Source organism: Lemur catta, chromosome 19, assembly GCF_020740605.2.
Source record: "Lemur catta isolate mLemCat1 chromosome 19, mLemCat1.pri, whole genome shotgun sequence".
In the NCBI taxonomy this organism is placed as follows: domain Eukaryota; kingdom Metazoa; phylum Chordata; class Mammalia; order Primates; family Lemuridae; genus Lemur; species Lemur catta.
In genome coordinates this window covers 29,936,020-30,037,235 of record NC_059146.1, presented here as the reverse complement: position 1 = coordinate 30,037,235, position 101,216 = coordinate 29,936,020, and the positions used below count along the sequence as shown (strand labels likewise).

General features: G+C 53.6%; 3 protein-coding genes across 7 annotated transcripts; all 3 read left to right on the top strand.

The window, feature by feature from the left end:
• Positions 1-21,221: 21,221 nt before the first annotated feature.
• ACP7 (acid phosphatase 7, tartrate resistant (putative)) lies at positions 21,222-32,605 on the top strand. The gene is made up of 12 exons (XM_045532060.1): positions 21,222-21,352; positions 26,467-26,667; positions 26,946-27,128; positions 27,952-28,075; positions 28,582-28,644; positions 28,742-28,856; positions 28,943-29,050; positions 29,142-29,199; positions 29,281-29,348; positions 29,459-29,530; positions 31,226-31,363; positions 32,263-32,605. The coding sequence occupies exons 1-12, from the start codon at positions 21,229-21,231 to the stop codon at positions 32,326-32,328; spliced, it is 1,320 nt and encodes a 439-aa protein (XP_045388016.1). The 5' UTR covers positions 21,222-21,228; the 3' UTR covers positions 32,329-32,605.
• An 8,498-nt stretch (positions 32,606-41,103) lies between these two features.
• On the top strand, positions 41,104-86,515 carry PAK4 (p21 (RAC1) activated kinase 4). 5 transcript variants are annotated; one of them, XM_045532055.1, is made up of 10 exons: positions 41,104-41,246; positions 74,969-75,042; positions 76,493-76,745; positions 79,468-79,926; positions 80,120-80,545; positions 81,726-81,859; positions 82,143-82,269; positions 83,367-83,492; positions 84,806-84,940; positions 85,558-86,515. In XM_045532055.1, the coding sequence occupies exons 3-10, from the start codon at positions 76,542-76,544 to the stop codon at positions 85,711-85,713; spliced, it is 1,767 nt and encodes a 588-aa protein (XP_045388011.1). In that variant the 5' UTR covers positions 41,104-41,246; positions 74,969-75,042; positions 76,493-76,541; the 3' UTR covers positions 85,714-86,515. The 5 variants fall into 5 exon arrangements, with proteins under 5 accessions (XP_045388011.1, XP_045388013.1, XP_045388010.1 ...); XM_045532057.1 differs by lacking the exon at positions 41,104-41,246 and adding an exon at positions 50,826-50,997; XM_045532054.1 differs by lacking the exon at positions 41,104-41,246 and adding an exon at positions 57,639-57,713.
• Positions 86,516-95,763: 9,248 nt separating this feature from the next.
• NCCRP1 (NCCRP1, F-box associated domain containing) lies at positions 95,764-98,780 on the top strand. Its single transcript, XM_045532053.1, has 6 exons — positions 95,764-96,088; positions 96,617-96,679; positions 96,767-96,818; positions 97,626-97,721; positions 98,380-98,518; positions 98,640-98,780. Exons 1-6 carry the CDS (start codon positions 95,764-95,766, stop codon positions 98,778-98,780), a joined length of 816 nt encoding a protein of 271 aa, XP_045388009.1.
• Positions 98,781-101,216: the final 2,436 nt, after the last annotated feature.

Genomic DNA, 101,216 nt, shown 5'->3' with positions numbered 1-101,216 from the left:
CACGTGGCCGTCAAGGGTAGAGTAAATGCACCTATCGTAGTCTATTCACACACTGGCCGAAATTCAGGAGCAGTAGCTAACTTCATCAAAACGGATGACTCGCAGGTCAGTGTTAATGGAAGAAGCAGATCACGGAAGAACGCAGGTGGTGTGCTGCCATTTGAATAAAGTTCCGAAGCAGGCAGAGCCATGCGGATATATATGAGACACATATCATATCATAGATGACAAGACACTTAAAACCAAGCAGAGATTATCACACAACTCAGGATACTGATGAACTCTGGGTAGGACAGAAGGAAAGGATGGGAAGGACCCACCGTGGGCGTTTAAGGCACTGGTGATTTCTATTTCGGAACCTAGTTGGTGGAGAGAAAAGTACTTTGTTATTGTTTAAAAATAAACACGCATGCACACGCACAGTTTTTGACTTATGTGGGGTTTCCCGGGAAACAGGGTTGGAGATTTGCAGGCAGATGGACTTGGGGGAGTGCTCTGTGCAGTGACACTTGTGAGGAAGAGCGGGGGTCAGGGTGGGCAGAGGGAGAGGCTGAGCTGTGATGCGATTGCAACAAGCCCTCTGCCAGGGCTGCAGAGGACTTGGAACGGGGGTGGCCCTTCTAAGTGGTCCCTAATTGAGACATGGAGCAGGCTTTTGTACCTCCTTATTGAGCAGACATGGAATGTGCTCTGTCCCTGGAATGGGGCACAACCTTGAGCCAGAAGGCATGGCCCAAAGAGAGGCTGAGCTGTAAGCCATCAGCCACCAACACTGCTGGTAGAAAAAATGACTCCGTCCTGAAAAGGGGACCTGGTTGCATATTACAGCATCCACTATACTTTTGTACAGCCATCACACCTGGTCGCCCATATACTTTAAATCATCTCTAGGTTACTCATAACACCTATTACAGTTGACCCTTGAATAACATAGGTTTGACCTGCACAGGGCCACTTATATGTGGATGTTTTTCAATAAATATACTGCAAAATTTTTTGGAGATTTGCAACAATTTTATCAAGCAGAGTCCTATGGATGGTAAAAAAAAAAAAAAAAGATTTGCAACAGTTTGAAAAAACTTGCAGATGAACTGCATAGCCTAGAAATATTGAAAAAATTAAGAAAAAAGGTATGTCATGGGGCTGGGCACAGTGGCTCATGCCTGCAATCCTAGCACTCTGGGAGGCCATGGCGGGAGGATCGCTTGCGCTCAGAAGTTCAACACCAGTCTGTGCAAGAGTGAGACCCCGTCCCTACTAAAAATAGAAAACATTAGCGGGGCGTGATGGTTTGTGCCTGTAGTCCCAGCTACTCGGGAGGCTGAGGCAGGAGGATTGCCTGAGTCCAGGAGTTTGAGGTTGCTATGAGCTAGGCTGACGTCATGGCCCAGGAGTTTGAGGTTGCTGTGAGCTAGGCTGACGCCATGAGCCAGACTGTCTCAAAAAAAAAAAGAAAAAAAGATGTTATCTTTTAGTTTCTGCAGGGAAACAGGGAGCCCAAACACCATGTGACTGTGACTTGCTTGGGAAACTATTGTTTTAATGACGACTGTCTTCTTGCTTATCGGGTTGTGCAAGGCTGGAATGTGCCTGGAATGTCCCTTGAAGGGACGCAAGATACTTCCTTTATTTCCACGCTTGGCGCTGGGGGGACAGCAGGTCCCTACGAGGGGTCCCTTCTCCGTCTCAGTGTTCACAGGGCCTCTCTACTGCACGTGGGAGCAGACTGGGGCAGGAGGACGTGGGGACACAGAACAAAGGACGTTGCTGTTAGGGTGGAAAATCTAGTAGGTGTTCACTCATTTTTCACGCAGAGATTAGGATATATGGAAAAAGCTTTATTTTATCTTCCTAGGAGAAGAGAGAGAATGTGAGAGTGAGAGAAAGAGGAAAGAGAGGGAGAGCGGGGAGACGGCCTGGAGTCCCAAAGAAAGAGAAGCGGGTCGCCAGTCCTGAGGCCATGTGGCTTGTTGATTTTATGGGGACAAAGAGAAAGGGAAAAAAAATCGTGATTGTTGTGAGAAACTGCTGTATCTGTTCCTTTCTTTCTTCTCCCTGCAAGATGATAACAGAAACAGAGTATGTCAAAGTCCAAGGGTTGGGTCCCTGTCTTTCCTTGGAGAAGGAATTGTCACAGATGTGACTGCCCTCAAGATACGGCCCAGGCCTGAAACTTGCACCCTGCTGTTCACCCAGAACTCTGTAAAAGCAGATCCTCAAAAGGAATTTTAAAAGAGAAAGATTTATATCTCTTTTCCATCTGTTCAGCTCTTCTCAGAAGTTGTGCAAAACAGGACTCCTGCAGGGTGCCTGTTAGCGAGAGAACTCATAGGATTGATCTTTAGCTGTTACTAGGAAATCGCAGGGTTAGATATTTTCCTGTTCATTTTTGTAAGGCCGCCCCTGTCATTGCTGTGACACACGCAGGAGAGGAGGGTAGACTAGACCGGGGTAGGGGCACGGGAGCCCAGAGGAGGAGGCTTGTTCTGGGTAGATTTGTAAGTAGAGCCCACAGAATTTACTAGAGAATTGATTGGGTTTGGGGTGCAGGGCCACACTGAGGATGTTCAGGGCATTAGGCAGTGTTTTTTGAAGTCCCTGTCTATAGAAACAATTTGATTGAAAAATGTACTACAAAATTCTTGGCTGCAAGTGAGATAGAGTGATTTATCAGTGAAGATTTACACTAATGGGTGGAGAGAGGTACTTACGTATTTGCTAATCCTGGAACTTGTGCCTGTGAAATTCTCCAGCGTTCGGGCACCATATCTTCATGTTCTTTATTGTCAGATGTGTCATTTTGGGCTAATTTAGTGTCCTTCAGCATGTGGAAGAGGCAGCAATGTCATGACGCTCAATGTCCCTCTCATCTCTGCTGGTCTCTAGGGCAGTTTATTTCAGACTGGTCACGTGTGTCCTCGTGCCACTCAGGGCCTTGGGTACTGGGCGTCCGGGGACAATGGCTCCGAGTGACTCTCACAGAGGCATTTGTGGTTGTTGAGGACCACAAATGCAGGTCTTAACCAGAGTCATGGGAACAAGAATTTCCCGGTCTTGTTAGACGATCATATTTGGAATTTCATAGCGTAAGTGTAGAAACACACACCTTCCCACCAGGTCTGTCTTTAGGCCATCACTCTGCGTGCCTGGAGTCAGCCTTTCAACATTGACCTTGCCCCTGCCCTTGACACACTGGCCCCGTGAGGATATGCCAAGCAAATAGAATGGGCTCATGCCTGCCCCACCTCCACCATAGTGAACACTGATTGGGAGTGTCTGTCACCCAAGGAAGGGCCCGTGATGTCATGTCATGTTGGGGAGCCACAGTCTCGAGAGTTCTCGGATGGCAGAGGCCTTACAATTTGCTGAAGTCCTTTAAGAGCCTGATGTCTCTTCCTGGCAGCAGGAGTTACAGGCCACGAATAAGATAACAGTCCCTGTGGAAGAAATAAAGGAACCATCACAGATCGCAGGGAAAGGAGTAGGGAGCTGCTGTCTAAAGGGACGTTGCCTTATCGTAAATCCAAGTTTACTAAATAGTTAGCCTCAGCCTGAACCTTGGAGAAAGCACAGTTCTCAGATCCTAGGCCGTTCAGATCCGCAGACCTAGAGTACATCCCAGCATTTACAATCTGTGTTTTGATAAGGAAGGAAGCACGAGGCAGATTTCAATGATGCTTTATTTAGGTTACACGTTATAGTATTTTAAGTAATAAAATTTAATTCTCCTTTAAGTGTTTCTTTTTCTTTTCTTTTCTTTTTAAGCCCTTGGAAGAGAGAAGCAGGGACTGCCTGACACTTGGACTGGAAGCGGAGGCGGGGGCGGGGCGACTGCCCAGCTGCCTGCCAGCAGGTGCACAGGGGCACAGGTAAAAGACACCTGTGCCACCTCCACCTGCCTAGGGTGCTGTGGGCTGGTGGCAGCAGGGTGAGGAGAGCCGATACGTGGATCCACCTACCTGGCTTCAGCCCAAGGGATGGTGGTGGACCGTCCCAGAGCCCTGAACTTGTCCCACGTCTAGGTGAGTGGGTGACAGGTGCCCAGAAACACACGGCAGCATCATTCTGGTGGGCGGCTGTGGGGAGCCATTGGCCTGCCAAGTTGCTGTCCTGGAACTGGGGTCCAGCCACAGGGCCACAGGGCCACGCCACAGGGCAAGTGTCCTAGAGTTCCTAGGGGCTCCCGGCCAACCCCACGCACACAGCGGTGGTGGTGGGGGCAGTGGTAGAGTTTTGGAGAGCACCCCAATGGGGAGAAACAGGATGGGGCCACACAGATCCCGCTGGTCTGACCTCGGAGTACCCTGCCCAGATAGCACCGTGGCCCTGGCTGGCCCCAGCCGCCGGACAGGGACTTAGAGAATTCCAGAGAGAGTGCAGGGCCCCCACCTGCCTGGTCTAAGGATGCTTCTGGCAGGGTGTGAGAGAAACAGCAAAGGCCAGGACCACCCCACGATTTCTGGTCGTGTCACCATTTACTGGGATGGGGAGCATCTGAGAGAAGCAAATGGGGAAGGGGTAGGGAAATCAGAGCTCAATTTGGGGGAAACTGAGGCTCAGAAATGTTAAGCCCAGAGGCACAGAGCAAGGATATGAAACCATTTTGCCTCCTAACCGCCAGACACCGCCGGCCCCAGCTCCACGCGAGGCCCCTGTCTAAACCATCAGTGGTGCCCGGCGCAATGCCAAACATCTTTCATGAATGATTCCATTCAGTCTTACCCACGGTGGCATTCTGATCTCCTTTTAGGGAGAACAAAGGGAGGCTCAGGAAGACCTTGCCCGAGGTCTGTTCTAGCCCATCGCCTTAACCACGCGGCCATGACTACACTGTTGCCCCGGGTCTCAGACAGAGGAGGCGGCAGGTTTTCCTCCACCCTGAGTCCCAGCCCACGTGGGCGCTCACAGAACCACTTCTGCCCCTTGCTTCCGGCAATGAGGGGGCTGAGGGGCCTCCTGCCTGCGTCCCAGGGGCCACAGGGCCTCTTTCTGACCATCCCCTGCTCATTTGCTTGGCTCAGACGCAGCTCGCCACGGCCCCTCCCGGCACCTGTCACAGCCCTGCGTGGCCCCATACAGAGGCCTGTGGGGGAGGCTGTCACAGGAAATTACCGCCCTGCCTGGGGACAGTGGGAAATGGTCCCTGCCTGCCTGCCCACAGCCTGGGACTCAGGGGCCAGCAGGGCGCTGGGACAGGCGGCCTCATTGTGGACTGTGCCCCAGGTGGCGCCGGCAGCTCCGTCCTGCCGGGTGCCCAGGCTGGGTCTGTCTCGTGCCTACACCTGCCCTCTCAGCAACCCCGTGGGCTCCGACTTCACCAAACCTGCCCACCCCTTCTCCCCACACCGCACCGTGGTCGCCACCCTGGGCCTGTCCACTGCGTCCCCTGCCTGGACCACCCTTGGTCTTCTGCTCCTGCCCCCCCCAAAGCATATGGGCGGGAGAAGGGACTACTCTGTAAAGCGGCGCTTCTAGAACTGCCGTAGAGACTCCCGCCTCGAGTGACTCCTGCCCCCCAACCCCCGCCAGTGCCTCCAGCGTGTCTGGGAAACTGGGGAAGGTTTTTGTTGTCACAGTGATTAGGGGGAGCCACCGGCACTTCCTGGGCAGGGGACCAGGATGCTAATGTCCCACGAAGTGTCCCACAGTGTCCCAGACAGGCAGTCCCTCTCACTGTCACCCACCTGACACCCAAGGTAAAGTAAAGAACTTGTTTACCGTTACCTGAGGCCGGCACTGAGCTCCATTTTATTCATAAACAAAGTTCTAAATTTTCCAGGGAGGCAACTGTCGGGTAAAATAAGGGAAGTCTGTTCCTTGTTCACCTTCTGGGACTTGAACCACAGACGGCGCACCCGCAACAGTCCAGGCAGCATTCCGGAAACTTCCACCCCCGGGGCTCACCCCAACCCCTTTATTACATCTTGTGGCTTCATCATAAATAACTTTCCTCTCATTCTTCCTCTATGACAGCAAGGACCTCATCTTGATTTGAAAAACTTTTCTGTACTTGGGTGGGTTATATTATCCATAAATTTTGTTGCAGGGTGGTAGAGGGAACATATAAAAATATTTATTATAACACTAATCTACGATAAAAATCAAAACAGCAGTCACCCTGGGGCTGAGGGGCGGGCGGTGAGAGGACCGACTGCAAGCGGGGCACAAAGGAACTTCCCGGGTGGAAATGTTCTCTGCCTTGACTGGGGTACGATTGTCAAAACTTGTCCCACTGCACACTCACAGTGGCGCGTTTTACTGTAATCGTAATGTGAATTATGCCTCACCAAAGTAGAATAAAACAAATTTTAAAATATCTGTATAGAGACTTTAAAAAAATATATTTTATATATTTATTCTAGAAAGCAGCTATGGGTCTGCTAAGGCGTTGAAATCAATTAAGTGGATTTAGACCAGTGTTTAAAAGCAAAAGTGAAACAGAAGAAAACAGACAGTCTCAGACAGCACTGCCCACGGCGTGAATCTTCCAAAAGTTATATAAAACTTTCGGTTATGTAATAGATGCACATATATGTGTGTGTGTGCTGAGTTGTGATGGAAATACGGTTCTCATTTTGAATTGTAAACAAAAACATTTGAAAAACTCTAAAATAGTATTTGCCAGACTTTCAAAGGTGCTCAGCCATGGCTTAGCATGACACCCACCCAGGGCACGGTCTCGGTGATGACAGTGGATGTAAATCTGCCTTTCAATTTGTTGTCTTATAATTTCTTTTTTTTTTTGAGACAGAGTGTCAGTTTGTTGCCCGGGCTAGAGTGAGTGCCGTAGCGTCAGCCTAGCTCACAGCAACCTCAAACTCCTGGGCTCAAGCGATCCTCCTGCCTCAGCCTCCCAAGGAGCTGGGACTACAGGCATGTGCCACCATGCCCGGCTAATGTTTTCTACATATATTTCAGTTGGCCACCTAATTTGTTTCTATTTTTAGTAGAGATGGGGTCTCGCTCTTGCTCAGGCTGGTCTCGAACTCCTGACCTTGAGCGATCCACCCGCCTCGGCCTCCCAGAGTGCTAGGATTACAGGCGTGAGCCACCGCTCCCAGCCTGTTGTTTTATAATTTCTAATTCGTTCACAGCAACGTATCAGATGTGATTAGATCACCACGATTTTACCCAAGCAGCTTGCCAGTCAGGAGTTTGCTTGTTTTTTTTTTTTTTCTCCCCTAGCCCCTAGGAGTTTGCTTGTTTACAAGAGGATTCAATGTGGCAGAGTTAGTTTTTTTTTTTTTTTTTGAGACAGAATCTTACTCTGTTGCCTGGGCTAGAGTGCCGTGGCGTCAGCCTAGCTCACAGCAACCTCCAACTCCTGGGCTTACGCAATCCTCTTGCCTCAGCCTCCCGAGTAGCTGGGACTACAGGCACATGCCACCATGCCTGGCTAATTTTTCTATTTTTTGGAGAGACAAGGTCTTGGTCTTGCTCAGGCTGGTCTTGAACTCCTGAGCTCAAGCGATCCTCCCCTCTCGGCCTCCCAGAGTGCTAGGATTATAGGTGTGAGCCACCAAGCCCAGCCCAGTGTTAGTTCTGATGACAGAAATTCCAGGGAAAGGGGAAAAGGGTGGTGGGGTAAGAGCTGAATCCTCATCACTCATAATAATGTCTATATTTGATCAATCCGGAACTAACTCTAACAAAATTGGAAAAATACTTTCAAATTGCATCACATACGAGGGACTAATTTTAATATATTTCTCACAAATTAATAAGAAAAAGAACAATCTCATAGGAAAAACTGCATAGAGAGTATGAACAAATAGTTCATAGAAAAGGAATTTAAAATGGCTCTTATGAATATGAAAAGATATAAGACCAGACTTAAAGTAAAATAAATGCAGATTAGACCAACACTGATATACCATTTTTCAGCAAATCAAATTGGTAAAGCACAAAAAGATTGGCAATGTTTTTTTTTTTTTTTTTTGAGACAGGTTTTGGCCAGGCTGGTCTCAGACTCCTGGGCTCATGCTATCCTCTTGCTTCAGCCTCCTGTAACCGGGATCCCACCGCATCCTGCATGATAATTGACAATATCTTGTACTGGAAGACCTCAGGGGAAAGGGTACACATTGTTGGTGGGAGTGTAAATTGGAACATTCTCTATGGTGAATAGTTTGCAAATCTGTCAGAATTAGAAATGCACCTGTGTGGAAAAAGACATATGTACAAGGTTCTTTGTCACAATATTGTATGAAATAGCAAAAGATGAGCGGAAATCTAGATAACCCTCATTAGGGGATTGGTTACGTAGGTCGTGGCACTTCCAACACAGCATAATGTGTGGCCATGAAAAAGAAATCTGTCAATGACCCCCGGGTTGCTAAATTCAAAGTTCAAGTCTTATTTTCGATATCGTTGACACTAGCAGCGTGGGCACAGTTGGGCACTCCATTCTTCCTGCTGCCCTTGGCTCCTGGACACCACGTCTGTTGGATACTCCTTCCCAGTCTCCCAGGGCTTGGTCCTTGGTCCTTACCTCTTCCCCTTCCCCAGTCTTGTGGCCTTAAGTATCATCGATAACCTGTGGGTCCCAAATTTCTCTCCCAGCCTAATCTCTCCCCTGAACTATAGACTTCTTATCCAACTATCTATTTGATGCCTCCTTTTGGATGACTGATACCCATCTCCAGATAAACACATTGAAAACTGAATTCCTGATTTTCCTGCTCAAACCTTTTCTCTCTTTTGTATCTCAGTGAAAGGCAACTCACTCTTGTAGTTGCTCAAACCAAAAGCCTTGGAGGTGCCACTGATTCTTCTAGTTCTCTGATATCCTATGTCTGATCTGACATCAAATTCTGTCAACTTCAAAATCTGTTCAAAATACAATCATCTCTCACCACCTCCACACCGCTACCTGGTTCCATCTGCCACCTGGGTCATTGCAGTAACTTATCTGCCACCTAGGTCATTGCAAGTAACCTCTCCCTGGTGTTCCTGCTCTGCCTACACAGCCCCCTCCTTGGTCTGTTCTCCTTGTGCTCATGAGAGTTGATAAGAATAGACTTTTCCCAGGACAATTTGTGTGAAAATTCAGAACTCTAGGGACAAAAAGATTTGACAAGCTTGGGGGGATGAAGGGACAGATAATAATACCATGCAAAGGATCAAGAAACAGAATGGATTGAGGATTGAGCTGCTGAGTTCAGTGGCTCATACCTGTAATCCTTGCACTTTGGGAGGCCAAGGCAGGAGGATTGTTTGAGGCCAGGAATTCAAGACCAGCCTGAGCAAGAGCAAGACCCTGTCTCTACAAAAAGTAGAAAAGCTAGCTGGACATTGTGGCATGCACCTGTAGTTTTAGCTACGCAAGAGGATCACTGGAGCCCAGGAGTTTGAGGTAGCAGTGAGCTATGAGGACACCACTGCCCTCTAGCCCCAGGTGACAGAGTGAGAACCTGTCTCAAATAAATAAATAAATAAATAAATAAATAAAAATCTAAAAGAAACCGATTTCTGTCCCTGAATTCTATAGCCAGCCAAACGATCACTCAGGTAAAAGGGGAGGTTGAAGACATTTTCAGATGTGCCCGGTTTCAAACATTTACCCCCCATGAAACTTTTCTCAAGAAGCTATAGGATGTTCTCCACCAAAATGAGGACATCACCAAGAAAAGGAAGGACTGGAATCCAGGACACCTGGGATCTGACACAGCAGGTAAGTGAGGGGGATCCCCAGGATGGTGGTGAAGGGAAGTCCCGGCATGGCAACTGGGCATGGGGGTGAAAGGACAACCCACCCAGATAGGACCACGTGACTTGGGACAGTCATGGTGAGGGCTGTCATCACCAGCACACCAACTGCCGTTGTACTGTTTTGTTTTTTAACCAAGGGAGAGAATGTCCAGGTGAACGTGAACCACATTCTTGTCTATACCTGACTTCCCTTGACCATGACGGAGATCCTGCTCTCCCTCCGTGACCTGCCACCGGATCCACCAAGGAGACTCCGTTCTCCCCAGTAAATGTGCTGCTGGGCTCACACCCGATAGCTTGCAGAAGGCTGGGGTGTTCTCGGAGGTGGGAAACACAGAGCTGATCACAGTCTTGCCGGCCTTGCGGCACGTGGTCCCCACTGCAGCCCTGAGAGAGAGCACATTTGTGGTCAGCCGGGTGCTTTCCAGAATTGGGCCACGTTCTCACCCACCCAGTCCTCCATATGGGGTTGTGTCGACTCCGAGGGAAGCTGCCAGCAGATGTGACCTGTGTGTGGCCCAGCTCATCCTCTCTCAGGGACCTTCCCCTGAGAGTGGCCCGACTGCCCTTTCCTTATACACATCAATGGGCCTTCCTCTCTAATCAGTTTTTAAAATGCAACCGTACAGTTTCCTACAAAACTAAACAGACTCTTACCATATGATCCAGCAATTATGCTCTGTGCTATTTACCCAAAGGAGCTGAAAACTTATGTCCACACAGAAACCTACACAGGCATGTTTATAGCAGCTTTTACTCCTAATTGCCCAAACTGGAACCAACCAAGATCTCCTGCAATGTCACATCCCGACAATGAAATAATACTCAGTGCTAAAAAGAAATAAGTTACAAAGCCATGAAAAGACGTGGAAGAATCTTAAATGCATATTATTAAGTGAAAGAGGCCAATCTGAAAAGGCTACATGCTGTCTGATTCTAATTATGTGGCAATCTAGAAAAGGCCAACTATGGAGACAGTAAAAAGATCAGTGGCTGCCAGGGCTTGGAGGAGGGAGGGATGAACGGGCAGAATGTGGAGGGCTTTCATGGCAGTAGGACCTCTCTGTGTGATACTGCAGTGATGGGAACGTCTTTATACATTTGTCCAAACCTACACGAGGTAAAACACCAAGAGTGAACCGTAATGTAAACTATGACCTTTGGATGATAATGATGTATCAAGGTACCACTCTGGTGGAAGATGTTAATGTCAGTGTTTGCATGTGTAGGGATGCTGGTATATGGGAAATCTCTGTACCTTCCTCTCAATTTTGCTGTCAACCTAAAACTGCCCAAAAAAAAGAACGTCTTTAGGAAAAAACCAACTCAACCATACAGTGGAAAAATGGCTAAAACCCAAGTTAACTCTGTAGTCTAATTAATAATATCATACCTCTGTACATTTCTTAGTTTTGCCAAACGTACCACGGTCATGTAAGATGTTAACATTAGGGGAAACTGGGAGAAAGGTATATTGGAACTCCCTGTGCTATCTTTGCAACTTTTCTGTAAATCTAAAATGATCCCAAAAGAAAAAGAAAAAAAAAAAGAAGAATTGATGATACGAGTAATCACATTGCCGTTCTGGAGAGAAACATCACAGACCTCACGGCACAGGCTAGAGCGGAAGAACTGGAAGGTGAGGACAAGATACCGGCCACACAAAAGAGTTGAAGGTTGCTAATAATTTACACTGAAATCTGGAACACCATTGTTCCAAGCCAAGAGAAGACTGAATGGCTTTTTGCAGCTAACTACTATGTGTAGACAGGTTTTATATTATAGAATGTGCATTCTTCTCACATACTATATAGTTAGTTTATAGAGTGATTTATCCCCCAGTTTCTTGAACATGGTATCTTCACATCTTGGACCTTCGTCAGTTGTGCTATTAATTATTAAACACTAAAACTTTGGTGGTTTCTGCACAAAAAAAAAAAAAGAAAAAGAAAAAAAGAAACCTCAAAAGATGTACTGTTGGGGGAAATCCATGCTTAAGGGATAAACTATAAAGAAAAGCAAGACAATAATTAATACAGAAGTCATGATCGTGGGACATACAGGTGGTGCTAAAGCTCTGATCACAATCTGGTTCCTTATCTAGGTGACAAGTCTACAGGTTTTAAAGTTGTTATTCTTTAAGCTGTGCATATCAGTTTTATAGTCTAGTCTATATTGCATGGAACATAACACAATAAAAATTGGAGGTGATGTCTTACCCAACTCCTAGGTGTAATCTAGTTGGAATACCACCAATGACACTCCCAGCCAGAGTGTACACATATGTCCCAGGCATTCAATTCTGTGTCCCCAGGGAAAGTCCTTCCTTCCAAAACAAAACCAACTCCCTGACAGCTATTCCACTCAGTAAGCACATATTTTGTGATTGTGTTGTTTCCTGTCATTGTAGGCACATTTTCCCCGCGGTAACTGTGACCCTAGTATATGTATATATTTTTGAGATGGGCATCTCACTACATTGCCCAGTCTGGTCTCGAACTCCAGGCCTCAAGTGATCTTTCCCCCTCAGCCTTCCACATAGCTGGGATTACAGGCACATGCCACTGTGTCCAGCCTGGGTGTGTATTTTGAAGATATCATGGATCCTAAATGCAAACCAACCACATTCCATGGTGTTCTGTCATTCCTCACAGATTTTAATCTCAACTCAGGATTACTCCAAACTACTGTTTGGTGACCAATTCCAATGCTGGAGGAAAACCCAGATATCTGGGTGCAGCTTACCCAGGGACAGGAACTTTATGCGTGGCTTTCCTCATCTGTGAAATGGAGGTAATAGAGCCCCTGTCTCATAGCCTTGCTATGAGGATGTCCAACACACTTAGAACGGTGTCTAGCATTCATGGAGGGCTCTAGAAATGCTCATTTAAAAAAAAAAAGACATTTGAAGAGATTTTTTTAAAGGCAAGTTTTAATAACACCCGCTTTTGTCCCTTATTTATTGACTTTAAAATCCTACACCACCCCCTCAGTGCGACTCCAATGGAGAATGGAGTACCAAACAACGGTACAATAAATAAATAGTTGGGCCCATATTTATGAGAGCTCACATTTGCTGAGGGTTTACTCCATCCCAGGGCTCAATTCCAGATCTTATGGAACCATCATGTCCATGCCATAATATGACAGTGCTGGGAGATGCCACTGGGCTTGAGGCCTGAAACCCGGGGCGTGATGGCAGATGGCTCTCGGTAGCAGAAAGAGTTACACAGTGGAGCCCGGTGTTTAAGACCGTGGGGACAGAAGGCCCTGGGAATGAGTCCTAGCTCTTCTTACTAGCAATGTGATCTCAGGCAAATGAGCTCACTTCTCTGAGCCTCTGTTTCTTCTTCTAGAAAATTCTTCTAGAGGGGAGGCATCCATGCCATGGTGGCTGACACACAAGGAGCACCCAGCTGGTGGGGGCCGTGACTGGGAGCAGGAAGCCTCGGGGGGCTGCCCTGGGTCTGCACGGGAAGCTTCCATCCTGAGAGGATGAGTTACTCTTCCTTCCTGCTCTAATTTGAGGCAGGATGGAATTGCCCAGAAGGTGAGCTGTGCCCTGGGCATGCTCTCACCTCCGGTGGCTCACGGATCCCCCGGATCCGTCACACACAGTCACACACAGTCATGATGAAATTAGGAAGCCTGAAGCTTGGGATGAAAGGAAATAGTTGCCTGCTCACCTCGTCCTCCCAATCTGCAATCTGCAGACTCAGCAGGTACTTGGCTGGGTTCCTCCCGAAGCAGAGTGGCATTCAGGTGTGATATGGGCCACAGTAATGCCTGGTGAGGTGACATGGAGGGACAGGGATCATGTTCCTGGTAGTCACTGGGATGCATCCAGGTACTCAGTTATGTAATAAATCCTACTGTGCACCTGCTACATGACAGCCAGACCAGCTCCCTGCCTTCCTGGCGCCGTCAGACGAGTGGCAAAAGCCGTGGGAAAACACTGGGCAGAGTCAGCTTAGGGAAGGGGTCAGCAAACCATGGCCCAAGGGCCAAATCCAGCCCATCATGTTTTTTGTACAGCCTGTAACCTAAGAATGGTTTCTAAATTTTTTAATGATTGGAAAAAAGCCCCAAAAGAATAATAATATTTTGTGGCATGTGAAAATTACATGAAATTCAAATTTTAGTAATACATAAAGTTTTATTGGAACACAGCCACATTCATTGGGTTCTGTACTGTCCACAGCTGCTTCCGTGTGATAAGGACAGAGTTGAATAGCTGTGACAGAGGCTATGCGACCTGCAACGCTTAAAATATTTAATAACTTGACCTTTATGGAAAAAATTTGCAGACCCCTCGCTTGGGGGATTGGGAGTGGTGTGTGGAGGTGGATTGTGATTTTATATCAGAGTCAAGGGGAGGTCTCGCTGAGAAACTGGCATCTGCGTAAAGCCTGAAGGAGGGACAGAGGGAGCTTTGTGGGCTCCGGGTCAAGGGAACGGGCAACGCAAAGGCTCTGACGTGGGAGCACGTCTGATACGTTCAGGGAACAGTGTGGAAGCCCCTGTGCCTCGATCAGAGCGGGCGAGGGGGTGAGTAGTGAGAGATGGAACTAAGAGGTGACAGGATGGATCATGTGGGACCTCGTGGGGCCCTCGTGGGGCCCAGGGAGGGACACAATCTGACTCAGGTGTTAACAAGGTCCCTGTGGGTGGGACAGGAGGAGGAAGACCAGGAGGGGGCTGGGGGCTACTGACAGAGCCCAGGAAGGAGAGACTGGATAGAGGCTGCAGAAAAGAGAGAAGGGGACAGATTCCAGATAGATCTGAAGGAGGAGCGGATGATGATGTCCTAATGGGGGAAAAGCCTCTCCTAAAAGCACTCACATCCCAGGCTTTCAAATCAGATGCGTTAGGGTTCTGGTCCCAGCTTTGTGATCTTAGGTAAGTTGCTCAATCTATCTAGCCTTGGTTTCCCCATCTGTAAAATGGGCTTATAAAATGGGGTGAAGTATCAGCGAGATCATTCATGCAAAGCACTCAGAACGGTGCCAGGCACACAGGCAGCACCCCATCCACGGCAGCTGTGACAATGAGGATCGTTCCCCAGAGGGTACCCCAATACCTTGGCCCAGGTCACCATCCCTGAGGTGTATGGCACTTTTCCTCCTGGAAGTGATCTGTCCCTCTACCCTTCATCTATCCCTCTACCCCCCACCATGTCAGCGACCTGAAAGTCACACAGGGAGGTGTTTAGCCTTTCCAAGCCTCAGTTTCTTCATTGGTAAAATGGGCTTCCTAAAGTCTGCATCACAGATTGTCAAGGCCATTAAATGCACCGTGTCATATACAGGACACCTCACACACGCCAAGCACTCAGGAATCAGCTGCTGCTCTGGTTTCACCGTGACCGTCAACAACAGCTACATGGATATCCTCAAATACCTTTCCCGACATTTTATTAGGAAAAATTTCAAACACACAGGAAAATTGAGAGATATTTACAAGGAACGCACATACATCCACCACCTGGATTCTATCATTAATGTCATACTGTTCTTGCTTTATAACACATCCATTGATTCCTCTATCCATCCACCAACCCATCTTATGTTTTCATGGTGAATTTCAAAATCCTGAAATATGTCCATTAAGATTTTTGAGGACTCAGTTTATACCAAGAGCTATTTTTGGCACTGTTCTTAGTCGATTATGTCCATTCATTCACTCATCTAATTCTCACAACTCTCTAAAATAGGTCAAGTATGCAGCATGGTATATTATCCCCAGTGTGCAGATGAGGAAATTAAGGCACAAAGAGGCAAAGAACCTACAGCTACTCGATGTTGGAGCTGGGTTTAAACCCAGGCCATCCAATTCCAATGCCCTGGCTTTTCCCCATTAACGCTGTCCCTCTTCTCCTCAGATTGGGTGAAGGAAGCCACACAATGGAGTATCATGAACCAGCACAAAGGAATGGTTAGAAGAATCCAGTAAAAATAATGCTGGACTATGGTGTGATCATGATTCAGCCCAAATCGTAGTCTAAGAAAAGATGCTCCAAGGAGGGGCAACCATTGTTATCCGTTCCTAACTGTTGTTGTGAACACTGAGTGAGTAAATGAGATCTTTTGTTAATATTAAATAATTGCAGCTATTATTTAGTAAGCTCTTCCTACATGCCCCATCCTGTGTTACACATCTTACATCCTGTATCTTTCCAAGCACTTGTGAGTTGGCAATACCTACCCATTTTAGATATTAGGATACTGAGGCTAAGGGAACACACTGCCCCAAGGTTACCCGGCCAAGAAATGGCAGAACCAGGATTCAAACCCACGTTTGTCAGTTCCCGGAGCCATTAAACCTCCCTGGCACTTTCTATTAATACTTTCCAATTTGTCAGTAATGAGATGGTACTACTTTCATAATGGAGAAATACTTTTTAAAAAAGAAGTCTCCTTAAGAAAGTAGATTCAGGCCGGGCGTGGTGGCTCAAGCCTGTAATCCTAGCACTCTGGGAGGCCGAGGTGGGCGGATCGCTCGAGGTCAGGAGTTCAAGACCAGCCTGAGCAAGAGCGAGACCCCGTCTCTACTAAAAATAGAAAGAAATTATATGGACAGCTAAATATATATATAGAAAAAATTAGCCAGGCATGGTGGCGCATGCCTGTAGTCCCAGCTACTCGGGAGGGCTGAGGCAGTTGGATTGCTTGAGCCTAGGAGTTTGAGGTTGCTGTGAGCTAGGCTGATGCCATAGCACTCTAGCCCGGGCAACAGTCTCAAAAAACAAACAAACAAACAAAAAAAAAAACAAACAAAAAAGAAAGTAGATTCATTTATTTGTATTTTATTAGCCATGTGCATTACTTTGATAAAATTAAAAACCCGACCTCACACCATAAACAAAAGTCAGTCCAGATAGATTGCCAATCTAAATGCAATGAAAAATGATAAAGCTCTTGGAAAATAATATAAGAGACTATCAGCCTGTTTTGGAGGTACAGAAATATTTCTTAAACAAGATGTAAACATCACTATCCATAAAGGAAAAGATTGATAAATTAGAGTACACTGAAGTTAAGACCTTTTGTTCATTAAAAACAAAGGCATTAAGAGAGTAAAAAGGCAAGCCATTGAGTAGGAGATGTAAACACAGAACATACAACTGACCAATGGCGCATATTCAGAATATACAGAGCAAACCCATTTTAAAATGGACAACCCAATAGGAAACTGGGCAAGACACTTGAACAGGCACATCCCCAAAAAAGGATATCCAAAAGGCCAATATGCAAATGAAAAGATGTTCAATTTTATTACTTATCGGGGAAATGCAAACTAAAACTACAATGAGCAACCACAACACACCCACCAGAATGACTAAAAATAGAACACTGAACAATACCAAGTGTTGGCAAGGATGTGGAGCAATGGAACTGCTCCAGCATGGCTGGTGGAAGGAGAAGAAATTATTATAACCACTTTGGAAAATTTTTTGGCTATATCTACTAAATATGCATATGTATGTGTGTATGTATATATATATATATATATATATATATATATATATGCATACCCTATAACCCAGACATTTTACTCCTGGCTTTATACCCAGGAGAAATGTGTACTTATGTTCACTAGCTCATCTATCGCTATAATCGTGTGGTGAATAGAGCATCTACCTTGGGGCTAGATGGCTTGCATTTAAGTCTAGCCCCTGCATTGACTAGCTTATGCAAGTGATTTAACGTCACTGTGCCTCAGTTTCCCCACCTGTGCAATGGGGATAATAATATAATATACACTGGAATGTGGACAGCAGCACTAATTTGCAAGGGCCAATAAATAAATAAATAAATGAAAGGAGACAGCTCAGATTTCCTTTGACAATCGGTAGGTAAATCAATTGGGGTGTGTCCACGCAGTGGAGTACTACTTGGCAACGTGAGGGAATGGATTGCATTTATAATTTATATGCCCAACCCAGATAAATTTCACAATCATTATGTGGGGTGAAAGAAGTCGGATGTGAATTCATACTGTATATTTCTATTTACATCACGTGCAAAAATAGACGACAAGAAATTATTGTGAACAGGAAGGCATGCTTAGGTGGTAAAACCAAAGCCAGGTAAAAGTCAGTAAAATGGGTGCCCTCCACTGGAAGGGAGAAAGCAATGCCTGAGTGGAGGCAGCAGGAGGCGGCTGGGGAAAGCTGCTAAGATCTTCTTCACCTTGGTGGTGGTTACACAAGCGTGTTTACTTTGTCATAGGCATTAAGCGCAACATTTATGCCTCATGTACTTTTCTGTATGTATGTCATTATTTCATAACTTAAAAATGTTTAAATAATTTTAAAGTGGTTTTTCAAACGAGGCTCATTATAGTCTTATCTTGCAAACCAGGCAGACTGGATGTCTTGGGTATAAGAGTAATTAGAAGGATTGTGTGGGGCACTTGCTCTGTGCCAGGTGCCGTTCTAAGTGGTTTATATCCATGCATTACCTTATTTAATCCTTGCAGCCACACTTTGAGGCAGTTACTATTATTATCCCCATTTCACAGGTGGGGAAACTGAGGCACAGTGAGGTTAAATCACTTGCTTAAGCTAGTCAATGCAGGAGCTAGATTTAAACGCAAGCCATCTAGCCCCAGGGTAGATGCTCTATTCACCGCAAGATTAGAGCAATACCTGAGCTAGGGGCCCTCAGCAGGGTCCAACAGACACAATCCCTGGGGGGCTTTAGAACCCAGGTTGATGGATGGAACTCAGGGGCTACATGAACTCAAATAGGAGGAAAAAAATTTACCTCTTTGCTTTTATTCCTTTTTAACTTAGCAGTTCTCAAAATTTAGTCTGGGAACACCTGTGGGTCCCCAAGACCCTCTTCAGGGGGCTAAGGAGGTCAAAAATATTATCACAATAATATTAACATGCATTTGTCCTTTTCACTCTGCAGAAACTACCTGACCTGTGATGACATCATCGCTCTCATGGCTAATAGAATGTAGCCATGTATCTTTGACTGTTTTAAAAACTTCTCAGTTTTTATTTTCTTACATGGTAAATATTAATAGAGTTAACCCAGGTATACAAAAGCTTAATAATTTTTAAGAGTGTAAAGTTTGAGAGCTGCTGCCATGATTGAAATTTAGCACATCTTTCTGTCATGAGGAGGGCGATAGACCACAGGATTCTCGGCAGACGTGGGGCCTTGTCAGGAGAAGAAATCATAGATATTTCCAAATCCCATGACAGTCGTTGCAGGAATCTCAAACATCTTCTGCACACTCATCACCACTTCAAAATTACCTTAGTTTTTGGACCTGCCACTAGATCTTGAAGTTTAATGCATTAATAAAGAAGTACATGTATTACTGTATCATGTATTTGTTTTAAAAATATTTGTATATCTGTAGTTCAGTAGCACTGGTTTCCTTTGTAATTATCTGTATTTATTTTATGCATTAAAAACAAGATCCTGAGAAAGGCTTAAGAACCTGTGATGGCAGAAGACCACTAGAAAAACTAAAAATAATTGGTGGCTAAAGGAGCAGGGGGATAAGGTACCCCAGTTTGGGTAAGAGAGCTATATTTTGGGTTTTATTTTAAGCTGTAATGGAGACTCTGGAAGGTGGAAGAAATTCAAACAGAGCAAAAGGCTCATCTGGAATCCCTGGAATCCCCAGTGCAAATCTCTGAAATCGGTGTTCCCAACCTCCAGAAAGCCATATACTCTGAATTTACGAAGCAAAATCATGGAGTCACTTTGTAGACAGAAAAGGAGAAGCCCTGAAAATCCGGACCCCCAGACTTTAGGGGCTGCTCCTTTTGTGGCAAGCTCCTCCCAAGGTTCCAACAGCTCACAAAGCTTTACAGGCAAGATTCCCGCTCTCTCCCACCATGACCCCGGGCAGTTTCTGGGGTTCATGCATTAGTAATAATAAAAATAACCGCGGGTTCTTATCTAGCCCTTACTCTGGCCCAGACAATGTTCCCGGCATGAACTTTCATGCCTCAACTCGTTTAACCCTCACAGCAGCCCGTGGGGTATGCGCCAGTGTCACTTGACAGACGAGATCCAGCCAGCTTGAGGAACCCACCTGGGGCGCACAGCTCAGAAGCGGCGCTGGTGCTCGAGGATTCTGATCTTGTGTTTTCGAGGTGCCCACGGGGGTCCGAGGAGGAGTCAGCTTGGAGAGGAAGGAAGCAGAGCCTGAAGGAATTGTGAGGAAGATGATGCGCGGGGGAGGGGGGAAAGCATGGGGATCCCTGGGTGACCGCGCACCCGGGTACCCGGGAATCGGACAGGGCCAAGGGTGGGGTGCGGTGTGGGTGCCCCGGGGGCTCCGCAGCTGGGAAGTGGGACTCCCGGGGGGACGCGCAGCCTTACCTGTCCGGGCGCTCACCTGGCGGCCGGCTTGGAGGTGACGGCGGCCGTACCAAGTCTTCCTGGGTTCCCCCTTCCCGCGCCCCGCCCTAGGGGGTGTGTGCGTGGGGTGCTCGAGACCGGCCGGACCTGTGGGACCCGGGGCCCCGGCTGTCTGGGGAGTCCGTCACCCCGAGGCGACCGGCTCTTCCGGGGCTGGAACAGGCTGTAGGCGGCGGGAGGCCTCGGCACCTGCAAACTCATAAATACCAGGACGGCGCTGGTGGCCGGAGACGCAGCCGGCACCCCCGAGGGTGAGCCGGGTACCCGAGGGCGCCCCTCGCCCCGGCTCCACCTAGCCTGGCAGGTCCGGGGCGAGCCGGAGCCGGTGGAGCAGGCGGGGAAGGGCTGGGGAGAAGCGGCGGAGGCCCGGGGCGCCAACGGCGGGATGGATGCGGGGGGGCGGGCCGCGGGGGATGGATGCGGGGGGGGCGGGCCGCGCGGGATGCACTCGGGGATCTGGGGCTGGAGCGGGAGGACTGGGGTCACTGAGACCAAAATGGGCTGCTGAGGATGGAGCAGAGAGCGGGGAGGTCCTTGCAGGAGCGTGGAAGGCTGGAATCTTGGGAGTAAGGTGGAAGAAATGGGGGTTACTAAAATCAAGATGGAATGCTGGGGGTGGGGTCACCAAAGACAAGCCCCTACCCTGAGCCTCCCACCCCACGCCCACAACTACACCTCTGGCTTTGAGGGTGAGCTGCGGTTAGAAGAGCAAGGCTCTGGAATCGGGCCGACCTGGGTCCAAATGCTGGCTCCGTCACATCCCAGCTGTGCAACTGAATCACTCAGTTACTCAGTTTCCTCATCTGTGATACGGGATGACGGTCACAGGAGCCACCACCTCATAGCAATGTTGTGAGGTCCCTGGAGTTAATCTATGCCAAGTGCTTAGCAGCAGGGAGGCTCAGGGCGCTTTGCTGCTCCATAGTGATCATTGTTTTTGTTTTCTCTCCCCAGTGCCTGGATAACCACCCCCTTGAAGACCTCCCTGCCATCTCGCTTCCCACCCCGCAGCCCTGCCTCATCTTCCTCCATCCTCCATCCTCCCAGCCCTTGCTGCTGTACCTGAGGAATCTCATCTACTCAGTCCTCCTCCTCTCCCCACCTCTGCCCCCACCGTCTCTCTACCATGCGCTCCCTTCCATGCCGCTTGGAGTCCTGCTGCTGTCTGCTTCTACTGTTCTCCTCAGGAGTCCAGGGGGCCCCAGGGGCTCCCAGTGCTGCCCCAGAGCAAGTCCATCTGTCCTACCCAGGTAAGTGTCCCCAAGCCTCCCTACGTCTCTCCCAGAGAAGCCCAGTGGTGCCTCAATGGTTGGAGGCAACAGTGGTGCCTCTTCCCCGCAGGCTGCCTGCTGATCCTTGATCAAGAGGTGGTGGTGCCCTGTGGGGCTAGAGCTTGACCTCTGAGCACTCTGCACCCACACTACCTGGGTTAGAGCTCCAGCTTTGCTACTTACCTGCTGTGTGGTGTTGGGCAAGTGACTTAACCTCTCTGGTCTCAGTATCGTCATCCGGACAATGGAGTAATATTAGCGCGACCTCCTGGCAAGGAGTAAATGAGTTGCTCCCTGTGTAGAGGCAGAACTGAGCTTGGTGTGTGGTAGCTTTTGTCTCAGGACTCTGCACTGCTAAAAACCTCAGAGAGCTGTCGTTTGTGTTGAGTTATATCTAGTAATAGTTACCATATTAGAAATTAAAACTGTCATTTAAAAATATTTATTGTCATTTAAAATGAACAATTATAGGCTGAGCGCAGCGACTCACTCCTGTAATCCCAGCACTTTGGAAGGCCTAGGCTGGAGGATCGCTTGAGGCCAGGAATTTGAGACCAGCCTGAGTGACATAGTGAGATGTCATCTCTACAAAAAGTTTTTTTAAATAATAAATAAAATTAACAATAACAAATCCTTTCTGTATTAATGGAAGTGACTTTTTAATGAAAAATTACTATATTTGCATACAGAGAAATTTAGTGAAGAGAGTGGCATTGATTTACATCTTTTTAAATCTCTTTCGTGTCTGGCATAATGGGGGACAACGGGATTGTCCTCAGATCTGCTTCTGATTCAGTCTGTTGTGATATGTTGCACTGGATGACGCAAGTGAAGAAAATCTGCTCTAAGCCACGTGGTTGAAACAGGGAGGAAGATTTTAATAGGAGTTTCAGATAACTGTGGCTATTCTTCTTTGATACTACACGAAAACTCAACACGCAGTTCTTTCTTTTTAAAAAATGTTTAAGCTCTTTATTTTAAAATAATTTGACTTATAGATGAGTTCCAAACACAATACAGAGTTCCTGTGTACACTTCACCCAGCTTCCCCTCATGCTAATCCCTTACATAACTGTGATACCATTGGCAAAGCTAAGAAATTAACACCAATGATCATGTTATTAACTAGACTTCGGATTTCACCAAGTTTTCCACTAATGTCTTTATTCTAATCCACAATTGCATGTTGCATTTAGTCTCATCTTTTGTATCTGTGACAGTTCCTTAGTCTTTCCTTGTCTTTCCTTATTTTTCAAGTCCTCGACACTTTTAAAGAAGACAGTTTCTTAAAGGTTGGTTGCAGTGTGGAAACAGAAACCACATGAATGAAGTGGCTTGGCATTGCTGGCCAAGTGACCTTGACAAAGCACTTTGCCCAGAGGCCTCAATGAAATGGGAAAGACGGAAAAAGCCATCTCATGGTGCCACTGTGAAGATCTAGTGAGATCACAGCTGTCCTTTATTGGCCTACACAATAATAATAGCAAATATATTCTTACTAAGTGCTGTAGATGGGTAGATAACTCATTTAACCTTAAGTCAATCTTAAGCTGTAGGTACTATTATTACTCCCATTTGACAAAAGAGTACAACTGAGGCTCACAGAGGTGAAGAGTCTGACCCCAGATCACATAGCCTGGAATTCAAATGCAGCAGGCTGGCTCAAGAGCCCATGATCTTTGCTTTAAAACTTAATTTTGCATTAATTTTACATCTAGCAGAAAATTCCAAAGATATTGCAGAGTTCCTATCTCCCCTTCGCTCAATTTCCCCTGATGTTACTATCTTGTGTAACTGTCGTGCACTTGTTAAAACCAGGAAATCAAGATTGGTGCAATACTGTTAACTAAACTGCAGACCTTTGTTTGAATTTCACAGTTTTCCACAAATGTCCAATTTCTGTTCCAGGAGCCAACCCAGGGTCTCACACTGCATTTAGTTGTTGTGTCAGTTTTTCTGTCTTCGCTTATCTTTCACGATCTTGGTATTTTTGAGTACTGATCAGTTACTTTGTTGGATATCATTTTGGGTTTGTCTGATGTTTTCTCTTGATTGGAATTAAGTTACCTATTTTTGGCAAGATGATCACAGATGGGATGTTGTGTCCTTCTCAGTGGATCACGATGTTGATGTGACTTATTGCTGTCACTGATGTTGAGCTTGATTGTTTGGATAAGGAGATGCCTGCTGGGTTTCTCCACTATAAAGTAATAATTCTTTCCTTTGTTGTTGATAAATATCTTGGGGGAGATTGCTCAAGACTATGCAAATTCCATTTCTTCTGAATGTTTGCCCACCAATTTTACCATCCACCCGTGGATCTTATCTGCAACAATTATTAGTGAGGTGACTTTCTAATTGTGATTTTCTAATTTTCTAAGTACCTCTTTCCATGTAATTGAAAGTTTTCCATAAGAAGGGCCATCCCTCTCTGCTCCACTTATTTAGTTATTCAATTATTTGTTTATATCATGGACTCATGGATATTTATTATATTCCCATGGGTGAAAATCTAATTCTATCATTATTTATTCTGGTACTCAGATTGTCCCAGATTGGTCTCAGCAATTTCTTCATATTGGATTCTCTGTTCTTTCAGCAAGCCCCCATCATTTTTGAGCACTTCTTCAGTTTATGACACCACAAATTATTCCATGCTCGTCTTATATATTTCTTGTCTCATCCCTGGAATCAGCAGTTTCTCCAAGGGGTCCTAGATCCTCTCATTAGAGAATGGGTATTTAGAAACTAAGATCTGAGCGCTAGATGTGCTCATGCTACTGGGGGGTGCTCATGCTGGGGGCTTCTAGGCTAAACAGACAGAGCAAGACAACACGTGCATGTATGCTAACGTGCATGTTCACAACCCACATTTCTGTACCCATCTCTCTGTGTACATACAAAATGCCATGACATCATACTGATACTTCTAATTTCAGCCCAACACCAAGGGTTTATTTTAGCCTCATCTTTCCTTATTTGTAACTTCTTTCTCTAACATTGAGAAACCTGACTTTCACTGTCTACAATGTACTCACTTATTTGCTCAATCCTAGCACATGCATAAAGCAGTTTCAGAATTGTCTGCCCATATTTCAGGAGACGCACTTACCAACTAGGTGACAGTCTTTATGCACAGTCCTTTTTGGCTTTAGCCTTAAAATACCCAGTTAGGACATTGTTTCCCACAGTTATTTTTCTTCCCCAACCCCTTCAGTGTGGCTATGTAATTCATTTTTTTAACATCGTTAGGTCTGTGTATTAGTGTTTATATTCCATATTGGGCTCCCCCCACATCCTGGTGGTTTTATTAGTTTATATTTTGGGTGTGTGAAGGACATATGAAACATGACTATTGTTCCGGGTATCAGAATGATAACATTAACTGCCATGTGAGTTGTATTTAACTCATGCTAGTTTCGAGCCGGGGCCTCCTGAAGCATATGTAACTCACACATCTCTTCACCCTGGGTAAGTATTTTTCAAGTTGCATACAACTCATGCACAGAAAACAATAAAAAATAACAAATTTTTCATTAAATTAGAAAAGATTGTTTTGTTTTCGAAGTTTTTATTCTATTTTTGTAATAAAACATCATGATCCCAGGGAAAAAAAATTTTTTTCTAGTGTGGCCGTCAAAGTGTGATAAAAAAGATTGACTCAGAGAAGTGTCTCTCCTTCCTCATCCCTGCTACTCTGTTCCCATTGCCCCCTTTTCCACCCCATTTCCCACCCACCCCCGTAAGTGATCCATGTTTTTAGTTCCCGGTGTATTCTTCCCGTATTTCTTTTGCACAAGTAAGCAGATACCAGCATATTCTCTTATATCCCCTTATATTAAGGGTATCTGACTATACTCCTGTGCACTTTGCTTTTTTTGGTTTAACAATATGTCCTGGAAATCATTTCATAACTGTTCTTAGAGCTTGTTCTTTTGTACACCACTGCGTGGATCTTATTCAGTCACTCTCTTAAATCTGGGCATTTTGGTTGTTTCCCGTATTTTGCAATTATAAAGAGTGCTGCCATAAATAACCCTGTGCACATGAATTGCTGGAGGAAGAACCCATGCTCTTAACACTATGCTATACCACATGGTATTTTTAAAACCTTGATTTGGTTGCTAGCATTTAAGAATTTGAAGCTATCACTTAAAAATCTGGACCCAGCGCTTTGGGAGGCTGAGGCAGGAGGATCACCTGAGGCCAGGAGTTTGAGACCAGCCTGGGTAACAAAGGGAGACCGTGTCTCTACAAAACATAAAAAACAGTCAGTTGGCATGGTGGCACACACCTGTAGTCCCAGCGACTCAGGAGGCTGAGGCGGGAGGATCACTTGAGCCCAGGTTTTCGAGGTTGCAGTGAGCTATGATCACACCACCGTACTCCAGCCTGTGTGACAGAGCGAGAGCCTATCTCTTAAAAAAGAAAAAATCTGGATTTGCATATCTATCTATATATGCTCCTAGGTTATAAAAACCACTGTGTAAAGATTTGCTCTAGAAGTCAATAGATTTGGTGGTACTGGGCCTGCTTCCTGCTTTGTGGCCATCACCAGTGCTGAGTGATGGCTGTCCCTTTTAGACAGGGTGGGGTGTGCAGTTTGCCACATGCTCTGCAACTCCCTGCTGCCTTACAGCTGGCCCTTGTCCCCCTTTATATGACCTAGCTGGCCTCCAGACATCTGCGTGGGCAACCCTTCAGTGGTATCATGTGTGTGCAATGTTTGGCACATGGCCCGTGCACAATAAACAATGGTATTAATAATAATATTCATTCCCCCATATAACTCCGACTGTAGCAGGCACTGTTTCGAGTGCTGTACTTATATTTATTCATCTAAGCCTCATAAAAACCTTAAAGGGTAGATACTGTTACTATCCCATTTTACAGATAGGGAAACTGAGGCTCAGAGAGATGACATGACCTGCGCAAGGCCAGCACAGCGTGGAAATGGCAGAGCTAGGATTGAACTTGGGCAGCTCCAGAACCGGTGTCCTTACCTACGAAATGTTCCAGAGCTGTTGCAGTCAGTGGCCCGCCCCGCCCTGCCCAGGCCTCACTGCCCAGTGTCCCTGTTCCTTTCTCCCCAGGTGAGCCAGGCTCCATGACTGTGACCTGGACCACATGGGTCCCAGCCCGCTCTGAAGTGCAGTTTGGGTTGCAGCTGTCGGGGCCCCTGCCCCTCCGGGCCCAGGGCACCTTCAGCACCTTTGTGGATGGGGGTGTTCTCCGGAGGAAGCTGTACATGCACCGTGTCACGCTGCGGGGGCTGCTGCCCGGGGCTGAGTATGGTGAGAAGGGTCCCAGGCTCGGGTGTTGACGGGAGCAGGAAGAGGAGGGGGATGCAGACTGGAAGCTACCACTGGCGGTGGCTCAGGCCAGGCTGGAAACTCCTCTGCTTCCCCGCAAGCCTATTGTACGCGATGCTGCCGCCATGAAAGTGGGAGGTGCTGGGGAAGGGGGACAGGGGGCGTGTGTCAGCCCTTCCGCCACTCCAAGAGGACAGGGGTTGGGGGAGAGGTCCTGGGGCGTCCGTCCCGGCTGACCGTGATCTTTTCCTCTTTCTTAGTTTACCGCTGTGGCAGTGCCCAGGGCTGGAGCCGTCGTTTCCGCTTCAGGGCCCTGAAGAATGGGGTGCACTGGAGCCCCCGCCTGGCTGTGTTTGGGGACCTGGGGGCTGACAACCCGAAGGCCCTGCCCCGGCTGCGCAGGGAGACCCAGCAGGGCATGTACGACGCTGTTCTCCATGTGGGTGAGGCATCAGCAAGGGTGTGCCTGGAGGTGGGGGAAGCAGGGGTGGGGGGCAGCGCCAGGACAGCGGACGGGAGAGGGCCGGGGCCAGTGTGGCTCTGCAGACCACGGAGAGGGTGACTTTGGCTAACCTGTTGCCCAGGCTAAAATTCCAACTCTGCACTTACTGCCGTGAGCTTTGCTTTTCCCCTGCAGATTATTATCACCAGGGGTAAAGCGAGTTCCCAGTTCCCAGGATTGTCATGGCGACTGCTTAAGTTCACACGGCCTGGCAGGGTGTGAGTGCTACATTAAGTGTGTGCTATTGTCATTATTGCTGCTGCCGCCGCTGTTATTTGAGGGGACAGGGGATGACATGGGAGCTGGGGCCTGGGGCCTGCATGGTTCAAGGGCAGACTCTGCAGCCAGGCTCCGGATTTTATTCCTGAATCTTCACTAACTGGCTCTGTGACCTGGAGCCTCAGTTTCCCCATCTGAACTGGGGATAATCCCCCACAGAGGGAGTTTCAAAGACTTGGGTGATCATGTCCATAAAGCCTTTGGAACTGCGCCTGGTACAAAATTGGTACCGGACTCTCAGTTTTAATGTTGTTGTTCTGGGAGGGGATGCGGGGCAGACAGATGGGGGCTGATGTGCTCATGGTCCTGAGAGGGACCAGACATGTCCCAAGCACATGTAGGTGGGTGTGAGGCAGGGATTGGGGGGCTGGGGGAGCACCGAGGCCAGGGGTGGCACAGCCCACACCTGAGCGACCAGATCTCTCACTTCCGACAAAAGCAGAGCCACGTTTGGGTGCTCACTGTCCTCTGCCTCCCGTCCCCAGGAGATTTTGCCTACGACATGGATCAGGACAATGCCCGTGTCGGGGACAGGTTCATGCGGCTCATCGAGCCGGTGGCTGCCAGCCTGCCGTACATGACGTGCCCCGGGAATCACGAGGAACGCTAGTGAGGACAAGGGCTGCGGGGGAGGGGCCGGCCGGATCAGTAAAAATGGTTGTGTCTGTCCTTCTTGGTGTCTCCCTTAGTCCCTCATACTGTGGAGTCTCTCTCCCTCTCTTTTATTTTTTTGGAGGCACGGTCTCGCTCTGTCGCCTGGCTAGAGTGCTGTGGCGTCAGCCTAGCTCACAGCAACCTCCAACTCCTGGGCTCAAGCGATCCTCCTGCCTCAGCCTCCTGAGGAGCTAGGGCTACAGGTGCCCACCACTGCGCCAGCTAATTTTTCTATTTTTAGTAGAGTTGGAGTCTCACTCTTGCTCAGGGTGGTCTCAAACTCCTAAGCTCAAGTGATCCTCCCGCCTTGGTCTCCCAGAGTGCCAGGATTACAGGCCTGAGCCACCGCGCCCGGCCCTGTGGCCTCTCTTTGTATGTCAAGAGGAGAGGGGGTGGGGGGGCCTGAGAATGGGCTGGGGCACCCAGCCCCTCACCCCCTCCCTTTTACTTCCTTTTTCCAGCAACTTCTCTAACTACAAAGCTCGCTTCAGCATGCCGGGGGACAATGAAGGCCTGTGGTACAGGTACTCTGGGGGGACTGGGGGACTGGCCTGTCTCCCCTGAAGGATGGAAGATGCAGAGGAGACCCTGTCTCTGACCCCTGCCCTTTGACCCCTCCAGCTGGGATCTGGGTCCGGCCCACATCATCTCCTTCTCCACGGAGGTGTATTTCTTTCTCCATTACGGCCGCCACCTAGTAGAGAGGCAGTTTCGCTGGCTGGAGAGTGACCTCCAGGTAACCTGGGTGGGGGTCCCCTTCCGTCCCTCACCTCCCCCTGCACCCACCCCTGCCCTTCACCTGACCTGCGCCCTTCTCTCTAGAAAGCCAATAAGAACCGGGTGGCTCGGCCCTGGATCATTACCATGGGCCACCGGCCCATGTACTGCTCCAACGCGGATTTGGATGACTGCAAGAGGCACGAGAGCAAGGTGAGGACCCCCTTTCTGGGTGGGGGGTGGAGGCGATGAGAGCCAGGTGGGGCTTCGGCCTGAGCCTCACCTGCTCATTCACCCTGCCCAGGTCCGCAAAGGCCTCCGAGGCAAGCAGTATGGGTTGGAGGATCTTTTCTACAAATACGGTGAGTGACCCCTGGGACAGCCCAGCCCCATGCCCCCTCTCTCCCCGACCCAGGGGCCTGACCCCACCTGCTCTGTCTCAGGAGTGGACCTGCAGCTGTGGGCGCACGAGCACTCGTACGAACGGCTGTGGCCAATTTACAACTACCAGGTGAGGCAGGTGGAGGGCTAAGCACCCACATGGCTGGTGCCAAGGTGGCCAGACACGCTGGGCATGGCCTGGTGTGACCACGCCCCCACATACTTGTTCCCTTTCTCCAGGTATTTAACGGCAGCCTAGAGTTGCCCTACACCAACCCTCGTGGCCCTGTCCACATCATCACAGGATCCGCGGTGAGCAGCGGGAGGGCGCCTTGGCTTCTCCCCTCTTGTATCGAGGGCTGACCATGTTCCAGCCCGGGTGCCCTGTGCTTCACACTCTTGATGTCACTCAACCTGCATCCCTACGGTTAGGTACTCCTAGCAGCACGTCCCTTGTACGGATGCAGGGACAGAGGCTCAGGGAAAATACTCGCTCAATGTCACAGGTTGCATAAGTGGCAGGGGTTGGGTTTGCTCCACGGTAAAGTTTTACTATAGTTCCCTTTTTAATTCATAACTGTCTTGGGGAGATACTTGCAGATCCTGCAAATGTCTTGTTTCTCCTCACACTTTCAGCCCCTAACTGTAGCGCCCGTCGGCGGATCCTGCCTGCAACAGTTATTACTGCCGTGTTCTGATGGGGACTTGCTATTTCCCTCATTCTTCCAAGATTTATTCATTGCAATCCTTCTGTAACGGGACATTGCACCTTCTGCCCCATTTGTTTAGTTGGTTAACTATTTATTTATGTCAGTGTGGACTCCTGGGTAATCTATTTTATTGTGCTGGTTATAAACCAACACTACTGTTATTTATTTGGATGCTCAAGTTGCAGCAGCTCTGGCCGGCAGGAGCTCTCTCAGGTGGGCTGGGCTCCCTGTCCCTTTCCACATGTCCCCGTCATTTAGTGAGCACGTCCCTGTTTTCCCTGCCCAGCCTTGGTATCAGCCCCTTCTCCAAGGAGAAAAGGCTTAGTTTTTTAAGCTGATCCTTTCGAATTATTAAGATCAAAGTAAGAGCCACTCATGATAAAAATTCAAACAGTGCAGAGGTCAGGAGATAAACAGCAGCCACCCTCGCCACCTCTCGCCTAGCTCTCGGTTGTTCCGGGTCTAGGGTGGCATTCTGCAGTGTCCTGTGCATACACAGATGAGTGATTGTTTAGACAGAGATGGGTAACTGTAGCACCCACTTTTAAAAATCAACATGGGGCTGGGCTCACACACACCTGTAATGCTAGCACGCTGGGAGGCTGAGGCGGGAGGATCGCTTGAGGTCAGGAGTTCGAGACCAGCCTAAGCAACATATTGAGACACCCCCCCCTTGCCCATCTCTACAAAAAACAGAAAAATTAGCCAGGCATGGTGGCACGTGCCTGCAGTCCCTACTGCTTGGGAGGCTGAGGCAGGAGGATGGCTTGAGCCCAGGAGTTGGAGGTTGCTGTGAGCTATGACGACACCACTGCACTCTAGAGCCCAGGCAACAGAGACCTTTTCTCAAAAAACCCCAAAAAACAAATAAATAAAAAGCTTTCTCAGAGGGTCTATTATGCAACCAGAATTAAGACCCAGTGTTTTCTTCTATTCTTCAGATTGCTTTTTCCCCTTCACAAACACATCTTGGCCACCTTTCTGTATCTCCCTGCTTGGGATGGCTGTGCTATAATTTATTTAACTGGCTCCCCTGCTGGGCATTTGGGCGGCTTCCAGGTCAGGGCTTTTACAGAAAATGCCTGCCTTAGGGGGCAGTCTTGCGCAGCCAGGTACTTTTCTAGCAGTCAAAGACCCGGGCAGCGGAAGCCAGGCTGGGTCAAAACACTCAATTGTGAGCATTATTGTGGCCGAGTCTTAGCTGGCTTTGTCTTCCTTGGGGGTGGCCGGGTCATTTCTGTTTCCTGGGGGTCCTCCACCTGTCTCAGCCCCCGGCCTGACCAGTTCCGCCCCGCAGGGCTGTGAGGAGCTGCTCACTCCCTTTGCCGTCTTCCCGAGGCCCTGGAGCGCTGTTCGCGTGAAGGAGTACGGGTACACGCGGCTGCACATCCTGAACGGGAGCCACATGCACATCCAGCAGGTGTCCGATGACCAGGTAGGTCAGTGAGGCCCAGGCCCAAGTCACCTGCAGCAGTGAGCCACGAGGCCTAGCGTGTTTGGGAGCTGAGTGTTTAAGAACTTGGACTCTAGAGCTAGAAATCTGGGGTTCAAATCCTGCCTCTACTACTTATCAGCTGGATAACCTCAAGCAACTTATCTTGAGCCTCAGTTTTCCCATCTGTGAAAAGGGTATGATAACAGTTTCTGCCTCATAAGATTATATGGGGGTTGAATGACTTATTATATATAAAGTGCTTAGAACAGTGTCTAGGACTTGGTAAATTCAACAATCCCATAAGGGTGGATTTTCTTTCCATTTTACAGATGAGGGAACTGAGGCTCAGAGAGGGGAGGTAATTTTCCCAGGGTCACACAGCTGGAGGATGGCTGAGCTGGGATCTGACAGCCACCATTTATCGAGTGGCATGTGCACCAGGCACAGGTGTCTGCATATCTCGTTCAGTTGGCACGATTACCCCGTGTGGGCTGTTCTATTGCTGTCACCACTGCATGGAACGTGGAAGTTAAGCTCAGAGTCCTATCGTGTGCTTAAGGCTGCACAGAGAGTGACGCACTGGAATATAAACCAGGTTTGTCTGACTATGCGGTTTGTGCTCTAATAATCATAGCCTGCACTTATGCAGGCCTTGCCATGTGCCAGGCTCTGTTGTAAGCCTTTACAAATATTATCTCACTTAATTCCCACAACATCGATGATGTAGGTACTATTACTACCATCCTCGCTTTTTAGACGAGGAAAACTGAGGCTCAGAGAAGTCTAGCAACTTGCTCAATGTTGGACGCCCGGTCAGAGGCAGAGACGGGATTTGAACCCAGGCCATCAGAGTTCAGGCTTTCTGTTCTCACCACCTTCCCTGTTTTTGTGCCTCACAGGACGGGAAGATTGTGGATGACTTCTGGGTGGTGAGACCCCTGCTCGGCCGGAGGATGTACCTGTAGGGCTGGGGGCAGCTGTCATCAGGAACCCGGTGACCAGTCACTGCCCAGCCTGGAGGGGGAGTCAAGGCGGGTCCTGACTCTCCTGCCCTCTGGAGGCCCCACGTGGGGTGGATGCAGCTCTGATGGAGCCGGCGAAGCTCTCCCGCCTGGAGAGGTGGGAGTCCTGGCTGGCTGTGGAGGGAGGGCAGGTACGCAGGCCCAAAGTGACACAGGGGGGGTCCCTGGCAGCGCAGCCCTGCCCTCCTGCCTGGCACTGACCAGGCAGGGTGCCCACGGGGCCTCAGGAATAAAGAGGATTATAGCTGTGCCTCCGTGGACTCTGCACTTCTGCCAGGATGCCCCTGGGCCGCCGCCTCTCCTGCCCACCTGGCCACGGGGATCGCCAGCCTCAAGGCAGCAAGGTGGACACAACCAGCGTGACACCACTCACCAGCAGGGGGCGCCGGGGCTTTCTCTTCTCATCCAGGTCCTCAGAGCCAGTCTGAAGCCTGGCTCCCTGTCCTTCAAGGAGTGCTACCCAGTGTCCCTTTGTGCCTCAGTTTTCCAGCCTGCCACTGCCTTATCCGGGAAGACGGGAAGTGTTAACACTCCTGCCTCTCAGCCGGGGCAGCTGACAAGCCGTACGAGCTGACAGATGTGCCACTTTCTTCCCTTTTTCCTCCCTTTCCTTCTTTCTCTCTTTCCCTTCTTCCTTTTATTTATTTAATCATTATTTATTGCGTGTCTACAACGTGCCAGGCCCCGTTCTCAGTACTGGGGGGACAGCCATGGACAAGACAGGGACCTCTGCCCTCATGGAGCTGACATTCTGACCAGGGAGTCAGAAGTAAACGTGACAAATAAGTAGGTTAAATACACATCTGCTCAGGGTGACCTCACTGAGAGGGTGACATTTGATCTAAGGAGGTGAGGGAGGGAAGAGCACTGCAGGCAGAGACACAGCCAGTGCAAAGGCCCGGAGACAGAAGGGCGCCTGCCCCGTTGGAGTATCCACAAGGAGGCCAGTGTGGCTGGAGCAGAGAGAGGGAGAGGAGACTGAGGTCGAGGACAGGCAGGTGACGGGGACAGATTGTGTGGGGCCTTGTGGGCCACAGTGAGGACTTTGGATGGAGCCAGGGAGGGCTCTGTGCAGGCGAAGGATGAGATCTGACCCACGGAGTCTGACGCAGAGGCTGGGGGCTGCCTCTAGGGAGGCCTGTGGGCCCCAGCCCTGTGGGATGAGCTTGCGTTTAGTCACTGTGCTGCAGTTTCAGCTGCTGCACACCGGTGTCCTTGGGGCTTCTGGAACATGCTGAGCTCTGTCTCACTGTGGGGCCTGCGCACGGGCTGTTTGTGCTCCCGAGTGCTGTCTCCCAGCTCCTCCGGGTTGGCACCTCCTCAACCTCAGGCCTCAGCCCCAATGTCCCCTCCTCAGGGGCCTTCCCTGATGACCCGGCTAAAATACCCTCAATTGTTCCCTGTCCCATCCCTGTTTTACTTGTTTCTTTCTTTCTTCCTTCCTTCCTTCCTTCCTTCCTTCCTTCCTTCCTTCCTTCCTTCCTTCCTTCCTTCCTTCCTTCCTTCCTTCTCTCTCTCTCTCTCTTTCTCTCTCTCTCTCTTTCTCTCTTTCTTTCTTTCTTTCTTTCTGACAGAGTCTCGCTCTGTTGCCCAGGCTAGAGTGCCGTGGCATCAGCCTAGCTCACAGCAACCTCAAACTCCTGGGCTTAAGCCATCCTCCTGCCTTAGCCTCCCGAGTAGCTGGGACTACAGGCATGTGCCACCATGTATGGCTAATTTTTTTCTATATATATTTTTAGCTGTCCAGATCATTTCTTTCTATTTTTAGTAGAGACGGGGTCTCACTCTTGCTCAGACTGGTCTCAAACTCCTGACCTTGAGCGATCCTCCTGTCTCGGCCTCCCAGAGTGCTAGGATTACAGGAGTGAGCCACTGCTCCCGGCCTCTTTCTTTCTTTTCTTTCTTTTTTGAAAGTGGGGAGTAAGGTTCAATTTCCTTTTTTTTTTGAGACAGAGTCTCATTCTGTCAGCCTGGGTAGAGTGCCGTGGCATCATTGTAGCTCACTGCAACCTCCAACTCCTGGGCTCGAGCGATCCTCCTGCCTCAGCCTCCTGAGTAGCTGGGACTATAGGCGTGTACCACTACACCCGTCTAATTTTTCATTTTTAGTAGAGACAGGGTTCTCACTCTTGCTCAGGCTGGTCTCAAACTCCTGAGCTCAAGCCATCCTCCCACCTCAGCCTCCCAGAGTGCTAGGATTACAGGTGTGGGCCATTTTGTTCACTCATGAGTCCATCACATCTACCAAACCCTCCTGGGCCCCTTCTCCGGCTGGGTTGGGGGCCCTGGGCTCCCCTCATCCAAGCCCTGCCCATTCTGGGCTGTCACTGTCTGGATGTGTGTCTCTGTGACTCCCCCACTGGACTCTTCAACCTCAGGAGGGTGGGACTCAGGGCTACATCCCAGTTTTGGCCAGCACAAGATAGATGCTTAATAAATATTTGTCGTCTTAGGCTGCCACATGCCAGGATCCAGCCAGGTAATGCCGGGGACAGCAATGAATCAGCCCCAGTCATACCCTCTCGCAGGCAGGCAGGGAAACGTGGTTACCCAACACAGGTGACCAGCAATGAGGGAATGCCACGGAGGGCTGGAACGAGACCGTGAACTCACAAACTGGAGAGTCATTGCATGTTGCAGCCCAGGACTGAGCTGGTGCATGATGTGGGCCCGGCACGTTCTGTCCTGGGCTGGGTGGGGCTGTGCAAAGATGGGGTTCACAGAGGGCAAAGGCCTAGCACTGGCGCCAGACAAACTGGGTTCAAATCTCAGCTCTCTCACTTCCTGTGTGACCATGAGCTGATCACCAGCCCTCTCTGAACCTCTGTAACATAAGGATGGTGGTACTTTGTGCGATTGCCTTGGGATTAAATGAGATTGAAAGCCTTGGTCTCGTCCTTGACTCCTCTTTTTCTCATGCCCCACATCCAATTCGCTAGGAAATTCCGTGTGCCTTTAAAATCTATCTAGAATCTCTCCACTTCTGCCACCTCCAAGCCCCACCCTGGCTCTGCTACACTCATTTCCCACCGACTCCCTGCTCCCTCCCTGTCCCTGGAGATCTTTGCTGCCTCTTTTCAGAAAATTTTTTAAATAATAATATTTTAATTTTATTTCAGGTGAAAAAGAAACACACTCGTTGCTTTAAAAAAAATAATAAATTCAAACCATGCAAAACAATGAAGTAGACACAAAAATGATATGTGGGGTAATGCATGTGTTAATTAGCTAGGTTTAGTCATTCCACAATGTATATATGCTTCAAAACATCATACTGTACATGGTAAATACATAAAAGAATCAGGTAGAAGTGGAAATTTCCCTGCTGTCCCATTGCTAACAACTTCTAATTTTCAACATTTTGGTATGTCTCCTAGTAACCCCCGATTTTTTAAAACTGAAAATACTATCATATGATATGGGAGGGGTTGTGATTTGTTTTTCTTTCCTGCTTAAATTAGCATAAATTCGTGTACTGCATTTTTTCCATTTTTAAGAATAAACTTTATTTTTTGGAACAGTTTTAGATTTAAGGAAATTGCAAAGATAGTAGAGTTCCCATGAACCTCCCACCTAGCCTCTCCATTATTAAAATCTTAAATTCTATGGTACATTTGTTATAATTAATAAAGTCCATAATATATTCTACTGCATTTTAACTTTTTGTTTGTTTATTTGTTTTGAGGCAGAGTTTTGCTCTGTCACCTTGGCTAGAGTGCAGTGGTGCCATCATAGCTCACTGCAGCTTCAAACTCTGGGCTCTACGATCCTCCAGCCTCAGCCTCCAGAGTAGCTGGGACTACAGGCCTGCATCACCACGCCCAGCTAATTTTTTCTATTTCTTGGAGAGACAGGTCTCTAGGTCTTGCTCTTGCTCAGGCTGGTCTCAAACTCCTGCCCTCAAGTGATCCTCCAGCCTCAGCCTCCCAGACTGCTAGAATTACAGGCATGAGCCACCACGCCCGGCCTACTGCATTCTAAGAACATTTTAAATATAACTCTATTGAGATATAATTTAATACAATTTACTGCACCCTTTTAAAGTGTACAATTTGATGAGTTTTGACAGCACCACAATCAAGATACAGAACATTTCTGTCACCCCAAAAAGTTCCCACCTGTCCCTTTGCAGCCTTTGTCCCCCAGCCTCAGGCAACAGCTAATCTGATCTCTGTCACAATAGATTAGATTTCCCAGAATGCTAATAGAATCATGCAGTTTGTAGCCTTTTGAGACTGACTCCTCTCACCTAGCCTGATACATTTGCAATACCCATGTCGTGGTGCTTATCAAGAATTCATTCCTTTCTACTGCCAGTGTATTCCGTGGAATAGATGTATTGTAATGTGTTTATCCATTCACCAGCTGATGGACATTTTGGGTTGTTTCCAGTTTGGGGCGATTATGAAAACAGTTGCTATGAACATTCCTGTACAAGTCATCGTGTGAATACGTTTTCATTTCCCTTGAGTAAATACCTAGGAGTGGGACCGCTGGGTCCTGTGTCTTCCACATTCTTTTTGTGGCCTTTTGGATGTGTTCCATAATGCGGGATTTTTCTTTCTAGTGCCGCTCACCACCTTATTTTATGTTCGATTATTTCCTTGTTCATGTGCTTGTTATTTACCTCTCAAGCATTTCTTCTCTGAAAAAGAAGAGAAGTGGTTGGGGGCCCAGACCCTGAAGCCAAGCTGCCAGTTTGACTTTGGAGATGGTACTTAACCTCTCTGTGCCTCAGTTTGCATAGTTGTAGAATGGGGATAACAAGACTGCATAGGACTGTTGTGGGGATTAAATGAGGTAGTGCAGTGCATGTAAAGTGCCTAGCACAGCCTAGCCTGCTATATAGAATGCTCAATAAATGTTTGCAGTTGTCATCACTCAACATGCTCTGCACAGAGATGGCAGCCAGTGGGTATATTTATTGAATGAATTTGAACAGTCTTTAAAAGCATCACTTTTGAAGTCAGACTTCCTGGTTAAAATCCCAGCAGGGCTGTTTACAAGCGGTGGGACTTTGTTCTACTTCCCACCCAATTCCCATGCCTCAGTTTCCTCATCTGTTAAATGGGACTAAAGATCCCATCTTATAGATGAACAACAAGGATTAGATAACCTCATGTAGGTAAAGTGCTTAGAGAGGGTCTGGCATAAAGAACAGTGAAAAAATTGGAAGCAACCTAAATGTCCAATAATAAGGATTTAAGTACATTATAATACATCAATAATTAAAAAATAATAGTTATAATAAATATCAAAATAGTGCTCACTAATGATGAATATTTTCACATATACACCTTTGTCTATGTCTTTTTTTCCCTTTAAGATCAATTCCTAGACGTGGAATTCCTGTATCAAAGCGTAGACAGCAGTATTAAGTTTCTTGATGGATATCGCCAAAAGTCCCTCTCGATCACAGTCTGCAGGTGGGATATGAGGGTGGTTGTTATCTTGTATTTTCATCAATACTGATTATAATATCTAAAGAATATTTTTCTGAGAGACCAAAAACAAAGGATCTATTTAATATGCATCTCATTAATTTTTTGTTTGCCAATTCCATTTTTTATTGTTCATTATCTGTATAATTTTTGTGTTTTTTAATGTCCTTTTTCTATTTTTCTGTGGTATGGTCACCTTTTCCAACTTATTGACCCTGTAAATGCTCTTTACATATGAAGGCCAGAATGCTCTGCTTGACATCCATATATTGCAATGTCCACCCAAGTAAATGACTGAAGCAAAAATCTCAACCAATGGAGGTTTATGAAGCCAAGATTTGGAGGATGCACCCAGGAAAAACATGAACTGCAGACAAGCTGTGGCTGTTTTTTCTGAAGGGGAAGTTAAACCTTCAGCATTTTAAAGGCATACAGACATTTTACATAAAATAAGGGAGTGAAGGAAACATCAATTATGTAGATATCCCTGGGTAGGTGGAAGAATGTCTAATTCTGTCTTGTCTCCTGTTCTGTTATCTGTAAGATAAACTTGTAATGCATTAACAGTGTGGAATCAGATAGGCTTCAGTTTCAGGTGTTAGACATAGGTACAATTTGCATGTCTTTGCTTATGGGAGATTAGCAAGGACTTTCCTTAATGACTGATCTGTGGGGCCAGGTCTTCACAGGTGCCTGAGGCTTTTACCTTCTCTTTTGCATAAGGAGTGCAGGGGGTGGCCCTGAGACTTCGATTTTCCTTTTACAGCAAGGTATCTTTTCCTTTATGTACTGAAATTTACAATTCTTATGAGGCCAAATCCTTTTCACCCTCCTCTCCTGTTTCCATCCTTGAGGGTCACCTCCTCACCACCCCGCTTCCAGGAAGCCCTCTGTAGGAGGCTCTTTGGGGGCTGATTTTCCTCTCCTTAAGGGTCCTGAGGTAGCAAAGCCTGATTGCCCACCCTGAGTAAGGCCCTGGGGCAAGTCTGTCTCTGGGAGCTTTCCAGGGGTCTGAGCTTTGCCTGGGATCCCCAGCGAAGTTACAAGAGGGCTTCCCCAGACACGGGTTCTAGAGCGTAAGGCCCTGCTTGAAGTTTGTGCAGGGCATTGAAGAGGCAAAGACCGCACCTGGCCCTCTTCCCACCACTACAGCCTGAATAAAGTGCTGTCATCTCAGCTACTAGTCTTGTTTTGTTTTTTTTTTAAACAAAGATTCTGTAAGACATAAACATTTCAAAAGAGCACAAAAACAAGAATGTTTAATGGGGGCGAGGATACTTTAAAGGGCACGTTGTCTTAGAGCGCCGGCGGGAGTGTGAATTGGATCCCTGCAGCACAATTTGGCAATGTATGTCCCAGGCCGTGGGGCGGCAGCAGAGGGCAGTCAGTGAGAACAGTGCCTGGGAGTCAAAGCTGGGTTTGCCCCGTTAGTGAGTGACTGTGAGTAAGTGAAGTAACTTCTCTCAGCCTCAGCTCGCCCCTCTGAGAAGCAGGGATGGATAATCACAGCCCTTGTTGTTAAAATTACACTGCGTAAGTCAGGCGCGGTAGTGTGGGCCTGCTGTTCCAGCCACGTGGGATACCCAAGCAGGAGGATCCCTTGAGCCTAAGAGTTCGAGGTGAGCCTGGGAAACACACGGAGGCCCTGTTTCTTAAAAAAAAATAAAAAAAAATAAAAAATTCACAGCTTAGCGCTATGCTTCCTCATGCATAGAAACACTTGAAACGTGGGAACAATCATTAGATCTTAAAGATGTGTATTCCCTTTGCCCCAGCAGTTGCATCTAGTAATCTATTCAAAGGAAATGATTAGAGATGTGCACAAATATTTAGCTGCCTGGCTTTTTTGGGGGGGCGGGAATTACTTATAATAGCAAAATATTTATTACAGCGTAGATGTTCAACAAGAAACAGTGGTTAAACAAATTAGAGTTCATTGATAGGATGGCATCATATGCAGCCATTAAAACTAATCTTGAAGAATATGTAATGACATGGAAAGATGCTGGTGATATTTATAATCTTGTGTTTAAGTGACATGACATTCTTTAGAAATGTGCGTTTCAATTCTGTTAAAAGAAAAGAAGGTAGGTAAATGTGAAGAAGTAACTTATCATACAAATCATTCATTCATTTTCCCCGCAGACATTAATTAAATGCCTGCTATGTGCTAGACACTGTTCTGGGGCCGGTGAGAAGCACCAAACATCTAAGAGTATCTCTGAAGGGGTGGAATTACCACTCATTCAACCATCCATTCAACAAACGTTTATTGAGCATCTGCATGCCAATAATGCCAAGGCACCAGGAATGCAACAGTAAACAAAGACAAAACTCCACGCTGTCAAGGGGCTGATTTCCAGCTCGGGACACAACTAACAAACAATAACTATAATTAACAACAAAAAACAAGAAAATGCAGGCAAAAGGTTGGTAGCTTTTGAGAGGGATGTTTGTTGCTTTCTAGGGTGGGCAGGAATGATCTCACTGAGAAGGTGGCATTGGAGTAAAACCCTGAAGGAAGGGAGGGAGGGAGCCAAGAGGACACCTTTATGTTCCAGACGGAGGAACACTCAATGCAGAAAACTTGAGGCGAGAGTGCTCGGAGCCCTGTGGGTAAGATCATAGACGAGGATGCCTGAGTTTAGTTTATGGGTCTTTTGTTTGTTTGTTTTGTATTTTCCAATTTTTTTTTTTTTTTTACCAATTACTCGTTTTAAGACTTATAAAGGAGATTAAGATCAAATAGTGTCAGGTTCCCAGGCTCAGACAGACTGTCGTTCTAAACTCATTACCTACTTCCTGTGATGCTATGCCAGCTAGTTCGCCCTCTGAGCCTTAGTTTCTTTATCTGTAAAATGGGTATTAATAATATAATACAATAGGGTTGCTCATTCAGCGAGATAATGAGAACAAAGCACTTAGCCAGGTGCCCGGCTCATAATAAGTGGTTAAGAACTGTTTCTGGCCATTGTTAACCCATTACTGTATTCCACCCTCTAATTCCTTTTGGGGGGAAGGTGGGAACAGGCGATACAAGAAAACAGTCATTTCCCCTTTAAGAACCTGAGCGGGCCGGGACCCAACCTTCCCGCACCTTTTCCAAATTTTCCAATCCCTGCTTGGCATTTTCCGTCCGAAGGTCTCCGATTGGACAATCTGCACCAGTCGGAGGCTGGAGCGGGAGCTACTAGGAGCCCAGCTCCGCCCCTGCGCAGGCCCTGCCCACTGCCCGGGCAGCGCCGTTGCTATGGGGACTGGTGGGCGGCGAGGGGGGGAAAGCCCCGGATGTTCGTTGGGTATTCAACATGGCGGCAGTGGTGGCCGCCGTGGCGGCGGCGCAAGGGAACTGAAGGAGGCGCGAGGGCGCAGAGTTCGGGGCCGAGCAGCTAGGCCGCTAGCGACTGCGGCGCCGAGCCGGTAGGATAAGCGGTCTGGCCAGAGGTTTGGGGTGGGCCCAGCGCTGGCGGTGGGAGAGCGTTTACGCGAGGAGGGGGCGGGGCAGCCTGGGTCAAAGGTCACTCATGGAGGGAAGGGTCGCGTCCTAGGGGTCGAGGGTCAACGTTAAGGGGAGGGAAATGCAGAGGAAATCGGAGGTCAAACCAGCAAAGGGGGCGTGACAGAAGGGAGTGCATAGTTGGAAATTTGAAGTGGGGGCGCGTTCGAAGGGATAGGGCGAGTCTCAAAAAAGGGAGGGTTCAAGTTAATAGTTTGAGGGGAGGCTGCGCCTACAAGGGTCAGAGGCACAACCACGGGGGTGGCGAGTTGGAGGTTTAAGGCCGCAACCAGAGGAGCAAATGGATGAGATTTAGATTGGGGGGGGGCGTCTTTTAGGGGATTATAGGTGGGGCATGGCTGGAGGGTACAAAGGTCAAAATCTGACAGTGGGACAGATGTTGAAGGGTCCAAAGTTAAAACCCTCGTAGGGCATATTGAAGGGAGGAGGGGCAGGGACATCCAGGAGGTGCTTCCAGGTAGTGGGAGAAGGGGGGCCCCCTCCCACAGGTGCTGATAATATAGCAGACACTCATAAAGCAGTTACTTTGTGCTAGACCCTCTTCCCCACGCTTTACGTATATTAACTTGTTTAGTCCTCACTACAACCTTGTGGGGTCTTAACCTGTTATTAAAAGGTTAAATGATTTGCCCAAGATCACCTAATGGGTAAGTTGTGTGGCTGGAATTCCAACTCTGGAAGTCAGGCCCAGAGTCCTTCCGTGGCCTACTGCCTCTCAATCGTAATGCGGATTAATGTTTAATGAGAGCTCACACTGTGCTCAGTGATGGGTGTGTGCCCAGTTTTATTTCATTCCTACCACAATCTTGTGAAATGGGTACTAAAGATGAAGCCACTTTACAGACAGAAAAAGTGAGGCTCAGAAAGCTTCTGCTAAGGGCAGAGACAAATGCAAAGCCGAGTCTGGGTGATTCCAGAGCTCCTGCCCTAGTTGCCACATTGTCCATTGCCGGTAGTTCTGTTCCTGGAAGCAGGGGGCTGGGCAAGGCTGGGACACTCCCTGGGCAGGAACAGATTGTCTGCTTGGCCTCCTTGGAAGGGTGTGATCTGGGAGGGGAGGTTCCCATGGGCCTATGGGAGTGGGGTGTTTGTGGGTGGCTCAGAGTCTGAGTGAATCTCATGGTTTTCTGGCGGGCAAGGGTGTCCCTGGGTGGTACCCTGTGCAAAGTTGGTTGTTCTTAAAACCCCAGGCTCTCGCTGTGGTCCTCAATCACTCCCACCTCATTTCCTACTGCTCTCCCCACCACTCCCCAGCCTGTTTGCTGTTCTTGACCTCTAGGCTTCTCCTTCCTCCAGGTTATTGACCTTCGTATTCTCTCTGCCTGGAATCCTTATCCCACCCTGCCCCCTTTCACTGGGTGTCACTCACTCAGCCAGACCAGGACCACCCTAGCTCTCACTGCCCTCAGGCTCTCTCTGTCTCACTATGTGTTCTCTTCCCAGCCGCTGGCTTCCTCCTTACCTTGTTAATTAGGGCAAACATTTGGTGTCTGCCTCCCCTGCTAGAACCCCCTCCAGAATGTGGGTTCCACGTGGCAGAATTGCTCCTTGGAGTTCCTTTTCTCAGTCCCCACCTGAAGCCCTGCCTAGCCTGCAGAGGGTGCTCTTTTGGTGGTGGTTGACTGTTGGGCACTGTGCTGGGACTGCAGGGGACAAGACCCACAGAGCCCCTACCCCAGAGAGCTCTCAGGGTCCCCTGGTGGAAGCAGGCTGGAACCAGACCCCCAGCCAGTGACACATGGCTACATTTCTACAAACCCTGATGTAGCCTGCGAGGACATGTTCAGGGAGCCGGGAGAGTGTCCATACCCTGGGCTTAGGCTGAGTCCTGTGTCCCTTTCCCCTGGGAAAGTCCCCTGGGAAAGTTCTGAAGGATAAGGAGGAGGGACAGGAAAGGGTGCACCAGGCAGAAGGAGCAGTGTGTGCAGGAGCCTTGGGCATGAGTGGAGGTCAGGGGACAGGTGCAGTGTTGGGGCCTGGAGGCAACGTGTAGGCTGCGTAAGGTCAAGGCGATACCCTGAGGTAGCTCAGCCTTAAGGGACAGTGGGAGTGGGGGAGCGCTGAGGAGCTGCCGGTGTGTGTGGGGCTCTGTGGGGCCGCAGGGGGGAGTGGTTCAGAGAGCAGGTGCGGACCAGGCATGCCTGGTTCACACCCAGCCCCATCACTCACAGGCTGTGCGCGAGTGTCTCAGTTTCCTCCTCTGCAAAATGGGCATAATGATAGTGGCTGCCTCATAGAATTGCTGTGAGGATGCAGAGTGTAGAGTGCTTGGCCCAAGGCCTTGCGTGCAGTAGGTGCTGTGTAAGCAGTAGTTTTGCTGCTGCAGCTGCTGCTGCTGCTGCTGCTGCTGCTGCTCCTGCTACTACTACTACCACCGCCTGGGGAGGGCCTCTCTCCACCAGCCTCCTGGCTTTCTCTGGCAGCCATCCCACTCCCACCTGGCTCTGGCAGGGTCACAGAGCGGGCACACTGCCAGGCAACCATGTGAGGCCAACCCAGCCTCCTAACCTTGCGGTGCCAGCTCACTCAGCGTCTCAGGGCTTCGCGTAGATAAGGAGGGCTAAGGCTTTGGCACTGGAGACCCATGTTCAGGACCCTGCTTTGTCACTTACCAGTCATGGGGGACCTTGGACAGGTGATTTCTTACTTGCCAGTTTTGTTCCTTGTGATACATTGTGGACTAGGGTAAAAGAGTAGAGCTTTCAGTATAAGGAAATACCCACACAGAAATACCTACCTGTCGCATCCATCCTGGGATGGAACATGCTATGATACGGTTACAGGCCGGGGGTCTCCTCCCCACTCCCCTTCCTCCCTCCTTTCCAGTGGTAGCCGCTCTGCTGGATTTGGTCGTCAGCATTCCTCTGCAGCTTGTTATATTTTTGCTACCCTTGAATGTATTCACAAACAACAGAGCAGTAGTTATACGTTGCAACCCCATGGAGAGCTTTAACGAGATGCTTTTGCCCAGGCCCACCGCACACCATGGAAATTCTTCAGACTCGCCTGGTCTGGAGTGGTGCTGTCTTCAGTCCTTACGAAGCTCCCTGGGGGGTTCTCATGGTTAGCCGGGGCGGACCACTGCTGTTTTACAATTCATGTAAATGGTTTCACTGTTAACATGTCCTACTGCGACTCGCTTTGCTCGACATTACTATATATGTAATTTTTTTTTTAAGAGACAGGGTCTCACTAGGTTGCCCAGGGTAGAACCTGAACTCCTGGGCTCAAGCGATGTTCCCGCCTTAATCTCCCGAGCAGCTGGGACAACGGGTGGCTTTTTGCTCAGCATTAGAGTTTGGATCTTTCTCCGTGGTGATGTGTGTAGGTCTAGGACAGGTCATTTGTTTTCCCTGCTGTTACTCCTTTTTGTGATTGTGTGTCACACAGAAGTTATCTGTTTACCTTTTGGTGGCCATTTAGGTGATTTCCTGTTGGGGCTGTAACAGTGCTATGATGAAGATTCTGGAATGTCTTTCCTTGTACACTATGGCCAGAGTCTGTCTGGGGAATATGCCTCACAGTGGAAATGCTGAACTTTCCACCTTTCCTAGCCGTTGCCAAGTCGCTCTCCTAAGCGGTTGTACGAGTACATCCCAGCAGCGCTCCAGAGCTCCCTTCATTCCACGTCCTGCTTTGGGCAAGTTCCTGGCCCTCGCAACAATTTACTCACCCGTGAGATGGTAGGTTAATGGACCCTCGCACCCCACCAGGCTCATTGGAAACAGTTGGGGAGATGGTTCATGTGACTGGCTTAGCCAGGACCTGACACCCACTGGCCCCTCACACTCAGAGGAGGAGGCAGGATGGGGAGGCCTTTGACCTTTATCCTCTAGGGCATCCAGGACAGTGATGGCAGCTTTGACCCAACTCTCCCTGGGGGGCAGCTGGCAGGGCTGACAGTTGGGAAAGGGAACTGTATTAACTTGAACCTCCCTTGGGAGGAGGCAAGGGGAAAGGACGTGGAGGTTGGAAAGGGCTGGACAAACCCTTGGTACACTGTTTTGGTGTGTCTAATTATTGGTCCAGTGGTGACCAACACAGCCCAGCACTGCCCTCCTGCCCTGGCCAGAGAGGTCAGGGCTATGAAGGAGGAAGCACAGGCAGAGGGGTTGGGGTGGGGGCGGGGCACAGGGACTGTGGGGCTCCAGAGGAGGCATCTGACCCAGCCTGGGCGGTCCATGTGGGCTTTCTGGAGAAGGTGACATCTCATTGATGAGAAAGAGTGAGCCAGGCCTAGAAAGGAAGTAGAAAGAACATAGCAGGTAGTGTGTACAGAAAGTGCAAAGGCTCTGAGGTCCAGATGAGCTTGGGGTGTACAAGGACCATCACACAGGCCAGTGTGGCCGAGTGGGGGAGGGTGTCCCGGAGGGGGAGGATGTGGCAGACAAAGCAGGGCTGACAGGCCGAGGTAAGGCTTGCGGATTTCGTTCTGTGTGTGATGGGAAGTCATTGGAGGGCTTTGGCAACATCTGGTTTCCCTGTTATGAGATTGCTCAGGCTGCTGTGAGGGGAGCAGGTCGTGGTGGGGGAAGGGACAGGGAGGCTGCTGTGATAGTCCAAGCAGGAGAAGAGGGTGGATAGGATGAAGGTGACAGTGATGGAGGAGGGTCCCAAGTGCCAGCCGAGATTGTCAGTGCTTTACCCATGTTAACTCATTCGATCTTCACAGCGGCCTATGAAGTGGGTACTATTATTATCCCCACTTGCGAAATGAGAAAACTGAGACCCAGAGCGTACATGACTTGCCTAAGGTCACACAGCAGGCAAGAGGCAGAAGTAGTATTTGAACCCGGGTCCTCAGGGCTCCAGAGTCACTGCTCGTTGGGGCTGCCTGCCATTGGTTTGGAACTGGCTTTGAAGGATGGTGCTGATTCCTGTCCAGTTGGTTCTTCCCCAAGCTCCTTTTTAGACAGAAGCTCCTTGGGGACCTGTTCCACCTAGGTAGTTTCTGGGCACTGGGTCCCCTCGGGGCCCCCCTGCACCTCCTTTCCTTTCTTGTCCATTGCCCCACCTCTCCTTGCGCTGCTGGCTCATGGTGAGCCAGACTTCCTGGCCAGACGTTAGGGGTGTCCCCCACAGCTGTTTCTCCCATCACCCGAGCTGGGCCGCCACAGATGCTGCCAGCAGGAAGCAGTCTCCTTCCAAGTCACGGCCAGGGAAATGGGACCCTTCCCACCCCGGCCACCCGTCTGCGGCCAGGGCTTATTGTCTGCCAGACGCCTTGGCCCACAGGAAAGTTGTGGGGGCCAAGGAGGGTGAGAAGGGGAACTCTCCCAGGTCCCAGGGGAGCCAGCTATGGCGGATGTGACAGAAGCCGTTGCTCACTGCAGCCTGTCTCCTGGGGCCCTCAGGTCCTGCCCTGACCTTCCCCTGTGTGCGAGGCCATCTGCTGCTGTCCTAAGGGACAGTGGGGACTTCCCTGCTGTGCAGTCCAGCACATCCCTCAGCTTGCCCCCCTAGCTGGGAGCTCCCTGGGCCTCCCATTTGTCACTTACTAAATGGGGATGTTAGTGGCTACTTCTCGGGGCTGTGGAAGGATTTGAAGAGATCATATGCGTGTGTAAAATGCTAGCCCAGTGTCGGGCACGCAGTAAGCTCTTGGTGAGCGTTGACTTAACAGTTCTATAGGAACTATAGTTCAATCTCCTCGCGCCCTGCCCTCCTCTGGGCTCCCAGCCATGTGGATCCCACGATAACCCCCAGCTCCGGGCGTCCAGGCTTGGTGAGCCAAGCACCGGCACATGTGACTTATTGTCGGATGGCTCTGCACAGAGACCCTGAGAAGGAGGTGTTATTAACCTCATTTCTCTTTTCCTGCATTTTAATTTTCAGAAGGCACATTTTTGTTCCATGTGCACGTATTACCTATTCCTCTAAATAATAATTGAAACACTGCACACAGCACCAGAAGATATACAGAGACGAGCAAATCTCTTCCCTGCCCGCTGCCAGAGACAGCCACTGAGCCACTTTCTTTTCTTTCTTGCACTATTTGTTTCCTACAAGTGTTCTCCACTCCTTTTAGTTTTTACTCAAATGGAGCGGACTTCCCGTGTGTGTCATACGTCCTGCCCTTTGCGGTTTCCCTCCGAAGTTCTGTGTCAGGACAGAGAGTGCTTCCCCGATTGTCCCCTGGCAGGTGTGTGCCCCGACAGTTCCCTGTGTGCCAGTGACCGTTCAGGTGGTTCCACTCTTCCCCTGCTGTGAACTGGGCTGCGTCTGCATGCGAGCTTCGTGTATCTGAGCTCGTGGTCTCCTGGTCTGGGATGGGTGCCCCGTTAGCGCTACCAGTAGTGTTCCCTCCTGCCAGAGGGGCCGTGCCGTTCACACTCCCACCCCAGTGTCTAATGGCACCAGCGTTTCCTCGCATGCTCACCAGTGTGGACGGGGCGTTACATGATGCTTTGACGTTTGCCAATGAGACAGATAACAAATGGCCCTCCTTGTGGTTCTGATTTTAATATGAGTAAAGTGGAACATCTGTGTGTTGTCGAGAACCATCTGGGCTTCTCTGGGAGCTGTCTGTTCCTGATTTTATTTTCCCTGAGAAGGGGAAACTGAGGCACAGGCCAGCAGCCCCACAACAAGTAAATGACAGATCTGGGGCTCAAACCCAGGCCTTCTTGGCTCCGTTCTGGAGTTCCTAACCTGTCTGACACAGTGGAGGTCAAGGTCCTGGACTTTGGAGCCAGCTTTGCCACTTACTAGCTGTGTGACCCCAGACAAGTCACTTCACCTCTCTGTGCCTTGGTGTCCTCATCTGTGAAAAGTGGATGACAGTTATACCTCCTCACAGGGTTGTTCTGAGGGTAGAAATGCATGTTCAGCAGGTAAGATGCATAGTAAGTGTCCAAAGACTGTCAGCTGCTAGTGTTAATGCGCAGAGTACTATCCTGTATTGTTAATACCACCAGGCCCTGTTCTCTGTGCTTTCTGTGAGCCAAGACACAGGTGCCATTACTGTCTCCCTTTTATAGGGAAGAACACGGAGAACCGGCAGATGAGCAGGGCTGGGGCTTGCTGAGGGCCCCTACCTCCCACCCCCAGACTAAGCACCAGGATTAGAAGGCTCTGCCTCCTCCTTCTCCCACCCCGTTCTGTCGTGTCTCCATGCTGTGCAGGCTGCAGTGGAGCTTTTGAGGGGACACCTTGAGAGGTGGTTGCCCTGGGCAAAGTCCTCACATGGAGAGCCTCCCTCCTGGCCCTCCCTGCTCCCACCCCGGCCAGCCCTGGAAACTCCTGATAAAGCTGCATTGTGCAGCGGTTTCGAGTTTGCTCCCCCAGCTCCCCCAGCTCGGTTTCGCCACTCCCACACCTCGCCACTCCCACCCTTCGGAAAGCACCACAGAAAGCGCTTGCCATCCGGGGCCGCCTGCCCTGCCTCCTTCTCCCCCTCCTGCCCCCACAGGCAGCGGTCAGCCCTGGGCGCAGGAGAAAGTAGGACACTGCAGGCTGCTGGCCTCTCCGCGACTCGGCCCCCAGGTGAAGACCCCGCAGGCAGTCCTTGTCCCTGTCTCCCGAGGAACCCTCCTTCCCTGCTGCCCATAGGGACCTCCCTCTCCCTGTTGTCCCTTCCCCCAAATCTTCCACTGCAGCCTGGCCCCAGATTATTTGCCTCTGAAATGCTATATATACACATAGCACTTATAATTCCACTACTCTTTCAAAACCTTTAATAACTGTCAAGTATAATGTGTCTACAGAAAAGTGCACAAAATGCACATGTCAGTTTAGCAAAGAATTGTAAGGTGAATAAACACTTCACCACCAGGTGGGTGAAAACAGAGAACGCAGCATCCCCAAAGCCTCCCCATCTCCCCTCGACCACGGCCTCAGTAGTGACCACGCTCCTGACCTTGGTGGTCATCATGTCCTTGCTTTTCCCGATAGCTTTTACCACCAGGTGTGCATCCCTGAATTCCAGAATGTCGTCTCGCCTGCTTTTGAACTTGACATAAATGCAGTCTTCCAGTGTGTCCCTGTCTGAGGCTATGTCTTTCATCTTTAGGTCTGTGAGATCCATCCTCGTGGCCGCGTGTGTCTGTGGTTCATCCCTCTCGTTGCCGTGCCGTGTTCTGTCTCTCTGTCTCCTGCCGTGCTGGTGCCTGTGTCCTCTTTGCAGGTGTCTGCTGGGGCCTGTGCGTGCGTTTCTGCAGGGGACGGACAGACCCAGGAGTGCGTTGCTCGGGGCAGAGGGTGGGGCAGTTTCAGCGTTGGTGGACATCCCGAGGTGGTCGTGCCCGTGTACACTCCCAGTAGTGGTGGGTAAGAATTTTTTCCCCCCGACATCCTCACCAACACTTGGTACTATCAGACTTTTTAGTTGATCTTGGAACATTTTTATTCTTTTCTCCTGCAAAAGTATTAGTAACACTGCTGGTTGCGTTGGGAGGGGTCCTCCCTGTTTTCTCCTCCCTGTTCCTGCCCGTCCCAGCTCTCACCCATTCTACAAATAAGAGTCAAGTGTTGGGGATCACGGGTGAACGCAGGTAGCAGGTGGCCCCCGCCGAGCTGTCTGGCAGGGGACACAGAGACAGGTAGGATAAACCAAACGGGTGGCTCTCAAGCCCCCATCTTCCCACAGTGACCCTGTCTCAGTAACGGGCACCCATGTCCATCCTCTTGATTAGGACGCCAAGGCTGGCATCATCCTGACTCCTCTCTTCCTCTTCTCCACCCCCAAATGTCAGGAAAGCCTGTCACTATTCCTTCAGAATGTGACCTGGTGCCTCACAGCCTCACCTCCCTCCTGGACCACTGCTGCAGACTCGTGGCTCCCGCTTCCTCCACTGTCCCCACACAGCCAGAGGGGGCTGTGAACACCTGGTCACATCCCATCCCTGCTCTGTTAGGGACCCTCCCCTGACTCCACCTGTCCCAGGGGAGAAGCCCATGCATGAGGCCTGAGACCCGGGCCCAGCTTTGCAGCCTGCCCACTTCACTCCTGTCCTGCCACACCATTCCTGAACATTCTAGGCTACGGCCCGTGTCAGGGCCTTTGTTCTTGCTGCCCTCTCTGCTGGCAGCACTCTCCGTCCCTCCATTCGGGCGCATCTCCACCCGACCACTGGGTCTGCAGGGGCAGTCCCTGTCGTTCTCTCTGGCCACCTTCCCCTGCATGGTTTTCTTTGTGGCACTCATTATAGTTACTTGCATCACACTATGATTTTTATTGTGTCCCTCCCATAACTTGGCTTCCCGTGGGTGGGGAATGACAGGGCCTTACTGTCCCTTGCCGTGTTCTCAGGGCTTGGCATGTAGTGGTCTCTGGATCAACACTGGCTGACTGACCGAGTGAGCTGTCGTAAGCTGAGCTGCCGGTGTCTAATGGGGGCTCCGCCCTGGGTGGGGAGCGCAGGGCGGGCTTCCCTGAGGAGGAAATGCCACTTGAAGTATGACCTGGCCTGAGCTGAGGGAGGAGCAAGGCCGAGGCTGAGCAGCTGCCTGTGCAGCTCTCCTGGGGCGGGAGAGTGCGAGGGGCCTCTGAGGAAGGGTCAGTTCTGGAGTTGGTCTGGATTCGAATGGTGACAGCCACTCAGGCCTTTCCTGGCCTCAGCGTTGTCTGCTCTAGAATGAAGCTCCTTCGGGTGATCTCGGGCCTCCCTGAAGTTCTGCTGCTGACGTGCTTATCCTGGTGCCAGGCTCAGAAATGTAAATGTGATTGTTTATTTTTTCTACAAATACTCTGGAGTGCTGACCTGCTGTGACTTCCAGGGACACAGTGGTAGACAAACAGACCCAGTTGCTACCCATTTGGAGCCTGCTTGGTGGCCTCTTGGCTGTCTGGGGTGCCCCAGCTTGGAGGCAGGAGAGGGCCTGACATGACCCTGGGCCTGGAGTATCCTTATTCTGGACACAGGAAGCTTTTTAGGCTGATTAATAGGGGAAAGTAATTGAGGGTTTGCGTGCGCTGGCGCTGGGCCCTGTGCGGTGCTCCCACGCTGTTGCCCACCCTCCCAGGGTCCCAGGAGGTGGCCAGCAACACTCATTTGACCCATTTCACAGATGTGGAGGGTGAGGGTGGCGCTACAGGTAGGTAAGTCCTTGGCCCATCTTGCAAGCTGGTGCCGAGTGGGTCTGCTGGTCTCTCCCCTGTGGTGCTGGTTTGCTTTTCCCCGGTGGCCAGTCGCATGGAGCAGTTTCCCATTTGTTCTTCTGGCCCCTGTGAAGGGCCATTCATGGCGCTCGTCTGCCTTTCCACTGGGCTGTCTGCCCTTTTAGTTTCCATTCGGGTTAAATCCTAGATTCTGGATGAGAGCCTTTGCTTCCAAGGTGTTACGCTGAACCTTCTCCCGGTTGGTGGCTTGTCTTTTCACTGTTTTTATTTTGTATTTGATGAACAGAAGTGCTTAATTTTAATGTAGTCAAGTTTGCCACTCATTTCCTTTGTAGGTTTATAGTTCTGCTTTTCCCGTTTTGTCTGTATTGTTTTCATGTGTACGTGGTGCGAGGTGGGCATCCAGTTCCATGTTGTCCACGTGGATTCCCCAACCATCTAGGCGCTATTTACTGAAAACAGACTGACTTTCCCCACTGCTGCCTTTATCATAAATCATGTCTCAACATAATTGTCTGTTTCTAGGTGCTCTCTTCTTTTCTCTTCTGTGTGTTCCCGTGGTAGAACCACACTGTCCTAATTTCTTTAGTTTGTAAGTCTTGATTGCAGCGAGAGCAAGCTCTCCCGCTTGTTCTTCAAGAGTATCTTGGCCATTCTTGACTTTTTACAATGTTTTAGAAATATTAGACAAGCATTTTGTCAGTGTATTGTGCACCACACACACACGTAAACACACACATACACACACATGCGCACATGCGGCAACGAGTCTCCCAATCCATGAACGTGGTATGTCTCTCCATTTATTTATATCATACTTTTTCAGCAGAGGCCTTGCCCACCTCTTGTTGATTATTCCAGGGTACTCTGTAATGCAGCAGAGGGTACGGTCTGTGCCCTTCTCTCCCACGAGGCATTTTGCTCCCTGGGTTTGGCCTTGCTGGGTGAAGACCTCATAGCTGTGGCAGGAGCCCACCTCCCCCATTCCCTGCTTCCTCCTGGCACCATCCCTGGGCCCTGGTAGAGGGTGGGCAGGGTGCCCAGAGAGGAGGCTGTAATTTTCCTGAATGATTTCAAGGACTAATTAAAGGTTTTCCTTGACTAATCAGCTTACAATTTAATTATCAGGGAGCAGGCTCAGGGATGCGGGAAGCAGCTCTGCTGGGGTCTCCCCTCAGCGTGGCAGGAAAGAGCCCGGGCCCAGCCCTACCCTGTGGGGGTGGCAGGATCTGGGGATACCCCAGCACCCTCCAGCGGGTCAGTGGGGTTCTCCATTGCTGCGAGAGACAGAGGTGGGGGGCAGCAGGTGCGGTTGAGGTTAGAGCAGGTCCCTCCCCTGCCTCAAATCCTCCCGTGGCCCACATTTCCCAGGGAGGGGTCAGGACCCAGCCCCTCCAGCGCTTGGGCAAGGCCCTGCCCCCTGGCCGCCTGCCGGCCTCTGTGCTCTCTCTTCACTTGTTCTGTGGGTCTAGGCTTGAAGGTCAGCACCCCTGGGAAGCCTTCTCTGGCGTCCCTCCTGCTGGCTCTCATCACAGTTGTTCATCCACTCACTCGTCCTGCCCGCACGATACGTACACTGAGGGGGTTCTCAGTGTTCAGGGGACCCAAGAGGACAAGGGGTTCAGGACTGGAGCTCCGAGGAGAGGGCTGGGAGTGGGTGTTCCGGCAAGGAGGCCCCAGTGATGGCTGAGGCCTTCCCAGGGCAGGCGGCTGGCGGGACCCAGGATGGGCTCCTGGGAGTTTGTGCAGGGGGAGGGGACCTGGAGATGGCTGTGCCAGGCCTGGCTTCGTTCCTTGCATTCCTCAGCAGGCCCCAGACTCCCGGTGGCCCTAGGTGGGGGAGGGTGAGCCAGCAAGAGAGGGGCCTTCCGGGTACTGCCCCTGTCACTCTGTGGGCCTTATCATCCTGTCTCTGTCTCACTTTACACCCTCCCATCCCCAGGTCTCAGGCCTGGATCTGTGAGTCTGGCCCCCTCCATCCTCACCCCTGGCTGGACATTAGATCACCTGCGGGGGATGGGAAGTGGCCGAGGGGTGGCAAACCCAGACCATTGGAGTCAGAATCTCTGGCTGTGGGGCCCGGGCGTTGGGGTTTTTAAAAGCCCCCCCCCCCCCCCCCGTGACTCTACTCTGATTTGAGCTGGGATGAGAACCACCACCCTGCAGGAATGATGGCAAACACGAATTAGCTTGGGGAATGTTCTGAGTTCTTTTTGAGGCTCCTGACGTGGAGTGATGAAGCCACGGCATGCCATAGGAAGAGGTGACTCCTATGTTATGGACAAGGCAGCTGAGGCCCAGAGAAGCCTTGCGTGCCTGGCAGTGTGGCCTCTGTCACCGTCTTATCTTCCCATCCCTGGGCCGTCTGGATGTCTGTCTGGGCCGTTTCTCTGTCTACCCCTCGCTCTCCATTTCCTCTCTCGTCTTCCTGTTTCTCTGTCTCTTGTCTCCCTCTCCTCCTCCCTCCACATTTCTGCTGCCCCCCCTCACCTGGCAGAAGCTTCTAGGCTTCTCTTTTTTGAGGCAGGATCCAGCTGAAGCCACAGAGAGGAGATGATTTCTGCAGGCCCAGGACATCCTTCTGATGGGAAGGATGCTGATGTCACCGTGCTGGCCTCCTTCGCTGCTCCTGACACCTGGGGTCTGGGGGCGGGGGATGCACAGCATCTGACGGACAGTTGCGGGGTGCTAGGGCCAGCTTTGCAACCCTGTAGAGAGGACTGGACTGTCCAGGAGGGCAGACTGTGACACGAGACCCCTCCACGGGCCCAAAAATCTGGTGTTATCATCCGTTGCTAGTTAACATTGCAGGCTCCCGTGGGGTAGGACTGCCTGCTGGCCAGTAGTTTAATTCCAGCAAAGGTTTGTGCTAAGGTGTGAATAAAGAGGCTTTATTGTTTGATGGGAAAAAAGGGGAATGAAAGCCAGTGCTCCCCTGTGTCCCCACTTGCTGAGGGCTCCCCTGGCCTCTTCTCCCCTCGCCCCTCTGCAGGGAAGGGCTCAGGAGCCCGGCTCCCCCTCCCGCCTCTCCTAGCTCCAGCACAGCTTCCTCTGTGACCTCCGGCAAGGCCGAGAGCCTCAGAAGTCTCTGAGTTCCCTCATCTGGAGCAGGAGGATAATGATTCTAGCTGCCTCCCAGGGTTGTTGGGAGGATTAAGTGAGTCAGCGTGTGTGACGTTCAGAAGAGGTTACTATCATGTCATTGCGGTCACTGTTACTGTCATTACCATCACAGTTATTAGAGAGGCAGGGTATGCGCTTGGATTTAGTAGTTAGGGTTCACAGAGGGAGTGATCCGCGATGCTTTGCTACTGTGATTAGGTCACATTTCCTATTGTAAAATGTGGGACACTTGTGTTACGGAAATGTTCGCACATACTCAAAAGGATGGTCTCTTGCCCTCCCCACGTCCCTGTCACCAGCCCCAGCAGGTCCCAGATGTGACCACGCTTTGTCATTTATACCCCCTTACCCCACCTCCCTGATTATTTCAGGACAAATCCCAAACATATAGCCATAAAAATTTCAGGCTTTTTTTTTTTTTTTGAGACAGAGTCTCACTTTGTTGCCCGGGCTAGAGTGAGTGCCATGGCGTCAGCCTCGCTCACAGCAACCTCAAACTCCTGGGCTTCAGCGATCCTACTGCCTCAGCCTCCCGAGTAGCTGGGACTACAGGCATGTGCCACCATGCCCGGCTAATTTTTTCTATATATATTTTAGTTGGCCAGGTAATTTCTTTCTATTTTCAGTAGAGACGGGGTCTCGCTCTTGCTCAGGCTGGTCTCGAACTCCTGACCTCGAGCGATCCTCCCGCCTCGGCCTCCCAGAGTGCTAGGATTACGGGCGTGAGCCACTGCGCCCGGCCAAAATTTCAGATTTTTTATAAAGAGGCGTTTCTTAATATCCTCACGTTTCCTCAGTTGTCATAATTCTTTTTTCAGTTTGATTTGGGTCCAGACAAGGTCTCCACTTTGCATTTGGTCACTGGACCTCTCAAGTCTTCCGTCTGCAGGATTTCCCCGTCAGCTCTTTTGCGCTCGCTGCTGTAGTCGTTTATCTGTGGAAGACCCGGGCTGTTTGTCCCAGAGGGTTTCCCAGGCTGGAGCCGGCTCCTACGTCCTTGTGGTGTCGTCACATGGTCCCTCTGTTCTCTGCGCTTCCTGTAAGTGGGGACTGAGGTCTGGAGTCAGGTTCAGTCTGTTCTGGCAGAAACACTGTCAGAGGTGGTGCCATGTGTGAGCATTAGGGTGATTTAATATTCATGTGACTGTCGCGTTATAAAATGAATTCAGTAAAAAAAAAAGTGAGTAGATTGAAGAAAAACTCTTAGGTCACTCCTAGTAAGGCTGGTACCCAGGTCCAGCAAAAGTAGGGCAGGAGGGACCCGAGGGGCTGGGGCTCGGAGCTCCCCTGGAGCCTGGGCACAGAGGGCTGTGCTGTGGGCCCCAGCTTCAGGCAGGCTGAAGCCTGAGTGACCTCGGGCTGGCCCTTCCCCTCTCTGAGCCTCACGCTCCTCCTCTGGAGAACAGGGTGTTAACAGCACGCTCCTCGATGTCTTATTTGGCACCAGCGTGGTGCCTGCACGTAGTGCTTTGTAGTGGCCTTACTGCTGTCCTGTGTCTCTAGCACAGGGTGACCAGCTGTGGTGTTCCAGGGCAGGAAGGCTTCCTGGGGAATGTGACTGGGGCAGGACACGAGAGTGCCGGTGTGTGGCGAGACCTGGGTGTTGTTGCCCGAGTTGAGGGCTCACGGGCTGGCTGCTTTCAGGCCTTTGTCTTCCTTGCAGGAAACAGGCCAAGAGCTACGAGGGAGGAAGACTGCTGCTGTGGTTGTGGTGGCAGTTCCAGCCCTGGGGAGCGTGCGTGCGTGCGTGCGTGCGTGTGTGTGTGTGTGTGTGTGTGTGTGTGTGTGTACATACTCATAGCAAAGCAGAAACAGAGCAAAGAGATGGGGAGAGAGAGAGGGAGGTTGTTTGCAGGCACATGCAAACACAGAGAAAGCTTTTAGTTGTCCAGATCGATCTCCCTGGTTTTTCCTGCATGGTGGTGTAAAATCTGGCATGTATACAGAAGAGTGCACAGAACCTGTGTTTAGTTTAATGAATAATTGTAATGCAAACACCCATGCAGCGACCACCCAGATCAAGAAGACAAGCACTGCAGCTCCCCCCAACCCTGTCTACTTTCCCCAGTACTATCAAATAAATTCAACCTCCCTCCTTCCTTTTCATTCTTGTCTCTTTTTTGGTAAATTATGATAGATGTTAGACACCACCAGGAGAATAGAGAGTCATCTGCTGGACTCCCTTGGGCCCACTGTGTAGCTAAAAGACAAATACTCTTGTCACGGTTGCAGCCCCCAGGTGCCCTCCCCCAGGTTCCAGGCCCTTGGGTCCCAGTGTTGTTGTGCAGGCTTTAAACTGCACACAAATGGTATGACGCTGACAGCTCTTGCTGCAGCTTGCTCTCAGTATTTTGCTCTTGAGATTTCCCTGGGTGGATAAATGAAGGCCTGTGCCAAGAAGAATGGTCCCCAACAGGGATCAGACGTGCCCCCTCCCATAGCCAAATGAACGCAGCCTGGCTCTGAGGGATCCTCAGGAGGGTGCCCTGGGCTCCTCTCACCCAGGCCTGCAGCCCCCTAGTCCATCCGGGTTTGAAGCAACAGCCTCAAGTGGAAGTGGACGTTTCCTGTCCCCGGAGAGCACTGCCGGCCTCCCGGGTCTCCGAGTGGGATTCAGTCACAGGCCCTTGATGTGTAAGGGGCCTTCGCTGAGTGCCTGTAAGGTACAAAGGAGGCTCTGGTGCCCCTGGGGTCTTTCTGTGCCACGGAGGGGCCTTCCCTGCAGGAGGGAATGGATCAGGGGCTGGGGGCAGGAGGGTCTCTTCTCTTCCTCCGTCCCCCGTCCCTGTTAGCTAGTCTCAGGCAGCCTGTCATGGGGAGGCCTTCTGGGTTGGAGGTCACTATTGAAGCCTGCGGATCCAGCTGGTGGCCTAGGTTAGGCATGTGGCAACCCCTGTCCCACCTCTGTTAGCCTCAGTTTCCCCATTTATAAAATGGGGTTGTGTAAGGGTTATTTCATCCATGTAAAGCATTCATGTGACCTGGCACACAGAAAGCTCCTAATGAGGGTTAGCTGTCAGTGTCATTGTCGTTACTGCCATTCTCTTTCATTTTGTAGATATTCACTGTTTACCTCCTCTGAGTCTAGCCCTTCGGCACCACCCTGCCAGGCTGGTGGTGACCTGTCAGGCTGGACCCTGCCTTCGCAGAACCTGCGGCCCAGAGAGGGAGACAGACGTGGCCCCAGGTAGGGACAGACAGCCCAGAGTGACCTTGGGGTAAGGACAGGTCAGAGTGTGATGGCTGTGATGGGAGAAGCCTGGGCTCCAGCCCAGGAAATGAGGGAAGGCTTCCTGGAGGAGGAGACATCTGAGCTGAGGCCTGAAAGAGTAGCAGGGTTAGTTTGTGGGATGGTGCTCCAGGGAGAGCAAACAGCATGTTCAAATGTTCATAGGCTAAAAGATGGGAAATGGCCTAGCATTTTTAATAAATTAATAATATTTTTAAGTAAACATTTTGTTTTGAGATCATTGTGGAGTCACGTGCAGTTGTAAGAAATACAGAGAGATCTGGTGCACCCAGTTCCCCCAATGATAACCTCTCGAGAAACTGTGTGCAAGATCACAACCAGAGTATTGACATTGATACAGTCAAGGTACGGAACATTCCATCACAAAGATCCTTCCTAATGCCCTTTTATAGCCACACCCTTCCCCTGTCCATCCCAAACCTCTGGCAACCAGTCATCTACCTGTTCCCCATTTTTTTAATTCTGTCATTTCAAGAATGTTATGTAAGCAGATTGTCCAGTATGTAACCTTTTTGCATTGACTTTATTCACTCAGTGTAATTCTCTGGAGATTCATCCACGTAGTTGTGTGTTAATAGTTATTGCTGAGTAGTATTCCATGGTACGGGTGCACCACAGTTCATTTAACCATTTTCCTATTGAAGGACATCTGGGTTTTTTCTAGTTTGGGGATTTTACAAACAAAACTGCTATAACATTCACATACAGATTTTTGTGTAAATGTAAATTTTTGGGTTTTTTGGGGGACAAATAGCCAGAAGTATAATTGCTGGGCAGTATGGTGGTTACATGTTTTTTTTTTTTTTTTTTTGGAGACAGAGTCTCACTCTGTTGCCGGGGCTAGAGTGCTGTGGCGTCAGCCTAGCTCACAGCAACCTCAAACTCCTGGGCTCAAGTGATCCTACTGCCTCAGCCTCCCGAGTAGCTGGAACTACAGGCATGCGCCACCATGCCCGGCTAATTTTTTCTATATATATTTTTAGCTGTCCATATAATTTCTTTCTATTTTTAGTAGAGACGGGGTCTCACTCTTGCTCAGGCAGGTCTCGAACTCCTGAGCTCAAACAATCTGCCTGCCTCGGCCTCCCAGAGTGCTAGGATTACAGGCGTGAGCCACCGCACCCAGCCCAGTTACATGTGTTAAAGACTCTTGGAAAACCAAAGTGTTTTCTAGAGTGGCTGGACCATTTTATATTCCCACCAGCAATGTAAGAGGATCCAGTTTCTCTGCATCCTCACCAACACTTGATATTGTCACTATTTTTTATTTTCTCTCTTCTAATAAGTATGTAGTGATATCTTATTGTGGCTTTAATTTGCATTTTTCTAATGGCTAATGGTGATGAGCATCCATTCACGTGCTCGTCTGCCATCTGTGTATCCTCTTTGGAGAAATACCTTTTCATGTCTTCCGTCCATTTTCTTATTGGATTGTTTGGTTTTTTTTACTGTTGAGTTTTAAGAGTTCTTCATTCTACGTACTAGCGTTTGTCAGATATGTGGTGTGCAAACATTTTCTCCCAGTTTGTAGCTTGTCTTTTTATACTTTTCATGTGGACTGTTGCAGAGCAAAAGGTTTTAGTTTTCATGGGGTCACTTTACTAATTTTTTCTTTTATGGCTTGTGCTTTTGGTGTGGAGTCTAAAAACCCTGTGCCTTGTCCTAGATCCTGAAGATTTTCTCCTGTTTTTTTTTCCCTAAAGGTTTCAGAGTTTTACTTTAAGTCCCATGATTCACTGTGACTTAAGTTTTATACAAAATGTGAGGTTTAGATCAAGGTTTGGGTTTTTGCATATGTATGTCCAATTGTTCTAGCACGATTTGTGGAAAATGCTGTCTTTCCTCCACTGAATTGCGAATGCTTCTTTGTCAAGAATCAGTTACCACAATGAGATACCACTTCACACTTGCAAGGATGACTACTATCAAAAAAACAAAAATAACAAGTGTTGGGAGGATGTGGAGAAATTGGTTGCATTGCTGGTGGGAATGTAAAATGATGCAGCCGCTATGGAAAATAGTTTGGCAGTTTCTCAAAAGTTTAAACATAGAATTACCATACGACCCAGCAATTCCACTCCAGGCATACGTCCAACAGAACTGAAAGCAGGGCTCCAACAGATACTTGTAACCCAGGCCCATGGCAGCATTATTCACAATAGCCAAAAAGTGGAAACAACCCTGTGTCCATCAGTAGATGAATGGAGAAACGAAATGTGGCGTGTATGCACGATGAATGTTCAGCCAGGAAAAGGAATGGAATTTTGGTAGATGCTAAAATATGGGTGGGCCTTGAAAACGTGGTGCTTGGTGAAACAAGCTAGACAGAAGGAGAAACAGTGTATGATTCCACTCGTATGAGGCATCTGGAATAGGCAAATTCAAAGGGACAGAAAGTAGAATAGAAGTTATTGGGCTAAGGGGACAGGGGAAGGGGGAGCTATTGTTTAATGGGTACAGAGTTTTTATTGGGATGAAATGTTTGGGTGTAGACTGTGGTGATGGTTATACAACAGTGTGAGTACATTTAATGCCACTGAATTGTACACTTACAAATAGTTAAAATGATAAATACTATGTATATTTTACCTCATTAAAAAATAATTTTTGAAAAACCAGCCAGGTGTATTTTCGTAGGTCTGTTTCTGGGCTCTGTCCTGTCACACTGATCTCTGTGTTTGTCTCACACCGTCCAGTTTGCTGTGACTGTAGCAGACAGCAGGCCTCAGGAGCAGTGGGGGGATTCCTCCCACTTTCTTGTTTTTTTCCCCCTCCGGAGGTTGAGCTCCCCAAGGGCTCCGCATGTGGCAGGTAGCACTGTGGTGGGCCTAGTTTCAAAGTCATCCTCAGCCTCCTGTCTGACGCATCAACAAGTGTTGCTTTTTCGTGGTAGGCACAACTCAGGTCTGTCTCTCTCTCTCTAGCTCCTGCTGTCCTGGCTGCCATCGTCAGTTGCCTGGAGCAGGGCTGCATCCTTGTCACTCATCCCCACACCTGCCCAGGCCCCCTTCATCCCATCCTCCGCAGGGCAGCGGAGTTACGGCTTCATAGCCTGGGCCTGTCCTCAGCGCCCACGTCGGCTCCCCTTGCTCTCCAGTGGCCTGCCTCCCCCACCCCGCCCTCCCCTCAGGTCCCTCCAGCCAGCCTGTGTCAGCTGGAACGTCACATTTCGTTTGTGTGATGCTTGACTGTAAGCCCCAGCGCAGGTGGCACATGCAGACGCAGGCTGGATTTCTGTTGATGGAATCCCTGAACGAAGGGAGGGAGTTGCGTGCAGCCAGAGTAGGCAACCCGGGAGGAGAGTGTAGAGAAATAAGGTCAGAGAGGTGGGCATGACCCTGGTGAGGAGATGGCGCTAGCTGTGTGGGTCCGAGTAGGTTTTCAGCAGGAAAGGGACACAGTCAGATTAGGTTTACAGAGATCAGTGGGGAACCTGCAGCCTCAAGGCCACATGTGACCCTCCTCATCCCCAAGTGCAGCCCCTCAACCAAATCCAAACTTCACAGAACAAATAAAAATGCTTTATTAAAAGGATTTGTTCTATAAAATTTGGATTCATTCGAAAGGCTGCACTCAAAGATCCAGGCGGCCACATGTGGCCCCAAGGCTGCAGGTTCCCCACCCCTGGATGGGCATTCTGATGGCTTTTGTAAACATGAAAGGCTGTTCAACCTACTAAGTAGAAAAATACAAATGAAAACTAGGCTGAGAGGGGCCAGACCTCACCTGTCTGGCAAAGATAAGAGAGCTTGGCAGCACCCTGCCTGTGAGGCCAAGGGGACACGGGCCCTGGTGCTGCCGAGCGCCTGTGAATGGGGCAACCCACACCCGGGGCCGCTTGGCAGTGGGGAGCTTTGCATGGCAATTCCACTTCTAGGCATTTACCCACGGACACGCTTGCACCCCGTGCAACGACAGACGCACATGTTTGGCATCGCTGCACCTTTTGTAAGAGCAAAAGACTGGAAGCCGCCTGGCCCCACGGGGACCACTAAAGGCCTCACAGCGCTTCCACACAGCCGCTGCAGCAGCAAGGCAGTGCTTTGCCGAGGTCAAGGCATAGAAAGATCACGAAGACGTACGTATATATTCCATAGTCCCCTCCTTATCCACAGTTTCTCTTTCTGTCGTTTTAGTTACCGTGGTCAATTACTGTCCAAAAACAATTACGTGGAAAATTCCAGAAATAAACAATTCACACATTTCAGATTTCATGCCATTCTGAGTAGCGTGATGACATCTTGAGCTGTCCCGCTTCATCCTGCCTGGGGTGTGAATCATCCCCTTGTCCAGCAGATCCGTGGTGTATATGCTGCCCGTCTGTTCCTCTCGTAGTAGCCGTCTCGGTTATCAGATGGACTGCCGCAGTATCGCAGTGCTTGTGTTCAAATAACTCTTGTTTTACCTAATAACGGCCCCAAAGTGCAAGAATTGTGATGCTGGCAATTCAGATATGCTAAAGGGAAGCCATAAGGTGCTTCCTTTAAGTGAAGAGGGGGAAAGTTCTCGAGATACTAAGGGAAAGAAAAAATTCGTATGCTGAGGTTGCTTAGATCTATGGTAAGAACATATCTTCTATCTGTGAAATTGTGAAGAAGGAAAAGAAATTGGTGCTCGTTTTGCTGTTGCACCTCAAACTGCAAAAGTTACAGCCACACGGTGTGATAAGTGCTTAGTTAAGGTGGAAAAGGCATTAACTTTGTGGGTGGAAGACATGAACAGAAACATGTTCTGACTAAATCAGGTTTGGTACCATCCGTGGTTTCAGGCATCCACGGGGGAACTTGGAACATATTCCCTGCAGATCAGTGGGGGCTACTGCATGTATAGTCAGCCCTCCGTATCCACGGGTTCTGTATTTGCGGATTCAACCATCTGAGGATTGAAAATTTAATACAGGCCGAGTCCTCATGCCTGTAATCCCAGCACTTTAGGAGGCCGAAGTGGGAGGATCACTTGAGCCCAGGAATTGGGGACCAGCCTGGGCAGCATAGCGAGACCCCGAATCTACAAAAAAAATTGAAACATTAGCTGGGCTTTGTGGCATGCGCCTGTAGTCCCAGCTGCTGAGGAGGCTGAGGTGGGAGGATGCTTGGGCCTAGGAGTCTGAGGCTGCAGTGAGCTACGATCAGATCATTGTACACCAGCCTGGGCAACAGAGCAAGACCCTGTCTTAAAAAAAAAAAAAAAAAAAAAGAGGAAGGGCTGACTTCCGTATGCAATTGGTTGAATCTGTGGATGCAAAAAATTTAATATGGAGGGCCAACTCAGGGACTTGAGCATGCATGGATTTTGGTACGCTTGGGAGCCCTGGAGCCAATCCCCTACAGATACTGAGGGGTAAATATATATATTTTTTCTTTAAAGTCAGATTTTAAATTGTTAGGATGCATACTTAAAAGTACATAAAACAAAATTAATTGTACAGCATAACCTATTACTATAAGGGAAAACCCATGTAGCTGATGGAACTGATGGTGCCAGCCTCCCCTACCCAGAAAGCTCCTGGTCCTTCCCTCTCCCAGAGGCAGCCACTCCCCTGACTTTGGAGGACATCACTTCTTTGCTTTGCCACCTATAAACAGTTCCGTTTTGCCTGGTCTTGAACTTTGTATACAGAGTCCTAGTATTGTTTTATGTTTTGCATCTGTTTAGCATCATTTTTGATACTCATCCACATGCAGCTGTAGGTCATTCATTCTCCCTGTTGTGTGCGATCCGCGGAGCCAGTAAATCGCAGTTCATTCACCATCTCCTTTGGACAAGCATTTGTCTTGTTTCCAGCCTCTAGCTGACTGCACTGCCGTGAACCTTCCCACACGTGCTCCCTGGCCCTGTAGGCTGCCTTTTGCTTGTATTGTACCCAGGAGAGCACTTGCCAGGTCCAGAGTGTGTCTTCAACTTGACTGGATGCTGCCAGACTCCTCCCAAGTGTCTACCAGCGTGGGAGAGCCAAGGAATGTTTTTGAGGAAAGCAACGTGCAGAATAATGTGTGTAGTGTGCTGCCATTTGTGTGTTTATTTTAAAGTGTGTAAGCATGTATGTACACACACCACACACACATGCACATGTGCTTAGGATCTCTCAGAAGGAAAGAAACCTAGCGGTTGCCCCCAGGGCTGAGCTGGAGCAGGGCAGGAAGACATCCTGTCACTTTTGTCCTTTGGAGCCTTTTGGCTTTTGAACCTTGTGCCTGTATTAAATATAAAAAATCAGAGGCCGGCTTGGTGGCTCACACCTGTAATCCTAGCACTCTGGGAGGCTGAGGCAGGAGGATCGGTTGAGCTCAGGAGTTCAAGACCAGCCTGAGCAAGAATGAGACCCCGTCTCTACTAAAAAAAAAAAAAGAGAGAAATTAGCTGGGCGTCATGGTGCACTCCTGTAGTCCCAGCTACTGGGGAGTCTGAGACAGGAGGATTGCTTGAGCCCCAGAGTTTGAGGTTGCTGTGAGCTACACAGAGAAGGAAGGGAAATAAAAGGGGTAGATGAGCCCAAATGTGGCAAATTGTTAGTAGCTGAGAATCACCCAGTCCAGCCCTCTCCCTCTCCCTCTCCCTCTCCGTGGGACCTAGTTTCCTGCCCTGGCCAGAGCCTAGTCCTGATGCGCCTCCCCCACCTGGGCCCAAACCAGCCGGTCTGGTTTGTAGAGCCTGCCCCGCCTGGCTCCTGTCTGGGTGGCTGCTTGACAGGTGCCCCACCCCCACGGGGGAGGAGGTGGCCTGAAGTCTGGGACTTCTGGGGTCCCCGTAGACCTGCACTGCTGTGGCCCAGGGCCCAGCCCAGCCCCTCCTCGGAGCCCCTGGCATGGTGGGCAGATGGGCAAGTGTGGATGGAAGGTGGGTAGATGGGAGTTCCAGGCCCGTGGAGTGAGTGCGGCCTCCCAGCCCACGCTCTGTGTGTGCAGATAACATCTGTCCTGGGGAAGAGGGGGTAGCTGGCTGGGCTGGGAGGGACGGGCTGTGCCAGAGCAGGGCAGTGAGAAGGACACAGGCTTCTCTGTCTACCTGCCTGCCTGGGCCACTTGCTCACTGGGTTTGCCGTGGACTGGGCGCCTGTCGTGAGTGCCGCCACCTGGCAGATCTGGTCCTTGCTGCTCCAGAGTCCGTCTAGGATGGCAAACGCCCCCCAGCCCAGAGCAAGGAGTTCTGTCTAGTTTGTTCACGCTGAATTCTCAGGGCCTCCGACAGGCCTGCCTGGTGTGTGCTGGGAGCTCAATAAATGTGTGAATGTGAGAGAGAGACAGACGTGTCATAGACAGTGACAGCCTGCCGTGGCCAGGGCTGGCATGGAGCCCAGGGGACATGCTGACCCAGCCTGGGGTGTCAGGGGAGGGCTTCCTGGACGCGAAGGTGTCTGAGGGTGAGTAGGGATGAACCGGGTGACCCTGGTGCCTCATAAGTCTCTCAGCCCTGGGAGGACAGACAGGTTACCACACAGAAGCAAATGACAGCTGGGGGTTTTGCCCTGGCCAGCGAGGCTTTGCAGAGGAAGTGGGATTCGAAGGGAGAAGTGAGGCCGTGTCTTCTCCTGTCCTGGAGTGGGGGTTCTGAGCTGGCCCGCCTCGTGCTCAGAGCCGCTGGGTAAGGGACGGAGGGGCCCCTTTCATCCTGCCCTGTGGAGCACGTGCTGGAATCCCGGCCTGGGGGGCCGGGGGATGCAGCACCCCAGCTCTCCAGCCCCCTCCCTCTCCCTGGGGTCTGCCCTACCTAGCCGCCCCTGCCACTCATGCCGTTGCTTCTGACCTGGCTGCCCAGCCAGCCGCTCTCAGGGCTCAGCCTGCTCTGTGTAGCCGCTGCTTCCCTGGGCCCTGGCACCTGGCCCGGCCTGGGGGGTGAGGCGGGTGTGGTGTGCCTGTGTCAGTGGGGGACTGACTGCTGAAGCAAGGGCTGTGTTTGGGGTCCCCGTCCAGCCCCTCCCTCTGTCTGGGCAGCTGTGGGCCACGTGGCCCAGGCCCACCCACCCCGGCTCCAGGCTCGGCCCCGCCTCCCTCCCGCCCTCCGTGGGTGGAAGCCACAGCCGAGGCTCAACTCCTGCCAGGGCAGGGCCGCTTCACCGGCGCTGCCAGGGAGGCCGGGGCACAGGCCCAGCAGCTCTCTTCGGTGGGTGCCCATGTCGAGGGCCAGGGGAGCCCCAGATCCCCAATCTCTGCTGTCCCTGCTGGAAGCCTTGCCTGCCCGCCAGCCCGCCCCACTGAGGGAGGCCCCGGAAGCAGGGAGAGGATGGTGGAGGTGAGCTGGCCCGGGCCTCAGGCGGGAGGGAGGAGAGGGGAGGGCTGGACTAAGTGTGTGGAGGGCCCGTCCTGCCACCTGGCCGCCGGAGCCAGTGTGAACACGTGTGAGGGGACACACCTTTCTTAGGCCCAGGGGCGGGGTCACTGTGTTCCTGTGTGTAAGTGGTGGCAGGTGCCTGTCTGCTAGGGACTTGCTAGGTGTCTGAGCACGGGTCCTTGTGCCCCTCTGTGGGAGCATGTTCCTGGGGTCTGGGTTGCATGGGGAGGGGGCTTCAGAGCTCAGCCTCACTGCGTCACTCTGGGTGACTCTAGAGTTGACTGGGTGTGCCTGGGTCCGTATGGGGTCTTATTCCCTATGTGTGTGGGTTTAGGGCTGTGTGGGCCTCCCAGTCTGGCCTGGTATCGCGGGGATATTCTTGGGGGGATGGCTTTCCCGGCAAGTCTGGCAGCCCGGGAGCGTCCATGGGATCGTGCGTGTGCACACACGTCCCTGTGTTTCTAGGGGATGACGGGCCCATGGTGTGTGTGTCTGTGGCCTCCCCCAGGGTCTCTGGTACATGTGTACGGGTCTCTTCCTGGAGTCCCTGCGTCTCTGGGGTGTGTGGGTCTTCACAGTGTTTGCGGAGGGGTCTCAGGTCCATCTCTGGCTTGTCTGGGGGCCCAGCCGTGGACGGGCTTAGCGTGCTGGCCCTTCCATTTGCTGAGCGCTTACTCTGAGCGAGGCCCACGCTGTAGGCCCAGGCTTCCCCCCAAATCTCCCACTGGTGTCTGGGAGGCTCCCTCTGGGGCAGGAACTGAGGCTCCGGGTGAGTGTCCCCTCCCCATACCCCACAGCAAGCAAGGTGCTGACCTCTGGCCACCAGCCTCCCTTCCGATGCTCCTGTGAGGGCCGCAGCCGGGGTGCTCGGGATGTTGTGGGTTTGAGGGTTGCCGCTGTCTCCCGCTGACCAGCCTGTGTTGCCGGGGCCGTGGTTATGTGGCTGGGTGTCCACTCCGCAGGTCTGTGTGATGGTCCCTGGGGCTCTCTGTGTAGTGTGTCAGCAGCTGACATCCTGCACACAGTGGGACGTCCTCAAATGCGTCTGTGTCTAGGGATCACGTGTGTGCATGCACATGCGTGTATGTGAACGTGCTTGTGTGTTACGGGATGTCTTTGTGCGCATTGCTGCGTGTTGGTCTGTGATGAGGACGAGTGTGTGCTGTGGCCATTAGTTGGTGCCTAGTGCGTCTCCCGGTGTCTGCGTATGGCCTTGTGTGTGTGAGGGGGACTGCGTGGCGGGGGAGGTGGACAGTGTGAGGGCTTGGGTTTCAGTGCCCAGGAGGGGCCCCAGAGCCTGTTTCCTGCCTCATGATCCCCCCTTCCTGCCGGCCTCAAGGGAGGAATGAGTGAAATCTGATCTGGCTTCCCCAGTCCCGGTGGGCTCACCCACACTCTCAGGTTTGTTGTGGTGTCCGTCCCCATCCTGGGCACCTCTGAGGGTGAGGGGCACCAACAGTGAACTTCATGTCTGTGCCCTGTTGTTCCCGGTGGCCCTGGGGGCTCTTGAGCGCCAGCCTGGGCCCGCTGGGCAGGGAAGCACTGTCGCTTCTTTCAGCCACACTGAGCCGTGCCCCACCTGGTGCTGGGCAGGGCTGGGGCCGCAGGGTGGCTAAGATGGCCCCAGCCCTGCCCTCCTGGGGCCTCCAGTCCAGTGGAAGAGGCAGACCTGTCATCAGACAGCGACAGCCCAACACGCTGCCCTCACCCCAGCCCTGGAGAAAGTAAGAATACCCCATTTGCTCTGCGAGGAGGGGAGCGTGCCCAACCTCCTCTTTCATTCATTCATTCATTCATTCATTCATTTTATTTGATTTCATTCATCGGCAGCCACAGCACCCATGGCAGTGACACAACAGCCGCTGGGCTGCAGTGAGGGCCTGCTCGGCTCCAGGCACGGTTCCGAATGCTTTAATGTGTCATCTTTTCACTCATCCAGCATTCCCGGGAGGTAGGGACTGTCATTACTCCTAATTTGCTGACAAGAACATTGAGGCCCAGAGAGGGGCAGTGGCTTGTCCAGGGGCACACAGCTTGGAGCGGTGGCACTGGTACCTGGTCTGGGCACTCTGCTCTTACCCACCAACTGCCTGCTGAGCCCTTATACTGGGCCAGGCCTGTGCTGGGGACGTGGCAGTGGCCAGGAGAGACAGGCCCTGCCCTCGGGCTGCCTGTCCATTGGGGGAGACAGATATTAGTCAAGTGACACATGGACAAATGTAAAATTGCAACTGTGTCAGATGCCCTCGAGGAGAAGGCAGGGGGTGTTTTGAAGGAAGAGGAAGGGCTAAGAAGGTGAAGCTCGGGGTGGGGGCGTTTCAGGACTCAGGCCAAGGGCACAGACTGTGCAAAGACCTGGCAGGAACAAGAGAGCTTGGCTGTCCTGCCCTCCGCAGGCGGCCAGGCCAGGGTGCCCTGTGGATCTGATGTTTTTATGGCCTCTCACCCGTCGTGGGGACTGGTGGACTTCCGGAGGCCGCCTGTGAGATTTGCCTCCTGCCTGTAGCCAGAGTACACTGCCACTTGCTCACATTCCCAGCCTAGGCCACGTGGCCGGGGTGGGCCTCCTTGTGGTGGGGAGGGCCTGGGACCAGCTCCCGGTGGGGGTGCCTTTTGTGGTGTTTGGGACACACACCCGGTTATTTGCTAAATAGCCACATTCAGTCTCTGAAGACTCGGTTCCTTCTCAGGCATCAAGGTCAGACTACCAGGCAGTGTAGGAAAGCGGCTCTGGGGACTCGGGTCTGCCTCTGCCCCAGCCCCCTTCCCTGCACCTCCTCAGGGTCCAGACTCTTCACTTTGGCAATGGCATCATTCATTTGTTCCATAAATATTTACTGAGTGCCAGCAATCCCTGTTCTCAGGGAGCCGACCATCTACTGAGGAGTGGGTGGCGGGGGGGATCGCCGGTCAATAGGCACATGATGACAGCTGGTGATGGGCACCACGGAGACATACAATACAGGGTGCAAATGTTGTTAGTGGGTCAGGGACAGCCTCTCTGGGGAGGTTTGATTTGCATTAAGACGTGAATATCAAGAAAGGGTGAGCCATGCAGTTTGGGGCAGAGGGAACAGTAAGTGCAAAGGCCCTGAGGTTAGAACAAGCTCTGATGTGTCCAGGCTGTAACAAGGAGGAGGCTGCGTGCTCGCAGTAAAGTGAGGGGAGGAGATGAGGCTTGTGTGGTTGGCAGGGCCTTGTTAAGTCACAGCATTTGAGGTGTGTGAGCCAAGGGGGGAGCCTTGGAGAATTTTGTGAATTCGCTTATTATAGCGTTTCTTCAAATTCCTTCCTACCCAGGGCAGCTTTTCTAATCTTGCCTCTGGTCATTGTCAATGGAGTAGTCTCGGCCCTGTTCTTATCACATAAACCTCTGGGGCCCTTTCTCTGGAGTGGAGGCCTTGGCTGGTGGGAAGAAGCAGGAGGCTGAGGGGCGTCAACAATCCTTCTCTGTAGGACAGAGTGGATACTTTTATGGCTGGCACTGGGTGGCCCTGGGCAGTGACTTCCTCTCTCTGGGCCTTAGTTTTCTGGTTTGGGAGACAGGAAGGAAGAGGACTCCCCACCACTCAGGACTGTTCTGAGGGCTCAGTGTGGCCTGGTCTGCGTGCCTGGCTCAGGCCTGGGCGAGGCAGCTGCCACGAAGGGGGCACTCACTGTGGCCTCGCCCTGCTCTAGCCACTGGGATGCAGCCGTAACAACCGAAACGCAGTCCCTGCCTGTGCGAGCCACCGACTTAGCAGGGAGGACAGCAATAGACAGACGAATAACTGTGTGATGTGTTAGGTGATGCTGAGGGCTCTGGAGGGAAGGGACTGGGCATCAGGACATGCCAGGCACTGGGCCAGGTGCTGCGCTGAGCAAGACCAGGCCAAGCCCCTGCCCTGTGAGCCCACACTGCAGCTATTACAAAACGTGCCGTCTGTCCTCGGCCGGTCCTGCCACTTGGAACTTTAGAGCATGCCCAGAACCTGCCCACTCTGCCCCCTCTGCAGCCCTGACATGGTCCTGTCCACTTGTTTCCCACGGACCGTCACAGCCTCCTCCTCCCTGGTCACCCTGCTCTCATCCTGCCCCCCCAGCCAGAGGGAGCCTGTGAATGTCTGGGCCAGGTGACACCCCTCCTCTGCTCAGAACCCTCCCGTGGCCCCATCTCACTCAGGAAAGGGGCAAGCCCCCCTGTGGCCCACAAGGCCCCACAGTCTCTGCCCTGTCAGCTCTGTGACCCGTCTCCACGAGGCCCCTCGCCTGCCTGCTCCAGCCCCACGGCCTCCACTGCTCTTTGACCACACCAGACACGTCCCCGCCTCGGGACTTGTGCCATTTGCCCCGGCTGTTTCTCCCACCTGCGTACCCATGCAGCTCCCTGTCCCCTCCTCTCTCAGGTCCCTGCTCAAATGTCCCCTTTATTACAAACTCCAGCTCCCCTTGTGCTCAGCGCCCGCCTGGTCCCGCCTTTATTTTCCTTGCCGCTTTTATCATCCGACTCACCAGATCTCATTTACGGGCTGTCTCCTGCCCCCTGGAATGTGCGTTCTGCCAGGACGGGCTGTTGCTGCCATTCTGCCCTCTGCTGTGGGCCCTCGGTACATATTGATGGGTGGAGGGACTGATGGGGACTGGGGGTGTGATGGAGTTATTTGTGGATACATCAGAGCTTGCTCCAGAGCGGGTGGGGGACATGTCAGTCCCAGAGCCTGAGGATTCCCTGGAGGAATGAGGCTCAGAGCTGGGCAGGAGAGGGTGGGGGCCGTGCAAGGTGGCGGCAAGAGCTGGGGAGGTGGGGTACTTGGGGCGGTGAGGAGCCTGCTGTGGCCCGGATGGTAAGCCAGGCTCCCTTCCATCTTCAGAGCACAGGCCCCGGAAAGTAGGAGGTAAACTGAGGCAGGGAGGGGCCTTCCCGCAGCCGGTAGGTAAAGACGGACAGAGGGGTGAGTGGGCACCAGTGGTGGAGGCCCAGAGTGCAGGCTGGGGGCAGCGAGCGTTTCTGCCTCATCCCCTTGATTAGGGTTTCACTTTGGTGAATGCAAAGGAGGATGGCTGTGGCCCAGGTCGCATCCCTGTTCTGTCCCTGGGCCCCTGGGTTCCAGCTGGGTGGGCTCCCTCCATGCCAGGGGCAGCAGCTTTATTCAGAGCCTGGAGCACATGCGGTGGGGGAAGGAGGTAAGGATTTTTGTGTGCACCCATCACACACATACGCACACGCACACACCAGGCAGCTTTGTCGCACAAGTGGATCTCTTCTACCCGGGCAGATTACCTGGGGTGGGGGGTGCTGGGGTGATACCATTTTCTTCTCATATAAGATCAGAGGGTAGAACAAGAGGGTTGCAGGGTTAACTGGAAAATTTGAAGCTTTCGCTGGGCCAGGTCAGATACTGCCTGTCCCACATACTAGAGGATTCACAGCTTTTCAACACTGAAATAAACATTTTAGAGTAGGATGTAAACTGTGCCTGAATTTTTAGGATCACACACTGGACTTCAGAGGCGTCTGTGCCCCAGCTAGTAGCAGGGGCTGCACGCCGTCCTCCATTCCCACTCCCTGGGGTTACCGGTCCACCCGCTGCCTCTGCGTCCCAGGTATTTCTCCAGAAAAGCTCCCCAAGTGCCACCAGAGCCTTTTCCGAGGCTCTGAGCAGGGGTGTAGTCCAGCGGGTACAGCTGAATTGGTTTGTTCACCAGGTGTTCATCAGGTCCCTGCTATGGGCCGGGCACATAGGCACTGGGGCACAGCAGGCAACGGGACAGATGACAGTCCCTGCCCTTGTGGAGCTGGCATTCTAGGGGGAGAGGCAGACACTAAAGAATTAGACACGCATGCGTGCGCGCGCACACACACACACACACACACACACACACACACAATGGATGTGGTAAGTGCAATGAGGAAAGATAAAGCGGAGAAAGGGGCATAGAGTGCGACAAGACAGGAGCAGGGACATTCGGGTACAGAGCACAGACCTCCGTGGGGCAGGCAGGGAGGGGGGAAGCTTGTACTGATCAGTGAGAGGAGAGTTCCAGGCGGCCTGCGGCCCTGTGCAAAGGCCCTGAGGCGGGAACACGTCTAGGATTTGAGGAGTGTCAGGGAGGCCGCGGGGCTGGGGCAGCGGGGGGAGAGGAGGGCAGCGAGGGGATGGGTGCATCCTGCAGGGACCGTGGGCCATGAGGAGGAGTTTGGGGGCCAGAAAAGGGTTAAGGATGCTGACTCCGGAATGGGTCGGATGCCTTCCAGACCCGGCTCTGCCTCGTGAGGTTAGTGAGAGATTTTACCTTGGTGAGCCTGTCTCCACCCCTGTAAGATGGGGTCAGAGCAGCCGCTGCACGGAGGTTGCAGGGAGTCTGAGCTGAGCGTGGGCGTCTGCGCAGGGTTGCGGGTCCCCTCGTGGTGGTGGAAGCACCAGAGCGGAGCCTCAGTAAGCCACGTTTGGTGGCAGGGACTGGTTTGCAAACAGCCTGTCTGCTGCAGGCCAGGTCACATAGGCCCAGGAGGGACTAGGGCAGGAGAGGAAGACAAGGTCTGGGTGTGGACAGAGAGGACGGGGAGGGAGGGACAGAGGCCAGGACCGGGACCAGTCTTGGAGATAATAATAATACCAGACAAAACCAACCCGCCGCCCCCAAGGGCCGCAGGACAGGAAGGTAAGAGCCCTGTCTTGTGTGTCCCCCTGCAGGTTCAGAGCTACCTCTCCCCAGGTGGGTGTCCTGGACAAGGGCTTTCCCCCCTCTGGGCCTCCGTTTCCCGGTCTGCGAATTGGGGTGGTGAGAGCACCCGTCTCGCCGGCTGCTGGTGGGGACGCAATGGGATTAGCACAGAGCAGGGCGAGAACCGCTAATCTCTGCACGCAGCTGCTGTTGATTCCGAGGAGGGTGGGGGGCGGGGGCAGGCTCTGGGTTGGACAAGGCCTGGCGTATGATGCCCACTCTGCCACCGTGGCTGTGCCGCCCGGGCAAATGGGGTGCCCTCTCTGTCCTCGTTCTCGTCTGTAAGTGGTCCTCATCGTGGCCCCTTCCCCCAGGGTCAGGTGTACAGGTTAAATGAGGGACTCTGGGTAAAGTGCGTAGAGGAGGAGTGGCGATAGTAGGTGCTCAGTAGTGCTGGCAGTTACTGGGATGGTGACCGGCGTTTACTGATCACTTCCTGTGGGTGAGTTCCCTTGGCTGTGATCCTAACCTCCTCTCTCTGGGCCAGGCCGTCAGCGCCTTGTGTGCTCTGTGACTCCCTGTGAAAACTCCAGGAAGCAGCTACTGTCATTGCCTTCTTTTAACAGAGGAGGAAACTGAGGCACAGAGCAGTGGAGTTGTTTGCCCAGGGCTGTGTGTTGAGCTCCCGGCAGGGGTTGGATCACCTCCACTTGACAGATATAGAAAGTGGGGCTTTGAGTCCTGGGGCTGTCCACTCCTAGGCTCTGGGCTGGCCTGGGAGCCTCATTCTTCTGCAGCAGCTCCCTCCCAGGCCTGGCTCTGGCTCTGGCTCTGGCTCTGGCCTGTGGGGAGGGAGGGCCCGGTGGGGAAGCCGCAGGGCTTGGAGCTGCCCGCAGGGCCAGGGTGGGGCTCCCGCCTGGTCATTATAAACAGAGCCAGTTCCTCTGTTTGTCCTGCCCTCCATGCTGTGCCCAGGGGGAAGGGGTGGCCCCAGGCAAATATCCGGAGGTGTGTCCCTTAGCCCCTTCCTCTGCAGGGTCACACAGGGCTGCAGGGTGAGAGGGGTTTGGGGGAGTTTATGGTGAGGGCTCCGACCTGTGGGATGGTGAGAGGGCAGATGCCACGGGACAGCCCCCTCTGCTGGCGGGGTTGACTGCCCCTCCCCCTCCTGGGTTAGTGGGGTCACCTGGCTGATTCTGTTCCTGCCCAGGGTCACGGGAGCTGCCTGGTGCCCCCAGGCGGTGGGAGGAGGGAGCTGGATGGGCAGGGCAGAGTTAAAGGTGAGCAGCAGGGCTGGGTGTGGGGCCAGTGGGTGGACATCTGGGAAGACAGTGAAGCCATGGACATGGGGCGTGGAGGTGGGAGACTGACCACTCTGGGAGCTGGACCTAGAAAGATTGGGGAGATGGGGAGCAGGCAGTGGGTCAGGGCCGCCCAGCACAGAGGCTAGAAGGGAGGGCTGGGCGGAGCTCAGGGGCCAGCATGACCAGGTTGAGGAGGGGCTGGGGCAGAGGCTAAGGGGACCCTTTCCTGCCCAGGGCTGTCCCATCCCCCATCCAGGGTCTAGGGGGCCCCAGAGCCAGTGGAAAACCAGGGCCAGTTGGGGGAGCCCTGGCCAGGCCTGGCTCTGACCACCTGCCGGCCTCTTGGGACCAGTTGAGACAGGTTGGCTGCTGGGTCCCCACCCACCTCCCACTGGGCTCCCGCTGCCAAACCGGTTCCCCTGGAAGGCTCCCCATTGATGGTCCTACCTCTGGGCCCGGGTGGTGGCCTCACCTCCCAGAGCTGCTCCCACAGGAAAGGAGCCTGAGAAGCAGGCGCCAGGGGTGGCCACGTGGTCACAGACACACTGGGAACGTCCTCTCTCTTCTCACTAGGTCCACGCTAGGTCCACGAGACCTACTGGGCTGGGTGCCAGGGCTGGGGAGCCAGCGGGAAAGGACAGAAACCACCCCCATCCCCCACCCTCAACCCCTGCACGATTCTCCTTATCTTTTGGCCTCAGCTCCTAGGGCCCCTTTTCTGGGATGCCTCCCAGCCCGCAGTCTCCAGGTGGGGTCTGGTGCCTCCCAGCCCCGACCATGCTGGGCTCTCACTGTTTATGCCATGTGAACACCCCCGAGGTCAGAGGCTGTCTGGGTCGCTGCTGTGTCCCAGGCACCAACCAGCATAGGGCTGGGCTCAAAGGAGGCCTATTGGTGAGTTAGGGGTGAATGAATGATGGAATGAATGAATGAATGAGTGAGTAAGCGAATGGTTGCTTTCTTCCCATTTTACAGATGAGTAACCCGAAGACCAGAGAGGAGACGTCACCTGCCTGAGGGCACTTCTAGCCCAGCCAGCATCAAACCAGGTCTGTGTGACCCCAGGGCCCGTGTGTGGCTCGTATCCACTCACTTTCTCCTCACAGCAGCCCTGTGGGGGTTGATCCACGGCCCAGAGAGGCAGAGTCACTTGCCCAAGGTCCCAGGTGGCACATGGCAGAGACTGGGCCTCCTTCCCATCATCCCTCTGAGCTCCCGTGGGATGCCGCCATCAGCATGTCTCCCCTGAGGCTCCTTTGCGTTTTAAACCGGCTTTTATTGAGCATTTACTCTGCGCCTGGTACTGTTTTAAGTGCCCGGCTGAAGACACAGATCCTAAAGATCGTGGACTGTCTCAGTGAGGGTACATGGGTGTCCTGCTTACGGCAGGGCTCGGGAGCCATCTGCCGAGTGAGTAACCAAGGTGTGTGGCGTTCCCAGCCCAGCTTCAGGGCTGGGCAAGCTGCGGCACTGTTACGGTGCCGGGGCACCGTTCACTGAGTACCCGTGGTGCCGGGGCACCGTTCACTGAGTACCCGTGGTGCCGGGGCACCGTTCACTGAGTACCCGTGGTGCCGGGCACCGTTCACTGAGTACCCACGGTGCCGGGCACCGTTCACTGAGTACCCACGGTGCCGGGGCACCGTTCACTGAGTACCCACGGTGCCGGGGCACCGTTCACTGAGTACCCACGGTGCCGGGGCACCGTTCACTGAGTACCCACGGTGCCGGGGCACCGTTCACTGAGTACCCACGGTGCCGGGGTACCGTTCACTGAGTACCCATGGTGCCAGGCACCGTTCACTGAGTACCCGTGGTGCCAGGCACCGTTCACTGAGTACCCACGGTGCCAGGGTACCGTTCACTGAGTACCCATGGTGCCAGGCACCGTTCACTGAGTACCCGTGGTGCCGGGCATGGGGTGGGACGTGGGGGAAACTGGGCTGATGAGACATGCCCGTGGTGCTGACGTTCTGGTGTGGGGTGTGGACACGGAACCAGTAAACACAAGAATGAACAGCAGACTGTCCACAGGCCACACCTGCTGGGAAGGTGATCTGGTGGAGGGTGGTGGGGCCTGGGCTGTTTTCCTTGGGCTGGTTGGGAAAGGATTCACTGACTACTCAGAGCTGCAGGAGGGAGCCACATGTGGACGCTGGGGCAGAGTGTTCAGGCCAAGGGGACGGCCCTGCAAAGGCCCTGCGATACCAAGAGGGGAGGAGAGCAGAGAGGTGGCGGGTGGATTGTGGGGGGCCTCGTGGGCCAGAGGGAGTCAGAGCCACAGGGAGGTTCTGAGCAGGGCAGGGATGTGACCTGGCGTGGGGGTCCACAGGCCCCTCGGGCTGCGCATGAGGCACAGACTGGGCAGGAGGCTGCTGCTGCCTCCCATGGGTCCAGGTGGGAGACAGATGGATCGGCCCAGGGCAGGGGCAGAGGAGGGGAAGAAATGGCAGGTTCCTGTCGCCTGCCACTCACCCTGCCGGTGCCTTCCTCCCGCAGGCCTGGTAGGAGCCCAAGTCCCAGCCCTCGGTGCTGAGGCCCCGGCGCCATGTTTGGGAAGAAGAAGAAGCGGGTAGAGATCTCGGCGCCATCCAACTTTGAGCACCGCGTGCACACGGGCTTCGACCAAAATGAGCAGAAGTTCACGGGGCTGCCCCGCCAGTGGCAGAGCCTCATCGAGGAGTCGGCTCGCCGGCCCAAGCCCCTGATCGACCCCGCCTGCATCACCTCCATCCAGCCCGGGGCCCCGAAGGTAGGTCAGCACCCGCCACGCTGACCCTGCTGGGCGGCCCCAGCTCTTAACCTCATACCTGACCTTGCAGCCAGTAGGTCTTCCTCCTCGCTGACCTTAACAGAAATACACCCCAACCCTCCACCCTCATCCTGGGCCCGACACTGACCTTTCACCCACGGAGCCCTGTCCCCACAGCAGCCTCCAGTCCTGCCTCTGCTGGAACCTCACACCCAGAGCTCCGTGCTCCTGTCCCCACACCTGTCCTCGAGCCTTCCTAGAGCTCTGTGACAGTGGGTGGCACAGGCCATTCCCAGGCAGTGACAGCCCCAAGTGGTCAGAGTGGGGATGGGGGAGCCCAGAGGAGGCACCTGACCCAGACCAGGGGTCCAGGCAGGCTTCTCGGAGGGGGGACACCCGCGCTGAGCCCTGAGGGCCAGTGAGGAGGAGGGATTGCAGCAAATGCCGGGTCTCAGAAGAGGAAGTAGCTGGTGTGAAACAGTGGGGGTTTTGGGTTTGGGGTTTTTCTTCCTGCCATCCTGAGCAAAGTGGCAGGGTGGGGATTTGAACTGAGGTCTGTTTCCAAAGCCCATGCTTTTAACCCCTGTCCTGCCTCCATGTGACATTACGAGTTGTGGCCCCGGTGCCCAGGCATGGCTTGCAGTGAGGCTGGCCTGGTGGCAGGGTGAGCTCAGGAGCCAGCCTTGGAGTGTGGACTTTATCCCAAGGGCAGAGGGGACCAGGAAGGGCCGGGGGCCAGGGAGAGCTCGGCCAGGTTTGCTCCAAGCAGGTGGCGATGGGAGTACCTGCTGGGCAGCAGGCCCGGCCCTGGGGCAGGCCCGCGGCTGACTCTTCCTCTCCCGTGCCCAGCCCCGGCCTGGGCGGCGGAGGCCGGGGTCAGCAGGTGACCACAGACATGAGTGCAGAGTCTCAGTCTGGCACCCACTGACGTGTTCATTCGGCCCACACAGGGTGCTTTGGATACTTTTTCCTCGCCATTACTTAAAAAGCAAGAGACTTCATGTCCCGATCTCTCTTAGGCTTCTTGTGCCAGACTAACTGGAGTCAGGTGGCAGCTGCCTTCGCAGGTGGGGCACTGGCTCTTCTGGGCCTGTGGGCCCTGCCCAACCCACTTCAGTTCCATGCCCTGCCTGGCTCCAGGGCCATGTGTGTTTAGGTTGTGCCCACACTAAGGGCACAGCCCTGCCTGGCTCACCAGCCGGGCCTGCCTGTGGCTGTGTCCACCAGGAGGAAGGGGCACCTTGGCTTAATTCGCTCAAAGGGCCCCTGTGGGCTAGCACTGTCCCGGGGCCTCGCAGGCACTTGTGTTTGCAGATCTTGGCTGGGAATCTCCCCAGTCCTGCCTGCGCCCGCTCGACCCCTTATTCTAACCTCAAAGTCTGGCCATGTGTCTGCCTTGCTTTCCTGGGGACCCCCCGGCAAGGCCAGGCTTGCGTGGGTTTTGTGGGATCAGTGTTTTCTGCACCTAGAGGAAGTCCTCAGGCTTCAGGACGTCTAGCAGCCCTAGGCCCGCGTCCCTGTCTGCCAGCGATGGACGCGGTGGGGCAGGGCTCCTGTCGGCAGGCGCCATGTTTTCAGCTCACTGTGGCCTCTGCCCAGCCCACCTCCCCTCCCCCCCAATCACTGGTTCAGCAAACGTTTACCAAGCACCTTCTGTGTGCCGCACGCTGGCCTGGGTGGGATGTAGCAGGACCAGAAACAGGAAAAACAGTTGCTGCCCTCGGGAACGTTCCACTGGGCAGACTGGCAATGGGCAGATGGATACACGCGAGCTATATGCTGGTTTTAGGTGCTCTGCAGAAAAAAGAAAGCAGGGAAGGGGGCTAGCAAGAGTGAGGGTCTCGCATTTTGGACCCTGAGTGGTCAGCAAAAGCCTCTCTGAGAAACTGAGTTTTGAGGAAGACCTGAAAGAGGGGAAGGAGGGAGCCATGGGCCCTCGGGGAAGGTGTTCCCAGCAGAGAGACCAGCCAGTGCAAAGGCCCTGAGGTGGCAGCACGCCTGTTGCGTTGGAGGAGCAGCGAGGAGACCTGTGGGCCTGGAGCTGAGTTGGAGGGGTGGGGACCACGACTGAGGGAGACAGGGTGGTGGCCGTGGAGGGTGAGGACTGGGTCGATTCAGGACGCACTTGGCTCTCAGCCCAGTCCCCTCGTGCATTTGCATTTGCCACCCGGCTCCCGGGACCCTTGTGCCCTCTACTTTAGGCCCAGGCCTTTCTGACTGTCCCTCTACCCCACCCTCGGCCTTCAGGGGAGCAGAGAGTGGCTTGAGGGTTAATGACCCGGCAGCCTGCAGGGGAGGAAGTGCCCAGCCAAGCTCTGGAGGGGCATCCTGTAATTTGCAGCTCTCTGGGCTGATTGTGGGTGGGTTGGCTTCTGCCCTCCCTCCCTTCCACCCACTGGGCAGGACTCTCCCCCCAGTCTGGGGAGCAGGAAAAAAACAAAGGGGACACTTCCCAGAGGTGCCACCCACACTGGGGGGACATCGGCTGGCTGTGGAGATTACTGCTTCGGTACCCCATCCCCCGCCGTGCAGCTGAGTCCTCGGTGGAGGGAGGGTCCTGCCCCCACATGCCCACCCCTCATCACCCCATGGCATTTCTTCATTCCGTCTCTGTCTTGTCTTCTGTGTGTGTTGTGTTGTCCTGTCCCTGTGTGTCGGATGCACGTCCTGTGTCCCCCTGCTCCTTGCCCGGCCCCCACCCCGCCATTGCCCCGGACCCCAGACCATCGTGCGGGGCAGCAAAGGTGCCAAGGATGGGGCCCTCACGCTGCTGCTGGACGAGTTTGAGAACATGTCGGTGACACGCTCCAACTCCTTGCGGAGAGACAGCCCGCCACCACCCGCCCGTGCCCGCCAGGAAAACGGGATGCCGGAGGAGCAGGCCGCCACGGCCAGAGGGGGCCCAGGGAAGGCGGGCGGCCGAGGCCGGATCGCCGGTCACAGCGAGGCGGGTGGCAGCAGTGGTGACAGGCGGCGGGTGGGGCCAGAGAAGAGGCCCAAGTCTTCCAGGGAGGGCTCAGGGGGACCCCAGGAGTCCTCCCGGGACAAACGCCCCCTCTCTGGGCCTGACGTTGGCACCCCCCAGCCTGCCAGTCTGGCCAGCGGGGCGAAACTGGCGGCCGGCCGGCCCTTTAACACGTACCCGCGGGCCGATACGGACCACCCGTCCCGGGGTGCCCAGGTAACCCATCCCCCCAGGATCCCCCACTGTCCCCTTCCTGTCACTTCCCTTGTTCCCACCTCCCAGCCCCAGCACCCTGTACATCTCATCCTGACCACCCATCTGTCTGTCCCATGGCTGGGCCTCTCTTGCTCAGGGAGCAGAGCTGGCCCCTGGCGCCCCCCACTGACAGCACCTCTCTCTTCTCTTTCAGGGTGAGCCTCGTGAAATGGCCCCCAATGGGCCATCAGCGGGGGGCCTGCCCGTCCCCCAGTCCTCCTCCCGGCCTCCCACCCGCACCCGCGGTCCCCCCGGCCCTGGAGTGCTGGGCCCCCATGCCTCTGAGCCCCAGCTGGCCCCTCCAGCCCGCACCCCTGCTGCCCCCGCTGCCCCCGGGCCGCCCGGTCCCCGCTCGCCACAGCGCGAACCGCAGCGAGTGTCCCACGAGCAGTTCCGGGCTGCTCTGCAGCTGGTGGTGGACCCAGGTGACCCTCGCTCCTACCTGGACAACTTCATCAAGATCGGCGAGGGGTCCACGGGCATCGTGTGCATCGCCACCGTCCGCAGCTCGGGCAAGCTGGTGGCCGTCAAGAAGATGGACCTGCGCAAGCAGCAGAGGCGAGAGCTGCTCTTCAACGAGGTGGGTGCGAGGCGGGCGGGCGCGGCCCCCTCAGCCCTGCCCTCGCCTTTCCTCCCCGAGCTTCCGTCCCAGCCCAGGCCCGGTGGGCGGGTGGGGGAGAGGCCCTAAGGCTGGGGTGCCCCGGGCACTCCCCTCAGTCCTCACACCCTCCCCAGCCTGTCTCCTCTGTCCCCAGCCGAAGGTCCTAACAATACCCACACCCACGTCCCTACCCCATTCCCCTACCCCATTCCTGACCGTCCCCTGCACCCCAGACCCAGGGTGCGTCGGCCGACTGAACCCCTCCCAGTGTCCTCCAGGCGCCTCCCACCGTCGGGTCCCATCTGGCCGCCCCTAGAGGACAGTGTCTCCACACCTGCTGCTCCTCAGGGTCCCTGTCTCCCTGTGCCCACGCCTCCTTCAGTCCACGCCCTCCGCCACCCTGTGCAGCCCCGTGGCTCTCACTGGGGGCCTTGCCCGGCCTGCCCTCTGGGGCGTCCCCCTGGCACTCCTCCCCCCACAGCCAAAGGGCTTTTCCTGCCACATCGGCCCTTCTCATCTGGCGTCCATCTAGGCACTTCGTTTTGTTCAGCTTCTGGCTTTGGCTCTTGGTGGCCTCTTTGCCAAGGAACTTGGTACAAAGTCAGACTCCTGGTTTCTTCCCCGAGAGGAATCTCTGTTGCTGAAGTCCCCAGGGGACATCAGGCCTGGGGGTTGTCCAGGCACCGGTCCCTGCCTCCTTGTCCCTCATCTCAGCACTTCCTGTACTGACGGTGCCGTAGCCTGTCCCCCGGCCAAACTGCAGCGCTCCAGCTGCACCGTGAACTTCTCCTAACCCTGAGTTCTTCGTCCCCCCCACACGCACCTTCTCTTTCAACCTCGACTTGCTGTCCCCGTCTCAGCCCTGCGCTCGGACACCCTCCTCCCCTATCACTCTGCCAACACCAGCCTGATCTTCAGGGCTACTTAGAGACCAGCCCAGGACTGGGCCGAGATCGGAGTGTCCACGGGTGGGGTGCACCCCCAGAAAGGCGGCAGGCCTCACACCCTGCTTGGCTTTGGCAGGGAGGGCGGGCCGTCCAGGTGACCCTGAGGAGCGAAAGTGAGAGGTGGGCCGTGGCTGGGCCGGAGAGGGAGGCAGGGGGCCTGCTGTGGCTCGGTCTGAGGGTGGGGGCTTGGCGCTGACCCGGCCCCCCCGCAGGTGGTGATCATGCGGGACTACCAGCACGAGAACGTGGTGGAGATGTACAACAGCTACCTGGTGGGGGATGAGCTCTGGGTGGTGATGGAGTTCCTGGAAGGAGGCGCCCTCACTGACATCGTCACCCACACCAGGTACCGCAGGGCAGCTGGACCCTCCCCAGAGTGGACTAAGTCCCCTCCAGACCCCTTGGGCTGGGGCCATGTCTGCTCCGAGCCAGCCGCGCTGTCCCCTGGGATTGGTCACGTCTTCTTAGATTCCTACCCCTAAGGCAGGTCTGTGTGTCCTGCCCCCCACCCACGACTCTCCAGAGTGGGGTCATGTCATCTCAGGTTCCCCCTACCCGAGGCAGGGCTGTGTCCCCACAGACCCTGGGGTCCTGTCTGCCCAGCTGCTCACTCCCCACCCCCCACGCAGGATGAACGAGGAGCAGATCGCTGCCGTGTGCCTGGCCGTGCTGCAGGCCCTGTCTGTGCTCCACGCCCAGGGCGTCATCCACCGGGACATCAAGAGCGACTCGATCCTGCTGACCCATGACGGCAGGGTGAGGAGGCGGGTGACTGTCCCCTCTCCCCAGGCTCCTGTGTTAGGGTGGCAGGCTCCGCTCCCCCGTTGAGTGGCTGGAGGAGCAGTAAGTCTATGTATTCCTTACAGAACAGTCCAGGGTCAGGGGTCCAGGTCAGTGGGGGCTCTGTGCCGCGGGAGGGGCAGGCTGGCGGGGGCTCTGCCATTAGCACAACATGCTGGGGGCTGTAGTCCAGCCCTGGGCCCCGAGGGGACAGGTTCGGGCAGACAGACGCAGCTTTCAGCCACATTTCTCCCTCCGCTGAAGGCCAGCTCCTGGCCCAGCACCTGGGTGGGCTGTGGACGCCGGTCCTCGCTCATATTCTGGACCGAGGGTCTGAATTGGGGGCCCTGGATGAGCCTTTCAGTGCCCAGAGCTTGTGTTTATAATCCGAGGGGGACAGGATTTTTTATGAGAAGGCCCTTGACTTTCACTAAATTCTTGAAGAAGTTGGCGATTCTGCCCCTCCGCCAAGGAAAGTTAGGCCCCAGCTGTCGGTGGAGGCAGAGGGGACAGCTCTGTCTCGCTGAGCGTCCGTGGACATCCAAGGGTGTCTACAGACAGATGTGTTTTGGGGAACATCTGTGAGCCACCTGAAATCGTGTGCACACTGCATGGGCGTGTATTCTGGGGGCAGGAAGACCCACGGATGTCCTCAAGAGTCTGAAAGGGGCCCATGGTTCAAAAAAAAGGTGTAAATCCTTGGTTCTGGGGACCTGGTTGTTGTAGAGGCAGGCGTGGTGAGCTGAAGACTCGCCGCCTTCAGGGAGGCAGGGCTGGGCCTGGCCTTTCCGAGCCTTTGGTCTCTGCAGGACTCAGGCCACTTCCCCCAAGAACTGCAGGACAGCTGGTGGCTCCTTGCAGAGCCTGTGAGGGCCCATGATGTGATCTGGGGAGGTGACATGACTGAGGGCCCTGCAGGCAGGTGGTGCAGCTCCAGCGGGCTGGCTCCAGAGCCAGCTCCAAGCCCTCGGCTGCACGTCGTGTCTGAAGCAAGGGATTAAACAGGTGGGCACCTCTGCTCGCCCTTACCCCGGGCCAGCACCTCTGACACTGCTGCCTCTGCCCTGCCCCAGGTGAAGCTGTCAGACTTCGGCTTCTGTGCCCAGGTGAGCAAGGAGGTGCCACGGAGGAAGTCACTGGTCGGCACGCCGTACTGGATGGCCCCGGAGCTCATCTCCCGGCTTCCCTATGGGCCCGAGGTGAGCCCAGAGGTGGCCTGGTTGTCCCGCTGTCAGCACAGGTTTACACTGTCGTGGCCCAGAACAGCCACGTGCTGGGGTGAGGCGGGGCTCAGTCTGGGGAACGGTTGCCAGGGATGGTTTCATGGAAGAGGAGGTAGGCACGCATGCATGCACGCACGGACGCACACGCATTTATTCATTCATTCCTTCCTGATTGAATTCTAGTTCTGGGGCAGGCCAAATGATTGACAGAAGGGACAAAATACTGAGCAGAAGTGGCCACAGGCCCTGCTGACAGCCTGGTGCAGAGGCCACAGACTGGCAGGCTTCTGGCTGGTGCTGCCTAAAGATGCCCTTGCAAACATTTTAAAATGAGACTCACACGTAGAAGCCCGAATTTCCATCTCCTGTTGCAAAGCCAGGAGATCCGGCCACGTGGAGGCCAGGTTCCCACGTGTCAGCAGCAGCAGTGCTGAGGGCCTGCTCTGTGGAAACGGCGGCGCCTTCGTCCTGGCCGCAGTCCCCACCCATCCCCGGTGCCTGCTCTGAGGCCCCTGGCCCTGAGGATTCCTCCACCAGTCGGTGGGTCAACAGGACTTGGCCCTTGGCCATGAGAAAGGCGCCCTGGGAACATGTCATGGGCGATCTCAGGCTGGAACGAGGTCACATGGGGGAGAGAGGCCGATGTGAGACTCTGAGGGGACATCTCAGTCAGGACTGCCTATGAGGGACAGAGACCCAACTCACAGATTCAGCAAAACATGAAAGCCGGTCCCCAGAATGGTGACGTTCGGGGTGGACAGGCTTCAGGCACAGTCGGCCTCGTCTCTTTTCCTCAGTGCTGTCTGCGGTCGGGCAGGCGCTTGCTGCGCTTGGGAGAGTCTCCTGCCCCAGCTGCCCCAGCTGCCCCGCGGCGGGCGCAGGTTCCCGGGTTGACTCTGACTGGCTCAGCTTGGCTCACGTGCTGTTCCTGAGCTGATCCCTGTGTCCCAGCTGTGGAGCTGAGGCCGCCTGGGTCACAGACCCACTGCTGGATGCTGCACGACCACCTGATGGCGGGGGTGGGGTTGGGGGTGGGGGCTCTCACCAGAGGAAGCGGCTGTGCGGTTGGCAGAAAGAAGGGAGGAGTGGCTATTGGGTGGGCGACAGCCCCTGGGGGCTCCCTGGAGGAGGAGTGTGTGGGGTCTGGCTGGCTGGGTGTCCAAGAGGACGTCTTGGGCCCAGGGACTCCAGAAGCAAAGAGGCAAAGGCAGAAGAGGGGGCACCTCTCCCTGGCTCCCCCCAGGACTGACTGCCCTTCGCACTCAGCCCTGCCGTCCCTCCCACCCCAGGTGGACATCTGGTCACTGGGAGTCATGGTGATCGAGATGGTGGATGGGGAGCCTCCCTACTTCAACGAGCCGCCCCTCAAAGCCATGAAGATGATTCGGGACAACCTGCCCCCCCGACTGAAGAACCTGCACAAGGTGGGTCCCGCCCGGCAGGCAGGCAGTGCTCCTCAGGGGGCACCGGGCAGAGCGCGGGGGTGGCCGACACTCGCACCTCGGTGGGCCGGGGACGGCGCTGTGTGCCCCCCACCCCCGGGCCTCGCATGTCTGCAGACAGGCTTATGTGGGGACTGAGCAGCCGAGACGGCAGCGCCCGCGGGTCCCCTGTGCCCTGGCCACCCACAGAGGTTGTGCTGAGGTTGGCCTGGCCGATGGCTGAGCACACGCGTAGCCAGGTCCTGGGCCTGCCCTGCCGCAGATAGATCTGGGCGGTTAGAGGTAGCAGGCGGGACGAGGCCTTCCTGGCAGAGGACCCTCCTGATGGGAAAGGGACCCCCAGGGCCCAGCTGGTGCCAGCTCCTTGCCAAACCACAAGAGTGGGGAGGAAATGAAATTCAGGGGCCTTTGGGTTTGTCAGTGTCGCCGGAGCCAAGCTCTAGACACCCAAGCTCTTTGTCCCCTCCCCGGGCAGTAGGTGCCCGTGGCCCATCTGATGGAAGAGGAAATTGCGGCCCACGGCAAGTGACAAGTGAGGCTGGTCCTCAGACCCAGTGCCAGGGACCCTCTGCCCCTGACCTCCCCCTGCCTCCCCACAGGTGTCACCATCCCTGAAGGGCTTCCTGGACCGCCTGCTGGTCCGTGATCCTGCCCAGCGGGCCACGGCGGCCGAGCTGCTGAAGCACCCGTTCCTGGCCAAGGCAGGGCCGCCCTCCAGCATCGTGCCCCTCATGCGCCAGAACCGCACCAGATGAGGCCCGGTGCCTGCCCTGAACCAAAGAGCCCCTTGGTTGCCCCAGCCCTGCCAAGGCCAGTAGGGGTCAGCCCCCGCTCCTCCCAGCCCGGGAGACACTCCGTGTGGCACCACCCTCTTTGCTGGGGCGGGACATGGGACCCTACTACTGAACTCTGGTTTTGATTTTATGACTTTTAAAAAATCACAGTGACTCATGGGAGTGAGATTCCCAGGACCTCCCTACCCTCTGGGACGGGCCCCCTCTGTGTTCTTCTGTCTCCAGGAAGGACAGGCGGCCCTCCCATCACTGGAAATCTGCAGCGGGGGTTGCTGGGGTGGAGAGAACACTATGAAAGAGGTGCGAGTGTGTGCGTGCAAGTGTGTGTGCGTGTGCGTGCACGCCGAGGGTCCAGTTGCTCTGTCCTCCAGCCTGCACGTGGGTGTCCCTGACACCTTGCCTGACATCCAGCCCCCGCTCCCCCTGAGCCATTGTGGGGGTCGATCATGAATGTCCGAAGAGTGGCCTTTTCCTGTAGCCCTGCCCACCTCTCTGGATGGGACACAGGGGCTGGGGCCTCCCACCCACCCCAGCCTCTGCAGCAAATGACTACTGCACCTGGACAGCCTCCTCTTTTCTAGAAGTCTATTTATATTGTCATTTTGTAACACTCAAGCCCCTGCCCCCACCTGGGGACAGATGGCCCCTGTCCTTTGGGGCTGCGCTGGAAACAGAACTGCTGCCTGAAGAATCAGGTTCCTGCACGGCCAGCCCCGCCCCGCCCACCCCGAGTTAGTTTTACAATTAAAACATTGTCTTGTTTTGTGCGTGTGGTGTGTCGGGGCCCTGCCTGGCCATCTTGGGCAGGAACTTGGGGGGAGGTGGTCTGGAGTGGGAAAGAGGCCTGGCTGCCCCCGCATCCAGGGTGGGCGGGCAGATGGTGAGTTCTGGTCCCCACGGCCGGTAACGGCTCACCCCACTCCCCGGATGAGGGCAGGACTGGCCCCCGCCCTGGAAGCTGCCAGCTTACCCGAGTCCATGAGCCATGGTGACCAGTTCACCAAATCTGTGATTTCCTGGAAACTTTTAAAGGTGTGTGGTGGGTGGGAATGGACCCTTGAAAATTACGTTAGTAAATTGGCCATGTGGCAAATTGGTCCGTGGGCAGATGGGCTTTGGGGGGATTAACTGGGGCTGACTGACCGGGAGCTGCAACTTGAGAGACACTCGCAAACCCAGGTGCCTGGGGGTGCAGTGATGGGGAAGGAATCTGGCCCACACGAGGTGACAACACTGTATCTGCATCCCAGGCACATCCTGCCGCTCGGGCCCTGCCGGGCTGCACTTCCTGCGCCCTCCCCAGCACCCAGGGGTGGGCAGAGGCAGCAGCAGCCTCCTGTGGGTGCAGCTGGGAGAACGAGGAGTGAGCCTCCATCTCCTGCGCCGCCTGGGCGTCACTGGCACTGAGAGCCCAGCCTGGTCGCGTTGGTGGGAAGCAGGGGGCGAGGGCGGAGATTCTGGATTAGCCCAGGCCTGCCGCCCTCGCCGGTCCCAGGACCCCCCCCATAGGTCCTGACCCCCCAGGAGTCTGGGCACTGTGTCTTGGCAGGGCCTGTGCCAAGGGCACACACGACCTGGACAGATCATCGCAGATTAAACAGCAGTGCAGGCAGCCCTCGCTCTGTAGGAATGCGTCTGAGGCCTGGGTGACGTGGATACATTGCTGGGAAAAAAATATGCCAAAGTTGGCAGAAAAACATACAGAAAACAAGAGACCAAGATAACACAACCCCCTACACACACCCAAAAATAAAAAGCTTCGGGCTTGAACACTTAGAAATGGGATCTACCAAACTGAGGGAGTCGGTCATTCCCACCTTGTGCAAGTTGTTCCAGAAAGTAAGAAAAGACAGCCCAGCTCATTCTAAGAGGATGAGGTTCCAAAACCAGATAAAGGCAGTGAAGACTGGAACATTACAGAGACGTCGGCTCCGGGGCATCCCCTTAGGAGGTGCCCGTTCCCAGTGAGGAAACAGGCTCAGAGACGGCAAGTCACTTGCTCAGTCGTATCTGCCTGACCCCATAGCGTCTGTGCTGCTTTGGGCGCCTTAGGTCACTCAGTGCGGTTTAAAGAGCTGGCCTTGGGTGGCATAGTGGCTGCTGCTCGAGGCCCCAGCGCTGCCTCCTGCTGCTGTTGCCCGAGCAGAAGGGGTTCCCACGGGAGCAGTCAGTGGCGGGTCAGGAAAACAGGCCCCTCTAGTCGTCTCGAACGGGGGAGGGGCAGATTTAACACAGGCGGCTGGTTAGTTAAAAGCCAGGTACCCAGCGATCATTGAAGGCGCCAGAGCAGAGTGGCTCCTTCCAGCTCCCTACCCTGCGCTCTCACTCGAGTGCCTCCTGCAGGCAGAGCATTACTGACCCTGCCGGCAAGGGAGTCTGCAGAGCAGTTTTTCAGGCGGAACAGGGAAGCGCTTAGAAGGGCAAGTGTGGACCACACGGCAGCCGAGTGGCACTAGAGGACCCGCTTTGTTCAAATGTAATTGACCAGACACGGCACTCCAGGGGAAGGAATGTGAACTCACCGGGACAGGAGGTGTATGTGGGTGACGGTTAGACCCACAGGCCGGGAGGGACAGCCAGGGATGCGTTAGCCTATAGGGCAGAGGTGTTGGGGTCTCAGAGACCCAAAGCGAGTGATTTAAGCAGGTCAGGACAGGGGCTCCCGAAGTGTGGTTCCCAGACCAGCAGCACCGCTGGGAACTTGACGTGTGAATTCCTGGGCCCCACCCCTGTCTGAATCAGAACCTGGTGGGGCCCAGCAATCTGCATTTTAACGAGCCCTCGAGGGCATTCTGATGCCTGCTCAGGTGTGGGAACCCCTGAGGTCCACAAGCGTCCTCTGTGAAAGGCCAGGACGTGTGGGACTGGGCCCTCTCCAGTCGTCAGCATCCCAGGTCCTTCCACCTTGTTCCTTCACCCTGGGACCCCTGCCTCTCCCGCGTGGCGTAAAGTGACTCATCACACCAAGAGGGGCGCGGGGAGAGGAGGGCACCCCCTCCTAAGGACCTGACCCGGCGGTTTCACCATTACTTCACTGGCCAGAGCTGAGTCACGCAGCCGCACCCGCGGCCAGGGAGGTTGGGAAACGGAGTCTCTATTCGGGGCGGCCGTGTGTCTAACTCCAAATTCCAGTCGTGATTCTCCACCCCTGCTGTTCGCTACACTTGCGCGGCTTCCCTGGAAATTCTGATTTAATGACAGAACAGAGAGCCCGGAAGCAGAGGCAGATGTATGCGGGAGCTTCATCTATGATAAGGGCAGCCCCACGAATCCAAGGGGGAAAGAGATTGTTTAATAATAGTGCTGGCGAAATTGGTTCATTTCTGGAGAAAAAACTAAATCCCTACCTAATGCCACAACAAAAAGGAAGCGTAGATCTGTGCTGTCCAGTACAGTGGTCGCTAGCCGAGTGTGGATGTTTGATTTTAAATTAAAGTGAAATAAAATTAAGCAGACGGTCCCTCAGTTGCACTAGCCACATTTTCACGCTCAGCTGCCACACGTGGTCAGTGGCTACTGATTGGGCAGTACAGATACTGGACGTTCCCGTTATCTCGGTTCTATTGGACACTTTCTCTAGATGGATAAGGATCTAACTGTGCAAGGTGAAGTGTAAAGTTGATGACCTGGGGCCAAGAAGGGCTTTTTAAACAAAACTCCAAAGGCACACATTAGAACGAAAAAAATAAAGGTGGTTGTACTGAAATCAATAATTTTTCTTTGTAATAGGTTTCAGAATGGGAGAAAATATTTCCAGAGTCTTATACTGACTTTTTTTTGTTTTGAGATAGGGTCTCTATCTCCAAGGCAATGCAGTGACATCATCATAACTCACTGCAACCTCAAACTCCTGGGCTCAAGCGATCCTCCTGCCTCCTCCTGCCTCAGCCTCCCGAGTAGCTGGGACTACAGGCACATACCACCACGCCCAGCTAACTTTTCTATTTTTTGTAGAGAAGGATCTTGCTCATGTTCAGGCTGATCTTGAACTCCTGGCCTTAAGCCATCCTCCTGTCTCAGCCTCCCAGAGTGCTAGGATTACAGGTGTGAGCCACCAGGCCTAGCCAAGACATCTTCTTAACAAGAAAAAGAGAGCAACCCTAACAGGAAAGTGGGCAAAGGACATGAACAGGCTACTTAGAGGAGAAGGAACTGAAAGGCCAGTGAGGGTATCCCAGTTGCTGAGCTGTCAGAGGCAGATGGAAACAGTGAGGTGCCATTTTACACTCTGGGTCTGATAAAAGCTAAGAAGTCTGGCTTAGTCAAATTAAGTACTGCACCTATAAACATCTCCCGATAATTACAATAGTCACCTGAGGGAGAGTGACCGAGGACGTTCCCTGGAGCATTATCTGTAGGGCAGGAGCTGGAGGCAGCCTGCATGCATGGCCACCCCAGGGGAGCGGGTGGCTAACAGAGGGGAGCACCCTAAGGATTCCTGTGCAGACGCCAGGACTCACGGACCAAGTATGCCCCCAAGGAGGGGCCTCAAACCAGTGAGACACAGAGAAAGTAAAAATGGATCTGTCATACAAAGCTGGGTGTATAAATTACAAATTATAGACCTAAAACAATGGTTCTCATTTGCAAGGCCAAAGAAAGGGACCATTTACGTATTAGAATGGCTACCCGTGGGCAGGGGGGAAGGAAAGGAAAGGATGAGTGAACAGCAGAATAAAGGCCTTGAAGGCCACGCTGAGGCTTTGCTGTCTAGGCAAAGGGCAACCTCCTTTGGTGTGGATTGGGGCCTGGGCGCAGATATTTGAGATAAAAATGATCTAGGTGATTCCAACATGCAGCCAGGACTGAGAACGGTACATGTCGGGGGCCACCCAGCAGTTTGTGTGCCACAGGAAGTCGTCATTGACCCCCAGATTCATGTCTGCCTCCTGCAAACACACCACAATTTACCAGGAAGGCCCATTTCCCAGGTGCAGAGACTGAGGCCCACAGAGGGAAAGGGCCTTGCCCACGGTCACGAGACCTAGGCAAGTGTGGGTCCCTCATCAGCCTTCTGTGCACCAGGCCCTGGGCGGGCAGTGAGGCTGCGTGTGAGCAGAACAGATCCCGCCCAGGCCTCACCTGGTCCAGGAGTCTGGACTCAGATGTCCCTGAGGCTAGGCAGGCGACGTCATCGTAATCGAAGCGGGTGAGTGCTGCTCTGTAAGGTGGCCCACCCAGCCCTTCGAAGGGCAGTCCCTTTGTGTCTCACTTTGCACCGATATTAGCAAAATGTGCACATCCTCGTGCATCTTGCTTTTTCCCGCCTAACAACGTATGTCTTGGTGGTTGCTCTCTGGAGGCGCATAAAAAGCAACGGGATGAACCAGGGGTGGATTTATCTACCGCACTTGTGCGTCCCCTGCTCCCTCAAGCACCCCTGGGCTCCCACCTACTCTCTGCCCTAGGTCAAGCCTTCGGGATCTCAGACCCTCCCTGGATCCTTCCCTGGCTCTGGTCAACCCCACCCCTGGCTCTAAGTCCCTCTCTCTTTCTGTCTCCAAGCCTCAGTCTCTCGACCTCTCAGTCTGTTTTCTCTGTTTATCTCTTTGCTTTCTCTGTCTCTGTCTTTATCTTTGTCTCTTTCTGAATCCTTCCCTCCCTCCCTCCTCTCTGCCACTCTCCCACCTCCCCCCTTCTGCCCTGCCTCACTCCTGCCTCTCTGTCGCCCCCTGCAGGGAGCAGCTGGCTCACCGCCCCCTCCAGCTCACAAACCTCTGTGGTTCCCATCGGGGCAGGCGGCACCCAACCCAGCCCACCTTTCTCCCACCCCCAGCCCTCCTGGCCTGGCTGCACTTTCCCACCCCCTCCAGCCCTGGTGCAGAACCCAGGGTCTGCTCCCCTGAGCCCCAGGTGCTCCCCCTGCAGGACGCCCGCCCTACTCTCTCCAGCAGCAGGCCTGGGTCCCGGGATGCGCTGGCTCCCAGGGGTGACACTGGTTTTGCAGCCGGAGCTGTGGGAGGTTGGACATGGTGCCTCAACTAGGCAGAGCCTCTTCCTTCTGCCACGGGGCCTGGCCTTCTCGCCGTCCCTGCCCAGCAAGCAGAGCAACAGTCCGTGTCAGCCCCGAGCTGGGGACAAACAATAAACAGACCTGCCCAGGCCCTGCCCCGGTGCGGCTGAGGCTCCGGCACAGTGAGACAGCTATGCCCAAGCGGGCCTGTTCCACGTACTCAGCTGGATTTACAAATCATACCAGGCGCAAGAAAGAAAGGGCAGGGTGTGGCCACAGAGACTGGCAGGGGCGGGAAACTCACCTGGCCTGGGGAGGGCCCCGGTCGCTTTCTGTGTCCCAGGAGAGAACAATCACCAAGCTGTATTGTCGGGTAGGAAAGCAAGAAGGGCGTGTGCATCAGGACGTGTGAGTGGAGCCGAATCCCCAGAACCTGTAAATGCTACTTTATTTGGAAAAAGGGTCTTTGCAGATATGATTACGTTAGGGGCCCTGAGTTGAGGACATCACCTCAGATCATCTGGGTGGACTCTGAATTCCATGACAAGTGTCCCTGGCCCGTCACTGGCTCCATCCTGTCTTCTTCCCGAGGGTGCTGCATCTTGTCATGAGCAGGATTTGGAGCTCTGGGATGCAGAGAGGAGGAGCCGTACTGAGGGGGATTGGGACCAACTCACAGGTGACTTAGAAACTGGGCTGAAAACTAAAACCTGATCTGAGACTTCTCGGTGCCACGCAGCAATTTCAGGACAGGGAGGCTTGGCCTAAAGGCTGCAGAGGTGGATCGTGCTGGTAGCCAAGTACCAGCACACAGAGCTTGGACCCTAACCCAAGCCACCCTCCCCGGGGACACTCATCCAGCCCAGCACACAGACTCTGGGGCCAGACTGCTGGGGCTTAAACTTCCAAGCTGTGTGACCCTGGGCATGACGTCACTTCACCTCTCTGTGCCTCAGTTTTTGGATCTGCAAAGTGGGTTTAATAACAGCACCTACCTTGGAGGTACGCATAGAACAGAGCCTGGCACACAGTAAGTGCCCCATAATTGCTGTCGTCTCTGTTGTTTTCATCTTATGAGTTCCTTGGCTTCCCAGATCTGCTGGGTCATAGGGTGGGAGTATGCTCAGTTTCATAAGAAATCGCCAAATCCTTTTCCAAAGCGGTCACACCACTGCTCAAGCCTTTACCGTTGCATGATACATGACATGTGGCTTTTGGGGACAGGTGCTGTGTTGGTCATGCAGGCCTTGGCCTGTTTGGAAAATCACCTGTTGGAGGCTGAGTCCCCATGCTGGGGCCTTGGCTGCTGGTGGAGAGAGGGGAAGTTTGGGATCTAAAGTTAAAATCCGCTTGGCTTTGCAGGGCTCCAGTCGTGCCCCTGGATCCCTCAGGTTTAAGAAAAAGGGTTTCTCGTAGATTCCGGAGCCCATCGCAGAGGGACTGAATCTAATTCCTGGGGATGGGACTTAGAAACACACATTTTTAATAAGCTCCCAGGGTGAATGTGACCGGTCTTCAAGTCTGGGAACCACTGAGTGTGGGGACACAGGTGAGAGGGAAGGCCACACTGGCAGAGGAACTGTCATAAGTAATAGCCCAGGATGCTCGCCTGTAATCCTAGCACTCTGGGAGGCCGAGGTGGGAGGATTGCTTGAGGTCAGGAGTTTGAGACCAGCGTGAGCCAGAGTGACTGACACTCCATCTCTACTAAAAATAAGAAAAAATTAGCCAAGTGTGGTGGCACATGCCTGTAATCCCAGCTACTCAGGAGACTGAGGCAGGAGGATCACTTGAGCCCAGGAGTTTGAGGCTGCAGTGAGCTATGATGATGCCACCGCACTCTAGCCTGGGCAACAGAGTAAGACATTGTCTCAAAAAAAAAAAAAGATGCCAACAGGAGAGAACAGGTCATAGGGGCAGGGACCAGAAACCAGGCCCTTGAATGCTGGTGAAAGAGCTGGGATTTTCTCCTGAGGGAGGGCACTGGGGAGTCATGGAAGGTTTAGGTGGGGGAGTACCTGGTTGGGTTTGGGCTTTAGTACAACCCCTCTGGCTGTTGTGTGTGTGTGTGTGTGTGTGTGTGTGTGTGTGTGTGTGTGTGTGTAGGGGGAGGAGTGGAACTCATGTGGGTGAGGCACCCAGAAGAGGCGATGTGAAAACCACGGCCAGGTAGGGGGTGGCAGAGGAGGGCGTCACCCCCCCACCCCCTGCAGCCTGCTCACTGCCCTCCTTCCCGCTCTCCTCTGGCTCCTCCCGCCCCGCCCCGCCCTGGATTCCGACCTGGGAGCAGCTCTGGCTGCACAGACGCCCCTCCTGCTCCCCATGGCGGTGATGGGTCCGAGACAGGTGGGCGGGCGGCCAGTTCGGCGTGGGCTTGTGGGCTTGCGGTGGCCGGGGCAGTGTCTGGTGGTGTGTTGTGTTGTGGGCTCTGCCAGTGTTTGTCTGGGAATCTGCTGGGGACCTCCGGGTGCGGTGGGGCTACACATCACGGGCGTGAGCTGGTTTGCCCCCTCCCAAGGGTCCCCCTGCCCCGTGGCCATTGTTCCTCCTGGCTTGCCTTAGTCCCCTGGTCTGTAGTGGAGATGCTGTTACCTCCTCCCACCTCTGCAGGGCTGTGAGGTTTGACGGGTTCAAGACAGACCTTCAGTAAGTGTAACCACCAGCTCCTGTCTGCTTCCGTGTGGGTCAGTCCTCCCGGGAGCGATTTAATCTGTGTCCCTGTGTATCTTACCCGAGACTCCGTGTGTGAGTGTGTCCCACTCACCATGTGCCACCTGTGCAACCTTGGGTGAGTTACTAGACCTCTCTACACCTCTGTTTCCTCATCTGCAAAATGGGCACGACAGTGGTGTCTACTTCCCGGGGTGGATGCGGAGATGGAATTAATCACTCTGCCTAATGGACTTAGCAAAACACCTGGCACGCAGGCAGCCCTCAATTACCTGCGCATTGTCACGGAGTGTCTGAGCATGTGGGGGCAGGAAGTGCCCTTGGGAGCTTGTGGCGATATCTGGGACAGAATGAGGCAAGGCCTGGGAGGGTGGCCTCTGTTTCCACATCTGTAAAATGGGCACAGCGTTACCGTGGGTAAGACCTGTACCGGAGCACACGGGGCCAGCACGCACAGCTACACACACACGTGTGCTGATTCCTTCCCTTTCCCTGTAAAACGCTGATCGTAGCGGCGCCCACCTCCCCATCTTTGCTAGGAGGGTGGAACTACCTTGGGACAGACCTGGAAAGCATCGCTGTGGCGCACATTGACAATCTGGGCGCAGTCAGTGCCCGCGCTTACCTGGGTCAGGTGAAGGATGTGGCCATGGGCAGGAAGTGGCTGTGGGCATCTGGCCCTACAGGTTCCTCTGCACCCCTCCTCCTCCGCACCTCCTGCCCCCATTGCCGCACACCCCACTCCAGCCCTCCCCACGACCTCTGAGGGAGGAGGCTCCGGCAGCCCACCTGCCCCCGCCCAGGAAGGGGTGCAGGCACCCAGAAGCCCAGCTGGGGCTACTGCTATCTCCCTGCCTCCCTGGGGCCCCCCCATCTCTGGGGCACCCCATCTCTGCTTCCAGGTCTCTCTCTGCTCTCCTCACCTTGGTTTCTAGGACAGAAAATGTCGGGTCCCGAAGAGGTGTCCTAGGTGAGGGCAGAGGAGGAAGTGGCGGAGGCAAGACCTCCCCTCTCCAGCCCTCCGATGCCCCCCAGAGTGAGAAGGGGGGAGGGAGGGAGGGGAGGTCTTCATTAACCAACTTCTCAGTCCTGCCCGACCTGAGCGAGGGGGTTGGGCCTCATTACCGAGCGCAGAGCGGGGCAGCAGCCTGGGTCCTCAGCCCCCCCAGGAAATTTGAGGGAGGAAGTCTGGGGACCTAAAGAGGGGTCTGCGGGAGGAGGGGTGGGGGCCCGGGCTCCGGAGTTCGAGGGAGGAGGACCTGAGAGCCCAGATCCTCCCCCTACCACGCCCCTCTCTTAAACGCCAGCTGGGGCACCCTGCCCCTTCCTGCTCCCAGTTAACCCCGAGCCCTGCAAAACCGGGGACAGTCGCTCAGACCCGACTACGGATGGCGGAGGTGCCGGACGATCGCGCTCCCGGTGGCGGGACGGAGGCTGACGGGCCGGCGAGCCCCCAGAAGCCGCCGCCCTCGCCACCGTCGCCGCCCCCACTGCCGTCGTCGCCACCTCTGCCCTCGCAGACGTCGCCCGCGGCCCCGGAGACCCCCGTGCTCCCCCAGCTCGAGCCGTCCGAGGCCTACGCCCGGCAACTGCTGCTGGAGGAGTGGGGGCCCCTGGGCAGGGGCCTGGAGCTGCCCCCGAGCCTCACCTGGAAGGTGCTCCTCCTGCGGCGGCCGCTCTACCGCAACCTGCTGCGCTCGCCCAACCCCGAAGGTGCCTGGAGCACTCTGCAGGCACCACCCAGACCCTCTGTCTCTTCATCTGTCCGTCTCTCTTTCCTTGTCTCTCCGTCTCTGTCTCTTCATTTCTCTACACCCCTCTCTCTCTCCTTTTCTGTCATTGTGCCTGTCTCCCTGCGTCTCTGTGTCCCACCTTGCATCTCCGTTGTACCTCTGTCTCTGTGTCATACGTCTTCGTCTCTCCCTGCATCTCTGTCTCACCCCTGCATCTATCTCTCCCTCTCACCGGCTCCTGCCTGTGTTTCTGTTGCTTTTGCTGAGTCCCTCTTTTTGTCCCTCTGTCTCAGCTCACTACAACCCCCCTTGCCCCTTGGCAGCATCGGTCCCCACCCCCCAGGACGTTCTCCCGGTTCTCTCCCCGGGGCCCTGACTCACTCACCCCAGGCCCGGCAGCTCTGGCTCGGCACAGGTTGCGGCCCTTCCAGTGCAGCCCCGCGGGTAGGGAGTGGGGGAGGGTGGGGTCTGGGCGCTGGCCTGAGGGCCCCTCACCTGTGCATTGCAGGCATCAACATTTATGAGCCAGCGCCCCCTACTGGTCCCACCCAGCGACCCCTGGAGACTCTGGGTGAGCGCTCGGGGGGGCCGGGGAGCTCAGGGTGGGGGGTGGCCTCCAGGATGGGGTGTTCCAACCCTTTGCCCCTCCACCTGCCAGGCAATTTCCGAGGATGGCACATTAGAACTGAAATGCTCCAGAAGGACCTAAGGTGAGTCGCCGGGGCCAGTGTGGCCTGTGTGTCACTGTGGGACCTAGTTTCCTGCTCTGTAAACAGGGTTAGTCACGGGAGAGGATGCTTGTGAAACACACAGAGTCCGGCTGAGCGGGGTTGGCACACAGCAGCTGCTCAGTAAACAGCAGCTATTATTGTTACTGCTGTTATTATTTTCAGCCCCTTTCCCTGGGAGGGGACGAGCCACCCAGGCTGCCACTTGTCCTCCACCGACCCAAGCCCTGCTGCCTCTGCATGGCGGATGAGGCAGTGTAACTCGGTACTCGAGTCACACACGCCCAGGTTTGGACCCTGGTTCTGCCACTTCTTTGTGGCTTGACCTTGGGCAAGTCTCCATTGTTTTTTTTTTTTTTTTTTTTTTTGGCTTTCTTTCAAAATATTCAGGGAGTGCACATGTTTTAGGTCACATAGATCATTTTTGTAATGCTTGAGTCCTGGCTATAGGTGTGCCTGTCACCCAAATAGTGTTCGTGGTGCCCATTAGGTTGGTTTACTCCCCCCCCAAGTTGCTTTCCACTGAGTTTTACCCCCCTAAGTCTCCATCTTGGGCCTCAGTTTCCTCATCTGCAACACGGGGTTCAGAACGCATCACCCTCAGAGAGGCTCGTGGGACCCAAGACTGTAGAGTGCTGAGGGCCCCTGTGTGTGTGTGGGGGGGAGACTCCTGCTATCGCCGAGAGCACTAAGACCAGGGCTCCCTGCTCCCTGGAGCCAGACCCCCCCGGGGGACCTCCAAGGATCCCAGCGGATCCGCACCCCACCTCTCCCGTCCCCTGTTCGCAGCTGGACGGTGAAGCAGCAGTGTGTGGACCTTCTGGCCGAGGGCCTGTGGGAGGAGCTGCTTGATGACGAGCAGCCGGACATCACGGTCATGGACTGGTGCGTGCCCCGCCCCGCCAGGTCGGCCCCTCTGTCACGCAGGGCTCCCCAGAGCCCCAGCCCTGCCCGTGCTCCCTGGGCCCCGAGCTCCTCCCCAAGACCTTCCTGGTGCTGCAGGGTCCAGCTCTGCCTCCACTCCGGCCCCTTCAGGTGTTGAAATGTGCTAGGCCTCTTACATCTCTGAGGTTTGCTGAGGCTGTTCCCTTTCCCTTGGATGCCTGTCGCTCCCTGTGTTCCCAAGACTAATTCCTGCCTATAGGAGTCATTGACACATGGCTCTGCCAGGAAGGCTTCCCTGACTGCCCCCTGCTGGGTCAGGTGCATTCGCTCCAGTGCCCTGTGCCCCCATCCTCCCTGACCCCTGTACATGTGCCCCGTCATCCCCCAACCCCTCTGCCCTTGTCCCCCCATTCCGGCCCTGGCCATTTCTGGCTGTCACTGCAAGGTGACATGTCTGCCTCCCTCACTGGACCATGAATCCCATGGGGCCAGGCTGTGGGGCTCTCTTGGTCACTGCTGTGTTGCCAGCACCACCCAGCCCAGGGCTGTGCACAGAGGGGGCGCCAGTGAGTGTCTGTTGAATGGGGAATGGGGCCAGAGGTTGGGGCTGGGTTGTTGAGACCTCGGTGGCAACTAAAGGCCTGGACCCCACCTCCAGGTTCGAGGACAGCCGGCTTGAGGCCTGCGTCTATGAGCTGCACGTGTGGCTGCTGGCAGCGGACCGCCGCACGGTCATCGCGCAGCACCATGTGGCCCCGCGGACCTCTGGGAGAGGCCCCCCAGGCCGCTGGGTGCAGGTGAGACTCCCTGTCCCAGTCCCCACCCCCAGACATGTGTTTGTTTCCCAAGACCTTGGGGGTGGGGGAGCAGGTTTGTGGGCCCCTGTAAGGACCTCTCCCTAACCCCGGTGCTGCACAGGTGTCCCACGTGTTCCGCCACTATGGCTCTGGCGTGCGCTTCATCCACTTCCTGCACAAGACCAAGAACCGCATGGTGCCCGGCGGCCTGCAAAGGACAAGGGTGACCGACTCCTCCGTGTCCGTGCAGCTCAGGGAGTGACTGGCCAAGCCCGTGCCTGTCCTGACCCCACAGCACCGCCCGACCTTAGCTCTGCCATGTCCCTTAGCTCCCGCACGGCCCCTCACGCCACCTCCTCGGCCCCTCAATCCTGCCCGGCCCTGGGCTTCTCATCTTCCTTGAGCGTCCAACTCTTTGGCATTTCCCCTGCACTCCCCGAGCCCCACGAGGGCAGGGGCCACTCCCTGCAAACCCGGTGCCCGGCACATAGCAGGTGCTCAGTAAATCTCTGCTGAGCCAACGAATAAATACACGTGCCCAGGGATGCTGGGCACATCTCGGTTTCTGCTCCGTAGAGCTTCACTCAGTTCCTATCCCACCCGTACACCCTCTAGCCTTGACCCTCCAGCACCTTTAACACTGTGCACCTTTTGCCTCAACCTTGGCTCTGATCTCCTCACACATCCCCAGTGGATGGACTCTCAGCGTCACCACCTCGCTCTTCTCCCATCTCTCTGGACTCACAGAATCTCCCCTAATCCCCCTCCTGCCTCCAGCTGCTCCCAGTTGTCATTGCCCCAGAGCTGTCCCCACACCTCTCCTCCCAGGACCCTTTGTGTCTCTTCTCCAGTGCCCCCAGTGCCCCTGAACCCAGGTATCCATCAAGGTCCCTCACTTGTGAGGGCGGTGGGGGACATATATTGCAACCGGAACAGAACAGAAATAGCAAATCTGAACTAAAGTGGCCTCCCTGTGTGGGGGAGGGGTCATTGAAAGTATTTGACACCTGTATGTGTCCTGGGCTGCAGCCAGATCACTGTAGGGCCCCTGGCCCTCCCCTGGGGCAAAGTCCTACAAGGCCCCCTGCTGTCCCATGCAGGAATCAGAGGGTGTCTGGAGGCTCCTGGGACACTAGAACAGCTCAGGCAAGGGTTGTTTACAAAAAAGGGTGGGAAGCATTTCTACACTGAACAATCAGCCAGCCGTCCCTGCACATGCCACACCTATGTCCCTCTGTGGATTCGTGTCTTGTACGCGTCTAAAACTGCGTCCGAATCTATGGTGTGTCCCCATCCACAGCATTGTCCTAAGTATGAGCTGACCCAGGCCTGACCACCCTGCTCTCTCCCCCATTCCACCTGGTCCTGGGTGGAGTTGGGTCCCAAGTACAAGCGGATGGCAGGAGGGGACAACTTCACAAGGGCTGTATTTCAGGGAAGTGGTGGGGCAGGCAGAAAGCTACTCCTCTTGGGTCTTGGGACGTGCAGCAGACCCCAGGGACAGGCCAGTCGAGGGGCTCGGTGCTGTGCGGAGGGTGCAGGTGAGGGAACCGCAAAGCCTCAGGAGCACCTGCAACACGATACAGATTTCCCATCAGGGGATGCCAGGAGCTCGGAGATCCAGGTGTGGTGGGCTCTAGAAGCCTGAGGCTGGGTCGGGGGCTGGGGGATCTCAAACTGAGGCTCCAAGTTCAGAAATTGGGGGTCTTGGCCTGGGAGAGTTTGGGGTTTGGAGCTCTTGGGGGACAGGAAGAGCTGGATGGGTTTTGGGGGTGCCACAGCTGGACCTACGGTCCCAGGGCCTATGAGCTTGGATACCAGTGCAGCGTGGGCTCAGGGCCCTCCCGGGTTGGGTCTGGGGGCTGTGGCACTGGTTTTAGAGGCTGATTTGGAGGGTCCAGGTGGGTGGGGAACATGAAGGCCAGGCTGGTCCTAGAATTAAGCCTGGGGTCTTGGGTTCTGGGTCAGTTTTAGAGTCTGGAAATCCCAGAGTTGGGTCCGGGAGCTTTCAGATCTCATCCCCGGGCCGGGGATGACTTTGGTTCTGGGGGCTCCGAGGTAAGGGGGTTGCTGAGCCCCCGTGCCCAGAGTTAGCTTCCCTGGGGGTGCAGCCAGGTGGGGATTCCGGCAGTGGGGCGGCTGCTCCCAGAAAGGAGGCTGGGGGCTTCGGTCAGCGTCCGAGCCTGGGGAGCCCAGAGCCCGTGCTGAGAGGCGGGAGGGGCAGGGGCTGCAGGCGGGGTGGGGCTGGGCGCTGGGGGTGCGGAGCAGGAGGACCTGGTTTGGGTGCGGGGTCTGAGCTGGGGGCCTCCAGGGCTGCTTCTAGGGAGCTCAGGGGTGGTGGGTCCGGGGGGCGGGGTCTTAGCGGAGGTGATGGGGGCCTGGGGACGGGCGGGCACCTGCAGTGGGGCGCGGAGATGGCGTTGGACCGGTGCCCCTCCAGGCGCGGGTGGGCGCCCGCCGAGAACTTGCGCGTCTTGCCGCTCTTGCAGCGGAGGGACCACACGGTGAGGTCGCGGCGCGGGGCCACCACGAGCGAGGGGGCGGTGTCCGCCCAGCTGGAGGGCAGGTAGGGCAGGTCGCCGCCCGGCTGCAGCGACAGTTCGGCGCCCGCGCAGCAGTTGTCGCAGTAGGGGTCGCTCTTGTCGTAGAGCTTGGCGCACGTGCGCGTCCCGTCCTCTTTCTCGAGGTCGGCGGGCGC

What these genes read in the sequence shown, in the direction of transcription:
- ACP7 (XM_045532060.1), top strand. Translation starts at nt 21,229, where the DNA reads ATGCGCTCCCTTCCATGCCGCTTGGAGTCCTGCTGCTGTCTGCTTCTA. An exon ending in GCTGCCCGGGGCTGAGTATG is followed by an intron (nt 26,668 to 26,945) that starts GTGAGAAGGGTC and finishes CCTCTTTCTTAG; the next exon opens with TTTACCGCTGTGGCAGTGCC. An exon ending in ACATCATCACAGGATCCGCG is followed by an intron (nt 29,531 to 31,225) that starts GTGAGCAGCGGG and finishes TCCGCCCCGCAG; the next exon opens with GGCTGTGAGGAGCTGCTCAC.
- PAK4 (XM_045532055.1), top strand. Translation starts at nt 76,542, where the DNA reads ATGTTTGGGAAGAAGAAGAAGCGGGTAGAGATCTCGGCGCCATCCAAC. An exon ending in ACCCGTCCCGGGGTGCCCAG is followed by an intron (nt 79,927 to 80,119) that starts GTAACCCATCCC and finishes CTTCTCTTTCAG; the next exon opens with GGTGAGCCTCGTGAAATGGC. An exon ending in GGCTTCCCTATGGGCCCGAG is followed by an intron (nt 83,493 to 84,805) that starts GTGAGCCCAGAG and finishes CTCCCACCCCAG; the next exon opens with GTGGACATCTGGTCACTGGG.
- NCCRP1 (XM_045532053.1), top strand. Translation starts at nt 95,764, where the DNA reads ATGGCGGAGGTGCCGGACGATCGCGCTCCCGGTGGCGGGACGGAGGCT. An exon ending in GCGACCCCTGGAGACTCTGG is followed by an intron (nt 96,680 to 96,766) that starts GTGAGCGCTCGG and finishes TCCACCTGCCAG; the next exon opens with GCAATTTCCGAGGATGGCAC. An exon ending in GACATCACGGTCATGGACTG is followed by an intron (nt 97,722 to 98,379) that starts GTGCGTGCCCCG and finishes CCCCACCTCCAG; the next exon opens with GTTCGAGGACAGCCGGCTTG.